Here is a 144,179-nt window from a genome sequence, read left to right as displayed (position 1 = left end):
GAAGAGGGCCAACGCTGCTTATTTGCACTGAAGGACTTAAGTCAGTTTACCTCAGTTAACATCAGCTTTCTGTTATAACTTCTCAGGATTAGAAACCAATGCAATCCCTTCTTGTCAACAACTGCCTGAATTAGCAACTCCATATGTATAAAACATTCAAAAAAACAAACTAAATCCAATGCCCTCCAGCCTATTCATAACCTAATGGTTTGATACAACATGGCTCCTCCCGATGCGTCGGGTTAGAGGCTGCTCTTGCCAGCCAACGAAGGTCTGACATATCATTACTGCATGGGCTGTTGTACAAAACATGGCACAGTTTAATAATCTCCTGACTTTGTTGACATGGAGCCAGACGACCCACTTCATACCCACCTGCTGAAGTGCCTGCCCATTCCTGCTATCATGCAGAGTGAGGTTGTGATGGTGTTGTTCCAACAAAATCTTTTAACGATTCAGATATTTCTGTAAACGCTTCTCTGATTTCCCTGAGCTCAATTTCACGTTTCGTTGTGTCTGCCGTTCCATATCTCATATATTGCACATATACACATACAGCTGGACGCACCGGCTCTTAATGTCTAATTGACCCGTTTAATTAGCCAACCTGTCTTCCTGCGTTCAGAAGATCGCTCTAATATGATACTCACACTTAAACAACATGCAGAAAAATGTGTGTTTCTATCCTAACTTTAAACACTTCAGCCTTCTTTTACCATCGTCATTGTTCCATTTCTTCTTGGGTTTGCTCCCTTACTTGTATCTGAATTGAGTGCCGACACAGGTGTACCCGACACTGAATGTTAAAGTGGAGCTGCTACTTCAGGGTCCTCTTCATTTGTGTGCTGCTTATTCAAGATAGTGGTTAGCCAGTGGTTCTCAGGTTCAGTCCTGCTGTGAACGGACTTTTGTGTATCATTCTTGCACATTTTACCAAATGCAAAATAACAGACAAAAAGCCCAGCTAGATCAATTCCAACTAAGGCTGATCCACTGATTTGTGAGACTGGAATGAAAACCTACAGCCACAGTGGTACCCTGGCGCTAAACACATTCTCAAGGTTTTTGGAAAGATGTGTTCGTTTTTTGTATTTTAACATGTTTTGCTAGTGTATAGGAAACAAAATATTAAAATGTTCATCCAGCTATCTTAAAGCCAATAGACCAGCCTTTTTATGCTTTTTTTGAAAACGACATTAGGATGCCAAGGGTTGTTTTACAGAATATTAAAGCAGAAATATGACCTCAAAGCAGTTCTATACATTTACATGTCTTAAAGCAAAATGTATACTGTAGAGTCACCTTAAATGTGCAAGTGGAGAAACACGTCAAAGAGCAGAGCAGCGAGTCAGAGGCCTCTTTGGACAAATGCAGTGGTGTCCACAGGATAAGGCTCCTGTCTTCAAGAACACTGTTTTTTTTGCTTTTGATGAAGAATATTCACTTGTAACAGAAAAAAAAACTATTTTTACACAGAACATTAAAGAAGGTCAAAGACACAACATTTGGCTGTGTAGCCATTAAGAGGCATCATAAGGCAATACCACCAAAACGCTGTGTCTTTTATCTTCTTTACTTTTAGGGTGAAACAAACTCTACATTTTCCTTTTGCCTTTGCAGATGCACGATACACAGGCTAACACTAACACCATGCTCATTTGCATTTCAATATTATCAAAAGTTTATGACAAAAACAATCTGGCTAATTACTCTAAGCTAGCTGTAGGAGTAACAGGATAAAGCAAAAAGTCCAGACCTTTGCTGGTCCACAGCTGATCAGCCTCATCCAGTCCAAAACTGCTGGACGTATATTTGGATGTATAATTGAATTCTTTTTCTCTCTAGTTCACACATTTCCTTGAGATTTCATATCCATGCCTCCAGTGAAAGCATATTTAAGTAAATTATCATTCCTTACCACAAGACAGCCGTTACCCTTTGAAAATGTCACCTTTTACAGAATCACTGAAAAGTGAGAATGAAAAGCTAGTGACAAAAATACAAAAAAGATGCAATGGTTTTAGGCTGATATCTACACTGACATGTAGAAAAATGGTGAACCATTTCTTCAGTAATGTTGTTTAATGATACTCTCTGCCTTAAATGTATATGCAGATACTGAACACAAAATATATAAACCTTGTTCCCATTTATCTGTATTTCTTTAGTTTCCATTAAAAAAAAATTGTGGTGAGAAGAACATAGTTGACTCTGACGTTTGCTATGATGCTCACGTATTTATTTGTATACTGTATATCGGATTCAGAAAATATTTCATCCCCTTCACTTTCTGCACACTTTGTGTTGTGGATTTAGTTTTAAACTGATATATTTGCCATGTTTGCCCATCATTCTACACTCAATAACCCATTAATGTGAAAACATATTTTTAGAAATGTCTGCAAATTCAATTTAAAAAATAAAAAATTGAAATGATCATCATAAGATTAGTGTTATTTAGTAAAGATTGATGGGTAAAGCTAGCAAATGTATCCATCTAAAATTAAACCTACAACACAATAAAATGTGCAGAAAGTGAAGAGGTTGGAATACACTCTGAATCCACTGTTGAATACAGCTTGTGTAGTCCAAGGACCGCTGACTTGTATTACTTACCACACTGTCATATCCATTTGTAGAATATACCAGTTCAGTTTCTACCAGTAACTCACTTTACAAATAATAGTTTTCATTTTTCAAGCAGTGAATACCACACATCAGGTAGCTTCTGATGAAAAAGCAGACCAGCTAATGTTAGCCAAGTTAGTTCCCTCTTCAATTTCTGGAAGTGTAAAGTCTTCAAAAACTTTTGTTAAGCTGTCATTCTGTGTAATTATTCCCAATCTTTCAGAATGCATCTGTTTTTTCACTGGCGTGAAGCTTAAAAGACTAAATTCTGGCAAATCTTTCTCCGAGTGTTCATATCCAGAGTTGGTTCTCACACTGTTTCCAAGAGATGCAAGTCCGAGGCTTGTATATCCCAAACTGTTACTGCTAGGTGATTTAAACAAACTGCTGTCAAGTAAGCTGTCTTCAGATTCTGGAGGAGTCGTGGTACTCTTCAATGAATTAATGAGCACACTGCCATTTAACCACTCAGATTCTCGACAAGGAGTTGATGTGACTACACCATTTAACCTGTTTTTGGTAGGGGTTTTGAAAGGAGAAAGGTTCAATGCTTCTTCACTTGTCTTTAGGGCCAGTGTCTGCTCTTTAACAAACTGTTGCTCAGATTCATTAGATATAAAAATGTCTTCATGTAAATGATATTCTGGTTCTTTAAGTGTCTGGTGTTTCTCTTTGCGTTTCTTACGTGGTACATCACCAGAATCTTTTTTCCATCGCTTGGTGATAATACTTTCTGGACCTGACTGGACTCTTTCTGTAGGTTTATTTTTATGACATTCAACAGAAGAATCAGCCATAGGAACATTAAGTGGAATTGCTGGCTAGAGAGAGAGAGAGAAATAAAACATATTCAAAACAAAGAGTATGAACGTGTGTTTAAAAAAAAAAAAAAAAACACACACACACACACACACACACGAGAAAACTAATTTCTTCAATAAAGAATTTTTCACAAATCTCATAGTCAAACACGAATCTAGTCACACCTCTGTCAAAATATTAAAAGGTAATAAAATACTTAAGAATAAAGCAATTAACATATTCAGTCCAGAATTATTGCAATAAAAAATTCTGAAGGACTGTTCCTAATAAGATGGTTGCATAAAAGCTATACAATGTCAAAATCCTGCAGACTTGAGTGAAAAATGGACAAAAAAATGTGTGTTAAAGCTAATTATTCACCTGATGAAAACTATACAGCAAAAATGGTGTCTCTCGTACTTTTCTTTTCACTGTGAAATAACTTTTTCCTCCTTTACAGATGCATGCTGGCAATGCCCTTCAATGATTCCGTCCACTTTAATAAAACGACAAGTGTCTGTGTGTGTGTAAAATAGACAAAGGATGTAGAAAGATCAATAAAATCAAAAATTATAATAAAAATACCAAATAAGGGAAAATTAATCTTATTGGCCGATTGTGTCATTTGACATTATATACTAGAAACAGCAGCTTGGTAGCGACCTTCTTGCACCTGCTTGGGCCACATGAGTGATGTTTATGTGCGTAGCTGTAATGCTGCTGACTGATTAACTTTGCTTGGTGGGGAATTAAAGAGTAGAAATAACCAAAAACTGACACACACATTGGGAAACCGAAGCCCCAACACAACAAGGCTAGAGTTGATAAACCAGGCCAATGCGGTAGTGGCCACCTCCGTGTTTTCTCAGCAAAATACTTCAACTATAAGTGTGGTCAGTTTGAAAGTGGCACTAAGAGGAAGAGGTGAAAACAGGCAGCTCTCTCTGAAGAGGAAAAGGCTGCCACAAGGTTAAGAGATAAGGTATGTATTATTATACCAGACCAAATGGACAACCCGTGCAGCAAATCAAAAACAGGAGGTCTGGATTGAGTACTTAAATTTCAACTGTCTTAGATGGATAACACAGCTAGCATTATATACATACATACCCATACTATCGGTCAAAACTTTTAAAACACCTCAGTTTTTCTTCACATTTTATCAACTAAAATGCAATGAATGACCTAAACTGGTGAAAAGGTAATCAGTAAACTGCCAGGGTTTCAATTTTAATCTTATTAGCAAAAATTAGAAAAAAAAAAAAAGAAATATCAGAAGACAGGAAGGATGGCCATCTTTGACAATCAGAATAGGAAAAAAAGAAGACTCGTTTTACAAGATTTATTACACCATTTGTTCTATTTCAACTTATCACAAAGTACCTCAAAATATTTTCATTTTCCTGCATTTCTGTTACAGTGTGTATGTGTATATACAGTTAGGTCCATGAATATTTGGACAGAGACAACTTTTTTCTAATTTTGGTTCTGTACATTACCACAATGAATTTTAAATGAAACAACTCAGATGCAGTTGAAGTGCAGACTTTCAGCTTTGATTCAGTGGGTTGAACAAAAAGATTGCAAAAAATGTGAGGCAACTAAAGTATTTTTTTAACACAATCCCTTTATTTCAGGGGCTCAAAAGTAATTGGACAAATTAAATAACTGGAAATAAAATGTCCATTTCTAATACTTGGTTGGAAACCCTTTGCTGGCAATGACAGCCTGAAGTCTTGAACTCATGGACATCATCAGATGCTGGATGTCCTCCTTTTTAATGCTCTGCCAGGGCTTTACTGCAGCGGCTTTCAGTTGCTGTTTGTTTGTGGGCCTTTCTGTCCGAAGTTTAGTCTTCAATAAGTGAAATGCATGCTCAATTGGGTTAAGATCAGGTGACTGACTTGGCCATTCAAGAATTTTCCACTTCTTTGCTTTAGTAAACTCCTGGGTTGCTTTGGCTGTATGTTTTGGGTCATTGTCCATCTGTATCATGAAACGCCGCCCAATCAATTTGACTGCATATAGCTGGATTTGAGCAGACAGTATGTCTCTGAACACCTAAGAATTCATTTGGCTGCTAAGCTCCTTTTTTATTTCAAAACTTTCCAATATACATCAATAAATAATTTTTTAAGCAATTAGATTCAACAATAACCTCATTTATTTGGAACTCAAAACATCCACGTATCAAAAGAGCGACCCTACAAAGACAAAAGGCAGAAGGTGGCATGGCTCTACCTAACTTCCAGTTTTATTACTGGACAGCAAACATACAAGCTATAAAAACCAGGACACAAATAGATGAACATACACAGGCCTGGTCCGCAACAGAACTAAAATCCTGCATTACTTCTTTATATTCCCTGCTCTGTGCCCCAATAAATGCAAGTTATCAGCAATATACTAATAACCCAATTGTGCTTCACTCACTCAGAATATGGAACCAAAGTAGAAAGCATTTTAAGATGGAGAAGCTTCTATCTGTGGCACCTCTGCAAGAGAACCACTTCTTTCAACCCTCGCGAACATATGCAGTTTTTAATATCTGGAAAAAATTTGGGATTAACTTGCTTAGAGATCTTTATATAGACAACGTCTTTGCATCCTATGAACAATTACATTCAAAATTTAACTTCCAGCTACACATTTCTTTTACTATCTTCAAATTAGAAACTTTGTTAAACAGAACCTGCCCGATTTTCCTCATCTTTCACCGTCATCCATGCTGGAAAAAATATTGCTCAATCTCAAGGACTCAGACACCATCTCTGCAATATATAAAATTATTTTACAGTCCCTCCCTTTCAAAGATCCAAGAGGACACTGGGAAAAAGATCTCTCAATTAATATATCAGAAAAGGAGTGGAAAATAGCAATGTAGAGAATTCACTCGAGCTCCATATGCGCAAAGCACACAATTATACAACTCAAAATTATATATCGAGCACATCTGTCTCGCCTGAAACTCTCCAAAATGTTTCCAGGGCAAGATCCAACCTGCGAACTCTGCAATCAAGTTCCAGCCTCACTGGGTCACATGTTTTGGTCCTGCAGCAAATTAACATCATTCTGGACCAAAATTTTTAATTACCTTTCAGACAGCCTTGGTGTCACAATCCCTCCTAACCCATTAAAAGCTGTGTTTGAGGTTCCTCCAGATGGGTTTAAAGTGGAGAAGGACAAACAAACTGTGATTGCATTCACTACACTTTTGGCACACAGACTTATTTTGCTAAACTGGAAGAATCCTAACTCTCCTCTTTTAAGTCAGTGGGAAACCGATGTTTTATTCTATTTGAAATTGGAAAAAATCAAATACTCAGAGGATCTCTTAAAGCACAGAGGAAGCAATTATTTCTGTATTTCTTTTTCTTCTCCATTCATCTCTATTGGCTTATCAAACTCATCAATTTACTGTATGTTTACAAGCCGTTGGCCATTTACTCCGTTGGCCTTGTTCTCTCTCTCAGGGGTGGGAGTCGACTTGTTCTCAATCATACTTTTTGTCAAAACTGATTGATCTGTATGGAATGATTGCAATAAAATTAATAAATTAAAAAAAAAAGAATTCATTCGGCTGCTTCTGTCCTGTGTCACATCATCAGTAGTGTCCCAGTGCCACTAGCAGCCATGCATGCCCAAGCCATCACATTGCCTGACTCCACCGTGTTTTACAGATGATGTGGTATGCTTTGGATAATGAGCTGTTCCACGCCTTCTCCATACTTTTTTCTTGCCATCATTCTGGTAGAGGTTGATCTTGGTTTCATTTGTCCAAAGAATGTTTTTACAGAACTGTGCTGGCTTTTTTAGATGTTCTTTAGCAAAGTCCAAGTCTTGAAGCTTATGAATGGCTTGCACCTTGCAGTGCACACTCTGTATTTACGTTCATGCAGTCTTCTCTTTATGGTAGACTTGGATATCGATACGCCTACCCCCTGGAGAGTGTTGTTCACTTGGTTGGCTGTTGTGAAGGGGTTTCTCTTCACCATGGAAATAATTCTGCGATCATCCACCACTGTTGTCTTCCGTGGACGTCCTGGTCTTTTTGTGTTGCTGAGTTCACCAGTGCTTGCTTTCTTTCTCAGGATGTACCAAACTGTACATTTTGCCACTCGTAATATTGTAGCAATTTCTCATATGGGTTTTTTCTGTTTTCGCAGCTTAAGGATGGCTTCTTTCACCTGCATAGAGAGCTCTTTTGACCGCACGTTGTCTGCTCACAGCAAAATCTTCCACATGCAAGCACCACACCTCAAATCAACTCCAGGCCTTTTATCTGCTTAATTGATAAGGACATAACAACGGACTTGCCCACACCTGCCCATTAAATAGCCTTTGAGTCAATTGTCCAATTACTTTTGAGCCCCTGAAATAAAGGGATTGTGTTAAAAAAATGCTTTAGTTGCCTCACATTTTTATGCAATCTTTTGTTCAACCCACTGAATTAAAGCTGAAAGTCTGCACTTCAACTGCATCTGAGTTGTTTCATTTAAAATTCATTGTGGTAATGTACAGAACCAAAACGAGAAAAAAGTTGTCTCTGTCCAAATATTTATGGACCTAACTGCATGGCTGCTGCCAAATCTACAAAAAAAAAATCAAAACAAAGCAACATTTAGTGAAACAAGCAAGTTAATTAATAAAACAAGGGCTCTATGAAGCGTTGGTAAAAACAGGGTAAGTTGGACAGTATAACAGTTTAGTAATTATGTAAAGACATACGCTAATAAAATGCTGAAGTGGCCTGTTGCTCACAAAAAAGGTACACTGTAGACTTAAATCCATAAACGTCAGTTGTGTAGATACAAAGATGAAAGATACATGTATTTATGCATTTTTCTAAGCTTTGTAAGCTGATTATGTGTGCTGCTACAAGTGGACAGAATGGCCTCTGCATAGGAATAAACACTGAGGTGTATTCTACACTATGCAGTCCAGACTTTTCATAAAGACAGCTAAAAGAATAAATGAAACAAATCAGTATTACTGATGTTGAAGGAATATCATTTTGTTACTACCTGATAACTAGTGAAAGCAGAAAATACAAGGTATTATTTTGTCTCCTGTTTAATTGTTTGATATACTTTACTAATTCGTTTTATAAAACATTTGCACCTTTTTTTAATGATAACTAAGAATATTTTAAAAGTATCACAAAGTCATTTCTGACATTCATAGAGGTTGCAAGGTACAAGGTAGATGCCAAGAGGGAACTGCACCCGTTACTTGATAAGGATGCAACCAAATCAACTGATTCAGAACTGCTGAATAATCTAACAGCATATGGTAAGTCTCCACAGAAAGCGACATGATCATAGGGAAACATAAAATGTTTACACTTCAAGTCAAAAGAGCCAGAAGCAGACCTGAATACAAACACTAAGTATTGCATATCCTTGTGCTACTGTTTCAAGCAAACACTATTTTAATAGTAAATTATAAGATTACAGGATATATCAGAACTACACACTAGCTTCACTCTCAGCTCCAAGTATTACTCAAAATGTAAAATAACTTATGTTCACAATACTACTTTAACTTTACCTTAGGAGCAATGTTTCTTTTAACTTTGCTTGAATGATCACTCTGTGAAGTAGTAAATGACAAAGATGGTGTACAGATAGCTGAAGGATTTACAAACACAGGAACAGGGATCAGGCATGGAGCAATTCCACGAGGAAGCAAGGGCTGCACTTTCTTTAAACCACCCACTAATAGATAGAAAAAAATCATAAAAGGGCAAATATTTAAGTAGATTTAAAACAAGCTAAAATAAATGTAAAGACAAATATTTGTAAATATAGCATTAACTGTTAAATATAAACATTCCTTTTTTAAGATACAGCGCAAATAAAATGGGTACAGCAACAATGCTGTATCAATGCATGCTCCCACCCTCCCTGTCTCTGCAAATAAAAGGTATTCTCATGTCCTTTTGAAGTTTTCACATTTTATGATCATACAACATTGAATCACAGTGGAATGAATTTGACTTTTTGACATTTACCTGCAGAAAAAGCAGTGTGAAAGTGAAAACAGATCTCTGCAAAGCACTCCTAATTAATTACAAATCTAAAACACATAATTAACAGGATATGTAGTCACCCCTTTCAAGTCCGTATTTAATAGTTGCAACTTTGACAGCCACGACATCCTCGAGTGTGTGTGCACAGTGCTGTCTCTATCAGCTTGGCAAATCTGGGCACAGCATTTTCCCCCATTTGCTCTGTAAGGTTGTATGGGTATCATAAGTGAACAGCTTTTGTCAAGTCCAGCCACAAGGTCTCAATTAGAATGAAATCTGGCTCTGGACTGGCTATTCCACCACATTAACATTGTTGTTTTTTAGCCATTCCTGAGTAGCTTTGACTTTATGCTTGGGGTTGTTGTTTTGCTAGTAAACAAATCTTCTCTCAGGGTTTAAGTTGCTTGCAGACTGCATCAGGTTTTCCTCTAGAACTTCCCTGTATTTTGCTGCATCCATTTTATCTTCTACCTTCACACCCCTTTCAGGGCCTGCGCTGCTGCAGAGAAACATCTTCACTGCATGATGGTGCCACCACCAGGCTTCATTGTGGGAATGGTGTATTTTTTATAATGTGCAGTGTTTAAACATGGCTTCTTCCAGCTGTCTCCCATGTGCCTTCTGGCAAACTCTAGCCAAGATGTCATGTGCCTTTTTCCTTTGTGCCACTCTCCTATAAAACTGCTGCGCAAGGAGTAGCCCCTGTGCAACAGTTATTTTCTGCACAGTTTCCCCAATTTCACCCACTGTAGCATATGACTCATTCAGACACCTAACAGGCCTCTTGGTGGCTTCCCTCAGTAGTTGTCCTCTTCTTGCACAATCACTCAGTTTTTGTGGATGACCTGCTCCAGGCAGATTTACAGCTGTGCCATATGCTTTCCATCGCTTTGTAACCATTTTACTGGACTCAGAGATATTCAATGATTTAGGTATTTTCTTGTGTCTATCCTCTGACTGGCGTGACACAGTGGTAGTGCTGCTGCCCCGCATTAAGGAGACCCAAGTTTGTATCCTGGGTCCTACCTGCATGGAGTTTGCATGTTCTCCTCATGTCTATGTGGGTTTCTTCTGGGTGCTCCAGTTTCCTCCCACAGTCCTAAAACAAGTGGATTAAGTGAATTGGCAATACTAAACTGGCCCTAGTGTGTGGTTGGGGTGTGTATGTACTGGCACCCCCTTCAGGGTTTGTTCATTGCTTTGTGCCCTATGCTAGGTGGGATAGGCTCCAGCACCCCCTGCGACCCTGTTCAGGATTTAGTGGGTTTGAAAATGATTGAACGACATTCCCTGACTTGTATTTTCAATAAAATTTTCATGGAGTTGCATAAAGTGCTCTTTTGTCTTCACCACAAGTTGGTCCTCCCAGTTTAAGGTGCATTTATACTCCACTTAATTGAAACCCCAGGCAGGTGATCTCAGCTTAACTAATTATGTGATTTCTAAGACCAATTGACTACAACAGTGATGCATCATATTAAAGGGAGTTAATACTTATGTAATTATTTGCCGTTTTATATTTGTATTTAACTTAGATCACTTTGCAGAGATCTGTTTTCACTTTGGCAGTGAATTGTCTTTTTAGGTTGATCAGGGTCATAAAACAAAATTACATCCACTGTGTTTCCACATAACAATAAAATGAGAAAACTTCCAAAGGCTGAATAATTTTTTATAGGTATTGCAAATACCATTCACTGATACCCATTTTTAATGTGCCAAACTGCTTTTATAATTTACTAAAATCTGCACTGTTCAAAATAAATGTTACCTATAAAGTCCTCATTAATTTATTTGCATTTAAGTGTCCTAAATTTTTACTTTGTATTTTTAAATAAAAATATTTCAAAACCAGTGTTTAAACAGACCCCCATAGGCCTTTTTCTTGTGAGATTCAAAGTAACCATATCTTCATTGTCTGTTCTCATTTATAGTTACAGGAGAAAATGCATACCAGCATACTTGCTTCTTCATGAGGAAGCTAGCAGTAGTTTGCTACACAGAAAACACTTCTACGATAGCGGCAGTATGCATTGATATTATTACTTTATACAATTCAAAACGTAAGCAGAAAATTACATTTTGAAATACTGAAATAATCTGAGAAAAGCACTGCACCGAGGTTACTACAGCCATGGAAAGGAGTGGGGTTTAATTATAAATCACAGGTATTGCCTGGGTGCACTTACAAATTTAGTAAGTTTGTTCTCCTTGCAAAAATACGGAAATTTAAATGATGTAGCACTTTCAAAATAGAATATTTTTATTTACCAAATTAGACCACAAAACTCTCTCATACAGTTGCATTTTCTGTGTAACGCTATTATTAACAAATTTTAACTTGTTTTAAGCACCTGTCATCTTCTTCAGAATGTCACAGTTGCACAGAATACAAAAAAAAAATCAAAATCATACAGTATATGGCATTCAATCAACTTGTCTTTCTGGTCACTTTGGTATAATTTTTAAACACTTTTACTCTAACAAGAATAATTTAAATTCACTGTAAACTGCATACCACATTTATCTTTATGACAATACCTTTATTCTGAGCAGGAGCAGAAGATCCCCCAGCATTCTTTTATTATTGAAGGTCAGATTGATGGATGGTGGGGTAGAAAGAGAGAGAGAATATTGATGTGAAAAAACACTGTTTAAAGATGGTAATAATTTTGTTTGAATATAATTTCAATATTACAAATAAACAGATTAATTTAATTTCTCATCTTACCATATTTATCATCACCGGCAGTGCAGACACATAGCCAATCTGACCACTGGCTGCTTCATTTAAATGCTTTATAGTTGTACATATATAAAAAAAAAAAAAAAAAATAAGTTAGAACATATACATATATATATATACATATATATATATATATATATATATATATATATATATATATATATATATATATATATATATATATATATATATATATATATATATATATATAGATAGAGAGAGAGAGAGAGAGAGAGATACTGTAGATAGAAGTCTCTGTGTGTGTTAATACATTCCACATATACAAGGACAAGCTAACAAAGCCACAAACTTTTTACATATTTTAAAAAAATGCAAGGGAGAAGAGGGTTGGGGACCCAGTTAACTGGCAAGTCTATGTGCTTTAAATTACTTTTGCTTGTGACTCTAAAGTCTGCTCTTTGTATGTAGTAAATGAAACTGACGCACAGCTCTGTTCTTATAAAGAAATTACTGTAAACTTGGTACTTCCCAGTCAAGACGATGATGAATGGTTAATATTCATTACCTCTCTTTACATTAGTTTTGCAATGAGAACTGGTTTGCTGTACATTTTGCATTTAACCAGCAGTTTGTAGAATTTGTTTAACTGTTACTTGACTACATGCCTAAGTAGTGTTTTATTATTTTCTTCAACCCCAACCTAAACAAAATTAATCGAATTTGGGATCATGCAGGGCTGCCATATGCCATGGCAGCCATGGTCTTTTGCATCATATTCAATCTTATATTATAAATACTTTGCTGCATTTTAATAAGCAAAAGCTTTGCATATCTTCCTTTTTCAGCCTACTGCAATAATCAAGCTTGGTGCATTTTAATTTTAGTGGTTTGGAACAGCATTCATATGCTCATAAAGGTTTTACTTGTTATTAATCTACACAATCTGATGAGTTTAAATTGTTAAACAATTTAAATTTTAGGATGATCTGTAGAAACAGGATTCTGTTACTGTAGAGTGTTAAAAGTTAGTATATTACTTTGCTAAACGTAATAAATACACCTTGAAAAAACAGCTTCCACACAAACAGTAATTTAATTTAATGTTGTATCCATAGTGCTCCTAAACTTACATCTTTCTCTTGAAAACAGGAGCGCTTATCCTCAGAGGTGGATTTAATGGTCCAATATGCATTTCTTCTACTGCCCTCAATATGCCGTACAAAGATATCTTGGACAGACAAACTATGCCTGATAGAATTCTGTGAAACACAATCAGATTGTTTTGAAAGTTTTCAACAAAGATGTATTTTGTGCATCATAAGAAGCTTTGAAAACAATATTTTTCTTGAAATAAACCACCTTACAGTTGTTGAAGCATAAAAGAAACCATTTGTGGGACCTGTTTTATGTTCTTAAAATTCTTAAATGCAAAGTGGTAAAAGCACAAAAAAAATACATTCCATTCTGTACAAACCTAAATTATTTACTTGCCAAGTACGGTCAATTTAAAATGTAATTGTTTACCAAAATCATTAGTCATTTTCATTAGATGCATTTCAAAGCATTCTACTGCAAATAATGTATGCATATATTTACCTTCCATCCTGGATTAGCATAATATTTGTAATATGGGAAATGCTCTTCTACCCAAGAATATATTTGTTGAAGTGGAAGGCATTTCTCTGGGCTGCTGCTGATAGCCAATTTTATCAGGTCAGAATAGGAATATGGAGGACGTTTTACTGATGGGGATCTCGGTGGCTTTACAGTCTGAAAATTGACAAAAATAAATGTGAAATATTTGATCAAACTAAATATATTAAGTAATTTAACAAGTCATTTTTACATAATACACTTTATTGCTTAACAAAATAAATAAAATCATGTCAACAAATCTGCCTTTAAAATATAATATACTTTCTTATGGCTAAGAATATTTCACTTTTGGCTCTAAATATGTTTATAGAGAGGCATCGCTCATTTTATAATGTGTATCCAATCAATTCATTTATAACAGTACTTAACCTGGGGCTGTATGACTACTGCCAACGCTGGCACCAACTCAGATCATCTGTATGATTTCACACTTAACATTATAAAAGTGAATATTGCATGGCATGAACACAATATTCATTCTTCCGCTAACTTTCAACCAAAACAGGCATCACTTTCATTTCTGTCCAGTAAATCTGCCTCATTTTTTACCCCTAACTAAAAGACTTCAATATCATCTTAGGCTGCATTGCTTTGGATATGCTGATCATTCTCAAAACATTTTAAATTCACCTTTGTGAGTTCCTCTCAGTTTATATTTTGAACAACACATAAGCTACAGCAAAACAGTAATGGGTGTATTTTCTGTTATTGTTATACTCTAACAATGTAAGACATGAATACATTAACTAGACCACTGCTAATAAAAAGTCAGACTATGTTGTCACTTTACTACACAAGCTGACAGTCTTCAAGTCAACTCATGCCTTATGAAGTGCTGCTTCCAGTAGTGTCAGGAATAACGGTGAAGCCAGCATATAAATCAGTTGCTTACTTTATTTTTTGATGTTGTAGCAGTTTTCCGTTTGGAAGTAATTCCGCATGAGGAGAAGCGGCCCAGCCAGTTAATGTTAGTCAGGCTGTCATCCAACTCCACACCATCTGCAACATCTAAAGGTTAACAAATATCAGCAATGTAACCAACAGAAACAGGTGGCTATGAAAATTAGTCTAACTGATGGCAGCTAAAAAGTTGAAACATACTGTTTTCTGGCTGATTTTCTTTATTTTCCATTATATTAGAAGAGCTTTTTTCACATTTTAAAGTACAAAAACAAATTTATGCAGACCAACTAGTGCATAGCTTTCTTTGGTAAAATCTTGACGTCCAAGAACCTGATGGGGAGAAAAGAACATTTTTATTAAAAAAGGTCATCTACTAAACATTTCATAATTCATCACATCTGCACCTGTGACTCACATGAAGACTAAATGCTTAACTTTACAAAGAAAAAATCAGCTAATAAAAACTCAAAATGTCTGTCCATAAACATACACCCAGTGTTATCCAGTCATAGAGCAGCAGGAGCCTTTATTGGAACCACTGGCATAATGCAGCAAACAACCACAAATGGAATTATCAGTCCAGGATAGTGCAATACCTACACATGTACACATTACTGCACTAATTCTAATTTTATTAATTAAAAATACTACTCTTTTGGAGATGTAGAAAGAAAATCAGCACACTAAGAGAAAAATCCACTTGGTCATGGCAAGAAAGGGCACATGTGGAGTAACTAGGCCAGTAGTCTCCTGAAGCTGTGAGGGTGCAGCACTAAGTCCTACACTATCATGTTGCCAATCCAAAATTATTTTAAACCTATTGCAATATAAATCACTAGACAGTTTGAAAATGAGTTTTTATCTTAATATAATCAACAAATAAATTGGACCATTTATTCTCCCCCAAATAGCACAATTGTGCAGTGGTTAATGCTCCCTTAGACCTCCAGTCTTCAGCGCCATTCCCAGTCTGCTTACTGTCAGTAGAGAGCTTAGACCTTCTCCCCATGTTATTTTTCCCACACCTGCGAGGCAGACTGTCAAGTGTAAACTGCTCCACTATAAGGTACTGTGGGCTTGTGCTTGAGTGTGCCCTGGCACACCAAATGCTGCCAGGGTAGTCACCAGCTGCCCAGGACCCAGTGACAGAGTAAACTACCACAAAATGGATGAATATTCTCTTGTTCTTTACATTCGCTAAACTTTTCTATAATAAGGCATGTAATAACAGAAATATCTAAAAAGAATGCATATTATCCACGAATACTCCCCACTTTGCTCAGAGTTCCTGGGTGAACACACAGCTGCAGGTGGCAGCTCTGCAACACAAGGAATAGTAAGTGTTAGTGAAAGATGTCTGCAGTCACAAATCTTTACTGAACTTTTCCTCATTTAACATTTTGCAGAATACATGAGTTACAACAAAACACAACTGCATCCATTTCTTGTTATTATCACACTCTACAAAAATTTAAGACATGAACAAATAAATAAATTAGAACACTGTTTATAAAGAGCCAGGCCATACTGTCATGTTTTTAGACTCTAATACCATACAGAAACAAACACAAATAAACAGTTATAAAGAAACACTTAAACTAAAATTAAATTTGCCCACAAAGAAAACAACAAGCATGAGGGAGGAAAAGTGTATGAAGAACAATATTGTCCATGGCAACTGAAAAATGGCTAAGGGAGCCAAATAATGTCAAAATGAAAATGTGATAAAATTAAATATATTAATACTGCACATTTTACACTGAGATGTTCACTTGAATATTTCTAATTTTAGTTAAGTAAGTGAACTTTATTGTCATTCATACCATCCAACTGTACAACAATGGATGCATAGCTGAACAAAAGTGAAGTTCTCCAGACTCAATGTGCAGACATAAAAAAGCCAGTCAGTGGGTAAAATATAATAAGAAAATATTGCACATCATTTCACAGTGATCGTGTTATTGCACTATATGCATACAATATTTATACATAATATATACAATGTAATATTGTACAATATTACAATACAGTAGAATGTAAACTTAAGACCTATTCGTGGTAATGAAGTGCACAGTAAGGAAGACAGCAAAAGGTCAAAGGTTATTTGACAGAGTTTAGTATTCTGATGGCCTGGGGGAAGAAGCTCCTGTTAAATTTGGTCGTTCTGCAGTGCATACTGTGGTAATGTTTTCCAGAGAGCAGAAGTTCAAACAGCCCGTGTGCCGGGTGTGTGGGATCTTTTATGATCTTAATGGATCTGCTCTGGCAATGTGAGTAGTATGATTCTTGAACAGATGGGAGTGAAGACCCAATGATTTTCTCCGCTGTCCTCACTACTCTTCAAAGTATCTTCTGTTCAGCGCCAGTGCAGCTTCCACACCAAACTGAGATGCTGCTGGTCATTATACTTTCTATAGTGCCTCTGCAGAAAGTTGTGAGGACAAGAGCGGGGAGGTTTACTCTTTTCAGCCTTTGGAGAAAATGATCTCCTAACATGGTCTTTCTGACTTCTGGGATTTATCAGCAGTAAGCTTCTCAAAAAGGTAGGAATTCGGCTTACAGAAAGATTTTTCCGTGGCAATTAAAGTATCTTGAATGTGTGTGTGGGCACGTATGGGCCCTGTGATGGCCTGGTGCCCTCTCCTGCTTTAGGCCCAGTATTGTTGGGGCAGACTCCAGCACCTCCCACCCTATGACCCTCATCTAGATTAAATTTAAGAATATCATGTTGGAAATGGATGGATGGATGGATGTTTATCTTTTAGGCAACAAAATGAAAGGAGATAAAAAAGAAAAATGAGCAGCTACTCTTTAAAAATGAAAAATTCAGTGTACATGCATGACATTAAGTTATTTTTATGTTGATGTGAATTTATATGAACACAACAAACATAAGAAATGTTATGACATTTGCCCCAAGTACAAGCAATTTAATTTACATTTTTGGCAGGTCAACTATCTGACAATTTAATAATTACAAAAAAATGAATGTAGAACATTTCTTAAGTTTTATTTATCTTGCCTATTATGACAACTTTACTGTGTCTATTTGCACTAACAGACGTTTTTATGCTTTTTTTCTTTTCTGCCAATAATGAAAGCAATTAAAATAGTTGTTGTAGCCTAGTGGTTTAGTTGCTGTTAAACACTGTCACACTTGGTCCAGTGCTCCCACAAGCTTTTATACGGCTTTACCAAAAAATGTCCTTGGCTTAATACCAAGCTACATATCGTCAAACACTTCTCGTTTTAACAGACACAAGGTGAAGGTGCACAGTCACTAACAGGCTTTCTGTCTTTAGAATGGAGGAGGGCATCCTGCAAGAAGCCCAACCTGAAGCCTGGATCCTGCCAGTCAGCCACAATAACACAAACTCCATCACCAGAATTTGGAGAGCAGCAGTTCACAAAGAGCAGGACATTCAAACTTGAGCATTACCACTTGACGTCAGTGCAACTGCTCACTCACACCTACCCCCACCCTCCCCATTTTGCGGCTATTTGTGTTTAACTTTCACAGTATGTACAACTTCATTTTATGGTTTCTGGCAAACTAAAGGCCTCTCACATCATCTTGAAAAGGCTCATATAAATGAAAACTTTACGACAATTATTCCTGGGCTTTGCAATGAATGTGCTAACATGTTAAAACATAACTGCTAGAGTGCTTCAAAACCAAAGGACAGTAAGATACACTGACATGTAATAACAGCAAATATAATCACTTAAATGCTTCAATTATTATACCACTTTAATGATAACAACCAAGGATCAGGCCCTGTAAAAGGCAGAAAACGTAATAGAGCGACACTACTCCTTTCTCTAGTGCAAGAGGCAGGTTAAGCAGCCATGATAGCCAAATATGTTACTACAATATAGCGAAGGAGTTCTCAGACTTGGTCCTGGGGACCCACTCTGGCCGCAGGTATTTTTTCTTTTTCTTTGGACTCCTCGGCTAATTAAGTGAAGTTGTTTCCCAGATTCTGTGTTTTGGGAACAATAAAGAAATTATTAAAATGTACTAAGTAGTTGTATTGGAATAATGCATTTTTTTCTTTAAAAAATATTTTCATCTTGATTTTCATTCTACTTTTCCAGGTGTTCTGATTGTTTAATTAATCCAATGTTTACTAATTAATGGGTCTGATGCTAAAGTAGTTGCAGCCTTTCATGATTCAGTGAGGTTTTCTCTGCTCATTTTTGTCATTATTAAGATACAATGAAGGGTGCAAACTGCACAGAGAAAGGGCAAAATATAATAAATCAACAAAGGAGAGTTAGGCATTTAAACCTATAGAAAAAATAAAAATATTACTAAATACCTTATAAATATCATGCTGGTGTGCCTTTTCTGAATGTACAATAAGAGAAAAATACCGCTTAATTAAACAAGGTCAATGTTAAATAATAATAATTATACATTTTATTTATGTGTAAGCGCCTTTCTAAACACAATAGACAAAACACAGATTATAAATAAAAGTAAAATAAAAATTTTTAAATCAGGCATAGCAATTGTAATCAAAGAGAAAATGCAGTCTTAAACAAATTAGTTTTAAGTTTAGATTTGAAAATGATTCAATATTTCTAAGCTCAGATGGTAGTGAGTTTCAAAGCTGGGGAGCAGAGCAACTGAATGCTCTGCTCCCCATAGTGGTAAAATGGACGAAGGGGACAGTCAAGTGGATGGATGAAGAGGATCTGAGGGTGCGGGAGGGAATGGCAACATGGAGGATGTCAGACAGATACGGAGGGGCAAGGTTGTGGATTGCCTTAAAAGTTAAAAGGAGAATTTTGAATTGAATGCAGAACTTAACTGGAAGCCAATGAAGCTGCTGCAAGACAGGAGTGATATAGAGGGGGTTCTAGTAATGATGCGGGCAGCTGAATTCTGGACCAGCTGAAGCTTATAAAGAGATTTGGAGAAAGACCAAAGACCAATAATCCAAACAAGAGGTGACAAAGCTATGAACAAGAACAGCAGTGGTGTGGGGAGTGAGGGGGTGCGAATACAATTAATGTTACACAGGTAGAAATATGCAGACCGGGAGATGTTACTGATGTGGGACTGAAAGGATAAAGTACTGTCAAGGATGACACCCAGACCCTTAACCTGTGGGGAAGGGGAGACAGAGGAATTATCAATAACAAATGAAAAATGATCAGTTTTGGATAATGTTGATTTTGTACCAATGAGGAGAACCTCAGTTTTGTCACTAAGAAAATTTGAAGAAAACCCGGATTTGATTTCTGTTATGCAATCAGTAAGTGAAGAGGGTTGTTGTCACAGATTATGAATTTGGTTGAAACAAAAACCTGAAGCTGCAGTGGGCCACCAGGACCGAGTTTAAGAACCCCTAATATAGGTGGCTGTAAGTGAATTTAGCAGTTAGATTACATTGTTATTGTCACCTATACTGCGAGAGCATATTTGCCACAGTTACAGAGGGAAGGAGGGTGTGGTGGCAGGAAAGCATATTCAGTCAGTCATTATCCAACCCGGTATATCCTAACTACAGGGTCACGGGGGACTGATGGAGCCAATCCCAGCCAACACAGGGCGCAAGGCAGGAAACAAACCCCGGGCTGGGCACCAGCCCACCGCAGGGCGCGCGCACACACACACACTTGGGACAATTTAGAATGACCAATGCACCTAACCTGCATGTCTTTGGACTATGGGAGGAAGCCCACGACAACACGGGGAGAACATGCAAACTCCACGCAGGGAGGTCCCGGGTCTCGTAACTGCGACGCAGCGGCGCTGCCCACTGCTCAGGCAACAAGATAAGGTGATGCATTAGTAAAACTTCAAAACTATCGATTACAAGTCCACAAGAAATACAAGGATAAGAAGTGAAAATCAGGGCTTAAAATAATTGTTCCAAATCAATGGACGGCGTATCTTCCTTAAAGCGGAAGCTAGTCAGACTGAATTTGTTGCTGCTTTTATGGCCACAAAAAAATCAAAGTTCTTCACTTCTTTACGTTTTAAAATATTTAACGAAAATGGGGGGATAGGGTTATATTAATTTTCTTATTCTGCCAGTGCGTTAGAAAAACAGCATTGTTGCAACTGTTTAAAAGGTTTACCAAGTGATCGATTTTGGATTTTAAAATGTAGAAATCCTGCTCCTGAGGTATGGCTCGAGTGTCGATCACCTGTCCCACGTTCTCTTTTTTTCAAACCAAAACATGGCCAGCTTGTTTTACTACAGTAATAATACCAATAGCATGTTTAAAGTCCTGGGAATTATTGCATATGCTCTCTCGAAGAAAAATAACGCTCTGTGTAGGATGCAATTGTCCGAACTCCGTGCCAAGACGTAGCTGTGAAATAAGCCGTTGCGGAGTAGCAATGATAAAATGCTCCAGAATTATACATTTCAACATACTTTTAACACTGACGCGAATTAGTCACACGAGCACACAACATCACTTCTGACTCGTTTTTTAATTTTATAAAGTCGAGCGCCGCCTAGTTTAAACTAAAGGCCCACAAAAACCACACTCGTTTTTTTTATTTTATCACTACAGCGTAAAAATAGGATTGTTCTTTTCGCGCAAGCCTAATTTAACATATGATTAACGCAATACTTTGAATGAAAATATTAATTTACAAAGAACATTTGTTTCTTTCTACTGTGCTTTTTAGGATACTAAAACTGCAGTCGATGACGGAAACACAGCTGCCATATCCGGACTCTATTGTCAACACGTTTTAAGTAACCACATTATATAAAATGTGTACGCTGTCTATATACCGTCTATCGGTATCACTTGAAAGATAAAAAATTTAAACTGGACAATCTAATCCAAAATATCACGTTTCAAACTCACCCTAACTCTTCTACGGTTTGCAGCCTAACCACAACAACTCGAATTTCAAACGAAGGCTTTAATTTTTTTCGTCCAATCATTCAACAGAATCAGCTCTCGCGTTGTTTTAGTCGTCGCGCCGTTGGTTTCTCCTTTACGCACGCGCAATTCGAAAGTTTTTCCTTTTCCGTTGGAAAAGATGGTTGTAGAACGTGGCTGAACTTGTCCCTTAACAAGAGTCCAATTACAGGTTGCCAACGAATCGATAAACTCCGTTGTTAAATAGAGATAGAATGGAAGAAAAAAAGCAGTAGTGTTGAATCATCCACTTATTTTTTAAACGGGCAATATGGTGTGGTGTACAGGCCCTGAATGCTGCTGTTGCTTCGATTTTTTAATTCCGACTCGTGCAGCTCTGGGCAAATTACTTAACCTGCCTCAGTTGTATTGTCTTCTTATCTTATCCGCGTCTTGGATTAGAGTGTAAACCAAATATAGTATTGTAGCGCCATGTCACTGCGGTGCTCTCTAGCGCTGACTACTGGAATGTACTCTTGCTCTGTAACATGGCTGTTTTATGTCGTTCACTATATGAGCAAGTTCGGTATTTTTCCAGTCGAAGTTATTCCTTCACAAGCATGGTGTATATGTATGCATTTGCCATGAAGGCGTGTTCTAATGAAGCGTTTTCAATATTATTTTAGTACTAGCGTGTTGTACCGTGTTAGCCATTATAAATGTAGAGAAATTACATCTTTTATTGGCTAACTAAAAAGATTACAGTATTCAAGCTTTCGAGGCAACTCAGGCCAGTTCATTTTCTACATTTAAGATTTCTCACTTAAAGATTTACCAATGTTGTTTCTTGTCCTAGAGTGTATATAAACACAGGGAACTCCATTCTGTATTACATCTTGCCTGATGAAGGGGACTGAGTTGCCTCGGAAGCTTGCATACTGTAATCTTTTTAGTTAGCCAATAAAAGGTGTCATTTTGCTTGACTTTTCTCTATAATATTTTAAAAATACATACCGTAGTCCTTATGTTTTCTAATGGAGCCTTGTGTGGCACGAAATGCTTGGAAAACAAAAGCCAATAAACTTACTAAATATGTCCACTTTAAAATGACAAAAATTTCAATATAATAAATTGCGCCTAATTATTTTATTGCATATTCCTAGCACTGTTTCTCTTGAGGTAAGGGTATGATCACATGGTTTATATGGAAGTAAATCAACAGGATGTCAAGCACGTGGCACGATCAGTTTACTGTGATTTTAATTTCCGAGTGGAAGCAACTCCCTATGGGAGTGAATGGGTGTTGTGGAAGAAGACAAGCACTGAGCTAACACACACAGTTGGGTTCTGTTCCAGAAAGAGAGATTAGAAAATCCCGGATCTTAGAATGAATTCTGGTTTAATATAGTGTATGATTTCGTACTAGCTGGTTCCTGAACACCAGATATCAGTCGGCTCATGCAGTCTCAGATGGGTTGATCCAGAAAAACGTGCGTTCACAGCAAAATTTACAAGTCTTCAATGAGTTGTGCCTTGAACAAAAAATAAAACCATAGACTACAAATCTGAGAAACTGGGCTGCAACGTTCACGCCAGCAGAGCAAGAGGTGCTGGTTGTAGTGCATGAAGATTGTCTGCATATCTTCCAAACAAGGACCAAAACAGCAGCAGCTACCAGTGTCTTAGCTGTCTTCCTTCATGAACTGATGCTGCTGTTGGCGTTCCAGGTCCTGGATCTCAGCTTTGTAACATCTCTACCATCTGCCTCATTCTTTCCTTACAGTCTTGTTGCTGTCTTGTTGTCTAGACTCTCCTGCAGCTGGCTCTGAAGCTGTTAATTGGCATGATGGAATGCCAGCTTGGTGACTCAACCCCAGGAAAATGCAATCTGTCGGCACCATTAAGTAATAATGATTAGAAACAGAAATAGAATGGGAGAACTAGCTACAGCTTGTGTACTTTCACAAAGACCTGTTCATTTGTTGTGGCTCTCTAATCCGCCGTCTAGCTTGTGCAGTAAGGAACAGCAACATGCCAATCACACAAAGGCTAGTTAGCTACACCTTTACCCAACAGGGGCCAGGTAGAACAATGTCAGATCAAGTCTCCTTTAATTCAAAGCTGAGGTCACAGCTAGACAAAGACCATATTTTAGTCGGTGTTCTGCACATTGTATAATATCCTGAATGCAGGACTGGCCCATTCATACAGATAAATTAGGCAACAGCGTGGCCAGATGTACAGTACCTCTTTAAAGTGTAATGCAACCTGTTAGGAGCTTGATGGCAGAGCATGAGTTCCTGCCAAGCTCTTTGTAATCATGTCTAATGTTGGAGGAATGCATCAGTCCCAGCTTTGACTACCAAGCCTTGACTTTATGGCTCGTGGCCAATTGTAACTGGTCGAGTGACAGTTAGCCAAGCATGCAAGTTAAGATGTCCAAAACTAGCTAGGAATAGAAATACAGGAGTTAGTATATAAAGTGCATAACACAAAAACACAAAGGCTTGTTGTTTCAGACTTGGTTAGCAAGGATCATCAGGTCACTGATCCCTCTAGAAACTCTGCTTTGCTGTAAACAACAGTAGAATAAAACATAGAATAAAAGTAAGGTCTGATGGCCAGGGGAGGACAGAAAAAACAAAAAAAAAAACTCCAGATGGCTGGAGAAAAAAAAAATCTGCAGGGGTTCTGAGGCCACGAGACCACCCAGTCCCCTCTAGGCATTCTACCTAACATACATGACCTCAGTCAGTCCTCATGGTATTCAGGGTTCACATGGAAGAACTTGATGATGAGGGTCATGTGGACCTCTGGCCTTCAATCCATCAATGAAGGGACAGCACGGTTCTTTGATCACCACCACAGAAAACTGTAAGAAGAACAGCAGAGAAAGTAGGGGTTAGTATGGATTTCGGAATCACCATGTATGATAATAATAATTAAATGCATATACAGAATATCAGAGTTACACTAAAATGAAGCTATGAGAAAGCCATGTTAAAATAAGGAGTTTTTTAGCAGTTTTTTAAATGCGCCACCATATTAGCCTGGTGAATTTCTATTGGCAAGCTATTCCAGATTTTAGGTGGATAACAGCAGAAGGCTCCTTCACCAGTTCTTTTAAGGTTAGCTGTTGGAGTTATAAGCAGACACTCATTTGAAGATCTAAGGTTACGGTTTGGAGTGTAAGGTGAGAGGCATTCTGAAATATAGGATGGAGCGAGATTAATTAAGGCTTTGTAAACCGTAAGCAGTATTGTAAAGTCAATTTTAAACGGCACTGGTAACCAATGATGTCATTGACTCCTACTCCCTGTGCATAATAAGAGAGTTACCAAGGCAACAGGTGACACAAGGCACTCAAGATGATGGCGCCTATTACCTAAACAAAATGGCATTGAAAATGCATGAGGAAAAACTTCCCAATAAATATGTGTAGTGGTAGGTTGTTGTACCATGTTAGCCTTTATGGATGCAATGAGAAGTCAAGCAAAATGACACCTTTTATTAGCTAACCGAACAGATTACAATATGCAAATGTTTGGCTCAGGCCTCTTCCTAATTTTGCTTGACTTTCCAAGAAATGTGCGAAAATTAACCTTACCAAGTTTGCAACTGTGTCCCTGTATTCTTGTTGAACTCATTTTAAAGTCAAAGTCTCAATCCACTGTACTAATTCAATTCATAATTTGAAACACTTCAGTTATTTCACCTCTTAATCTTCTTTTGCTTAAACTATAAAGGCCCAGCTCTTTTAATCTTTCCTCATAATTCAACCCCTGTAGCCCTGGAATCAGCCTAGTCGCTCTTCTCTGGACCTTTTCTAGCGCTGCTATGTCCTTTTTGTAGCCTGGAGACCAAAACTGCACACAGTACTCAAGATGAAGCCTCACCAGTGCATTATAAAGGTTGAGCAGTACCTCCTTGGACTTGTACTCCACACATCAAGGCGCTATATAACCTCACATTCTGTTCGCCTTCTTAATGGCTTCTGAACACTGTCTGGAAGTCGATAGCTTAGAGTCCACTACGACTCCTAAATCCTTCTCATAAGGTGTACTTTCGATTTTCCGACCACCCATTGTGTATTCAAACCTAACATTTTTACTTCCTATGTGTAATACTTTAAATTTCATCTGCCACAAATCTGCCCAAGCATGTATGTTAACCAAGTCCTTCTGTAATTATACTGTATAACGGATTCCAAATTATCTCCTAATCCACCTGTCTTGATATCATCTGCAAACTTAAACACGTTTGTTACTTATATTTCCATCCAAATCATTTATATATATTAAAAATAGCGGCCCCAGCACTGACCCCTGTGGATCACCACTCTTAACATTGGCCAATTCTGCACCCATCTATAAACATCACCCTCAATTCCCACTTCTTTTAGCTTGATGCCCAACCTCTTATGTGGGACCTTATCAAATGCATTCTGAAAGTCAAAATAAATAAAAACCATATGCACTTCTCTGCTCGTATCCTTTTGTTGTTTCTTCATAGACTTCCAGCATGTTAGTAAAACATGACCTCCTTCTTCTGAACCCATGCTGATTGTTCCTAATAACTCCTGTCCTTGCCAGGTGTTGCTCAATCTTATCCTTAATAATTCCTTCCATTAATTTTCCTGTGATGCATGTTAAGCTAACTGGCTTATAGTTTATTGGATCTGCCCTGTCACCCTTTTTATGTAAAGGGATGATATTTGCCATTTTCCAGTCCATCAGAATCTCCCTAGTGCTCAGTGACTTCCTAAACTTATGTGTCAAGGGTTTATGTATATACAATTACAATACAATGCAGTTTATTTTTGTATAGCCCAAGATCACACAAGAAGTGCCACAATGGGCTTCAATAGGCCCTGCCTCTTGACAGCCCCCCAGTCTTGACTCTCTAAGAAGATATGGAAAAACTCCCAAAAAAAACCCTTTTAGGGAAAAAATGGAAGAAACCTTGGGAAAGACAGTTCAAAGAGAGACCCCAATATCGAGCACATCTGTCTTGCCTAAAACTCTCCAAAATGTTTCCAGGGCAGGATCCAACCTGAGAACGCTGCAATCAAGTCCCAGCCTCACTGGGTCACATGTTTTGGGCCTGCACCAAATTAAAATCATTCTGGACGAAAATTTTTAATTACCTTTCAGACAGCCTTGGTCGCACAATCCCTCCTAACCCATTAATAGCTGTGTTTGGGGTTCTTCCAGATGGGTTTAAAGTGGAGAAGGACAAACAAACTGTGATTGCATTCACTACACTTTTGGCACGCAGAAGAACCCAAACTCTGCTCTTTTAAGTCAGTGGGAAAACGATGTGTTATACTATTTGAAATTGGAAAAAATCAAATACTCAGTTAGAGGATCCGTACAGAATTTTTTCAAAACCTGGCAGGATCTCCATCCATCCATTATCCAACCCACTGAATCTGAACACAGGGGTCTGCTGGAGCCAATCCCAGCCAACACAGGGCACAAACTAATCCTGGGCAGGGTGCCAACCCACCGCAGGACACACACAAACACACCCGGGCCAATTTAGAGTCGCCAATCCACCTAACCTGCATGTCTTTGGACTGTGGGAGGAAACCGGAGTACCCGGTGGAAACCCATGCAGACACGGGGAGAACATGCAAACTCCACGCAGGGAGGACCCGGGAAGCGAACCTGGGTCTCCTAACTGCAAGGCAGCAGCGCTACCACTGTGCCACCGTGCAGGATCTAATCAGTAATATTTTAGAATAAGCTCTTAATGCACCGACCGAGGAAGCAATTATCTCCACATCTCTTTTTCTTCTCCATTCATCTCTATTGGTCTGTTAAACTCATCAGTTCAGGTATGTTTACAGGCCTTAAGTTTTACTCCATTGGCCTTGCTCTCTCTCTCAGGGGTGGGAAGCAACTTGTTTTCAATCCTATTCTTTGTAAAAATAATGTATCTATTTGCATGGAATGTTTACAAAAAAAATTATAACGTTTATTAAAAAAAAAAAAGTTATGCAAATAATTTACCTGTACTTTAAGTATGAGACTTTGTGTGAATATTGGATATTAAAGCTAAGTTTTAAACACGCTGGAACTGCCTCCAAAAAGGTACACATTTTCTTCACACTGTACCTTTGGAACTAGAAAGCAGAGGTACATTTGTGCTTGTTTCTAATCAGTTAATCACATAATCCTGTCATTTATGTAGTGTCTTTGTACATTCCGAGGAGGTTTACATGCTCATTGTAGCACCAGTATTGAACTTTTTCCCTTGCCTGTTTCAAAAAGATTAGGTACATGTTGTGTGATTTGGTCAGGATGACACAATGAGTCACAGTTTGAAATTGACAACTTTGTGGTTTAAACAACAGCCACATTGCTGCTGCATAGCATACACTGCAAATAGGTATACAGATATGATAAATATACTTAACTGCTTTCATTAGAAATCTATAAAGAACAATTTGTTATTAAAGTGTTTTATTCTAAGTTGCCCAAATGCTGTATTTGTAGCCTTTTCTGGATGCTTTCAGATTCATGGGTTTGGGCTTTTATAAAATTTAGCTTTCTTAGTAAAGTTTATTTTTATCATAAATTATTCATAGCTTGGTAGTGAGTATTGTATTTTTTAAAAACACCTCATGTTGATCTTTACACACAAATTAGAAAATACAGATAAATGCATTTTTCTGTATTTTGAAAGTACATAAATACAAATAAAATGCCAGACTGCTATTCCAATGCTCCTTTCTTCCAGAGGGTATAACAGAAAGGCATGATAGTATAAAGAACTCTGAGCTGAAGGATAACAGTATCAACTGACAGAAGCATTGTGGTGTGAGATTTTCATTCTTTCATTTTTTTTCAAATAGGTAAAAATAAGGTGAAACCTTATAAAAAAAAATGTGCTTCGGAGGGTGTGTGTATTTTTAAAGCACTTTAAACTTTATCCCTCACCTAGGACCAGTTTGCCTTGGGTGGCCCTACCAGGGGCATAAAGCCCCGGACAACATAGCTCCTAGGATCATTGGGACACGCAAACCCCTCCACCACGATAAGGTGACGGTTCAAGGAGGAGTCCCAATGATCCTAGGAGCTATGTTGTCCGGGGCTTTATGCCCCTGGTAGGGCCACCCAAGGCAAACTGGTCCTAGGTGAGGGATGAGACAAAGAGCGGTTCAACAAACCTCCAATGATGAATCAAAACTTTGGACGACGTTTTCCCTTGCCCGGACGCGGGTCACCGGGGCCCCCCTCTGGAGCCAGGCCTGGAGGTGGGGCTCGATGGCGGCGCCTGGTGGCGGGCCTGCACCCATGGGGCTCGGCGGGCACAGCCGAAGAGGTAACGTGGGTCCTCCTCCCCATGGGCTCACCACCTATGGGAGGGGCCAAGGAGGTTGGGTGCAGTGTGAGTTGGGTGGTGGCGAGGCGGGACCTTGGCGGTCTGATCCTCGGCTACAGAAACTGGCTCTTGGGGCGTGGAATGTCACCTCTCTGAAGGGAAGGAGCCTGAGCTAGTGCTTGCGAGGTCGAGAGGTTCGGCTAGATATAGTCGGACTCACCTCGACGCACAGCTTGGACTCTGGAACCAATCTCCTTGAGAGGGGCTGGACTCTCTACCACTCTGGAGTTGCCCCCGGTGAGAGGCGCCGAGCAGGTGTGGGCATACTTATTGCCCCCCGACTTGGAGCCTGTGCATTGGGGTTTACCCGGTGGGCGAGAGGGTGGCCTCCCTCCGCCGGGTGGGGAAGGGTCCTGACTGTTGTTTGTGCGTATGCCAACAGCAGTTTGGAGTATCCACCCTTTTTGGAGTCTCTGGAGGGGTTGCTAGAGGGCATACCTTCTGGGGATTCCCTCGTTTTGCTGGGAGACTTCAATGCTCACGTGGGCAATGACAGTGAGACCTGGAAGGGCGTGATTGGGAGGAATGGCCCCGATCTGAACCCGGCGGTGTTTTGTTATTGGACTTCTGTGCTCGTCATGGATTGTCCATAACGAACACCATGTTCAAGCATAAGGGTGTTCATATGTGCACTTGGCACCAGGACACCCTAGGCCTCAGGTCGATGATCGACTTTGTGGTCGTGTCGCCGGACTTGCGCCATATGTCTTGGACACTCGGGTGAAGAGAGGGGGAGCTGTCAACTGATCACCACCTGGTGGTGAGTTGGCTTCGATGGTGGGGAAGATGCGGTCAGACCTGGTAGGCCCAAGCGTGTTGTGAGGGTCTGCTGGGAACGGCTGGCAGAGTCCCCTGTCAGAAGTAGCTTCAACTCCCACCTCCGGCAGAACTTCAACCACGTCCCGAGGGAGGTGGGGACATTGAGTCGAATGGGCCATGTTCCGTGCCTCTATTGTTGAGGCGGCTGACGGAGCTGTGGCCGCAAGGTGGTCGGTGCCAATCCCCAACCCGTTGGTGGACACCGCGGTGAGGATGCCGTCAAGCTGAAGAAGGAGTCCTATAGGACTTTTTGTCCTGTGGGTCTCTGGAGGCAGCTGATAGGTACCGGCAGGCCAAGCGAACGCTGCTTCGTTGTTGCTGAGGCAAAACTTCGGGCATGGGAGGAGTTTGGAGAGGCCATGGAGAGCGACTTTGGACGGCTTCGAGGAGATTCTGGTCCACCGTCCGGCGTCTCAGGAGGGAAGCAGTGCAGTGTCAACACCGTATATGGTGGGGATGGTGCGCTGCTGACCTCACTTCGGGGCGTTAGGGTCGGTGGGAGGAGTACTTCAAGACCTCCTCAATCCCACTAACATGCCTTCCAATGAGGAAGCAGAGCCTGGGGACTCTGAGGTGGGCTCTCCCATCTCTGGGACTGAAGTCACCGAGGTGGTCAAAAAACTCCTTGGTGGCAGGGCCCCGGGTGGATGAGATACGCCGGAGTTCCTTAAGGCTCTGGATGTTGTAGGACTGTCTTGGTTGACACGCCTCTGCAACATCGCATGGACATCGGGACAGTGCCTCTGGATTGGCAGACCGGGGTGGTGGTCCCCTCTTTAAAAGGGGACGGAGGGTGTGTTCCAACTATAGAGGGATCACACTCCTCAGCCTCCCTGGAAAAGTCTATTCGGGGTTCTGGAGAGGAGGGTCCGTCGGATAGTGAACCTCGGATTCAGGAGGAACAGTGTGGTTTTAGTCCTGGTCGCGGAACAGTGGACCAGCTTTTCACCCTTAGCAGAGTCCTGGAGGGTGCATGGGAGTTTGCCCGACCGGTCTACATGTGTTTTGTGGACTTGGAAAAGGCATTCGACCGTGTCCCTCGGGAATCCTGTGGGGGTGCTCGGGAGTATGGGGTACGGACCCCTGATAAGAGCTGTTCGGTCTCTGTACAACCGTGTCAGAGCTTGGTCCGCATTGCCGCAGTAAGTCGAGCCCGTTTCCAGTGAGAGTTGGACTCCGCCAGGGCTGCCCTTTGTCACCGATTCTGTTCATAACTTTTATGGACAGAATTTCTAGGCGCAGCCAGGGTGTTGAAGGGGTCGGTTTGGTGGACTCAGGATTGGGTCACTGCTTTTGCAGATGATGTTGTCCTGTTTGCTTCATCAGGCCGTGATCTTCAGCTCTCTCTGGATCGGTTCGCAGCTGAGTGTGAAGCGCTGGGATGAGAATCAGCACCTCCAAATCCGAGCATGGTCCTCAGCCGAAAAGGGTGGAGTGCCCTCTCAGGGTTGGAGGAGAGATCCTGCCCCAAGTGGAGGAGTTCAAGTATCTCGGGGTCTTGTTCACGAGTGAGGGAAGAATGGAGCGTGAGATCGACAGGCGGATCGGTGTGGCATCCGCAGTGATGCGGGCTCTGCATCGGTCTGTCGTGGTGAAAAAGGAGCTGAGCCGTAAGGCAAAGCTCTCAATTTACCAGTCGATCTACGCTCCTACCCTCACCTAGGGTCATGAGCTATGGGTAGTGACTGAAAGAACGAGATCGCGAATACAAGCGGCTGAAATGAGTTTCCTCCGCAGGGTGTCTGGGCTTTCCTTTAAAGATAGGGTGAGAAGCTCAGTCATCCGGGAGGGGCTCAGAGTAGAGCCGCTGCTCCTCCGCATCGAGAGGAGTCAGATGAGGTGGCTCGGGCATCTGATCTTCCTGGACGCCTCCCTGGTGAGGTGTTCCGGGCACGTCCAACCGGGAGGAGGCTCCGGGGAAGACCCAGGACACGCTGGAGGGACTATGTCTCCCGGCTGGCCTGGGAACGCCCTTTGGGATTCTCCTTGAAGAGCTGGAAGAAGTGGCCGGGGAGAGGGAAGTCTGGGCCTCTCTGCTTAAGCTGCTACCCCCGCGACCCGACCTCGGATAAGCGGAAGAGGATGGATGGATGGATGGACTTTAAACTTTAGCAGATTATTTAATATCCAGATAAAACAGAACATTTGAAAATGTATTTGTTTAATAGGATATGTTTTCATGCAGTATTACTAAAATATAGTTTATCTATGCAATGTTTAAAGCTCTTTATATTTGCATACTTGATTTCAATTTTTGTAAATTTCTACTGTTACTAAATTGTTGTACAGAGCTGAATATTTTGACTTTTAAATAGCCAATTAATTAATAAACTAGTTTAATTTGCTAAAAAAAATAGACAGAGACCCTTTTCCAGGTATGTTGGGCCTGCAGTGGGTGTCAAACAGAAGGGGGTCAATACAATACAATACACAGAACAGAACACAAGTATACCTCAATACAATATAATAGTAAAATAAAAATATTACAAGTATGGAGCAGAATTTAACAGTAGATGATATCACATAATATGATTTGGATTTGTTTAGAGTCCTGGAGACCTCAGCTATCAAGCTGCCTCCTCCTATTGGCTATTCCACAGCTGAAACAGTGCTGGGCCAGCCAATCTGACGAAAGGACCCCTCTACCTGACGATTCCTGCAATCCTCCATCAGAGATGACTTTACTTCAGGCAGGCAAAACAACTTGAGAGATAGTAACAGATTATAACTATCATGTTACTTATGTTTTAGTGTCAACAACAGAGATGCAGTCTGTACAGTTAATCAGCAGCTCTAGTCACAGGATATGCTAAACTGAAGTAGTGAGTCTTCAGACAGGATTATATGTACTCACTAACCTACTTAAGAACTCAAGGGTAAATATTATCTGGTCCTGGTGATTTGTTTGACTTTAGCCCATTTAATCTAAGCAGTTAGTGCACACATTTCTGCAGGGGGGGGGTACCTCAGGTCTGACCCCTTGGCTTGATGGTCCCCGGAGAAGTAGTGTGTTAAAGAAGTTATGAAAAAGAAAAGGAAACATTTTAAAAATAACATAACATGATTGTCAATGTAATTGTTTTGTCATTGATATGAATGTTGCTGTCATATATATATATACACACACACATACACACACACACACACATAAACATATCTACATATACACATATCTACACATACACATATCTATATATATATATACATATACACATCTACATATATATACATACTGTATATATACACATATCAACATATATACTGTATATACACATACATATACATACATACACACAAATATATTTATATATTTTTATATATATATATACACATACATACATACATATATATCTACATATATATATATACTGTATATAGCAAAATCCCCGCGCTTCGCAGCGATGAAGAACTGGTTTTAAATTTTTATTAAGAAGAAAAGAAAACCTTTTTAAACTGAGGGAAAATATACCAATAACTATCTGTTAAGGATCTCTTTGTATACCATGTTGTCAGTTCAGCAGTCCGGTTGTAATATGACCAAGCTGTGCACTGAGATTACTTTTGAGAATGCAACGTATAGTTTTGTCCAGACTTATTAATTGTCATCGCGAAGCAGAGCCTTACTGGAAATTTGAGGCATTTCAATTGAAATGGGAGATCAGAGGGTATAACGGTGATGTGAGGAATACATTCAGAGTGTGGCGCTCTGCTGTTTTGTTTGTGTAGCTGCCTTCACACAGCTTCTCCACTGCTTTATAAACGAATGCCATATTGTATAAGGCCATCGTTTCTCCTTGCTTCGCGGTTCTGTACTGTTTTATTGTTCTTATAGTTATTGTGTAGCTATTCGAGACTTACTTTACTGTTCAAGTACCCGTTTCCTTTATTTAATTCACGGCTTGTATTATATTTTTTGCTCGTTTATTACGGTTATAGATATTTATTGATTCCCTTCTTTAGCTGACTGACTGGTCATATAAGACGCTCCGCTGTTTTTTTGTGAAACAGCCTTTACACAGATTCTCCGCTGTTTTATAAACGAACGACATATAAAGCCATTACCTTGTCAATTGTGTAATGCATTTTTTGAACAGGTTTGATGCATGGAAGTGATCACTCGTACTGCTTCAGTCAGTTCACGTGACCTGCTCTCTTGTGTGATGTTGCGATGTCCACGGCTTTATTTAATGTTAGCTAAGACCAGGCACTTAAAAGTTTCTCGCTACAGCAATTTTAACTCTGTTACAAAGTGATCCAAAGTCTCGTTTATACCTCGTGTGTTCTCATTAAACTTGTATCTCGCGAATAAAGTATTCAGCGTTTTTCTTCAGCGCTCTTTGGGAGCTCTTCCTTCTTTTCCACGTACTGCGGTCACAGTCAGTTCACATGATTACATGGGAGGCGTGATGATGTCACATGCAGCTCTGCCCTCCACCGCCGTCGAGCTAACGTCCATTACAGTATATGGAGAAAAATAGGTTCCAGTTATGACCATTACGCGTAGAATTTCGAAATGAAACCTGCCCAACTTTTGTAAGTAAGATGTAAGGAATGAGCCTGCCAAATTTCAGCCTTCTACCTACACGGGAAGTTGGAGAATTAGTGATGAGTCAGTGAGTGAGTGAGTGAGTGAGTGAGTGAGGGCTTTGCCTTTTATTAGTATAGATAGATAGATAGATAAGGCACTATATGATAGATAGATAGATAGATAGATAAGGCACTATATGATAGATAGATAGATAGATAGATAGATAGATAGATAGATAGATAGATAGATAAGGCACTATATGATAGATAGATAGATAGATACTTTATTAATCCCAAGGGGAAATTCATATACTTCAGCTGCAGCATACTAATAAAAAACGTTACCCGTGTTGCTAGATGAATTGTTTTAATTTCTTTTTCCTTCAATGCTTTTTAAACATTGTGTTTGGCCCGTTGCGTGATCATCAGTGAAATGACCAAGATGATGCTGATGCTGCTGTTGTTATAAACGAGACGTCCAAAGAGCTTTAACAAAACATCCCTGGAAATGCAGCATTTTGTCTGCCAGAGTATCGTCTGCATTACACTGCATGCACACACACAATTTTTTTTCCATGGCTGGGTGGGTTGTGAAAAGAACCCGTCCGTCATGTGCTGTCACTCTGCAGCTATTCATGCCGTGTTTCCTCGGTGACAATGGCAGAGCCGCTCCACTTTGGGTGCCATTTAGCAGCATGACCAGGTTTTGACCTGATTATTTCGGTGCGGAGTTCATAATGAGCTGAAGCTTTACATCCACTGGGCTTCAGAGGCAGGCTGTGCTCACAAGATCTACACGTGGCACATTGGCAGAGTCGGAGCCAGGGGTCCCGTGTGTGAAGCGTCACATGTGTTAGTGGGCATGTTGAACAGATGTGCTGACTCGATTAATGTCATCAAAAGCAACATGGGTGAAAACAGACTAAGAAGAAAACAGCAAGCGGCACCTTTAATACACGAGGGAGTGTTTTAGCGCTTAGTCAAAGCCCACAATGAAATAAATGTGATAGCATGCCTCCGAAACCCACCCATGGCACACAGGGTCAGCATGCAGTGAAGGTCTCCTGCAGAATCATTCAGATTGGGGTTACAGTCATGGGGCTGGGCTTTGTAAAATATCATTCGCATTTCTATGTATGCTTACACAAACTCGGAAACAGTAATGTCAGTGAAAGTGTAAGGAGTTATACGTGGTATTTTAAAAATATTCTGTCTAAACTGGTCCAGTAAAGCTCACCATCAATACAATCACATTAACAGACAAAAAGAAAACGTTTGATGAGAACAGCCAAGAGCAGTGCATTATTTATATTATTTCTTATTTATATTTTTTCTTATTGTTCCTTGGCCTTATTTATGTATAGTTCCTGGTGTTTGGAAGGTTAAGGAATCTATTGGTCATGTTTATTTTTTGTGTGTTTTCACCAATGTTATATATGATTGATGTTCTCCCTTGATGACTTTTTGCCTTTTTTATGGGCGCCGCCATTCTGGGGTAGTTCTTTTAAAGGTTGCTTTTTCCGTAGCTAGGTCTGATGATCGAGAGTGTGCAATGTGTGATGGTATTACTGTTAAAAAAAATAAAAGGTTGTCACCTTACACTTCCTCGTCATCCAGGACTGGATTCTCAAATGAGTTATCTTCAGTGTCTTTCATATTATTAGTTTCTGGGCTACTGGGTAAGACATTTTATTCTGCCTTGTCAAATTACATTTTGTGTTTTTTTACTTTTTCTCTTTGTTCTCTGAACACAATTCTGATCTTTGTGTATTTCAATTTAGTTTTCAGGGGCCTCATGTATAACGGCGTGTGTAGAACTCGCACTATAACATGGCATAAGCACAAAAGTCGAAATGTGCTTATGCACAGAAAAATCCAGATGCAGGAATCTGTGCGTACTCCAACTTCCACGTTCTTCCGCTACATAAATCCCGATCAGCGTGAAAAGTAATGCCCCAAATCCTCCCAGAATTACGCCTCTTTGAATATGCAAATGAATATAAATCGCCCTTAAGCTCAGCCTTCGGTGAAAAGACAATGGGAAAAGCACAGGGGAAAATATAAAGAATTTCAGCGAATACCAAGTGGAGGCAAAGGAAAAACATACTATTTGTTCAAGTAAACTGTGGTATAGTCAACAAAAAGAAGTTGATCGAGTGACATAGCGTGTTGGAGAAACTTGAAAGCTCACGTTCACAAAATCGCACAGTGCCGGAAATAAAAAAGAAGTTGTCAGATATCAAAGTCTCTGTGAAAAGGCGAGTTGTAGCCCACCGTCTGAGTGTCATATGAAAGCTTATTAGGGTTGTCACAAGAACGAGACATGGACAGATAAAGGTTTGGGGCAGCCACCTGTGTAATGTGGTATCCTTGCTGCAAAAGTCGTTTCAGCAAAATAATCAGCACTGAAGTGCATACAACTGAGTCCACAACAAGACTGAGGAAAAAGGGGAAAGGGGCAGGTTTTAAAGGAGAAGACAGGAAGTGAGGTCATATGGATCAAGCACGTGGTCTTACACCATTGGATCATAGCCGGACGTGACATCAGAGGGACTGGAGCTGGTGTGGTCGACTTCCATTGGCTCGGCCCCGGAAGTGATGTCAGGAGAGCCAGGTGGAATCCCCCGGGAATGGTCAACAGGCAAGGGAGAAAAAGAGTCAGTGCATTCTGCCACACCCCTGCATGCCTCCGAACTGCCTTCACTCAAGCCCTTTAGCTGCCTCCCATGCGCACGTGTGTGATAGGGTACAGAGAAAAAAAAAGGCACACAGTGGGGAAAAAGCACCAAATGTCAACTTCAATCTCGACATTTCCACTTTAATCACGTAGTTTATTTTGTCATTAAAGTAGAATATCATAAACTTCATCTTAAAAACGTTTAACCAGTTTTTCAAATCACATCTCAATTAAAGTAGCACGTTAAATGCTTTGTTTTGTATTTGATCTTCTATGTGCTCTATGTGTGTGAATCACTACTTGCTTCTTAAACCGGCTCTCTTCCTCCGACAGGACACAGAATCCATTACATTCGTGATATTACAGCTCTCTGAATAACTAAAATACTGAGATGTATAGTGATGTCATTTTTATGATGATAGGAGTTAAAGCATGTTATTAAACATGGCTTTCACGGTGCAGTGATTGTGTGCGACCTTCGATCAAATAATTTATTGCAGCAGTACTCGGGGGCGGCTCTAGGCTTGTGGTGGCACTGGGCAGAGGAAGAATCGGTGGCTCCTTCGCCCGCCAATGTCAGTAAGGTAGCTTATGCACGGTGGATGGCCACGTCCGTTGCAGACACTGCATAGCCGCCTCGTGCTCATGACACAAGCCGAAATTTTGCCGAAATTTGTCGCTGCGTTTTTAGCTGTGTTGTTTTTTTCTCTTTCTGTTTTATATTCAATATATATTGGCGTAGCCACTGCAGTCCTTGCTTTTCTTTCCCCAAATACCCAATCAGAATTGGGGAGCGCCGATTCTTCAAAACGTTTAAGGAACATTGAACTATCTTCGTAGTACACGTTTAATTATTCTATCCTTCACGCCAATGCCAGAGAAGAATATAGATTATTTAAATGAAGTTAAAGTTTTATCTGTATAATATAATAAACATATTTTGCTGCATTTCATCTTAAAAATGATATCGTCATCATATGTAAATACGCACTTTATAAAGTGGCGCAGGTTGTGTAATATTATAACTGTAGTGCAAGTTTACAGTGAGGTAGTTCTACTTATAAGTACAAACAGTTCTACAAGGAGCAATTGATTGAGTGCATTTAAAGTTCTTGGGATGAAACTGTTTCTGAACCGCGAGGTCCGTACGGGAAAGGCTTTGAAACGTTTTGCAGTGGCTGAGACAGCGTGTCCTTGATACTATATACCGATAATTCTCTTTCTGATCAGCTGCTGCTGTGATTCACACTCAGATACAGTGATATAAATACTCCGAGTCGTGCAGTGAGAGTAATATGGAAAAAGATGATCCGCTGTGGCAACTCCTAACGGGAGGAGCTGAAAGAAGAAGAAGAAGAAGAAGAAGGTGCAGTGAGAGTAACAACGCTAAAGCAGTTATGGTATTTGGAATACTGTACTGTGGCTGTTCCCTGGACCATTATATTGTTACGAGTTAATTACAATCAGATGCATTACACTAATAAACAATATGCGGTTAGTTTCAGTCTATTTATAAAGCCGCGTCAGGAAAATAAGGTGTAACCACACAGGAACATTAGCACTGCTTTGAGGCTGGGTGCCGCCAGTCTGCAAAACCGAGCGGAGATCTTGCATACGACAAGGTATGAGGTACCGTGGAAATGTGCGTGGCTTTACGCCAAGTGTAGGTTTTACACATCGCGATTTGAACGTGGAAAAGTTCTTGCGTAACATTTCTGTGCGTACGCACCGTTTATACATGAGGCCGCGGGAGAGGAGACGTAAACCAGTGACACGCTTAGTTCTCCTTCCCACAAGTCAAGGGGCCAAACAACAAGAAGCTCGACTCCAAACTTTCCTTTGTGCTGCTTTGTCTTTCTTGTAGAATGGAGACCCAAATTGATGCACTTTGCCAAATATGTTTCAAGACTAACAAATATCCTGATGTTCTTTTTTATTTATAAATGAATTACATCTCTGGCATTCTGGCCCTGGAGTGGATGAGCCTTTCACTGGATGCTGCCAAGGCGCCCTCCATCACCCTGAAGTGGGTTAAGCAGTTTCCAGGATGTCATGTTATCTTGTGTCACTTCCTTCCTAAATAATTATTTCTATCAAGATGGAGCGGCACGGTGGTGCAGTGGGTAGCGCTGCTACCTCGCAGTTAGAAGACCCGGGTTCACTTCCCGGGCCCTCCCTGCGTGGAGTTTGCAGGTTAGGTGCACTGGCGATCCTAAATTTTCCTGTGTGTGTGTGTGCCCTAGCACCCTGCCCGAGATTTGTTCCTGCCTTGCGCCCTATGCTGGATGGGATTGGCTCCCACAGACCCCTGTGACTTTGTGTTAGGATAAAACAGGTTGGATAATGGATGGATGGATTCAAGACGTCTGGCCCTTGATTCCCCTTAAACACTTCTCTTTCTACTTTTTATGCTTCTTTCTTTCCTTTTCCTTTACTCGTTCCTGTCCCAGATGCTCACCCTGCCTTTGTTTTATTGTTCAAACACCTCAGGCTCCTCATTTCCTTTTTAATTTCTTCCTATTTTTTTTTTTTGCCTTATTGATCGTTTACCTTCAACTTGTTTCTCTGCCCCACTACAGCCATTCATTACTTTGTTTCTCCGGGTCTTTCTAACTTCACCTTTTATATTTTTCTGCTCTGTCTTCTCCCACTTCTCTCTTTAACACTCCACCCTTCTTCTTCTTCTTGGTCTTTCTCCTCTCTTGTATTACTGCTATACACGTCTGTCTCTTTCCAGCTGACCTTTCCCTCCTTGGCACTGATTTACATCACAATGCAGGCGCTCTCTTAGTCCATGAACTTGGTCCTGACATAAATTACATAAACTTCCTCTTCAGTCTCTTTAGTAATGGTCGTCTCTTTGATTATCAGGCCCAAGCCTATTTCACATTTTGAGGCCAGGTGGCTCCCTTGCCTACAAGATGCCTACCTTGATGTAGTTTTCTATTTGAGGTGTGATCTGCTCTTGTTCTTCTTGTCTGATTAGCCTGCAAGACAAAGTCAAATCTGAACAACTAAATGACAGAAGATGAAGAAGATCTGAAACAATTCCATTTCAGTTGTGCTACTCTACAAATCTCTGAAACATCTCCACACACCTCTTTCGATGTTGTAGGCCACAACATTTTCTTTCTTCGTTTTGCAAAAAAATGCAGCAGCTGTCTTGGTCTCAGTACAGACATTTTCTGGATCTTCTGGTGCTTAAGGTCATTTTGGTGTATTGTATCTTATTTTCCTCAGCTTTGCTTCTCTATTGTTCTTTAGTTTTAATTGTTTTGTCACACACACTCGCTTGGGGGCCTGGTAAACATTTATTATTTATTTGCTTAGCCTCTTACAAAAGAAGTCAACATAATCAAGTAAGCATCAGCCTGGGGGACTGTCCTACGTAAGAGGATAATGGTACAAAATTGATCATCGCAGGTGACGAGCACAGAACAAAATACAAGTGAGTTACAAAGAAATTCACCGAATATGAGAGTCTTCAGTCACTTCTTGAACACATCGAGGGAGTCACACATTCAAATGGAAGTGGGCAGCTCATTCTACCAGCTAGGAGCTGCAGTCTGGACTGAGATTTGATGGTGGCATCACCAGACACTGTTCATTGGCAGACCTGAGCTGTCGAGAAGGAGCATAGGACCTCACAAGAATTTGCATATATAAAGATGCTGACCCATTTTGTAGGCAAACATCAAGGATTTGAATTTAAAATGTGCCACTTGAAGGAGTCACTGTAGTGATCTGAAGAGAGCAGTGGCACATGCCACCCTCAGCTGGTTAAACACCAGAAGCACTGCTGAATTTTGAAGTGACACATGCTGTTACTCTGCATCTGCAGTTCTGAGGCTCACTGCCTGGATGACTGGTGACCAAGATTCTGCTTCCGCCATGAAGCCCTGCCCTTTCTGGGTTGGCATTATAAAATATCCTGAAGCATTGGGTGAGCATTGAGGACCGCTGCTTAAAAAGGATGGACCATTCCCTCAGTAACTTGACTTTCTGTACTTGTCTTATATGCCTGTTGTTGCACCCTCTTGTGTTGTTTTATTTGCCCGGTGCCAATCATCTTCGGGGTTGCTGGCTGGCACTCCATCTCTTCATTCTGTGTAACGTTACCATCCTGCATGTTCCAACTTATTTTTCTAGTTCTTTGCAATATTTTATGACATCATTCACTTTCAATTTTATTTTTGCTCAGCCACAATCCTTGGCTGTCGTTACTCATGCATCAATTTGTGCCATCATCAGCACCTGATCTGACTTTAATGAGATGAATGCTTATCTCAATAAACAACCAATGGTTCAATAATTTAATTTCAGGTCTCTACAAATTTATGAAATTCGGATCCTTTGACCTCTTCCTGTTTAATGTTTCCAATTCCTGGGGTTATGATAAATAAGCATCTGCTACTCAATTACCTAACCAGAAATTCCAAAGTGCTCCGAGGGAAGATGTGTTCACCAATCACAATTTCCTTACTGACACAGGATCGTCCGGTTCCTTCTTCAAAATCTGAGTTCTGTTGATTTGGAAGCCTCCTCATTTTTGATCATGCTTTTCCTTTCTTCTGACATTCACATATTGCTGAACAGTGGCAGTCGTTCTTGATTATCTTTTTGTTCTTCTTCCATGACTGCTTTCTCTTCACGTACTGATCCAGATTCTCTGTCCATTGCCAAGCTGAGGCTGGGTCCATCCGTGTGGCTGCCATCTTACTGCAACTCTTCGTCTGTAGACTATGTTTTCTCATCAAAGAATGGAGCTGTGAGCCAACCGATTTCTATATCGCTGAGTTGGCTTTCCTTTGAAAGCGTGGAGTGACAAATGTGTGCAGCCACAAATGCACACAGCTACCGGGTAACTCTTACCATGGGGAATGGAGAAAAGTGCAGAAATTAAATTTTTTGGATGATTCACAAAAATGTATTCCTGCAGGTTTTAATGTTATCAGCATGCGCCTGAATAAATGACATGTGGATTACTTAAGATGACAAACGTGAATTGCTTTTTTCTTTCTCCACAGACAATTTTTCACATTGTTTGTTGTTGTACAGCACAGGTCACAAGTGGCGTCCACTACATCATAAACATTCCTCTCTTCATTCTGCATGAAATCATGACATTAACATTTTTTCCACAAACTACACAAGGTACATAATATATACACAAAATATTTTTGGCGGGAGTATTCCTTTAATAATTTTGTGCAGTCTATAGCTAATTAAACATTTGTTTTAGCAATTTATTCTTTTAGCTGGTTAGGAAACATAATAGTCACATTATTAAAATCAAAAAGAAAATAGACTGCAACAGGGAAATGTGAATTTATTTACTACTATTTACAACATTTCAATGCATGTAGACAAATATTAAGCCAGCAACTTGGGTTGACAGAAAAAGGAAAAAATATTTCAAGAAATCTGCATCAGTAGAACTAATAAAGAGAGCCATGAGTAAAGTTTTGCTCTGCCTCACTGACCTAAGATCCCTTTCATTACTGATAAATCTTTTTTAAAACCAAGTTACAGATCTGGGCTCCACAATCTCTGCAAAACAAATCACATTAACAAAATTAAACCAACAGACGTGCACAAGATTAAAACCTTGTGAAGACAAACAGAAAACAGGACGACATGTTATGGGAGCGAATCATTCTCTTTATTTAAAGGCAAGGGATGATTACAGGAATACTCCATCCAAAATTGATATTTTTTATATGTCAATCTCATGATTTCATACAGAATGGAGAAGAAAAAGATGATGAATAGAAGGTAAAAGTGACCAGTGGTGTACGATGGCAAACAATGCGAAAAAGTCCAAATCTCCCTTTACTCGCATTGCATCGTCCACATGTCAGTCCTGTCTTCAATTCAAAATGTCTTTCCCATGATGCTTTAGCTTGCTGTTTATAATTTGCACTGTTTATTCACAAAGTATTTATTTAACATTATATCAAAAAATGCATGTGTTTTGAGTATACAACTGGATAATTAACGTGTGGATTATGCAACATGGGTAACATTTTCTTCATTTTTTCCAGTTATTTGCTGTTGTACAGCACTGGTCACTGTTGACTTCTATTACATTATAAGCTTTTTTCTGTCCATTCTGCTTGAAAACATCCATCCATTTTCCAACCTGCTGAATCCGAACACAGGGTCACAGGGGTCTGCTGGAGCCAATCCCAGCCAACACAGGGCACAAGGCAGGAACCAATCCCGGGCAGGGTGCCAACCCACCACAGGACACACACAAACACACACTAGGGCCAATTTAGAATCGCCAATCCACCTAACCTGCATGTCATTGGACTGTGGGAGGAAACCCATGCAGACACGGGGAGAACATGCAGACTCCACGGGAAACGAACCCGGGTCTCCTAACTGCGAGGCAGCAGCGGTACCCACTGTGCCACCCTGCTTGAAAACATGAGATTACAAATTTTTCTCAGCCACCATTATAAACTACATGCAGTAAGCAACATTAAAAGAAAACACACATTTTTGGTTGGAGTATTTCTCTAAAGTTGTTGCAGTAACTGTTGTTGTATATTTATTTTCAGAAGCACTGTACATACATAATGTTACAAAGATCAGTCACCTAAAATACCTGATTATGTGTTATTAACTGCTGTTGAACATCTGTTCTGCTGGAGCTGATGTGGGAATTTCAGAGCAAAAATGTTACACAATTAAAAATAGAGTAAAGTTCATGTTTGTCCAGAAGTAATTTCTAAAAGAAATGTCAAAGTTAATTACAGAGTTAATAAGTCTTTTATACATAATGTACATAATTAAATATGAGACAAAATATTAAAGCCTTACACACACTTAGCAGCAGGTAAAATGTTTCCAACTAATGAACCATCTGCTGGGTCTGAAGGACAGCACTTGAATAAAAACCTTCCACATCCTGGGTTGACGTTCTTCTGGAGTAGGACTTTAATACACTTACTGTATGCTGTTTCATGCTTGAGTTTTACTAGAAGTTGTCACAAAAGCACTGTACTGCAATGATGAAGGTATTGTAGCACCATTTTAAGCCTACATACAACTGGAATGATGAAGAAAAGGCTGTCACGTGTCACAACAGCACCATACTGATACATGACAATTAAAGGAGAATGTGGCACAATGGTTAGCACTGCTGCCTCCCACCTTTCTGGACCAGCCTAGTCTGTGTGGTGCTGCTGGTTTTCTATAGTTGACTCACTGGAATTTCTTATATCGTCCATGTTTGAGCAGGTGTGGAGGTAAACGTGGTGGGTAAACTACACCAGACTGGCATCCAAGCCATTGTTTGTTACTGCCTACACCTGATATCGCAGAGACAGCCTTCACTTCTCTAAGCCATTGCTTCAAAATATGCAGGTTTCTTAAATTGATAAATTCAAGGAATATTATAGAGGGACACAAAGACTTCTGAATTTTAATACACTGCAAATCAGTAATTAAAACATAATATTTTAAGGAGAAAATGTCTATTTTTGGTATACAAATAAAATTATATTCCTGTATTAGTTATTTCAAAAAGTCCAAATGACAAATGCGTTTGCCTTTTATAAAAAAGCAGTAAAATGGAGGCCTAGCCCTTAATATACTAGGGACGCATGAGCTGGGTGCTTGGTGATGACTTTAGCATTTTTTCCATTTTGACTCACTTCACAGATGCCCTGTGCTCAATATATAAACAGGTCAATTTTGCAAGGTTTTCATTCTAACTTTTTAAGGTACCTTCACAGGAACTAGATAACCAATACTTCAAATAAACCCAACAGTTAACCAATTTACCTAAATTCCAAAAAGACACATTATTTGTAAAAAAGAACCGTAAGACTTTCATTTCAACTTGCTGCCATTAACTGAGATGATATGAGCAGCACTCTGCTTTCATACAAGATGTGCCAAAAAGAACAGCGTAGCTTGTTGTTTAATAAGAGCCATGTCATATTTAAACTTTACAATCCCAAGGTCTTTAGTTTTTTAAATTTAATTTAAAAACCCCATTATGGGGCATTCAGTCTCTCTTGGCCTTGTTTTCAGCCTTCTTCCAGAACACAGCTGTTGGCAGAGACCCGATAAACCAACTGTACAGTTTTACAGTGTGAACGATTGACTGAAGTCCACGGACACTCGTGTGCTCACAGTGGCAGATCTCTCTAGTAACACGAAAGTTAGACAGAGAGGTTGGGAGGGATCAATAAATGATAAGATTTACACTTATGGTGTAAAAAGAGAAACAAGAGCACTGTACAGATGTGTATCAAGTGCAATCGAGTCATCATCTGAATAAAAGTCAACTGACAGCAGGGGTGTCATACTAAATATTTCCTTGTATTTAGTTTAGTTTAGTTAGTGACAACCAAATGTAAAGCGGCAGTGTAACAAATGGTTATTGTATGAAATAATGTTTCAATATCATGCAATTTTAAAAACCGTGCATTACTCCACACCTATAAATCTCCTTTGGAACTTCTGAACAAGCATTCTCATGTGCTATCACCTGGTCTCGGTCGTTTGTTGTGCAGGTACTCCGCATTATATTGGAATACCTAGAAAATGTAATTTAGAGGTGTATTAATTAGCCTTTCATATACTGTCATAATGCACTGCAACATCAACGTAAGATAACTCCATGAAGATTTAAATACATCCAAATGTACTTTTCAAAGTCTTCTTTAAAAGAAAGCAGTTCATGAAAGAGTACACCATCAAATGGTCTTCACGATCGCCACATCAGCAGAGTCTTGTTCATTCCCAACTGACTTCAAATAGCAGACTTTCACTAGATTTTGCCCAAATTTCCTGAGTTGGCAACACTGGAAGCAAATACTATTAAAAGCTCGTCTTCTGTGGGAATTCACCAAATAAGTACCCAATTTGTCCTGGAAGTACGTTTTTAGTAGCTACTTATAAGGCCTAAGGAACCTTGAGACTTTAGATCGAAGGAAACGAATAAATGATCTTGGAAACATTTCCCTTGACTCTTGTGCAGTATATTTAAAGTAATTCTGTGGATGTGCAAGGACATCAAACAACGCCTTGATTAACTTCTTGTCCTAGAAATAAAAAAATAAAAAAAACCAATATGTAAGGATTTCTGCCTCTATGAAGAAAATCAGCAACCATTACATGCTACACAGCATTTAACCTGGAAACATTTTTTTAGTAATATAATAAAAACAAAGTAAAATTTAAAGTACTCCTTTATCTTTAAAAATATACTTACATTCTAAGAACTTAATAAATCATTTCATTATTTAAAAACAACTTTCATAACGTAGTACGTCTATGAACAGCGTAAGAGTAACGTTAGATTAACATTAAGGAGTCAAACTCAGCTGACAACAGCTTTGTCAAATGTTTCTTGAAGACAACGATATCATTAAAGTAACACACCCCAGTCTACGTTAGTAATAATTTGAACAAAGCACTGAATAAAATGATGAGTTTGCAGTAAAGATATAGGTGTCAGTATGATGGCAATATATTGGCAGCACTTTATATTTTTGAGGGCTTTTCTATTTTTCACACTGTGACTGTTTATTAGTCACTGTCAATGGTTTCTAACAGCTAACAGCTTCTGCATGAAGGTTTTTACATTGAAAACAAACATTACATATTAATGGTACAATGTGTTATTCCATTTTAGAGAGTATTATGTCTAATTTTTCTTATTTTCTTTGCTAAATTTACCTTTAGTATTTCCTGATGATTTTCTGAGGCATAGAGTCTCCCATCCCGAACAATGTCTTCAATTAGCTCCTGGTAATCCTCTGTAGGGATTAATCAAGCAGATTTATCAGAAATGAAACAGATGAAATGTGTAAAGAAGGTGACTATCCAATCAGTGTGCTGCAGAACAAAAACACACAAACACTCATGCCAGTCCAATGGAGACATGCTAAATATCAGTCTCTTTCATATGAAGGAAGAAGATGATTCAGACAAACCTAGGAAACTATGCCAGCTCCACAGACACAGAGCCCAGCCTGGGCTTCACACTCAGTACTTTGAATCTATGAACCTGCAACACTAACAATTGTTTCATCATGAATAATAAGTAAAAATAAAATTTCCAAGAACTCTTTCTTCAAGGTAAGGCATAGTACTTATCTACTACGGGGCTACTTGTGCATATCCCTACTTTCTCCCAGCGGACCAATTCATGTCAGCTTGCCTAACTTGCATGTCTTTAAGATTTGGTGGAAATCAGAGTAATGTGGAGAATGTGCAAACTCCACACAAAGAGTGACTAGAATAAGAATCACACTCGGATGCCTTGAAATCAGAGGAAGCAGACTTAATCAGAAAAAAAAACTTATGCTGTACAGAAAAAGATCAAAGTCTTTGTTATCGTAACAAAAATCACAGAAAAAATAACAAAGAGCATAAAATCAACAAGGGCATTTTGTTAATTTATGTAAAGCAAATATTGATTTGTACAAAAAAGAAGAAATAAATGCCAAGGAGAGAGATTTCCCTGAAATACTAATAAGATATGGAATGAAATCAAAAAACAAAAACTGTATTCAAAGTTTGTTTACATATTTCTTTTAGGTAACTCATCTTGTGTGATCAGTCTATTTCTTTCATACATTTTCACCTGCCTTATATCAGATTAATTGTCTCCAAAGACACTGTGTGCCAGAACCTTATCTACAGCATCATTCTACATTTCATTCTGTATTCCTTGTTGAGGCCAACATTACGATCTGTTTTTCACATCCCTCATCATGACTGCATTACATCAAAGCATACTATATATATAAGAAAAAAGGTTAAGGTAAACGACAACTTTTCAGCTGTATAGCCTTCATCAGCTGTGCATCTTTGCAGACATACAGTGACTTAGCCTTACACTAGCCCTATATTTTTATATTAGACTTTCAGCTTTAATTTAAGGGGTTTACCAAAAATATTGTATGAGCCTTTTAGGAATGACTGCCATTGTTATACATGGTGCCCTATTTTTAGAGGCTCAAAAATATTTGGACAAACTAACATAATCATGAATATAATGATTATTTTCAGAATATGTTTGAAAGTCCTTTACAGTCAACGACTGCCTGAAGTCTAGATAGACAGATAAATAGATACTTTATTAATCCCAAGGGGAAATACACATACTGTAGCAGCAGCATACTGATAAAGAACAATATTAATTAAAGAGCAATGAAAGTGCATATATAAAATAAAGGTCTAGAACTCCTTGCCATCTCCAAGTGCTGGGATTCCACCCTACTGATGCTTTGCCAGGCTTTCACTGCAGCTGTCTTCAGGACCTGCTTGTTTGCTGGACTTTGCCTTCAGTTTTGCCTTCAGCAAGTGAAATGCATGTCCAGTTCAATCAATCAATCAACATTTATTTATATAGCACATATTCATACAAAAAAATGTAGCTCAAAGTGCTTTACAAAATGAATAGAGAAATAGAAGACACAATAAAAGATAAACATGTATTGTGAAACGTGAAGTGTTGTCTGAATCTCAGCTGATAGTATAGCTCTGTACACTTCAGAACTCATCCTGCCACTTTTGCTGACAGTCATATCATCAATAAACACAAGTGACTGATTTCAATTTGCAGCCATGCATGATCATGCCATAAAACTGTCTCCATCATGTTTAACAGATGATGTAGTATTCATTAGATCATGAGCCATTTCTTATCTTCTCCATACTTTCCAGCATTCTGGTATATATTGATCTTAGTTTCCTATGTCCAAAGAAAATTGTTCCAGAACTGGACAGGATGTTAAAAAAACATTTTCTGGCAAAGTGTAATCTGTCCTTCCTATGCTTGAGGTTTACCAATGGTTTGCACCTTGTGGTAAACTCTGTCTTTACTTTAATGAAGTTTTCTCTTGATAGTAGACTTTGGCAATGATAGGCCTACCTTCTGGAGAGGGCTCTTGGTTTGGCTAAATGTTATGAAGGGCTTCTTCTTTACCAAGAACACAATTCTGCAATCATCCAATGTGTTTGTTCTTTTTAAGAATGTACCAAATGGTTCATTTGGCCACTCCTGGTGTTTCTGTTATCACTCTAATGGTTTTTTTAGTCTTCTGAGCCTAATAATCAATTGCTTTTACTTGCATGTACAGCTCTTTGAACCTCATATTGACAGTCCACAGTGACAGCTTCCAAATGTAAACGCCACACTTCAAACCACTTTCAGACCTTTTCCCTGCTTAATAGTTAATAAAACAATGAGGGAACTGGTCCCATAAGGCTATTGAACAGCTTGTCAGTCAAATGTCCAAATACTTTTGAACCCCAGAAAATAGGGGGACTGTGTATCAAAATGTGATTCCTAAAAGACTCATATGATATTTTTGGTAAATCCCTTAAATTAAAGCTGAATGTCTACACTTCATTCACATGTTGATTGTTTTATTTCAAATCCACTGTGGTGGGGTACAGAGCCAAAATTATGAAAATTTCTTTCACTGTTCAAATACTCATGAACCTAACTGTGTATATGTAAGTGTATATATATATATATATATATATATATATATATATATATATATATATATATATATATATATATCCACACATATTGTGGTGGATGGCCGGCGTCCATACCCGGCCGGGAAGCCCCTTCGTTATATGTTCGGGGGAGCAGCCCTGGACAGTGCAATACCTCCCCCTGGACGCTAGATGGCCACCCCCCTGGGCTGGAGCGGTGCCTTGGTTTCCTGCAGGGCTCCATGGGAATTGGAGTTGGGTGCAGCCCTGTTTGGTCCCGTAGGCGCAGCCAGGAGTTGCTGCAGCTGTGACTCCTGAGCCCGTATGGGTAGCATTTTCGCCACACCCGGTAATGCAGCCGGAACTCAGCAATCAACCACCTGGAGCACTTCTTGGTGGACTATAAAAGGGCCCAGCAACCACCACTCAATGGCCAGAGTCGGGAGGAGGAGGACGAAGCTTGACGGAGGAGTGGTGGTGCAAAGGAGGACTGTGTGTTGGTGTTTTGTTTGTGGCACTTGGGACTGTGTTGTGCCTGTGGGGGGTCACAGGGAAGACATACCCCACAAGTGAAGAAAAATAAAAAGTTTATTTTACGTGTGCCTCACGGTGTCAGTCTGTGTCGGGTCAGCGCCCATATACCACCTTTTACTATATATATACCTATATATATATATACAGTATATATATATATATTGTGACAGGCGCCTGGCGTCCATGCCCAGTCGGGACGACCCCGCACACTGTATTCAGGGGGAGCAGCCCTGGACAGTGCAATACCTCCCCCTGGATGCTAGATGGCCGCCCCCCTGGCCTGGTGAAGTGCCTCAGTTTCCCACAGGGCTCCCTGGGAATTGGAGTTAGGGACAGCCCTGTTGGGTCCCGCACGTACCGCCACGGGGTGCTGTGTTTGGGACTCCTGAGCCCGTAATGGCAGCAGCTTCATCACACCTGGAAGTGCCGCCAGATCTTGGTGATCAAACACCTGGAGCACTTCCAGGTGACCTATAAAAGGAGCCAGTGACCACCACTCATCGGCCAGAGTCGGGTGGAGGAAGACAAGGTTGTGAGGGAGGAGTGGTAGTGCCAAGGAGGAGTGTTTGTGATTGTGCTGCACTGGTGGTTACTGGTGCTTGGGACTGTGTTGTGGCTGGGGGATTACGGGGAAGACGTGCCCTCCAGCTGAAGAAGAATAAAAAAGCATTTTATTTTACACGTGCCTCCAGTGTCCAATCTGTGTCGGGTCAGGTGCTATATAGTGCCGTTTACTATATATATATATACACATATATACATACACACACACACTATATATATATATGCATACACTCTAAATAACTATTTAACTATATAGACAAAAGAACCTGGGGGTACCCATTAAGACTCAGAGAATGTACAAATTCCACACAGACAGTAACACCAACCCCTCTATAATACACACATAAATTACAAGAAAGAATAAAAAAATGAAAGATGTCAGATGTCTTATTAAATCTTTAAAAATACAGGGAAAGATAAAAGACTCCTTACCATCATATGTAACATATGGAACTTGAAATCCCTTTGCACTGTTGCCCTCATTTGATTTAAACTGAATCCATAACTTTTTGGATCTTGAAGTAAATGCTATTGGACGTTCATAGGTCTGACAAGTTTCATATGTAGTAACTGAGTTGGATGAAGCTACAAAAGGAAATATTCTATTTTAAAGTTAAAATCAACTACTAGACAAAGCAAAAATATGTAATTTAAATAAAAAATGTAAAAGTATTTCACAGAACACATCATAAGCTAAATCAAACAGAATATGAAGACAGCAAATCAACACAGCATTGCATTAGTGTTACTGGATATAGAGTAACTCATTGTGTTCTCCACATGTGACAGTAAGCTCACTGTAGTGAATGAGAATGAAAGTAGTCGCTGAAGCAGATGTTTCATTGCAGAAATACTTTACTTTTAATTCATCCATTTATTGAATAGTAGTAGGAAAGGTACATGGCAGAAATCATACCTGGACAGACCATGTTAGATTTACCAAACAATATTACTGCATGTGTTTGGAATGTGTGAGGAAGCCAGTGAAGCTCAAACAAACACATACAGAACATGAAACTCAACAGAGAAGACAGCTTCCATCCCCTTTGGAAATGAACCTGCGAGGGAACATTACCATCTGCTACACCACTCTCCCTTCCACCCTATATTTAAAAAAAAAACACTTTGTACTAAGCATTTTTTTCCTTTAATTTATTACTCTTTTGATGCCGCAAGGGATTAAGGTGAAGACAGGTGGGACAAAAACTAACACAAGGCAAAAAGGCACCTTGAATGCAACTTCAAAACATTAAAAAGCAAAGTAATTAATGTATACTATAATATAAACATGACAGCAAGTTCTTTGCTAAAGAAAGTGGAGACCCTGTGATAAGCAAAAAACAAAAAGAACACGCATTCAATAAGGCTGTTTGTACCACAGTGAACAAAACAATCTTTCATGTTTTTACATTTTACGGAGACTTATTTTACCTGCCATTGACAAAACACAAAAATAATGCAAACATTGTTTAACAGAAAAATTGGATTTGTTATTTGGATTATAAAGTATTATCATGAAAATAAAACTATTGTTTCAGTTTGACAATGAATTGGGTCCAGAAGCGCATGATAATAGTATACTTTAAGTTGCTCCATATTGAAGAACTCTACAGCACATACATTTGTGTAAAAAAGTTCTATACCATAAAAAACTGTAATGTAAAAAGAGAAAATCAAATTAAGGCTTATTTTTACTTATTTAAAGCAGGTAGCAGAAAAACATCCAATATACCTCAAAGCATTTTAAGCAATCTCTTTCGTGATAAAACTAACAGAAATCTTTGTGGCAAAAATGAAGAAAGAAAACAGTTCAACTGCTTTTCAAAAAATCCATTAAAATTACTCACAGCTTTTCCTCATGACTAAATAGTCTCCACATTCATCTTCAATAGGCAGGTATATCTCTGGGACCACTATGAGAATGCGTCGTTTAGATGGGGGGTTTATGTTCCAAGTGCATTCAATATTTGCTGGATAATCCCCAGGATAATTTGGAGATTCAATAAATCCAGTGAAATCTCCAAGTTCTCCTCCACAATGTCTGTCTGTCAAAAAGACAGACACAATTTCTTAATAGTTTGTTTAAAATGAAACCAGCAACTTTAAAAATAATTTGGATCAAAAGTTTTCAGACTTTTCATACATTGTAAATACGACCATATCATTCAATCTTGGCCATCATGAAACGGTTCATTTACTGTAATGTTTACTGTCAACCACTGGAGGGGGTACAACAGCAATGAAAAAAGAGCTAAGGAGGCTTGCTGATGTTACTGAGAGGGCTGTTACTGAACCCACTCTTAAAAGAAATATGATTTAAAAACTGAATGCAATATCTACAAAGCCAAAGAAAAAAAGAATAAAATTGTATTTAAGTAATAACACTAGATTTTTTTAAACTTGACAAAAGAAACCCAATTTGTCTAAGCAAATTATAAGAGATAAACTAACTAATAAGGGCAGTATGCATTTAAATGTAAAATATTAGTGCTTACTTTTACATTGAGTTACATTTGTTGAGCCATCAAAGTCGGTTGTGGTGTTTCCAGGGCATGCAATGCAGTAATGCTGCCCAAACTCAGGTTGATATGTCCCCAGTAGGCAGCGAATACATCGGTGAGTTGTTGTGTCATAAAAATGTCCCGGTGAACACTGAACTGTAAGAAAAGTATACATGAATAGCTTAAAATAAATATTGTAGCACAGTAATATGTTAATGCCTAAAGGGAGACACTGCATAATTTTCTCATCATTTTCACTTCTTTCCTACTAGACTGCAAAATCTAAATTATACTCTTTTTAAGTTTAATTTGATAGCTGCCTTAAGTATTGCAGGTTCAATGATTGGTAAGGACAGGGTAAAGTCAAACCCTGCCACATATAACATTCTAGAGATACTTTGTCAGCAATGAGCATCTGGTGTCCTGTATCATGATAGCAGGAGAAGTCAAAATGTATTCGTGTTGGACTGAGAATTCCTTTAAAGCATTGATACAGATCTCTACAAAACTCTAAAAATATGTTGATACAAGAAAGCATCTACAAAGCTTTTAACACTCCTACTGTATTTAGCTGTGCATTTGGGAAATCATATGTTTGCGTCATATACACAGTGCTTTAAGCTTTCAGTCCTTTATAATACTAACTTTCTGTGCTCTAGGTTAGAATAAACAAAGTAATGTCAACATTTATCAATCACTAAGTATGTGTAACAAAAAGCAAACCTTTTGTTTCACAGTCCTGGAAAGATACTGCTGCGACATACTTTGTTGTGAGGCTTCCCCCACAGGGAAAACAAGATGTTCGGCCTGCTTCAGGCTGATATGTTCCAAGTGGACAGGACTGGCAAGGTTTAAATCCGTCTAAAGAGAATTCACCTGGGAAACACTGACCTAAGAGAAAAAATAAGTTGTTAGAGACAATCAGAAGAAAGAAGATGGCAAAACATACTCCGCAAAGAATAGCTTGACCCCAGGAATGGATTTAAATCCATCTTGAGTAAAATGTAAAGTTGAGTCAAGTGGTAAGAGGAGAAACAAGTACAAGACTCAATGAGAAGAGGAAAAAAATACAGTCCTGAGACGGAGTGAGGGATTGACGTTAAGAAAAGGAAAGGATAACCGAGTGCTTGGTGTTACTGACAGAGAAGGGTTTAAGACCTGCACAGACAGTCCCAAATACTCAGCAAGAGAGAGAGAGTATGAAAAATAGACTAGCATATATAGTAAGACAGTACATTTAGATAGATAGATAGATAGATAGATAGATAGATAGATAGATAGATAGATAGATAGATAGATAGATACTTTATTAATCCCAAGGGGAAATTCATGTGAGAACTGTTTTATCATTTTACCAGTAAATTTCATAAAGTTGCAGACTTTAGGAAAGGATTTTGTTTCTAATTAATATCGAAGGAGAAATAAAAATGTTTTTGTTGGGGAAGCTTTGTGGGGCATTACAATCAAAGTAAACATTTTGTAAAAAAGCAACCGAGGGAGTTCACAACACCAGTATAATCAAGAGCTTGACATCAGTCAGGTTAACTAGAAGGACATATTTTTATATAATAAAGCAAGTGGGATTAAAAAGCTGAAAAATAAAGTATTATGAAATTTAAGGGTTTTTTCTTTTCTTTTTTTCTGTTGATCAGATCTGTGATCAGATCTTTCAGTCAAAACCTACAATGGCCAACATTTTGTTGACATTAGAAGTAAAAAAAAAAAAATACAACTTTGACAGTAAGCAATCTAAAACAATGGTATTTTAATGAAAATGTTATGGCACAATTACGATTTATTGGAAGAACTAAAATAAAACATGACTGAATGTGGAATTTGCAAAAATGTTAGTACCCTTTCAGTTGTGAGGACCCAGGGTATCCAAATGTTTGCATGGAACTGTTTCAGATAAAAATTTTAAAAGAGTGAGAAAGAAAAACAAAACATTATTTCTTAAATATTTTTTAAAGAATAACACAATCCAAAAAAGTATGGTTGTGGAAAAGAAATTGCTTCCTTTGAACATTACTATATTACTGTGAAAGATATCTTTGTTCACTATCTGATTTAAAGCATTACTGCATATTTTTCTGGTGGATCACACAACTCTGGTACCACTCTGCCTCTCTGGATCTCCTACAACCTACAAGAAGATCAAACCAAATTTCCAGTGAAACAATAATAACAGAGAAAATCAAATGAAGGCAGATACTTCTTCACATTATTGCCTGTATTTAAGTTATTTTAATATATTTCTGAATTTTATATGCTGTACACATTTAAATATTCAAAATTCAAATTCCTATAGATCACAAATTTAGGAATTCAGGAGACATTTATCTAACAAACATATACAGTGATGAAAGCACAATAGACCACATATAGTTAGATTCCCACAAGGAATCTATGTTTACCATAACCCTTCAGCCCAGCCAGCTATTTAGATATCCAGAGTCTAAAAATCAAAACATAACTTTCTCAAACCTGTTCAATCTAATTCAGAGTTGTAGATGAAGGACTAGGATACAGACTAATCTAAATATCTTTCAAACAGTAGCACCTTTTATAAAGCAAACCATTACAAGGTACCTTACAAATCATAAAATTATACATTTCAAGTCAACAAGACACCGTAAACAGTGTGGTGGTTTTAAGAATAAATGTCTTCATGTGTTTACAGAATATATCACACTGAAAGACAAAAATCAGTCATATGCTAATAAAAAGAACAGGGATAAATGTCCACTTGAAAAATCTTCTTGTTAGCAAATACTACTACTTATATAAAAGATGAAAGTCAAATGAGACTCATTGCATTTTGCTGTCCTTAACCACAGTCCATCATTTTCTGACCTAGCTTTTTCAATAACAAGTTAATGGGGAGCCAAAGCATATTTTGGCACCATCATAGCTTGACAGCAAATGACATTTGATAATGAAGTGTAGGACTTAAAGGCTAGAGCATTTGCCAGTTAAGAAATAATAATAATAATTAAATAAAAAATACTGGGCTTTGCTACCAAGGAGTAAAATATTTATAGGCAGTATAAAGCATTATGAAGGAGGCTGAGTGCACAGCTAATATAAAAACAAACGTGAACCGTGACATCACAAAACAAATCTAAATTTAAGATTAAGTTATTGAAATAAAATATGCTAAATAAAATACACTAATAATGTTCAAGGCATCTAGTAAGGCTTTCAGTTAGTCACTGAGTAGGATAAATATTGTCTTTAATGTCCACTCACTTCTAGGCAAACTAAACAAATTATACTTGCCTTGCTAATGCTTATAATAAAACTGGACTTCCACATGCTTTGTTATAAACTGAAGTCTCTACACCTCATCCAGCTTGAAAGTCATAAAGTAAACAGCTGATTATGGACATCCAGAGAATGAGATGTTTCTGTTTCCTACCACTGATGGAAATGTCTGTCTATATCAGATAAGACTTTAACCAGTTTCAAAGATGTTGCTGCATGTTTTCACAGATGGAGCTGGGATGATTTAACATACTGCAGTGGCTGGTCTTACAATGAATCACCCAACAGCAGTGCATGTCTGGCTCTGCCAGTAAATGTTGCCCTGCAAGTCATACTGATTTGAAAAAATGGTGTGTAATTTTTTCCAGACACTTCCGAATGATAATATTTGCCTGGATGTTTTTGAACTCCCTGGTTGAATAAACTTTGTGAACAGAGTGGTCACATGTTTAGCGATGTTACTGTATGTTTCTCCTCTTGGATCTTGCCTGCCTGACAGTAACATTAATGTCAGTACTGAAGGACTGTGAAAATATTATGGGTGTCCTATCTTTACCTGGGACAACTGTGAGTAATAATTCATTTATTCTTTGTAAAAATATTGCAATAAACTAATTATTGACTAGTGCAGCGACAACTTTGTATTTGATTTGTGCTTGGACCTGATCCAGTTTGACTACAGAAAATGTATAAGGATATAGGATTCAAAGGGACTCTTAATATTCCTCAACGTATAGAATCACCTAGCACATATGTCCATATCCTCTTTACTGGCAATGCTTCTGCTTTTAACAAAGCAATTTTTAAGTCACTTTGATAAATTGATTATCTATCAATCCTTGTGGTTTTTGGCTATTGGATTTACTTTCTGCAAGAAAGCAGATGGCAGTCCTGAAAGACCTTCACCTGTACTGTTAACTACTGTATTTCACATGTGGATTCTGTGAGGAAGGTAAAGTTTGCTGACGATACTATAATTTTAAAGTTCATCTAAAGTTATGATTTGTTTATGTATATGAATTAGTTAAACTAGTCAAATGGTATGGGTGGAGCACCTATAAAATATTAATATACCTGGCAATCAAAAAGATTTTCTTAAATAGATCTATATATTTCTTACATTGCCGTTTCAGCAAGGCAAACTTCACACATTATATTATCCATAGCTCACATGCATTTTTCTCTTTGACTTGTCAGCATAGCCTCCATTTTTCTCATAATTTGAAAAGAAATAAACATATTGTGTGGTGTTCTCTTCTTGTTAATATTAGAATAATTATTTGAAGAGAATCAGTCAATTTCTATCCGCAAACAGTATACCTACAAACTGTCTATAGCGAAATTATATGTGACTATCAACAACACTGTAAAATAATGTAAAGCAAAAGTGTAAACACAATAGAAGGACTAACATGGGTTTTGATTTTCTGTTAAATTTCAGATAAATGCTTTTATGTTTTGACAGAATTAAGGTTTAAAGCAAGTCAGAAATACACACGAGAACTCCCTGCTAGCCCTATATTATGAGGTAGTAGGAATTTGAGTGTGGCTTCAGGTCAGCTTTAGAAGGTAGGGACAATTGCTTCCATGCTTAGCTTCTCCATATTTAGAGGTGAGTGTAGCCTGTGCCCCTTACAAGGATGCACATCACTCAAACAGTGCTTGCAAAGGTCCTTGTCAAAGTACTAGAGTTCCTGGGGGACAAGTGCAGGTTTTGCCATAGTTACCTTGTGTTTGTTTCCCTACAAGCCCAAGCATGTGATCGGGGTCTCATACACACAGGTCATGGACCTCTGTCATACTGTCATTACTCAAAGTCCTAGGACACTGGGGTGTACCTTGTGACAATAAAAATGGGTATTATGTGCTTAAAAAAATAATCAGCTTGAAATAGACACTCCAGCTTGCTTCATGTACAGTATGTGTAATAAGTACAACACTAAGGTTAATAAATATCAGAGAATTACCTTATCATAGAGAAGACACATTAAATGATCACAAGGGCCATTATCAGCTACTGTATGTTTGAGTGGAGCAAATTCCCAACTTTAGGGGACAGAAAAGCAAAAAAAGACCACACTAGCACAATGCCATATTTAGTAAGGTTTGCACAGTGGAGTCCATACTTCCTGGCTGCATAATATCCTAAAATGAAACTTACTCACTTCAGGACCTCATACTAATATAGATGATTGTGGAGGTGGCACAGAATATTAATAACACAAAATTCCTTTTGTCCAAGACATTAATAACACAATGAAACTCACAGACTTCTTTCATCCAGAAAAGACACATTTCTCTTCCTCCTATTTTGATAATTCAGGGACACATTTTAGCCATAGATCATAAAGTTACCGAAAACCTGCTCATACCTTTCATTTTTTTTTTTGTATGTTTGCATTAAACAAAAAAGTACCCATTATCATGCCTGTCAGTCCATGTGAAACAATTCATCCATCAGTGGACTGATTTCACTGAAATTTCGTACACTTACTCTTCCAGGAAATTTGTTGTTGTCAATTTTCATCAAGATACCTCATATAAAGTTTATTGTACAAATTTATGAAATTTCTAAAACTTCCATTTAGAAAGCACTGTTGAATGTTCTAAATCAAGTATAAAAAAAATGAAATAAATTAACATTGTGCGAGATCTCAACAAGTGACTAATACACTCATTCACATGTACCTAAATCATCATACATGATTATCATAAAACATATACTTAATGATAGTGTAACATTGTTCATAATGGCCATCAGTTTTGTCTTCATTCTCTTGTTTGCTACTACCACCAGCAAGTCAAGAGTGTGTTTCATAATTAGCTTGTTGATTTAGTGGTCCTCTCTTGAAGTAATGTTACTAGCCGTGCATACCACATCATAGAAAATCACATTGGCTATCACAAACTTATGGAATATTTTTCTCTCTCTATGTTATATAGCTCCTTTGTGTTATTAAACTAGTAGAGCCCTTGAACCCTCAAAGTACTTGTAAGTAGTGTACCACCTCCACATCCACACTATGAACAGTGACTGCATGTAGAAGCTCTTTAGTGCAATGAAAGTCAACAACCAGTTTCTTGGTTTTGCTGATGTTAAGTTGCAGACCAGGTTTTCTCAACCAAGAAACAACATTCTCCACCTGATCCCTATACTCTGTCTCATTCCCCTCATTATTACACCCCATTAGTGCAGAATGTATTATTTAACAATATTTTAGAAAAACCACATGAGTTTCAGATATTAAGCATATGACTGGATATATGACTTTTGGTTTTTGTGATACAATTAATTTGAGATTTGATTCATGAAAGTTTTGACATCGTTTGCTGTTAAATCTGGTTTTCTATTAAAGCCTGTTATACTTGAAATTTTGTTAGCTCTGTTCTCCATGAAACATGAAATACTATAACAGTGTGGGAAAACTGTCATTTTTTTGCAGACAATTCCTTAAACTTAACGATTCCTATGTAAAAGCTAATGTATGTCAAATACAAAGTAAGTCTAGTTGTGAAGATTTTGAAAATAATATAATACATTTAATGGAAGGTATTTTACCTCTCTACCAGCCACAGGGGATGCACAAACCAGTGTGTTTCTTCATGCCAGTCCCAAGCCCGGATTAATGGGGAGGGTTACGTCAGAAAGCGCATCCAGTATAAAAATTTGCCAAATCAATATGCGGACAACAATACAAATTTCCATACCGGATCGGTCAAGTACCGGTTTAACAACGATTGCCACCAGTACTGTTAGCCACCTGGATGGAAATTGGGCTACTGTTGGCCGAAGAAGAAGGAGAAGAGGAGGGGGGAGACGTGTCCGAAGGCAGGAGGAGAGTATAAAGGTAAAGAGAGTGGACCTGAGGGTAGGAACTTTGAATGTTGGCAGTATGATTGGTAAGGGTGGAGAGTTAGCAGATGATGGAGAGAAGGAATGTTGATGTGTTGTGTGTGCAAGAGACTAAATAGAAGGGGAGAAAGACCAGGTGGATTCAAATTTTTCTATGATGGTGTGGATGGGAGGAGAAATGGAATAGGGGTTATTCTGAAAGAACAGTATGTCAAGAGTGTTTTGCAGGTAAAAAGAGTGTCAGACAGAGTAATGATTATGAAGCTGGAAATTGGAGGTGCGATGATGAATGTTGTTAGTGCATATGCACCGCAAGTTGGGTGTGCAATGGAGGAGAAAGAAGAATTTTGGATCGAGTTGGATGAAGTGATGAACAGTGTACACAAGGGACAAAAAGTGGTGATTGGAGCGGATTTCAATGGACATGTTAGTGAAGGGAACAGAGGAGACGAGGAGGTGATGGGTAGGTATGGTGTCAAGGAGAGAAATGAAGAAGGTCAAATGATAGTGGACTTTGCCAAAAGGATGGACATAGCTGTGGTGAATACATGTTTTAAGAAGAGGGAGGAACATAGAGTGATGTACAAGAGTGGAGGAAGATGCACACAGGTAGATTACATCCTATGCAGAAGAGTCAATCTGAAGGAGATTGAAGACTGGAAAGTGTAGCTAAGCAGCATAGGATGTTGGTCTGTAGGATGACGGATATTAAGAAGAGGAAGAGAGTGAGGGCAGAGCCAAGGATCAAATGATGGAGGTTGAAAAAGGAAGACTGCAAGGTTGAGTTTAAGGAGGAGGTGAGACAGGCACTGGGTGGCAGTGAAGAGTTACCAGACAGCTGGGAAACTGCAGCAGATGTAGTAAGGGTCCAGAAGGTCTAGCATAGCACCAGTCCAATTTTCTGTATTTATATGCTTCTCCTTGGCCATATTATTCATAGCTATGGACTGGGTTATCATTTTTATGCAGACGATACTCAACTCTATTTCAATGTTAAAAGTGGAACTTCATCAGAGCTTTCTCAGCTCACAACTTACCTCAGTGAAATTAAAACCTGGATGGAGCAGAACTCTTTAAAATTAAATTGCAACAAAACTGAACTCCTGCAAATTGGGACTAAAGTGCAACTTAATAAAATGAGCTCCTTCCCAGTCAATCTTGGTGGTGATTTATCATACCTGCCTCTACTGCAAAGAATCTTGGTCTCATTTTTGATTCATTCCTTTCTTATTGCGCCCAAATAAATCACATTAAGAAACTTTCTTACTTTCACCTCCGTAACATATCCCGTGTTAGCTCCTTCCTCTCCTTTTTTAATGCTGAGAAACTTGTCCATGCTTTTATCACATCCCACATCGATTATTGTAATTCCCTACTGGCAGATGCCTCTTCTAATCTTATATCACAGCTCCAGCCTATTCAAAACTCAGCTGCACGAGTCCTTACACAGACCAGCAGCAGCGAGCACATCACACCCATCCTGCTTCGTCTTCACTGGCTCCATGTGTCTTACAGAATTGAATCTAAAATTCTACTAATAACCTACAAAGCCTTAAATAACCTTATGCCAAACTACATCACTGACCATCTCCATCACTATGTCTATGCCTGCCCACTAATCTACACTCCATGGGTGACAGGGCCTTCAGCTGTATAGCGCCCAGACTGAAATGACCTACCGAAATTATTTAGATCAGCTGACTCCATGAATTCTTTTAAAAAACAACTCAAAACTCATCTGCTTAGGAAGGCTTTTAGCTCTACTTGACTTCATTACCCTCTTTCAGTTTACCTCTCTATCAAGATGCTCATGTAACCTGTGTGTGTGTGTGCTAGACCATGAATTATGTTATCTGTTAAGCTTTTTCTCTGAATTTACTATCTTACTCTTCTTTATTCATCTGGTTTAGTATAATGCTATATACTGTATACCCTGCTGTTCTTTCTTAAACTCTGTAAAGTGCCTTGAGCATGGGAAAGGTGCTATATAAATAAAATGTATTATTATTATTATTATTATTATTATTAAGAGTGACAGCAAGAAGGGTGCTTGGCGTGACATCTGGACAGAGGAAGGAGGAAAAGGAAACCTGGTGGTGAAATGGGGAAGTAAAGGAAAGTATACAGAGGAAGAGGATGGCAAAGAAGAAATGGGATAGTCAGAGAGATGCAGAAAGAAGACAGGAGTACAAGGAGATAGAATGTAAGGTGAAGAGAGAGGTGACGAAAGCTAAAGAAAAGACATATGATGAGTTGTATGACAGGTTGGACACTATGAAGGGAGAAGATGACCTGTACTGATTGGCTAGATGGAGGGACCGAACTGGGAAAGATGCGCAGCAGGTTAGGGTGATAAAGGATAAAGATGGAAATGAACTCACAAGTGAGAAGAGTGTGTTGAGCAGATGGAAAGAGTACTTTGAGAGGCTTATGAATGAAGAGAACGAGAGACAGAAAAGGTTGGATGATGTGGGGATAGTGAATCAGGAAGTGCAACGGATTAGCAAGGATGAAGTAAGGACAGCTATGAAGACGATGAAAAATGGAAAGGCCATTGGTCCAGATGACATACTTGTGGAAGCATGGAGGTGTTTAGGAGAGATGGCAGTGGAGTTTTTAGCCAGATTATTTAATGGAATCTTGGAAAGTGAGAGGATCAGTTTGGACATGTGCAGAAGAGAGATGCTAAGTATATTGGGAGAAGGATGCTAAGGATAGAGCTGCCAGGGAAAAGGAAAAGAGGAAGGCCAAAGAGAAGGTTTATGGATATGGTGAGAGGGGACATGCAGGTTGTTGGGTGTAACAGAACAAGATACAGAGGACAGCAAGATATGGAAGAAGATGATCTGCTGTGGCGATCCCTAACGGGAGCAGCTGAAAGAAGAAGAAGATCCTGTAGTTAGGATATAGCAGGTTAGATAATGGATGGATGGATGGTTAGATATATATATACACACATATACATTTACATACAGTATATATTATATACTGTATAATGCTAAGGACTATCTGTCTGTCACCCGATTTACTTGTAATCTACTGGGGCTAGAATCTTGATCTTGGTCATGACCGAAAGCTTATAACCTGATACATTCTGTACTTCCCAAAAATTGGAGGTGGCAACATCATCAGAAACTAACCTGAGCTTTAGGATATTGTGAACTAAGAGTCCCAAGCGCTAAACAGTTCCAAAGCACATAGTCCTAAACACAAATAACATTTACACAATTCATATGCTGTTTTTTAAAAGAATTTGAATGGAACCAGAAATCTTAGAAGTCTCCAACAGCTCATTCATCAAACACTATTGTGAATCACAATGAGTAAAAGAATGTGGATCTCACATTGTGTTCTGATAATGTATCTGGAATTGTTTAAGAGAATAACTCATCCAAAAGTATTAGAGAGAGAAACTTGCATGAAATTTGTCAATGCTGTCAAACCGTCATCTACTACTATTACCTAATCAAAACTTGATTAATTCAACTATCTAGCTAGGAAATTTCACATTAATTTTCAACAAGTGACTTACGATCGAACTAGTTTTGATATAGATGTGTACATATTTGTCATCATTAATGCTAAGGCATATTACAGTACAGTGTATTACCATTTGCAATCATATTGTGTTTTTGAGTGCACATGTCACTAAGTGTAACCAGCGACATGCACATCTGCACAATAAGCTTCATCAAATAAGCAGCCGGCCACTAAGTGGAGCAGCAGAACCCACTGCTTGTAATTCCTAACATTTTAAGTACATCTCAGGGTATAGAGCTGCTGGCAGGTGGAGGTAACACAATGAGTGATCCCTCAGCAAAGACAGCACATCTCTTCTGAGGGACAGTCATTTAGTGGTGGGTTTTTGTGCCATCATTATGCATTTTCCAATTCCATTAGGTACTGTGTCATTATCAAAAACTGTAGGATGCTTAAGCAAAAGATAGGCATACTGTACGTATATCTGTGGCTCAGTTTAGTTTAAATTACTTTACATTATTTGTGTTTTGTGATTTAAAGCAGAAACACTGGTTCAAAGTAGAGTAATAAAGTTTCAGTTGTTAAAAGGTTTAAGACAGTTTTCTGTAAAATAAGTAAAAAAGCTTTATGTAGTTTTGACGATTTTTGTAATAAAGGAATATTCCACCCAAAAATGATTTTATTATATGTTACCCTGTCATGTAGTTTTGTAGTGATGGCTGAGAAACAAAAAATAATCTTGTGGTTTAATGCAGAATAGAGATAACAACATTTCTGATATAATAGGGGTCTATGGTGACCTGCAAACTGCATATCAAAAATGTTGATGAAAAAAAATTTCACGTTACTCATGTTGCATAATCCATGAGTCAAGTTTGTCCAGTCATATGCTCACAATTTTCCGACACATGTATTTTTACTAAATGCTGATAAATGAACCACATCCAAAACGTCTCTGTCATTTACTATATATTTTGAAACTGTTATCTCTGAGATTCATTTTTTTCTTAGTCATCACTACAAACTGCATGAGTTAAGTTACATAAAAAAAATCTTTTTTTGGATGGTGTATTCCTTTCACTGCCTTTTTCAGTGCAAGAATCGACTTACATGCAAAACTGAATTACGAACATGTTCAGGAACAGAACTTGAGGCTCGTCAGTACATTATTATTATTACTTATATGGCAGACACCTTTACTTGGGGCATTTTACAAAATCTGAATGTACTAAAAATTCTTGTAAATTTTTTTAAATTTGTAATAGAGGTAGGTTAGGTGACACAGAGTTTTAACTGGCAACTTGGTGATTTAAGGTTCAACATTCTAAGAAGTAGGCCACATTGCATTGTGCAAAGGTCTTTGTAATTCCAGCTACAAAGTAAAAAAAAACATTAAGTAACAAAAGTATGATTTCTTAAACTTATACAGTTGTAAACATTGTACAGTAATTTTATTAAACTTAATTGTTCTATAGAAAACAACACAGTAAATATTTACCTCCACATTCAGAAATGTTTCTTGCTCCAATGATTTTGGGACCTCCTGCATCACCAGCAATAGGACACGACTGACAAGAAAGCTGACCTTCTTCATCTTGATAAGTGCCACCAGGACATAAAATGCACTTTCCTTGCTCCCCATCATAGTATGTTCCTGCAGTGCAGCTAACTGAAAATAGATAACACAGTACTCCATGTACAAAATCCCAAATGACAATCCATTAGCAGGTTACTGTTCTCTTAAATCAATTACAGTATATTACTCAGAATATGCATTTTCAAATTTAAATTAAAATCTGGCACATAGTATGCAGAAGGAAATACATTTTGTTGTGCATTGTTTGTATACATATAAGCATCTTACAGTAAACACAATAATAATTAAAGCAAATGTCAAAGCAAAAGTGTGCATTTTAGGATGAAATAACTGCACCATGAATATATTTTGAATGTGGAGCACAGTATAGATACACCATTATACAGTTTTTTTTTTATTAATTTTATTGGAATCCATACATAGCAATCAAGTTTTTACAAAAAGAAAAATTAAGTTAAGAACAGATCGATCCCCACCCCTGAGAGAGAGAGCAAGCTAAACGGCGTAAAATTTAAGGCTTGTAAACATACCTAAATTAATAAATTATCTGTGCTTCATGAACTTATTTATACAGTTTTAACCCTGGAATTCCACAATTCTTTACCACATAAGGCTAGAAAAGTTTTCTAATTAACGTAGGAGCTGTTTTACAATTAGAATTTATAACATTCAGGAAAGAGTACATTCTAATAAGTTATTATTTTGTATTTATACTGGTACTGCAGGAATCTTTCCATTATGTAATTTTCCCCTTCAAAAACCTGCTGATACTTTCAACAAGAATATATTATAAATGGTCATCTAATTTTGCACCCAAATCAAACTAACCCTGCTATTTTGTTTTTTTGATAAGCCATCAAGTTTATTGACGATAGTTACTTCTCTTTTGAATTTAATTTCATGCCTTTTTGTTTAAATGACATAATCAGATTTCTAAACTTTTAACTTGACAATTGTGGAATATAATTGGGATCTAAGTCTAGAGTATAATTTAGCCAAAAATACAAATAATTCATCCAGTGATGTGCTCCGATGAGCTTTATCAGACATTGAGTTACACACTCATGGCCACAAGCTTTGTTACATATAGTATCTCTTTAGCGGAGATGCAGCAGGTATGCTAGTTTAGTTTGAAGGTACTTTATGAGTCACTGAGTATTAATATCTAAAGACACAAAAGTGAACACAATTTCTACAAAAGTTTGATGAAAAGCAACTTGAGTAGGTTTAGGGACAATATGCATAATAAACATCCACAGTTTACCTTCCACATAAAGAAGTAAAGTTGCTGACAGTGATGGCTTTTCCACTAACTTTGAAGTTTTTGTCATAGTCTTTACTATCACAGTTATATTACATTTGTAAAAGTATGTTTAATTGTATAGTAGTAACAAGCAATAACAACAGTTCTATCTGCAGAATTAATTTAATAGTTTTTGATAAGAAGCCAATTACATTATTTATTATAATTATGAAATCAAAATACAACCTATAACATAAGGTAGCACTAAATATAATATTATCACTTCCCCAAACCTTTAATTGCTTCTTATGTAAAAGGTATGAATATTACAAGTATATTTAAATTTAAAAATCAGGAAATAGTTAAGTGCACGCTCAATATGAAATATATATGTCAGCATTCATTTTGATCTCTGAGAACAGTTAAAAGGTTTAGGAATTCATGACTTACAAATGATAAAATTGACCTCTTTAATAAATTCAGAGCAATAAAACATGTAGACATGGGTTTATATGCTACTTCTTACCATTCATTTTCACTATATTTTTATTTTATATTTCTTTTATGTGATAAAATTGTGCACTTTAGCTATTCACCCCATTCTAATGATTATAAAAACAAATGTAATCCTATAATTGGGCAAACAAAACCAAATTTTCAAAGGGATTGAGGATATTGTTTTGGTCAGAGTGTTTTTCAAACTGAGAAGTTTCTCATTATTAGATGTAACTTTAGGTAGGTCACCATCAAAAATACAGCTAATTTAAACAGACCCTTTTAAAGTTAAATTCATTGTGCCTAGTCATCAAATTTGTTTTGTGAAAACAGACCAGATTCTGCTGAGTCAGACAAAGGGTTAACTGCAAGGCAACTATTTGGGCTTCAGCAATTTGCTTGATTTACCTCAGATGAAAGAAATAGTAATTCTCTCAAGAGGAGTTCATTTTTTAGCTTTTGTTTATCCTCAATGACCACTAACAGCTACCATCGTATTGTCTCCTACAGCTTTTATTTGACAAAAAACTTCAAGCTTTTCTAATGCAAAAATGAGAACCTATAGAGTTCTCCAATTGATAGCCACAAAGAGATTTAAAGGACCTTTCACCTCTTTTCATCACTTCAGCTGCTGCCTATTTGACGACATGGACAAACACTTTGGTATCACAGCGGTGAGGAATTGAACCTAATAAAAAGGGTCAGGTTTTTGCATCTCCTCATTTTCCTAATCAGAATTTCTCCTAGACTTCTCAAGGAAACTCTTTAACAGCTGATGCAAATTGATTCCCATGGTGACATTGCAGTCACTTTAGAACAGTTCACAGGCTAGGGTCATGCTGTGTAGCCATGTGTATAACGGATTTGCTGTTTAAATGGCATGATTGTATAAACAGCAGTTAAAATGTCCTCAGCACAAAAATACACAAATATTTTCAATGTGGCTCGGTTAATTTAAAGATCAGACATCAGGCATTAAAACAAGAGGCTATATATGCAATGAACATGTATACAATGTACTGTTTGTTTGCTCAGACACAGAAGAAAATGCTATATTTAAGAAGTTTACATACAGATTTCAAACTTTAAATTGTGAAACTTAGGATTATCTTTTCGTGATGAATATTTAGAGTATACCAAAAATCTGTGTAAAGGGAATCGGTGGAAACAAAAGAAACTTCTTGAACAACTGTGTTTTTCTTGAGAAAAATGAATTAATTACATTTAATTATGTATACTAACTGCTAATAAGCGTTGAACTATGTTTTTTGCAAATTATCTAATTTACCATATGGTACTGTATTCTTACCGCCAATGCATGAAATACAATTAATTAAAAACAACTAAACAGGTAAATGTAAATACTTAACACTACAATTAATTTAAAGACAACATATCTAAATACAAAAACAAACTAGTTACTTACTATATCAATAGTAAAACCACATTCCGTATTTTCTTGTTTAACCAAGCATATTAAGACTAACCTTTTTGTCCAGTGTAGTCTATCATTTAAAAATTCAAATTTAGGCAAAAAAGAAAACTACATTTCAAAAGAAACATTTTTTTCCGTAATGACATTAAAAAAATTATAGTCTGCAAACAGCTATGGCATGATATTTGAAGAAGGACAACATACAGTATAGACAGCATTTTAAATATACTTTTAAACTCTATATATTTATTAATATACATATGCAAAATATGCTGCCTGCAAAACATTTTACTATATTGTTACTTTAGAAATGTTAAAGTGAAACTCATACGCCTGTTTTTCTGATTATTTTTTTCCCTCAAAAGATAAAGAAATAAACACACAAAAGTAAAATTTTACATGTGATTATTAAAAAAAAACAGTTTTACATTATACTTATATTTCAAGATACTTGATAAATATCTCTGTTAGCAGGACTTTCTAATTATATACATGTTTTCTTCCAAACACAGTACAGTAAAATTTCAATTAATAAGAGTGGTGACTTTTAAATTATATCTAACATGTACAATTTTCAAACCAATGCATGCATAGATCATCCTTATAGCAAAATATACTTTCACTCAGGAAAAACAAAACAAGTTGCAATTAATTATCCTACAACACAGAAAGCAGATCATCCTTCCCCTCCCATTCATCACATCAAAGGCAATACTAAAAGAAAAGGATGACCAAGAAAATCGAAAGCCAAACACATCTCAAATAAATCACCATTCGTTGACACTTCAGTAAACACTGGACTGAAATCAAAAATGCTGAAAGATAAATACTGTCTGAACAAACTGTCAGTTAAAAAGCACAGTACTAAAATTCCTCACACATTTCAGACACAAATAAACTAGTTTACCTAGTGTTTAGAATTCTCCTTTTCCTTTTATGAAAAGTGGTATTTGGAAACTTGCTTAGAACAGATTATATAATAAAGTTGTTTTTCACTGATGTGTTTTTTAAATAGAACAGCTGACAGAAAATTATTCAGTAATTTAGTTTGTTTAAAAAGCCTGATATTTGATCTTTCTACAGGCTAAATATGTGTAAAATCAACTTACTTTTTACACAGAAAAGTCTTCATTGAATGTTCTTAACAGCTCATAAATCAAAATGTCAAAAAAGCTATGTGTGTGTGTGTAGACTTAGTAGCCAAAGTTATTCATACTATAATGCTATGAGTGCCATCCAATCTTCCATATATTTAGTGAACCAGCTTAATCCAATTTTAGAGACCAAAGCCAGGACTAATTTCAAAAGTAATCGGCTCATTACTGTGCACACTTAAGCGCATACTGTACCTACACTTACTCATACCAGGCCAATTATAGTTTGTTAGATAACCAGACAACATGAAATTAAATTAAGTTAAATTTGCTGTTTTAAATGTTAACATTAACTTATCTTTTTAATAATCTGTTTGTACAAAATTGCTTAAAAGTTTAATATAGAGCTCAACATTTTCAAGATGGAAACTAATATAAATACATTATCTGCCATTTCAAAATATAAAAAAATGATAAACATCTAATTTTAACACTCAGTATTAAACAATTATCTAACACACTGGACAAGAAAATATAAGAGAAATGTAGAATGTGCATTCCTTTGCTGGAAAAAAATGTATGTATTTATTTTAGCTGCTACATTTTGTAAATATATATGTTATTTACCACTGTAAGAGCCACAGTTTAATTCTGTATGGCTCACATCAGGCACTGACATCTATGAGAATTAAGTCCTCTGTCCTTGCAGGCTAAAGTGCCTCTTAAGCCCTAAATAAAGAAATTGTCTTTAAGGGTAATTCAGCCCACATGCACTCTCTCGGTCCAGAGCTTCCTTTCTCTCTAAAAACACACCATTGTGCCCTGCTGAAGGGAACAGCTTTGTGGGGAGGACAATAGTCCACTACAGGCCTGATCTGCAGATCTCTATACATTCTGGCCAAAGTCAGGTTCACACATTGGGCTTTGGGGTTAAAGACAGTTCTTAGCAGAAGCTGGAAAGCAAGTCTCCTGCTGTTCTATTTTGCTCCATTTTAATTTCTTCCCTTTCATTTCATACAAAAAGCAATGACATTGCCCAAAATAAATGGATGCATGGTAGCTGAAAGATTCAAATTATTTTTACAAGATCTCTGAAATGTTAAGCCACAACTTGCATATGGTGTGGTAATGTCCTCAGTTTTGTGAATTGATTACATGTTTTGGATAATACGGGTTCAGAGATACATATTATTGTCAAGTAAATAGGATGGCAAAATTTGCAAAGAATATTTAAACAAGATCTCCACAAATTTCTACTTTAGGAGACTAAAGCAAGACAGTTAAAATGTGCTATTAGTACTCTTGCTCCATCAAACATTTTTGCAATTTGTATAGTAACACAAAATAATTTATATTATTTGTAAGATTTTAAGGTGTAATAACTAAAATTTTAAATCACTTATACTTCTATAAAAAAAAACTTAAAATTGAGTTACTGAGGAATAAATTAAGGTAAAAATACTAAAATTGTACAACGGTGTTCGTTGATTAAAATAATAATACAATATTTTAAATTGACAATAATTAAATAAAGTCAAATGACCACAGTTTTTGTATATAACTTTTAAATATGTTGCTGTGCAGTGCAAAGACAGGTTTACAGGATATTTGTGTACTAATTTATAAAAACATATTTTTGTGACTGTACAATTTTCATTGTAGCTGTACAATGCAATTTATTGAAAAAATATTAAATAATATAAAATAAAATAATTATAGCATCAATAGCTAAAAAACACAAATGAGTGTTTTATGCTAATAATTGGGTTATCACCAGAGCATACATCTTCTTTAAGCTTTCATCAAATTTTGTAATTGTATTTAATTATACTGTGTCAAGTCTTCCTTTAAAAATCACCCTCTCATATATATGGCAAACAAACAGCTTTAAAGGATTTCTTTTTCTGTGTAAATAAATGGCTACAAGCTACACATGCCAACAGGCCCCCAGGGCAGCTTGAATTACCTGACTGACACGGTTGTTTGCATGAATTTAGATAACATCTGAACCATAGCTTTGAACCTTTGGCTCCTGAGAGTGTTAATCACTAGCACTGTACATGTTCAAAGCCAGCAGGGAAACAGGGAACAGAGAGCTCTTTTAGGAAGGGATTAAAAGAAAACAAACACAAATTAAAAAGAACAAATATTTGTAAGACTAAAGAGCATGTTACATGCTGCATCTTAAAAAGATCAAATAACTTCTATGAAATGTATGTCCCTTTAATGTACTCATTATTAACTAAACTTTATTCTATATAATTCTGATATATGCAAATATTGAAGGTAAACTTAAAAGTTAGATGTGCAAATCTTTCAGAAATGTTGCTTAAATTAGTATGACTATCATTAACTAATATATTTTTATATCAGATTTTCAGCAAAAACATTTGTATATATGCAAATATTATTAACTTTGCAATATTAATTTTTCCATTGAGCCAACTATTTTCTATCGCTTATCTGAGGGCAGCGGTCAAAGCAAAGATACCCGGATATCCTCTTTCCCTACCACCTCCTACAACTCCTCCATGGGGATACTCTGGCATTCCCAGGCCAGCCAAGAGATATAATCTCTCCAGTGTAGTCTTGGTCTGCCCCGAGGTCTCCTCTTGGTTGAACATGCCCAAAACATCTCCCCTGGGAGGAGTCCAATACGTATCCTAATCAGATGGCCAAACCATCTTAATTGGCTCCTTTCGATACATAGGAGCAGTGGCTCCACTTTAAGTTCCTACTGAATGTCTAAGCACCTCACCCTATCTCTAAGGCTGAGCCCAGACACCATGCGAAGAAAATGCATTTCATGACCAATGTGTCACCACAGGTAAATGCAGAAGGGTAGATCAACCAATAAATTGAGAGCTTCGCCTTTCAGCTCAGCTCCTTCTTCACCACGACTGACTGGTACAATGTCTGTATGAATGTGGATGCTGCTCTGATCCACCAATTCATTTTTCTAGTGCTCTATAAATGGTACATAAAAGGCTATAAAAAAAAAAGAAGCGCTATAAGATATGGAAGATTTTAGGTTTAGTTGCTCCACTATATAGGTATTCCACGAAAAGCTTTGTAGTGATTTTTGTTTCAATTCAAAATGAATATTAAACATTTATTAAAGATAGAATAATTTTGTAAAGACTGGCCACAAGACTCTCACATACCACATGTGTTGTCCAGTAGGACTTGCCCAGTACCACACTGGTCGTTTGCATCACGGGATTTTGAACCTTTTTTTGACAGTTCATACTCATTTCCACCAATATTTATATGAAACTGTTCCCTATTGATTGATTTTCTTAGAGTACGGATAGTTTTCCGTAGTCTCTTCTCCGTCCGCTTCCGCACACAGCCCAAGTCACAAGATTCTGTAAAGAAACACAAACAGACTTTGGTAGAGTGATTTTTAACATTGCATTCCACCTGTTGTGCCGGCAAACATCAAAGATGGCCATAGTCAGTCCAGCACAAATATCATACATTAGTATAAACAACTGCACTTAAGATAAATAGATATATCCCCAAACTGCTACCTAACTACTATACTTAAGTGTTATTATTTTAAAACAGGAGATACTTTTTCACACTCAGAAAGAAAAGTAAAAGGTGAGTGGGAGAAATGTTTTAACATACAGCAAGAGTAGGAAAGCAAACTGCACCTCTGCACAGACATGCTAAACCAACCTGTTACCTCTCCCTGGCTCAGTTCCATCTCAAATTCAGCCACAATAATAGAACCTTCTTCTTCTACAGCCTTCCGTCCTGGCTGACTGCGTCCTTTCTTTGAAGTATAACATTGTAGACGCACAAAACTGAACTGCAAGTTTTCAGCATGTGGGCCCCTTTTCTCTATCAAAGGCACAGAATTAATAGTAAATTAAGTAAAAAGTGTAATGGTGGACACTTGTAAATTAATAATATGAAAAGTATTATATAGCTTAAAAAAATCTACTTGTACTTCTGGAATTACAAATATATTTCTAAATAATGCAACCAATCAGAATTAAAGTTAATTTTTATGTATGTCTTAAAAACAGACATTAATTTAACCATTATAAAAATTATGTATTATTTAACCTAACTTAAATTCAGTTTTTCAACTATTAAATTATTAATATACTTTAATAAAACTATTAAATTATGATAATATTATAATACAGGGGTGGGCAAAAGTAGGTTTACAGTTTCTCATATGGAAAAAGGCCTGCAGGTTATGATTAATACAACAGCTTTATTAACTCAATAGCTTTATTAACTTTATTAACTCAAAAGAATGTCACAATGGCACAGTACAATCTCTTAAGTGCTCAAATTGCCAGCCTTCATTATTTACACATTCTTGTAGTCTACTTGCTACACTCAAGCACACTCTAATAATGAGAATAATACAAATAAGAAGACAAATAATAAAAATAAATAATACAATAATTAATAAATAAAAATAAATTTTGTTTCACATACACTGTAAACCTACATTCCTACAGTATAGTTCACATTTTTACAGATCTAATTATCTAAAACAGACCCTGATTTCAATAGCAAATAGAACTAATTAAGTTTATATGTCATTTTATGTTTGCTTAAAATTGTACAGAGTTGTATATGTTATAAAATAGAATATATTTTGATGTTTCTGTTACTGCCTCATGGATCCAGTGCCCTGGGTTCAACTCTCCCACCCAGTTTGTTATCCATGTACAGTTTGCATGCTCTCCATCTGGTTTACTTTGGTTTTCTGATGACTCTAAAGTGACCAATGTGTGTGTACAAATGTAAACATGTGAGTGATGAGACCTATGATCAACTAGAGTCCATTTGAGGGTTGTTGTCCTGTGACACAAAACTGGATTATGTAAATTAAGGGTATGTAATGATTATGTTATGGTCTTTTAACACAATATTATATATTTACTTTCATTTGTATAGAGTGTAAAATTCACATAAGACAATTTTCATGTATGACTAACAAATCTGTTACAAAAATATTTATTTTCAACTCTCTTTGTAGCACCAAGTATATTCATTGACTTTGTAGTTTAATGTATTTGAGCAATTCTCTACAATAAAAACAAACTGAATGATATTTAAAAAAATAGTCAAACCAGTGCAGTTAAAAAAATAACTTGGTGTTCTCAGTTTGTAATTTGTGGCAATAATGAAAAACAAAGGAACCAAGCTTTTTCTTTTGGCAAAACTAACAGTAGTACATTGCAAGATCTGTTTTTGGTCTTTAGACATTACAATCCACCAATTGGAAAATTATTTGATTAATGGCAGGGTCAGGCCCTGGTGAAAGACACACCATGGCTAATTTAATTTGGAGGTGTGACAGCTGCACAAGTGCCATGTATAGACACTAATAAAGCATTTGTGGTAAAATATGGTTAATTTAAAAAAAATCATTCTATTCTATTCTGTTCAAACATAACTGTTTTGTTAAAAGATCAATTAATTGTTAACTCAATACAGAAATCCTCTACTTTGTATGTACCTTTAAGTGCTAATTTTAAAGTTTCTTTCAGCATCTCTTGACTTCTTCTTAAATTACATTTTGCTGAGTTAACCTTAAAAGTTGCTGTTGTCTTGATCCGTGGAAAGTTTAAGGATTCCAATCCTAAAAAGACAATAACAACAAAATCTACTATTAAATTACTAAACTAGTGACTCAAATTATTTTTGATTAAGGGAGATGTGACTAAAAATTGGGTTTACAGAGCAATCAATGGTTATAACTCCTGCAGATTAAAAATAATAAAATCTAGCATTATTCAATTTAAATGTAAAAAAATGAAAGGCTTAATTCATTTTGTAAATGTACAGACAATATAATGCATTGTATATATACATATAAATATATACATGCATACAATATATCATATAAATTACATATATATACACACACATACACACTTTGTGTATTTATATATATATAATATACAGTATGTATATTTTATAGCACACATACGTAAAAAAAACAAAACTATCTGAAAACCTAAGAAATACTGTAAAATGTTTAAGTGCTAAAAATTACATTAACATAATTTAGAAAGCACTGCTGCAATTATATATGCTAATATTTACTACCTTTGTGAACCAAATTAGAACTAAAAACATACAAAAGAAAATGACATTTGCAATAGGAGGTCTGACCAACAGGTTATTTACAAAGCTGGCAAAACAAAGTACCTAGAAATGGTCCTTTCTTAAGAATCCACTGATCAGGATCAAGACAGGTGAATATGTGCCTAATAGGGCAAATAGAATAGGAGCCACTATGAACAACCTAGGTTTTATAATATTAAGTGTTTTTTTAACAATTTGAGAAATAAGCCTTTGTATTTTTGTAGTATACTGTGTCTGTTTTTGTATTTTTCTTCATTTTCCTTTATTGCCAACTGGCGTTATATTAGTTTATTCTACTTTATCATTGTCAATCTAAAAACACAAGGACTGTAGAACTTTAGATTTACAATTCAATACTTAAAAAAGGTTCACTTATACAGTATATGGGTGTATATATGTACAGTATATGTAAATGCTATGTCGTGTGTGTTGCTTTTTACTGTTAGTTTCTTATTAATAAACCTTTACACACAACAATGAGTAATACATATGAATATACTCTACTAAATTTAATTAGTTTATAATAAAGCAAAAATATGTTTGCATACAAAAGCAAATTCATACTGATATACTGTAACAAAACGTTTAATAATCTTAAAGTGAATGTAAATCACATATTCTTAAGCAATAACCATTCACTATTACTCATGCCACAAAACAAAACATCTTTTGAATATACAGAAATAAAAATAAACTTGATTATAAACATGTTTTACACCTTAGAATAAATAACGCAAAGCACAATGGCTAAAACTGCAACACTAAAGAATGTATGTAGTCTAGAACCTCAATGTTTATATAATTCATCTTCCAATAATTTGGAAATGTATGGTACTCACTATTGCAAGCTGACACATTTTCATTTTTTTGTCCATTAACACATGGGGAGGGCAAACCACATGTGACTGTATATGAATCTTCCAACCCTAAAGAAATCAGACAATAGTGTGCTAAACTAAATATACAAGAACAGTGTAATGCAAAATACATGTAACATTTCAAAAACATGATTAATTAGATTCCTAACATTTTCAGGTATACCAGAGCAGCTATCAGAAACATTTTATAAAATAATGGGTATACCTAACATTAAAATATATAATACATTCCTTTCAAAATTGATAAAACCAAGAACATGAAATATTAGTCAAGCCAGTAACTAATTTAGTTAACGTGAAAAAATAACATTAGATAAAACAAACTGCACAATATACTGTATATAAGCAGTACAATTGTGCTCTTCCTGTCATAAACAGAAAAAACAGCATTTGAAACCATACAAGTTACTACATTCATTAGTTTTGTTAATTAGGCATGTTAAAGACACATAAAACTGTTTGCATTCAATTATTGTCCCAAAATGACATCTGACCTCTTTGCAATATTTCTTACCTGCCTGGATGTGCACATGTGACTGGCATGTCAGAAAACAGCAATCAATGCCTTCCACTTTACTGCAGTTTAAAATAGCTTTAGAATGCAGTTTATCACCTGGCACACCATCTGATTCTAGACAGGGCAAAAACAGAATAATGCATGGGAAAACATTTTTGGCAATATTTGCTTCACCCTGAGAAAGCCATCCCAGAGAGTAGATGATTTTTGAGGATCACCCCTTTTAGTATTAAACATCTACATGAAATAGTCCAGTATTAAATTTCTCAGCACGGTATTCAAGAAGTTAGATGCATGCATAGAAAGCAACCATAGCAAGCCTGTGGGTTTTCAGTGAAAGAATAGAAAAAAGAAAAGTAAAGAACCCAAAGTATCTCCTGTTTTCAGAAATGCAATCCAAAATTGAAGGTGCATCAGATGATTCTTGCAGTTCACAGTATTTTCATCTCTGAAACACGAAGAACTGATAAACTTAAAAAAAAGAGTTGAGATTGAAAAGTATCTAGACACCAGTCTACTTTGTTCTCCCTTACCAATACAATCTTTCTTGTTCCAATGAAGCTTGTAGCCCATAGGACAGTGACATTCAAAGCTTCCAGGCACATTCTCACAACCATATTCACAACCTCCATTGTTGACACTGCATTCATCAATATCTGTAAAAAATAATTAAAGTCTGTAGTGCAAACTGTAATGCATATACATAGTCACAGAGAATTGAACAGAATTATTATACATATGATTGAGTCCTCTGATAACTTTAAATGACCTGACCAAATACAGTACAATGATTTTTTTTTTAATTTAATATCCCATAATAAACAGAAACTTCTTTGTGAGGGTTGTTTTACCAAAAGATAAACTCATGGTTATTTGGTCTTTGAGTTGCAGAAGCTCATATTTACACAGATTAATGAGCAGTTGTCTTCCAATTGGCCTCCATCAGTGAATCGTTAAAATAACACTTTGAAGGAGCTACAGAGCTCAGAACGTAAGACTGATTTAAATGTGCACGAGTCAACCATATCAAGAGCTCTGTATACACAGGCCAATATGAGAGAGTGGAATAAAAGAAGTAATAACTCATAAAGAACCATGTCAAAGTACATCTGGTGTTTACCAAGAAGCAAACTCCAGATGTGACCGACCTGCAAGAGAGACAGGGTTTTGTGGTCATATGAGATAAAACTAGAAGTTTTTGGCAGAGGTTCAAAGAGAAATGTGTGAAGCAAAAATAACACTGCCCACACCTCACAAAACATCATACCTACAGTGAAGTATGGTGATAGTGGAATAATGCTTTTCGTGTGCAACAACTAGGCATTTACAGCAAGTCTCTAAAAACTGAACCATAGGCGATTAATATTTCAGTAATATAATGATCCCAAACACAAGGAAAAAGTAACCTTGGTGTGGCTTAAAGACAAAAAAGCCAAGTGTCATACAATGGCTCAGTCAAAACCTTCAACTCAATCCAACTGAAAATATATAATTGCATATAGTACACACCAAACACTAAAACAACAAAAAAGATGGAGTGACTAACATTGATTATCTCATTACAGCTGCACCTGTCAAGGGGTGGGATATATTAGGCAGCAAGTGAACAGTCTGTTCTTGAAGGTCATGTGTTGGAAACTGGAAAATGGGCAAGTATAAGGATCTGAGCCACTTTGACAAGGGCCAAATTGTGATGGCTAGACAACTGGGACACAGCATCTCCAAAACAACAGGTCTTATGGGGTGTTCCCTGTATGCAGTGGTAAGCACATATTAACAGTGGTCCAAGGAGGGACAACAAGAAACAGGGTCATGGGCACCAAAAGTCTCATAGGTGCAAATGAGGAGCAAAAGGTAGCCTGTCTGGTCCAATCCAACAGCAACTGTAGAACAAACTTCTGAAAAGCTAAATGATGGCCATGACCGAAAAGTTTCAGAACATACAGCACTACTCAGCTTACTGTGTATGGGACTGCAGAGTCAGATTGCCCATGTTGAACCCTGTCCACTGCCAAAGGTACCCACAACTAGCACATGAGTGTCTGAACTGGATCCTGAAGCAGTGGAAGAAATTGACCTGGTCTGGTAACTCACATTTTCATTTAGATCATATAGATGGCCAGGTGCATGTGTATTGTTTACCTGGGAAAGGGGTGGCAGTAGGATTCACTATTGGAAGAAGGCATTGCTGGCATAGGCAGTGTGATGCTATGGGCAATCTTCTGCTGGGAAACCTTGGGTCCTGGCATTCATGTGCATTTTACTTTGGCATATACCACCTACCTAAAGACTGCTGGAGAGCATGTATTTTCTTTCAGCAGGATAATGTGATCTGCCACACTGCAACAATTGTTCAGAAATGTTTAGAAGAACCTGACAAAAAGTTCAAGGTGTTGACTTGGCCTCCAAATTTCCCAGATCTTAATCCAATTGTGCATCTGTGGAATGTGCTGGAAAAACAAGTCTGATCCATGGAGGCCCCACCTTGCAATTTATAGGACTTAAAGGATCTCCTGCTAACGTCTTGGTGACAAATGCCATGGGACATCTTCAGAGGTTTTGGGGAACTGCACAGTATTTGGCAGGTAGTTTTAATAGTGTGGCTGATCGCTGTATCCTTCTTAATGAAAGCATAAGTCTGTGTGTTTGTCCAATTGTTGTGTCTCTGTTGCTCCAACACATGGCACATCACAAATATTAACACTGCTTTTCAAGTTCTAAAACAAATGGCATATAACTGAGACACATGCATTGCATGGTGCACTACAAACATTAATGCTGAGGTCTATATTGATTACTTAGATTTCCATCCATCTTAGACAGGTAACACAGCTAATATGCTTTATATAATTGAGTGTGTGTGTGACAGCATAAGTCTTGGTTGGTATTGTGCTATTATCAGTTTTCAGAACACATGCTAGTAAGAATTTCATGGAACTATGTACACTATATACTATTTACACATGACAATAAACAACTTGGCCTTGCAGTGCACCAGTGTCGTTTGACTAACCTAAATAACTTGGAGCAAATCTGGCTGGAAGAATGAGGTGAAATCACTCCTATAATATGGTGGTTTTGTAATAGCCAAAGATTGCTTTATGTGTAATAAAATATGTAAATTATACCTTTCTTTCTATGGTATCTTGTTTTAAACCAGTTCAACGTGAAAAATCTAGCACTGTTCTATCATTGAATTTCTAATGATAGAGAACAATAATATGCTTCTGATATTCATTATGTCCTAGTCAACATTTACCGGGTCCAGTTCCTTTCATAAGCCACCATCAGGAGTTGGGCTATAAAATTCTGTTATTGCAGGACATCTTTTGAAATCGACACATAATAACCCAGAGACTAGGCAACAATGGAAAAGACTAACGTATTCAATATGGGCAATATCAAGCTGATTTGCTCTGATGTCTGAGACAGTAAACCAGGGAACAGTGGCAAGGAAAAAGGGATATGAAAGCTGCCCACCTTCTACCTTACAACAATGCCCCCACACACATTACATGGGTTATAAACATTTCTGTATGAAAGCTTGCATTCAGACGCCTCATCTACCTTACTCTCCAGATTTGTATCAATTTGACTTACCACCTTTTCCAAAATCTGAAGGGCTACTTCCAAGGGATTCACTATGCCAATAATGAAGATGTTAAGTGAGCTACAGAAGAGTGGTTGCACAAAAAGACAAAACATTTTACCTTAGTGGCATATAACAGCTTTGTAACAAGCAAATCAGTGTTCAAAGGGGTTATGTTAAAACCTTTGATCACCACTTGTATAACTGTGATTATATATTTCACACCCTTGGTGTATATAGCTATCTCTATAAAACAAAATCTACCAGAGTTATTCTGCTCAAAATCAAAACGTTCATAGCATTTTACAATGCTATACCCGTGCCAAGATATGTTCAGACTGAATTATTCCTGCCACACTGTTGACTTGTGTTTAGGATATACATAACACAGCTTGACTTGGAAATACACATTGTATATTAAATATCTGAGCCATCCTGCACATTCACTTTTCTCTCCCTTTTATTCCACAAAATGGTACAGGACCATTAGCATGTGTACCAGCAGATTCACAGGGAGTTTTCATCCACAGGTCACAAAGTTACTCAAAAGCCACTCATATTGACAAATACATGTTCTTGTGTATATATAATTCACATATTGTACACATAGGATGCATTCAATATATGATGCTGTATTTACTGTCTTACTGTCTCTTGTTGATATTGTATGACTGTCACTATTCTTTTACCAAAAAACTTTTTACATTTTTTATTACTGAAATAAACATGCCATAAAATTTATATCTTTGTTGACATTACCTCCACAATGTGCTAGACCGTAGAGAGTGTACCCCTTATTACAAACACATTCAAAGGATCCAGGGTAATTGACACATGTGTGATCACAAGTCCTTTCAAAAAAGCATTCATCAATATCTACAACAAATGCAGAGAGGTTGAATCAAAACAAAATTACCAAGAGCGATTGCCAATAGTGTTTTATAGTTTAGCAAAATTCAATAATACATAATGACAAAGTCAAACATGTTTTCAGAAAGATTTGCAAATTTATTATAAATGAAAAATGAAAATCTCCTTTTGCTGTGGCACTCAAAATTGTGGCCCTAAACACATTCTCTTAAAAATATTTTTTCCCTTTAAGCAAAGAATTTAAAGGCAGAGGTTGTGTATCTTAGTATGTGACTATTGATAATACCATGATACCATGATAATAATTTAGATGTGACAGACAGAAGGTTTATCTGTACAATTTACTTTAGCAGACAGGACTTCACAGGCACCAGTCCTGCTTTTTTTCAAAAGGAACAATGATTAATTCTTCCTTCTACCCTTTTCTCTTTTGTAAATTTAGTGGTGACTGTTATAAAGATAAATATTGATTGTGACAAACTCACCACTGACAGACATTTTCAAATGTATTTTTCCAATAATCCAATATGAATGCTGCTCTTGTAACACACTCTACGTGAAGGGATATCCCTACAATTAATAACTAAAGACCAGAAGTCTTTGCTGAGCAATTGACTGTGTCATTCTAATTAATTGCGTCACGTCACCACCCCATCAAAAAATTTCCAATGTTTGTACGATATAATCTTTGACGTTTTTATTCCTCAAAGTCTCAACTTCTACTTACCTTGACAAGATCTCTCATCAGTTAATAATTTGTATCCTTTTTTGCAACTGCATTCAAAACTCCCAATTGTATTTTTACAGAACTGATCACATCCTCCATTGCTGAACTGACATTCATCAATGTCTGCAAAATAAGTAATGGTCAACAGAAATTTCCTACAATACATAAACACTACTCATACAATGCATTGTATGATAAATTTAGGTTATGTAAAAAATCATCTTAACTAGAGCCTTTTCTTTAAACCTCAACAGCAGAAATTTACTTAGATTTAGACTTTGATAAGTACAGCCCACAAATATTACTGACATTTCCTTTTTTGATCCAAAAAGCACCAAACACAGACATTTTTTAACAGTACTTTGAGTACATAATTTAAGACATATATTGCTAAGGTAGGCTTGCTGAACAGTTAGAAGTTAAAATATAATATGTTCTAAATAAAGATATGTTCAATGCCATGTATTTATCATTGTAAAAAATATACTATGGAAATGGAATGGTTCTAGTGCTGCCACACTATCAGAAAAGTGCTACATAAAATAAATACTGCTTGACTTCTGGTCAAGAGAGGATCAAAATGGTAAATTGTTTTGTTTCTTCAAGTGAGGCAGAGATTACTTTTGAAAGGGCAAAGCGAATAATTTGGACAAGCAGGGTTTGTGTATTAGTGGATGAGATAGCTAGTGAAACACAAAGTGCCAAATGGGCTCACAGTCAATATCCAGAGCACACAGGTTTCTCTTTTAAACATTGGTAGCACCACATAGGCCCCGTCTGTAATACTTTGTTTTAATTTTAAAACATTTGCATTTGTCTACATTTTTGGCTTTCGTCCATGCTACCCAATTGTTTTTTAACACCTAAAAATGATGACTTTTAACAAAGCTCTCCAGAACCTGATACTTTGTATCAGCATTGTGGTGAGGACAAGTGAGAAATTCAGTTTTGAACTGTGTTTATTTCATGGCCCTTTCCTGATTGGTTTCTTCTCATTACGCCGTCTCATTCACGAACTGCTCACCCTTCAGAGAAGAAAAACATGTTCCAACATAGTGGGCTTTGAACATTTGCTTCCTATGGCGCTTGTTGTACTGTTTAACTGTATGCATCTAAATTGCATTTTGTAAAGTTTGAATGCTACATACATGTACATGTGTAAAATGCAAATTATTTACTGGTCTCTATAGTTTTGCGATAAATCCTTTGGCATTACTGCTGTAAAGAAAAATTCAGAGCCCGGTGAAAATCAGGCTGTAAATCCCTTATTAATATTTATTCCTTATACTTAATCTGTTCAGTAAGGAGGAACACATTCTGCTGAAAAGTTTATAACAATGCATTAACAAAGTGGATGGGTGTAGAATGCAGCCAAGCTCACAATATTGCAGGACAGACAGAGAGAAAGAGACAAAAGCACAATGCAGTAAAGTGAAGATATAGACGCACACACACACATATATTTATTTTCTCTATTGAGTTAGTCTTACAAATGTTATTCAGTACAAGGTGTGCTCCAAATGCTGCGGACTGCTTAATATCAATCCTCATCTGTCGGTAGTTCAAAAGGCTGTTACTTTCAACTGTAATTAGCACAAGAAAGTTACACATAAGCGATTTGCAGCAGCTCCTCAAATAAATGATTTCTTTCTCTATGCTGTGAAAGCACTATCAGAGTCTTGCACGTAATGAGCTTTGAAAGCATATAAAGCACAAGGGAATCTGATTTTTACAGGTCTCTGAATTTTTCACTACACACTCCCTTCACGCCGCCAATGTGTATATGCCTAGTGTAGACGAAGGTCACTGCTATACGCATTTTCAAGCATTTCAGTATGGACAGGGATCCTTTCATAAACAATGCAAAAACTCCAGTGTGGATGAAGATCCTATTCTTTAAAAACACCATTTTTAGATGAAAACATGAAGTAACCATGTTCCACTGATGTCAAACACACGTGTGTAGGGAACATGTGGTAACATTACAAATAATTTAAATAAGGAAGATGTCCACATTATAACACCATTACAACTTTTTCTAAATCAATGCAACTATGTTTCACATCAGGTTCAGTTAAATCCTCCTTGTAGGAAAGCATTGATTTTACGTCTGACTGAATTGTTGATCCAGTTAGCACTGACCTGAGAAAGGTATTCTAGGTACTTAGTGTTACTGCCTCACCTCAGTACTTTTTTTAGCAAATTCTAATGTATTTGATCTATTTGGGTGACGATGAGAAGTGTGCATCGTGTAGTGTCTGCTTTATAATTTTTCCGCCAGTCTTCTGTGAGTAAAACTTTGTAGTCCTCCAGTCCTGCACACTGTGAATTGTGGCTGGTAATTTTAGTTACAAATTATTAATATTTTCTTATACAGCTTTGATCATTTTCAACTGCAGATGGTTTCCTGGGCCAACCTGGTGAACTTTAAATAAAAATAATTCCAAATCCTGCACTTTCTGAGTGAAAACACTTAAGTGTTGTGATCAACCTGAACATACCTGTCAAAAAAATTTGAACATTTATTCTGTCCGTAAAGATTACTTCAACATTCTGGAGTCAAATCCATTGTTAACATAGATCTAAGTTACACATATCCATTCATAGACAATATACTGAGTAACTGTCAACATTAGAAAATATCGCTGCTCTTGTGAGTAGAATGGAAATAAATGTCATCAACTAAGAGAGGGAGAGGCAAGTTCATTGTACCTTGTGAACATCACTGACAGAATAAAACTGAATAATAAACAAGCACTAACTTTTACAAGTAGACAAAATTTACACCGAGTGTTACAGACTCAAATCAATTTTTTTTTATTTTATTATAGTAACTAGCAAAATACCCGCGCTTCGCAGCGGAGAAGTAGTGTGTTAAAGAAGCAATGAAAAAGAAAAGGAAACATGTTGAAAATAACGTAACATGATTGTTAATGTAATTGTTTTGTCACTGTTGTGAGTGATGAGTGTTGTTGTCATATATATATATTTACACACACACACATAAACATATATATATACATATCTATACATATACACATATATACATACATATATATCTACATATATACACATACATATACATACACACATACATACATACACACACATATATACACACAAATACATATATATATATACATACACACACACATATATAAACATATATATACATATACATACATATCTACATATATACACACACAGCTATTTTGTATCAGTGCAATACGCTGCTTGTTAAAATGGATAACTCCCGCTCTTACGTGCAAGTCTGCGTGGATATTATGAACTATCGTATTTGTTCAAGTTCTATTTAAATTTTAAATAGAAGGAACTTTTATTTAGTCGACAGAAATATCTTTGGTAGGAATGGTAAAAACAGACAGGAATATTATTCCTGAATAAATCAACTCAAACCTTAAACAACTTATAATATTTTGCTCTCCATAAAAATATATCCTGTCTAAATTATACAAGTTAGAAATAAAGTAAACATTAAAAGAACAAACATTCAAATTTCTTTACTCTTATGTAATTTTATATAAAAAATAAACTTAGATTTTAAATATCCCAAAAGATTTTGCTCTCCATAAAAATATATCCTGTCAAAATTATACAAATTCAAATATGAACATGCTGCATAACAAAACCTGGAAATATAAATAAAATGTGTTCCTTTCAGCAATAACAAATCAAATCATTCAGTTGTCTTTGCTCATATGTCATTTTAGAGCTGGACGCCTGGCATCTTTTTTTGGCAACAAGTTCGTTTATGTTTGGTGTGAGGTTCTGTGTTGTGGAGATTCTCAGGATGGATTGCAGGTGCTCATCAGTGAGGTGAGTCCTGTGTGCTGTTTTGTTAGTCTTTATCACTGAGAAGAGCTTCTCACACAGATATGTGCTACCAAACATGCACAAGGTTCGAGCCGCATGTAGACGGACTTTTTTTGTTCTTCAAAGTCACCAAAGCGCCGTACAAACTCAGTGCGCTCAGTTTATCAGCAAAGTGCGATTTGGGAACACCATAGTGACGACTTGGTTTAACATTACTTGGCAACAGGGAAAGAGGGAAAGTTGCACTGGTGCATTTGTGTCTCTCATAAAAGCAGCTTCACTTGAAATCACTTTGTGATTGTGCACGGTAAAACGTCCGCTGAAGTGTCAGATTTTTATTTAATTCTTCTGCTTTCTGTATCTTCTGCATTGCATTCAGGTTACCCTGATGTTTTGTCTCATAGTGCCGTCTTAGATTAAATTCTGTAATTACAGCCACATTAGCTCCACAAATGAGACACACGGGTTCAGTAAACATATACTCAGCCTCCCATCGCTTTTAAAGGCTCTATTTTCAGAATGAACTTTTCTCTCAGCATCGCGTGAGCTAGCTTCGCAATAAGTGTTCGGCAAGGCAGCTGAAGCGCTGCATTATGGGATCTGTAGTTTATTGTGTTACCAGCGCTTCATATACCTGGGCCATTAATAACAATAATACAGTATATAAAATGATCTCGCGGGCGGATATAATTACACGCCGTGCGGATGAGTTGACCCTTGAGTTTGACAAATATGGACTAAATAGAACTTGAAAAGATATATTTTTGAAATGTGATCGCGCAATTCAGATAGAGTTGACGCGCACTACAGCCTGCATCCTCCCCTCGCTCTTACTTTTTTACCGTTCATCTAATGAATACACTGAGTATGGCTTTACCAAAACAATCATTGATGGCGAATAAAGTATCCATTATTCGAGTATGTAGATCGGAATATATATATACATATATATATACCCGCGTATCGCAGCGAGAAGTAGTGTGTTAAAAAGCTAGAAAAGAAAAGGGAACATTTTAAAAATAACGTAACATGACTGTCAATATACAGTATTTGTTTTGTGAGTGTTACTGAGTGTTGCTGTCATCAAGGATTTGATTATCATTATTTCTTTCAATCAGGCTCGTATTTGTAGGATGTGTTGTGTTCAAGTTACATTCCGTGTTTGTCAATCGTTGTAAAGATGACAGGTTTCTTTCATCGATTCGTTTCTTACTGCATCAATAAACAGCTCGTCTTCTTCTTTATCTGAGACCTGACACACTGCATGCACAGTTTTTTTTACACTGTCTTCCTTTAGCGGGACATTGACTTTTTCCACCGTGTGCTTTGTTTCCGCAGTAGCTGGATTTATGAATATGCTTATCAGGCGCTTCATATTTTTGCTGCCTTTTCAATTGTGTAATTCGGTTTTGTTCAGCTCTTTGGAACTGTTGCCTTTTATCTCTGCACTCGTCAGTTCACGTGAGCCGCTCGGTGTACATGCATCGAAGGTTCCCAGCTGTGCTGGTGCCATCTCGTGCTATGTCCGTGGCTGTATTTAATGTTACCTTAGTCCTGGCACTTAAAACTTTCTCTCGCAGTTTCGCTGAGTTTGTGTCAAACACCACGCTGACCATCTCATCTTCCTCTGCATAAGCACAGTCCTTAACCCGTGAATATTTAGTGGGAGTTTGCTATTGGATTGCCGCTGACGGACGGCCTTATATGGGCAGGCACTAAATTACAAACGCCAGCGGCAGCCTGTCTATGAACTTAATTTAAAGTGTAGGTTTACATCGTGCTTTGTTTCGAGTAGCAGAACTCATGAATATGGTTGTATATGTCACTCGCTCGCTTCTTATTGTTTCGCTGCCTTCTCAATTATATAATGCATGTTTTCTTCAGCGCTTTTTGAGGTCTTCCTGGTTTTCTATGTACTGCGTGATTACGTGGGAGGCGTGATGATGTCACACGAAACTCCGCCCCCACGGCGTTCAAGCTCATCTCCATTACAGTAAATGGAGAAAAACAGCTTCCAGTTATGACCATTACGCGTAGAATTTCGATATAAAACCTGCCCAACTTTTGTAAGGAAGCTGTAAGGAATGAACCTGCCAAATTTCAGCCTTCCACCCACACGGGAAGTTGGAGAATTAGTGATGAGTCAGTGAGTGAGTGAGTGAGTGAGTGAGTGAGTGAGTGAGTGAGTGAGTGAGTGAGGGCTTTGCCTTTTATTAGTATAGATAATAATAGCAGCTCACTAATCAAAACATGTAGCACCCGGTACCCTTGGGTTATAAGGCAGCAGTTCTTACCTCTGTACCATTCAAGAATACATAATAACTGTCGATTGACATTTGAGCTTGGGTTTTTAACTCATTCACAGCCACATGTAAATTTAATATTTTTTTCTTTGGTTATATTCTTGAATGAAAGAGCATGTGTTTATTTGATATTTGGAGTAAAGTCTTCACACATTATACACTTCACATTATTATTAGTATAACATGGAAAACGTTTCTGTTTTAGCTATGTGTTCATCAGTTCCTGTCATCCTACACTTACACAGATCTTTGTAGATGCAGAACACACATGAAATGTATGTATTCCAAATAACAATATATTATTTACCCTATACAACTCCAGGCACCTCACACCACAAAAAACACATCTAAGGCTCTGAGAATTTTGTGACGGACTCAGCACCGTCGGTTGGGGGGATGGGATAGCAAGCTGCTTGCTTCTTGTGCTGATCGACACGTTTGCAAAACAAAAAATGCTGATGAAGAGGTGTGAAGGAATTTAAATTGGCCCAGGATTACGAGTTTTTTTTGTAGGTTTCAGGGATTCTAGTGTTAATAGAGAAAAACACACAAACTTACACACAAAAACATTATTCCATTGTATACAGGGTGATGGGGTCGATTCAAATTACTATATACCAGTATGGTTAACGTGCATCACAGGTAAATGAATTTAAGCAATTCCTAAGGAAGAGATTAAGCAGCATATGTCTAAACCATGCCTTTTTGTAAATAGTTAGAAATAGTTAGAGCTGAATGGCCTGTGCTCATCACAATTGTCAAGCGCGGGTATTTTGCTAGTATACATATGTTCAACAGAGGTGTTCTTGGGAGACTTTTTAGTCACAGATGGTTTATGTATTGTGACCACAGGCTTGCTGTCAGTAGGACAATGTTGGCCCGAGTACTCTTTGCAGTTTAATGCCTTAGCCACTACACCACAAGACACCACTCTTACCCTTATGTACACTTACATAATAAGAATATCCTTTTAAGCATCTTTAACCAACAGAAATATTACACATTATTCTAACACACCTATTTTCTGAAAAATACATCTTTCATTACATGGAACTAGGGAAAAATCTGCCTTGGATGAGTAAAAGGTTGATCACAGCACAGTTATGCACAAATCCAAATGTACTCTTACTTTCTTACTTTAAATACTGTATGTTAATTAGCCAAACATGCAGGAAAACCAATACAGATATTATGAAAACAGGTAAGCTCCTGTAGTAATGCACTGCTGAGATAGCTGAGGACTGATTTAGATCATTTATTTAGGTAAAATGCCTAGAGTGGGCTGGGTGGTCTCATGGCCTGGAACCCCTGCAGATTTGATTTATTTTCTCCAGCCGTCTTGAGTTTTTTTTTTGTTTTTTCTGTCCTCCCTGGCCATCAGACCTTACTTTTATTCTATGTTAATTGGTGTTCCCTAATTTTAATTCTTATTTATTTTGTCTTTTTTCTCTTTCTTCATCATGTAAAGCACTTTATTTCTAAGAAAATTTGCTATATAAATAAATGTTATTATTGTTGTTCATCTTATGAATTATATTCAAGTGGGAAATTCACTGTACTCTGTACATGTGACAAATTCTACAACTATTTAATGCATAAGAGGACAAACTCATTTGCAAGACCGGATATCACAGGAATATAATTGCTGCAACTAAATTGTGCTGTACAATTAAATAATGACCCACCTTTACAAGTTTTTCCATCAGACTGCAGAGTAAATCCAACTGGACAACTACACCGGACACCTGTTGAAGTGTCTTTACATGTCTGATCACAGCCCCCATTATTGACAGCACAAGTTTCTGAAAGTAGACACAAAACAAAATATTAGTCTTTCTACAATATATAAAGTACAGAACAAAATCACTAATGAGAAGCTACCAACACGACTGAAAATGATAAAGATGGCAAAAGAAGTGCAGATTTGGAAGAATAATGAGAAAAATCAGTAAAGCTTACACATATAGTATATAACAACTTTGATATTATTTAAAAGATTATATATAGAATAAGAACATATAGCAGATGTAATGGAATGTAAAAGTGCCAGACCAGTTATCCATATAATGTTAGAAGCAAGAGGCAGAACTCCAGTTGATAACTAAGTTATTAAATGCTAAATAATATGACATACAATTTCTATTGCACACCAAGGCAGAATCATTATGATCAGCATTTCTTCAAATAACTGGAATATAGAATAATTTGATAAAAAATAAATTTATTTTATCATTTATTAATATCAAAAAGAACCATACACTTTCAATGTTTTTACTCTTTGAACTTAGCCTACGGATATCTAGTGTTTCCTCAGAATTAAATAACTCAAAAAAAAACTCAAAACTAGTCTCTAATTTTCTTCTCATTTTAGCATATATAAAAAAAATCACTTTGACTTTCTCTTGCCTTCAGGTGATATTGTGAGTGAGACGACAAAGAAGAAAAGGAAGAAGACATCACAACATCTTAGCAGATATGAAATTAGAAAGCTGGGCTTGTAACGTCTTATTAATTATCTAGTCTCAGTGCCAAAAGAATCTATTAAAAATAACTGCTATTTCAAAGTAATAACTTCCTTTTAGCTTTACTCCAATAAGATATAAATTTAAGCTAAAAACATACAGATGATGATGTCATTTAGCTGTCTAATTTCTGTATCTTCAAAAATGCTATTTACGTTAATCACAGAGAAGCTTTAAACAATTTTTCTTATTTAAAATGTGAACAATTCTAGAAGAAAGTTACTTCTAAAAATTGCACTTATTCTCTTGCTGCTATACAGATATTTTGCAAATAAATGCATTTTTCTAATGACACTCTTCTTTTCTTGCAACCCCAGTTTAGTTTTACTTTCCACTACAATCATTTTTTAAAAGAAACAAATTAAGAAAAGATGTCTTTCATTTTAAAAATATCTCAGGAACGCTTCTCTCACTCATTGGCTAAGTAAATAGACAAAATTCACCACACCAGACAAACATCAAGATTTTAAAAGTCTAGTAAAAAAAAATCTCTTAATAAATATAAGGCACCTTGCCATTTCACAGTTGGTTCAAAAATCAATGGAATGTAGGGTATCAAGTAATATTTACAGTATATATGCTTAGAAACAGAAAAAAAACAGTGCTGAAGGAAGCAGTCACATTACCTCTTTTTATAGGGACTTAGCTCTAACAAGACCATAAGGAATATATTACACTAATAATGAATTTATTGTCATTAATACAAAAAGAAAAAAAAGAAAATGTTTTGAGGCACAACACTATCATGCAGTTGTAAATATTGTTCCCTCACAGCTTCAAAGATGTGTTTTTGATTCCTGGCCAAATCACTATCTGTGCAGAGTTTGGATATTTTCCCCATGTTCACATGGGTTTTCTCTCTAAGCTCACAGGTTCCCTTCCACATAACCACAGATATGTATGATAGGTTAATCTGCAACACTTATTTAGTTAGGTAAGAATGAGTGTAACTGTTGTGCTTCAGTTTGTCCTTTAACAAACTGGTGTCTTATTCAGTGCTGGTGTCTACCTTAAATTGGATATTGAGACCAAAAATCCACAGACCTATTTTAAAAGAATATAGTGAAAATGATAAGCATACAGAAATATTTCTCTTCTTTATTCATTCTCAGTTTTCCACAACTAACCTGTGGGTTGTACTCCAAAGTCAGACTACACTTTTAAACTTGATAAGAATAAATGAATGTATGGATTAAATACTGTGGTGGGCTGGCGCCCTGCCCAGGGTTTGTTTCCTGCCTTGCGCCCTGTGTTGGCTGGGATTGGCTCCAGCAGACCCCCGTGACCCTGTAGTTAGGATATAGCGGGTTGGATAACGGATAGATGGATGGATGAATTAAATAAATAAGCAAGCTTTATATGTAAAAATAAGATAAAACCAACATCAAGTGGTTTTGAAAGATATAAAGCTAAGTTTTGCTCTCATTTTAAAAATAATTTTGATGTCTGACAATAAAGTCATACAATTGAAACAAAATCGTAACAATTATGTTCTAAAGATGCTTTCAATGTATGTCCCTGGAATTTCATATATATGTAAAAAACATCACTTCCAAGTTTCAAAGTTCACTTGGAAGATGTTCTCCCATACTAGTTAGTTTTCACATTTCCCCCTGTATACAGTATCTGCTATTGTCAGAAAATGAAGTCCTTTTACTTGGATTCTCACTCCTGAAGGCAAAAAGCTGCAAGGAGTCAAGTCTTGAGAGCAGAGAGGATGATACAGGGCAGCAATTTATTTTTCAGAATCCAGAATCCATTTTTTCATTATGATGTGTAAACATTTTTTCTCAAATATTGCAAAAACAATATACAGTATATATAATGACTTTCTGTTTCATAGATTTGTTGATCATCTTCAGAACAAACTTTAATCCCATTTGCCAGCACTACAATTGCTACAAAGTTTAAGTGATTAATGTGACTCACTGACGAAAATATTACAGAGAACTTCCAATTGTTAAAATCACTGGCTTGGCAAAACAATGATTGCAGAACACTATTCTCAGACCTCTATCCATTCTCATTAGAACACTAGTGAAGGTCACAATCTATTCTGAGTTTTAATTTTTAGCATTCATTTAACATTATAGACACATTTCAAATTACTGCCTCAAAAAAACTTTAAACGAAAAGCCTAATCCCTGAAGAAACATGTTTTATTCTGTATTAGTGTCAAAATCCTTTTATGTAGATAAAAACTGAATCTATAATTTTCAAATAAACATTTGTTGAAACTATTTTCTCACAAAATCACAACTTCTTTGTTGACATATATCCCTCAGCCAAACCTCTCTTTTCCTTTTGCATTGATATTTATTGAAACCAAAACATCACACATAAAATTACAGTATTTTATATTCAACAAAATAAGATATACCTATATATTTAAAAGTCAAAAAGCATAAAGACAAAAGAAAAGTTTGCAATACTTAATTTAAGGTTAATATTGGCATTAGACGAAGGACAGAGCTATAACAGACAGGCAGTATTAATTCATGCACTAGCCATCATTTTGCATTGGAAAGGAGCAATAGTGCTTAGATCAAGTAAAAAAAAAAAAAAACAAAGAAGGAAAAAAAAAGCAAGGAGAGAGTGTCAGACAATTAGAAAGAGAGTTACCCATGAGCAGTCGGCGTTTCACTCGCTTGTCCACATCAGCTAATGACGTGGTATTGTAAACAGCATTCTCGGCTGAAGCCTCCTTCTCTACAACATAAGTGAGCAAAAAATAGAATGCAGTTGGTGAAACTAGTTCACATGCCTTCACTTCTTTTTTGAATGTTATGCTATTAATTTAGAAGTCCTAGTTCCAGCTAAACTTCATTGTTAGAATAAAGTATGACCCTTTCAAAAACTGTGAACATAATGCAGTTTAAACTGATATACACATTTATAAAAAAATCAATATTCAAAAACAGATATATGCACTGTATGTATTTAGTTTTAAATACTTTATGCAGGAACAATTCAAAGCTTGCAGTCATGCACAATGAAAGACCAAAACAGACAAGCCAAATAACTGAATGGAGTTCAAGTATAAAAACGCAACAATAAATAGAAATAGAATGCAGAAAGACTATAGTTGCCTGAAGTGAAGAGTCTGTGGTGCATAATTAATAATGAAATTAATGAAGACCTATCAGTACAGAACATGAAGGTTAGGTGTACTGGCTAAAATTGCAACTCTCTACAAAATACAAAATTCAATCTTGCATCACCTATAATGTGAAGCTATTAAATCTATTAGTAGGGTAAATAATACGATATTACTACATTATAAATAAGTGTGATACTAATGTTCTGGGTGTGAAGCAGTCTATTGAATGCCCTGATCAGAAAAGGCAGTTAAACAAAACCCTGTTTTGTTACATTAAGGTCATAAGGTCAAAACTATCCAAATTCCAAAGTCATCAAGGAGCCAGTTGATTTTGATTGTGAATTATTGAAATTAGTAGAATGTTTTGGCTAAATCTCTCTGATTTTATCACTGTTTAACTTTTAGCTTTTCTAATATAAAACTTTGTGTAGACATTTTGTCTATGTCATGTTGTGAGGAAAAGCAGGCTGTGACTGGCATCCCGGTCAGGACACGAGTATCATAGAAAAACAGGAGAAGGCAATGTATTCGGGTCAACATCTTCCTCCACACACTAGGTGGCAGCATCCCTGGGCTACGGTACCCCTGTGGTCAGCACTGTTGGATTCCTTGAGTGCTGCCAGAGAGTATTGAAGGGACTGGAGAGCCCTACTTTGTGGGGCTTCAAATGTACCCAGAAGTACACCCGAGCAACAGTTTCAGGACACCTGAAGTACTTTAGGTTTTTGTATAAAAGGAGCAGCCTGCTGCCATACAGGGAGCCAGAGTCAGGAGGAGGAAGGCAAAGCTTACCTGGAGGAGTGGAGGAGAGACAGAAGGACTGCAGCAAGTTTGATTTAAATTTTGTGAGTCGTGTGAACATGTGTGTGTAAGAGATTTACACGGTCCTCACTAGAACTTGTGTCTGAGCCATTGTGTTTGTTGTTTGGAGTGCTCCCCCTGGTGGTGACATTATTAATAAACTAATAAAATAATTTCTAGACTTTTGTTGGGTAATTACTGCAATACCATACTTTGTTCATTCAGGTTTAGTCCAACAATTTGGTCAATGTTTTAATAAATTAAACTCCTTTGTACATTTGTAAAGAGGCAGGAAACACTGAAATTCTTAACCTAACTGCAGCAAAACCATGTGGCTTGTGAATGGTTTGCATAAAGACAAACTAAATATTTGGCTAACATTTTAATAAATGATTCAGAAAATAAAAGAAAGAAAGGATGAAGCATAATACTATGCAGTATTGTAAAACACTGCTTTCATTTACAAAATACTCATATACAAAACATTTTGTGGTTTTGCAGCATTAATTGTACAAACATTTAAAAGAAGAAAGTCTGTTACAAATCTACAATTTTGTGTTAAATGTTTAGCTACATATAATGCAGTTAATTTTTGCTAGTGTAACTACAGGCAAGCAATAAAGAGTGCTTTAGAATTGAAGAAGCAAAAGAAAGAATACTGCAGATCTTAGTACTCATTCATCCATCTATCCACTCATCCATTTTCTGTTGCCTATTTAAACAGGTCAGATTCACTGTAAGTTTTTTGTACCGTGAACATAAAATATACATCTGAACACAAATTAAACAAAGTATTTACCAATATACATCAATCATGTAAATAGAAAATGTTCATAAATGTTTTATTTTGTTGTTCTGAGTTGTTCAAAAAAAATTAAAAATAAAACAGCTATCAGTACCACTTCAGCTATGCAAAGCAACAGATAAAACTGGAGTTAGTGAAATTTTTTTTCTTTAACTGTGTCCTAAATGTTTGTAGGTTGCAATCAACTACAAAACTGCAGGACTGAACAAAAGGAAATATTTTAGTAACAGAATAGTACGACAGGTTATTTCTAAGGAAAAATAACCCAACCTGTCAGTTGTCTAACATCCACTTTACATTTGAAGCTATGCAAGTTCTGTCATGGCATTTCTAAGCAGTTCTTTAGTTAATTAATCTCACATTACTGCCTATGGTCTGATCACCCTGGTAAAATGTGGTCTCCACTACATTAGCTTCATCCATTTTACAAAACAGGACTTGAACTAATAATTTTTACTTAATAATATCAAATAGATGCCTTGAGTTTACCATTACGGAAACATGCAATAAATTTTAAAAATGTTAGTTTTCCTTATTTGTTGAATAACTAAATTATGTTATTACATATAACATTACAGCACTTTCTTATAATTGTATATACTTAATGTACTTTCATTTTAAACTAATACTTCACCATGAAATATACATTGTGTATGTATTACTTGACTTGTGTTGTGCATAGTGGTGGCTAAGAAAAATTTTTAATGTCATATTTTCATCACGTCCGGAGATAACTTTCAAATTCACTTGCTTACGCTTTACTTTAGTACACCATTCTCATTTTCCTCAAATATTTTACAATACTGTAGCAATTGTTTCTGTTCTCTTATTGCCATTTAATTCTGAAAAAGAAGTTTGCTGAAAACTACGGTTAAACACTATTATTGATAATTTGATTTAAATTACAAATAAGCATTGCTGTATTCCAGACTAAATAAAAAATACAAGGAAAATTAGTGGCTGTATGACAATATTAATACTACTACAACTACAAAAAACAACTAACAACCTTGTAAAAACTATATCTGTAGAATCATATTCAGCACCAATCAATAATTCATAAATATCAGTAAAGTGTTCACAATCTGTTGTCACCAAATATGTTGTATGGCAGTGGCATTTGTGTTAGTGGTGCCAATGTGGACCCATGCTGGCTAAAAAACTGGTTTGACCTACTCAGAAAGTAAACAAATACTATGTTAATATAATCTGACCCATGTTAACAACTAATCCTCCAGTTTAATTCCAATCTTAACTGATGCCAAGGATCATCTGATCTACAAGAATTGTAAATAAGACTACAGGTTTACAGGGTTATTATTACCATGTTCACAGAGTACAGTGAAATTCTTCCCTGCATATGCTAATTGCTAATTGAACCATTGAATAGCAGCGGGAGTTAATCTTGCTGCATCTAGCAATACTTCACAATGGTGAGGCATTACAACATTTTTGGATATTAGCTAGCAGACTAAATAATAGTTGATAAAGCAATTACTTGTCATGTGTAACTTCACTTGTGCAGGACAAATAACAAAGGAGAAGATAATTATGGTATTTCACAACCAGTGAGCAACAGCAGTTTATGAAGTATTAACAAAATTAACAAAGACTTTTTTTAGATAAAGAAAACAGAAGTTTCAGGGTAGTGTAGTTATTTAGGATAAGGCCAACAAAAGCTTTGTGGCAAGATAGTTATATTCATTAATCATGGCCATGGAGAGTGGCACTATCTCATTATGTTGTAGTAGTAGCAGCAGCACAAGTAACAGTATTGTCACATGTACAGGGTACAAGAGAGACTTACACCAACCAAAATAAAAGTTCTAAAGAAATAAAAAACTCTTCATATGCCTTGGTATATAAACATGCACAGTACTCCTAAAATACAGACATCTGTCAGTTTTATTCAGTTATATGCGAGAGGTGCTATCACACCACAATTTCATAGTCTATACAACGCAGAACATACTATATACTGTACACGTAAACGTCTAAACTATATAGGCAGAAATGATAAGCATGTTATGGTGGGCAGTTTGAACTACAACCTTTGGAATTTATTTGTTTTTGCTCTTTGTTTTTTATTTCCCTTTATCTCGGGTATGAAGGCAACATGGTTGTTCTACAAAATGAAATTTTGGCTCTTGTAAGCAGCTAAGCCTTGCACTGATTCATTCAAGTATATCAGGGCAAAATAAACATTTCCTAAGGAGTTAATATGTGCTTGTACCATTTAAAGAAATGACATGGAATCTGGCTATAGAATAAACCCATGCTCATATTGATGAATGCCTTAATGTTCTTTAAAATGAATATGTATTTGCACTATAAATGAGAGTACTGGTGTTTGGTATTGAGCAATCTACTATACAACTGTACCTGCTAATATTACATATTACAAGACCATTTTACAAAATATGTAAAGACAACTTAACCAGTCAACCTAATAAGTATTATTTCTCCCCACAAAAAAATTATCAATGTAAGAAAATGTTTGTGAAATAATTAAATGAAGTATAATCTGTTTCTTTGGTGATTATAAAACTTCAAGATGAGATAATCAGTAAACCTCTACTACACCTATTATTAGTGATGATTGGCTTGATTTAGTTACTTAGTTTAATGGTGATTCAAATCTGAAACCAGTCTATAATTCTGCAGTAAAGTACATCATTTCTTACCTACACATGTCCTCCCATCAGAATGCAAGGCATACTTTTGATGACATCCACATATTGGCCCAAATTCAGTATCATCACAGGTGTGCTGGCAACCACCATTTCCATGATTGCATGTCACTGAAAATAAAATGGAATTCGTACTAATTTGTTATCATATATAAATCTATACTGAGCTACTATAATAGCATTATAAAAATAATTTCTGATTAACTGCATATCATTAGAAAGCACTATAAACACTAAATAAGTAAAGATTTTGACATTGCATTTTAGAACAGTCAACATAATTTCAAATGGCTATTGAAATCACTTTTAGATCTGTCACCATTCGTTTTAATTCCTCAAATCCATTTTGAGGTCCTATTTTAGAACAGAATATATTGAATTACAGCTGACCATGTATATCTAGGTCATCTTTATGAAATAAATAATATACAGGTATATGTGTCCTTATATTATTTCTATTATGCAGTTTAAAATTTGAAACGTATTGCCCACTATTAATAAATTTTAAATATATGTTATTTTGGCTGAAATTACAGGTGACAATGGTAAGTAAGCAGCAAAAGCAATAATGAAAAATAATTAATTAGCAATTGTTAAAACAAATTATCAAAGCAAACAAAGAAATGTATTTTACTTACGAATACACCCCCTTTGATTTTTGGCCAGCTCAAATCCAGGTCTGCATTCACAAGAGGCTCCTCCCTTTGGGGTCTCTCTGCATATGTGGGCACAGCCGTGATCTTTGTTCATACAGCTCATTCCTTCTACAAATGAAAATATATTTTGAAGAGGATGATTTATGATAATAAACAAGTGTTATATGAGATGAGCTATGAGAGACTGGCTTTTGGACAATATTTTAAATATAGCTCTTGCATCTGTGTTGATATTTCTTTTTACTTAAATTTCACCGTCTTACACGCAAGGATCATCTGATGACGACAATTCTGATTGACTTTTAATACACCTTAATAAAGGACAAATGTCTCTGTGTGTGTTTGTGTATCCGTCCTGTTGCTAAGGTGAGGAAGAAAAATCTAAAAGTTCACAAAAACTGTAGAAGATGGGTCAGAAAATTAAAAAATTATAATAAAAATATCAAATAACAGTCTAAAAATAAGAACATTAGTCTTATTGGCCTATTCAGTTGTCCAATGTTTTACAACAGCATGGTAGTGACTTTCTTCACGTGGTGGGCAATGGATGATTGAAAATAATGATAAATTGATGCACACATCGGGGAACTAAAACTCTGACAAGACGAGGCTTGAGTCTCTAAACCAGGTCAATGCAGTAATAAACCACCATCACATTTTCCAAGAAAAACACTTCAACTATTAAGTGTGGTCACTTCTACAAGTAATGCAAAGAGGAAGCAGTGAGACTAGGTCACTCTATCCAAAGAGAAATAGGCCTCTGTAAGATAAAAGCATTGGGTGCTAATTATTATGCCATACAAAATGTACAACCCATGTATCAAATAAAATACAACCCATGTATCAAATAAAAAACATTATGTCTACATTGATCACTTATATTTCAAGCTATCTTAGATGGGTAGCAAAACAAGAATAGTATATTAGATCAATTCTGATGAGAACAGGTTTTTGTCAACAAGTTCACTAATCCTATTCTCCAAAATAACACTGGAACAAGATTACAAGATTCTTAAATACTACTCTCTACCACACTACTTGGTCATTTTTTTCCATACATCCATGGTTCTGTGTGTATAAAGAAAGACTTTCTAACACTTGTGTAAAATTTGCCATTAACTTATAGGCATAACATAATATACAGTGGTGTGAAAAACTATTTGCCCCCTTCCTGATTTCTTATTTTTTTGCATGTTTGTCACACAAAATGTTTCTGATCATCAAACACATTGAACCATTAGTCAAATATAACACAAGTAAACACAAAATGCAGTTTTTAAATGATGGTTTTTATTATTTAGGGAGAAAAAAATCCAAACCTACATGGCCCTGTGTGAAAAGTAATTGCCCCTTGTTAAAAATAACCTAACTGTGGTGTATCACACCTGAGTTCAATTTCCGTAGCCACCCCCAGGCCTGATTACTGCCACACCTGTTTCAATCAAGAAATCACTTAAATAGGAGCTGCCTGACACAGAGAAGTAGACCAAAAGCACCTCAAAAGCTAGACATCATGCCAAGATCCAAAGAAATTCAGGAACAAATGAGAACAGAAGTAATTGAGATCTATCAGTCTGGTAAAGGTTATAAAGCCATTTCTAAAGCTTTGGGACTCCAGCGAACCACAGTGAGAGCCATTATCCACAAATGGCAAAAACATGGAACAGTGGTGAACCTTCCCAGGAGTGGCCGGCCGACCAAAATTACCCCAAGAGCACAAAAGACCCCAGGACAATGTCTAAAGAACTGCAGGCCTCACTCGCCTCAATTAAGGTCAGTGTTCACGACTCCACCATAAGAAAGAGACTGGGCAAAAACGGCCTGAATGGCAGATTTCCAAGACACAAACCACTGTTAAGCAAAAAGAACATTAGGGCTCGTCTCAATTTTGCTAAGAAACATCTCAATGATTGCCAAGACTTTTGGGAAAAACCTTGTGGACTGATGAGACAAAAGTTGAACTTTTGGATGGCAAATGTCCGTTACATCTGGCGTAAAAGGAACACAGCATTTCAGAAAAGAACATCATACCAACAGTAAAATATGGTGGTGGTAGTGTGATGGTCTGGGGTTGTTTTGCTGCTTCAGGACCTGGAAGGCTTGCTGTGATAGATGGAACCATGAATTCTACTGTCTACCAAAAAATCCTGAAGGATAATGTCCGGCCATCTGTTCGTCAACTCAAGCTGAAGCGATCTTGGGTGCTGCAACAGGACAATGACCCAAAACACACCAGCAAATCCACCTCTGAATGGCTGAAGAAAAACAAAATGAAGACTTTGGAGTGGCCTAGTCAAAGTCCTGACCTGAATCCAATTGAGATGCTATGGCATGACCTTAAAAAGGCGGTTCATGCTAGAAAACCCTCAAATAAAGCTGAATTACAACAATTCTGCAAAGATGAGTGGGCCAAAATTCCTCCAGAGCGCTGTAAAAGACTCATTGCAAGTTATCGCAAACGCTTGATTGCAGTTATTGCTGCTAAGGGTGGCCCAACCAGTTATTAGGTTCAAGGGGCAATTACTTTTTCACACAGGGCCATGTAGGTTTGGATTTTTTCTCCCTAAATAATAAAACAATCATTTAAAACTGCATTTTGTGTTTACTTGTGTTATATTTGACTAATGGTTAAATGTGTTTGATGATCAGAAACATTTTGTGTGACAAACATGCAAAAGAATAACAAATCAGGAAGGGGGCAAATAGTTTTTCACACCACTGTAGTACACTGCCTTGCCTATCTTTGTTTCAACAGCAGTTATTGTGGCAAATGTGAACATGACAAAGTCAAGTTAAAATGTTGTTGCGGTTTTACCTTGGTAATTTTAGTAAAGATTTAGTAATACAACTAACAATGTTTATGATGATGATGTTAATTAAAGTATATGAAAAATAATTTTGTAGTAGGAAAACAGTAATATGGTAATTGCAAAATAGCCTACAAATACTTTATTCAGAATTTTTTCTTTAAGAAACACACTTCAACCTACTTGTTTATGACAAACAGGTTTTCCATCTGGTTTCTGTCTTTATTTTTGCTTTATCTTTCTTACCATTATAAGATGCAACTTGAATTCTAAAAATCCTGTTAGTAACTATAACTCAATAAATTCAAGATGAAAGTGATCTTTCTAGTTTATGTGTGTTTTGACTACATCTAAAGGGGAAGAGGGGAAGGTCACCTTGCAGTAAAAGCTCCAACCAGTTTTGTTTGTTGCTTGTACAAAATATATGTTTTAATATTACCTTACTCAAACCTGAAACCAACTTTAATCAGAATTTATCTTGTATGTTCTATAACTACACTACACTCCTCCCTATGATCCTAATAAACTGTTTTTTCTTAGTAAGTTGATTTAAATATTGAGGTTTTTAATATTTTAAACTATAGGAAAAACAAAAGCACAGTTCTGACTACTAATATCAACATATAATGTAAACAGCAGCAGCAGGTCTCACTCAATCAATCTATTACTTTTTATTTCCTAATTTGAAAATTAATAATAAAAGAAACAGATTTGTCTTTGTACTCCTAGAAAACCAACATGAACAAAATGAGAATGTAGGAACTCCAGACAGGCAATACCCTGAGGCAAGTGAACAATCTGAATTAATTAAGAATACGATGGAATGAGACACTCTTTTATAGGAATGCCTTAGAAAAGTGATTCTCAAATTCAGTCCCTAGGTACCACTATTCTTGCAGGTTTTTATTACAACTCAGTTTCACAAACCAACGAGTCACTCCTAATATCTAACTGATCGTACTTTTGAATTAGCGGACCTTTTGTCTTCTCTTGTTTTGCATTCAGAAAATGTATAATAATATGATATTTACATTCAGAGGAAATTCAGAAACATACACTTTCTGTATAGCTTAAAGACTTCATTTTTACCACTTTCCTAATTAACTTTTTCCTGTGGAGATTGCTCCCTTAATTGTATCCAGATGCAAACAACTACTGTAGTGACAAGCTATGAATTCACAGGTATAGATGGCACTGAATATAAGGGCAGCAGCTACTTTAGTGTCCTGTAATAATATGAAACCAAAGTCTCATATGCACCATCTCCATTTTTAATCAAAACATCTACACAATTTTGTGGATCTATGCTTAATGTTTGTTTTGTTGAAGTATGCAGAAGTGATGTTTATTTTACTAATCAAGGGAATCAGAGACTATTAAACAGCATGTAATATTATGAAACGTTAGATTAAGTTATACTGTATAATGGTTATAAAAAGCATAACATATAGAAAAGATGATAAACCAATCTAATGGAAGCATCCCTTGTAAATTAATTGCACAAAAAGAAAGTGACATGTGTTTATACATACAATAAGCACAGAAGACATTTGTATACAGTTGTTAAGGATTTGTAATTCTTGAAGCACTGTTCAATACTTAGCACAGTATTCTTTCTTATGATGTTAGAGTTTAAAACTGGCACAGGAAACACTATAAAAATTGTAAGGACTTGGTGTATGATTCCTAATAGCGAAGTACATGTTATAATGTGACATGTATTGTTATTACTATGTTTTATTACTTAAATATAGTGGACAGGATCACATTCATAAAAAATATTTAGTAAAAGTTACCATTGTAAATGTACATTGATACAGTTCCTACAGTTACCTAAAGTAACCAGTTTTATAGTTTTGGCATTTTTTGTCCAACACTCTATGGTATTCTATAGTACTTTCATCCTATAGTACCTTTATCTGTTACAAAACTATGTGGTATATATAAATTCATGTATAATATAGAATATATTTTTTTGGCAAAAATAATTATTAGTTTGATTAAATACCAAACATGCAAGAGGTGCTTTTCAGAGAATAAATAAAAAAACTTTCACATCGCTACATGATCAACCTTCACTGCCTTTTGTGTCCACGTAACAAACTCTCAGCTGACTGAGGAGCCTTCATGAACACAAGGTAACCAGCTGAACTCATAAATAGACTAAAGAAGCAAGATTTATATTAGTAGTAAGACATCACGAGAAAATACATGAGGCATGGTGAGAACAGGAAATGTCAGCAAGCTCATCAATAAAAATAAGTAGAAAGTGGCAAGCAAGGGATTGGTCAACAATAAAGACAAAATAAAAAATACAGACTGCTAACAACAAGTGCTAGATTAAAGATAATAAAAAAACATTAGGATTCTAAAACAGAAAAGAGGAAGAGGGCAAGGAAATACAAGAATTAAACTGTTTAAAAATACGGGTAATTGAGACCAACTGAAACCAGTAAGTTTTCTGTAATTGCAATATAGGATCAAACTACAAGTGGTAGTTGTGGCCAAATGCATGAAAAAAACACAAAACATTATTTTTAAAAAAGCTCATTCATAATGAGAACCACCTTAAGGACTTCATACAACAATTAAAGGCACAGTGCACTTTAGCAAAAGGTATTTGCACCCTACCTTATTTCCATTATTTTTGCTTATTCATAATACTTCATTGTCACTGAACTCTAAACAAATTTTGTATGATACAAAAGACAACCTGAGTAAACACAATATACAGTTTTTAAATGATCATCTGATTTGTTGAAGGAAATCACCCATGTGACAAAGTAATTTCCCCACTAAACTTACTTCGTTGTGCCATCTTTAGCATCAACAACTGCAATCAAACACTTCCAGTAACAGAAGATCAGTTTTTGGGATTACTGTTGAGAAATGTTGGTCCACTCTTTTCTATAGAATTGTTTTAATTCAGCCACTTTGCAGGGTTTTTGACTATGAATTGCCCATTTATGGCTGTGCCACAACATCTAAACGGGGTTCAAGTCAGGACTTTTACTACACCACTCCAAAATTTTACTTTTGTTTTTCTTTTTTCAGTCATTCAGAGGTGGACTGACTCTTGTGCTTCAGATTGTTGTCCTTTTGTATAACCCAATTGTGCTTGAGTTCACAAACTGATATTTTTTGATAGAGTGCTTGATTCACGCTTCATTCAATTATGGTACGCTGCCCAGGCCACGAAGCAGCTCCACACCATGACACTACCACCAGTATGTTTGAAAGTGGGCATGATGTTATTATTGTGGAAAGCTGTGTTAGCTTTATGGCAGAATTAAAGGGACCCATGTCTTTTTAGGGGTAATCAAGGTGTTTTTTGGCAAATGTTATTCTGCTTTAGCAGTTGTTTTCACCTTGTAACTTTCCCATCGATAATTTTTTGCTCAATGTCTTTCAAATGATGAAATCATCATTACTTAGCCAAGAGAAGTCTGCAGTTCCTTAGATGTTTGTTGGGGTTCTGCAACTTCCCAGATGAGTCTACTATGTGCTCTTGGAGAATTTTGTTAGGATAGCCATTCCTAGGCATATTTCAAATGGGTGACATAGGTATTGGGGAACTTTTTTCCTTCTATAAAAAATTATTATTTAAAATTGTACATTGTGTTTACTCAGGTTTTTTTTTTTTATATTATATTAAATTTCTTTGGAGATCAGAAACAAATAAGTGTTATGATTAAGCAAAAATAGAGGAAATCAGGAAGGAGGTAAACAATTTTTGCAACGCTGTATTTGCACATTTCACCAACTGACGCTCAAATCCACTAAAAGAGAAACCTGACAAGGATCATTAAGTGAATCAGTGGTGGGGACTGAATATTTGCTCTTAAAAACTAGCACCTTTGCCATACTACAGTTTACAAATGCATTATCTCTTCTTCCCACACTACACTTTTTGTGCAGAAAAATAAATATTCATTATAAGGTAAATTGTATTTTAAAAGGGTCCAAAATGAAATAATAATAAAGGAACATTTTACTATGAGCACATTTTAATAGATGGCACATCACAAACATTAACGCTGCTTTTATGAATTCCATAGCAAATGGCTTATAAGTGTCTGTGTGTCTGTCTGTGTGCTTGTCCAGTTTCTAAGTCTCTCTCATTCTTGTAGATGGAACAGCACAAATATTTTTAGCAATAAAATGTATTGCATTTGCCATTCCAATAGATGGCACATCACAAACAATAACACTACTTTTACAAATCCCATACCAAGTGACATATAACAGAGACTTATTCATTGTAAGGTGCACTGCAAATGTTAACGCTGAGAAATATATTGATTATGTAAATTTAAACCTGTCTTAGATGGGTAGCACAGCTAACACAGTGTTAAAACATAGTGGACAAATCAACCTAGTTCTAGACAAAGAGTAGATATAGTATACAGAAATATCACTGTCTATATACTTGCCATTTTGTTTAACAAATGCTCATGACCTTTGATTTAATAGTTAGGTCAGGCATTTGAACAAAAGGTTCCTCTTAATTCACTCAACAGCTAAAAATAATGTTGCCTACAGAATTTTGATGCATTTGCTATTAAGGGTTGGAGATAATGCACATCTGCGTTCCTCAACTTCTAAGACAAATTTAAGTACATAAATACACTGTAGAAAAATGGCTTCAACACAAAAGAAATCATTATTTACAGGCCTATTGAACAAAAAATGAAATTTGATTTATTCTGACATGTTACAAATTTGTTCACTGACCTAAGCATAACTCCCTCTTATTAAATATACCAGTATTTCTCCACTTGTTCCTAAAATAGTATTAACAATTACATCTAGTTTATTTGACAGTAAAATCCAACAGAATGCTGTACAGGGCTCTGTGCTTGTTTGGACTTAACATTTCTCAGCAACACTATAAAATACACAACGGTAATAACAGTTTAATATACAGTGAGTATTGTTAAAAAATGTACAGGATGACCTAAAGTAAAAGCTGTGTACTAATACCACCAAACTGAAAAAAACAAATTAATTTGACAAATTGAAGTTTCTTTTGTGTATCTTCATCTTTAACATTCATTTAAAAGACAAACTGACCAATAAGGACTAATTTCCATACATGTGTGTTAATTGCAAAGATTTTCAATTTAGTACAATATGTAGTACTATATAAAATATTGACTCTGGCAAAAACTATATATACACAGAAAGCAGAGTTCTATTTTCAAGTAAACTACATTTTGCCTGAAGAAGGGGCCTGAGTTACCTCAAAGCTTGCATATTGTAATCCTTTTAGTTAGCCAATAAAAGGTGTCATTTTGCTTTGTTTTTTCTACAAGCAAACTACAATAAACAAAAGATTAATCAATTATTAACTTATTCTTGAGTAGTAAACCCTTTGTTCCTTTTCTACAGTAAACAATCCACTATATAATAAAAAAACAACTTAAAAGCATTCAACCCTATTATGCTGTCACTCACAGGCTTACGCCATACATAAACTAACAAAATTAGCTTAATAACTCTCTTGTCACTTTGAATCAGTCAAACCAAAAACCTATTCTGGACAAACCATTTAAATCTGTTTGGAAATGAAATCAAAATACAACTCATCAACATTAACTTGATAAAGCACTATGAACACAGGCATTTTCAAACATGTCATGCATTAGTAAACAATAACAATCATAAAAAGAATAAATATTCCTTGCATAAAAATTGTGTAAATTTCTGTGTAGTCTGCATGTTGTCCATGTTGGTTTTCTTAAGTTATTATGATTTTCTTCCACATTTCCAAAATGTATGTTACCTTAGCCAATAATTCTGAATGGAATGGTAACTAAAAACATGTGTACATGTGGCTTGTTGGGTCCAGCATTGATGAGATTGATGTATCTGATACCATACTTCTTTTTGCCACAGTAATGCATACATGTAAAGTGTATGTATTTGACAAGTAAACTGCAGGATCTAACCTGAAAGTTACAGTATACTGTACATTGGTATTCTGGAATTCCCAGATTTTAAGTCACGTCCCCAAAACATGATTTAAACATGAAATGTGCTGAGCACTGGATGGTTATTTAGGCCTGACCTAGGGGCCTTTGGGAGTAAGAAGCTGTTGTATACAAAATTCACTGTGTACCATGACTTGGATCACATAAACCATCATAGATTTTAAAACTCTTCCTGACACTTAGTATCAAAACAACACCTTCATATAATGAATTAATTGATTAGATTTTATGAAACAGAAAAAAAGAAAATATTTTGGAGGAAAGAGAAAAATTCCTCTATGGCTATGTCACCTACTTGCAGTGTGGATGATGATGAGGAAATTTTAAGATAAGGCTTTTCAAAATGATCTACAATATGCTATTTTATTGGAATTCTTACAAAAACTACAATCAAAACACTACATACTCAAATTATGATCACCAAACTAAAGCCAACAAGAAATATATAAAATAAAAAGAAAGAACATAAATCTCAAAGAAAAACAAAGAACAAGAGAAAACAAGCGAGTAATAAATTGTAGGAAAAAAAAAAACAAATGAATTGAGTAAATCAAAATTAAACTACCAGGCCACAAACTCCAAGATGCCTAATATGAAATCTTTTAACAGAGCAAAAGTCAGATACCTGAAAATACATAAACGCAGTGGTGGGCCATCAGGGCCTGCAAGGCCTTCTCTGCTGGCCTAAAAAAATATCTGAATTACAAATTGATGTTAATTATATTTTGTCCATGAATACTTATTAAACAATTCCAAATAGTCTGTCCGCTTCCTTTTATAGCTTTTCCGATGGTTGTGCTGTCTCCAGACATGTATTTTCTTATTAAAGCATTTAACCAATCTAATTTCAGCCATCATTTGTTGCCAGGCAGAGTCAAAGTCAAAGAAGTCTGCCCGGAGGCCTTCACAATCCATTCTGCAGGCCCTCTAACACAAAATAAATGTCGATTAAACTGTTGCTTCAACCAAACAGATTTTGAGTTGGTGTCAGTAGGGCCCTCTAGCAGGCGTACAGCAAAGTCACCGTATTCAGACCCATTGATTGGATAAGATGGTGTAATAGCTATTTTGTCACCCCACAATGGCTGAAGGAGGAGAAGAAATAGATTTGATGGCAGATTTACTTTCAAGGCCATTTTCAAGACGGACTTTTCAAGAAAAGCTGGACATTGTTAAGAAAGGTCGGACAACTCCGAAGCTAGCTAGCCTGTCACAACCAGGAAGAGGATTTGTCCACCACTTTCAAGTTACATATGGTGCTTTTCCACTGCATAGTACGGCACGACACGGTTCAGTTCAGCTCACTTTTGGGGGGTTTTCCACTGGGAACAGTACCTGGTCCTTTTTGTAGTACCACCTCAGCCGAGGTTCCAAGCGCCAAACCGTTACCAAAACGTGACGTGTAAACTCTGCTGGTCACTGATTGGCCGGAGAAAATCGTCATTACTGCGTCACTGAACTTGCGACACGAGACACAACAGACCCGCTAGATTTTTAGCACAGCCAGCGAAGGTTCAGACGCACCATTTTGTTTTAACCAAAAATGGCTGTTTCATGGTCTATTGAGGAAGTACAGACGTTCCTCTTGTTGGTAGCCGAGGAGCGGATCCAGCGAGAGCTGGATGGGGCGACGCGGAATGAAAAAGTTTTTCAGGAGGTCGGTGCAACAATAACAACACGTGAATAATCCCGCACACTCTAAAGCGGTACTAAACTGCAGTCGAAACGCAAACCGAGCCGAACCAAGGTGAGCTGTACTGAACCGTGCTGTGCCGTACTATGCAGTGGAAAAGCGCCACAACTACGAGCGGTACCCCTGGCTCACAGGGTCCGAAGAACACTGCAAATTGCATTGCTGGGTGTGCTTGTTATTTGCCACTGATTGACACGTGTGTTTGGAGCCACACTGGGTTTGTAAATTTGACTTGCCTAACCAAGACAGCAACGAGACATCAAAGCACTGCTGGACACTTACAAGCAACGGTGCTTTCCAAAACTTTTGGGGAAACCAGAGTGGATCTACAGCTGAACGAGCAAGTGCGCAGGGAAACAGAGCTCCACAATGAAAAGGTGAAGAAAAACAGAGAAATCTTAAAAAGACTAATAGAAAATAGAAAATAATAGAAAAAATGTCATTTTTTTGGGCAAACAGGAACTTTCATTTCGGGGACACGATGAAAGCATGGGATCCAATAACAGAGACTATGTAGAGCTTCTTTCTCTCATTGCTGAGTGCAACACGGATTTACATTACCACCTGTCCACCAATAAAGTGTTTAGTGGGGTAAAATACAAAACGACCTGATCACTGCTATTGCTGAAGTGATGGGCGAAGAGATAAGAAGTGACATTAAAAAAGCACTGTTTGTCTCTATTATGGTGGATGAGACGACAGACGCGAGTAACACAGCGCAGCTAGCACTGGTCCTGCGTTACGTAACGGCACAGGTGTCAAGGAGCGATTTGTCAGATTTGAAGATGTTACTAGTGGGAAGCGAGCTGGTGACATTGCAGGTCTTATCATCAGATTTTTGTTGGAAAATGAATGTCTGGGTAAAGTTGTGGCACAGTGTTTTGATGGCGCAGCGTTCATGTCTTTTGGATTAAATGGGGTCCAGGCTAAAGTTAAAGAGAGAGCACCTTTGGCTTTATTCATACACTGCTATGCACATCGGCTCAATTTAGTACTGACTCAAGTGGCCTCAAAGCTTAAAGAATGCAAGATCTTTTTCGGCCACCTCATTGGCCTTGCTGCATTTTATTCTAGATCGGCTTGGCGCACGCAACTACTGGACAAAATCTGCCAGCGGCGTCTCCCCCGTGTGGCACCAACACGGTGGCAGTACACATCCAGAGTGGTCAATACGGTCTTTGAGAAGAGAGATGCTCTAAAGGAACTGTTTCATCACATTCTGGAGCATCATGACGAGTATGATGAGGACACAGTGCGCTGTGCTGATGGATTTAAAGCAAGTCTGGATGATTTTCAGTTTTGTTTTTTGCTTCACACATTCAATGGCATTTTTGAGTATTCAGACGTGCTCTTTTCAATACTACAGGACAAAAAATTGGATGTGCAGTTTTGTCTGGCTAGGGTAAAGGAGTTCTGTGACAACCGATGAGCGAGATAAAAGCCGATATGAGGAACTCTACGACGCCACTGAACGCACCGCAGGCGCAACTCCATGGCAGGATTCTGGACAATATTATTTGCCAGACACATACCAGATTTCAAGACCACGAAAAATTGATGTTTGTCACGCTCCTCGACCCCCAGAAGTTTCGGGAATACAAGAAAAATTTCCCGCATGCAGCCTTCTCCAGTTTAACACAGAGCCACGGAGCGCTTTTTGATCTGTCTCGGCTAAAAACAGAACTGACTGTAATGTATGTAATGATTTTGCAGGAAAATCTCCCACTGATCTCCTTAACTTCCTTCATCAGAAAAATCTGAATGAGAGCATGGGGCAGCTGTACACATTGGTATGTTTGGCGGTGACCATTCCTGTGTCCACTGCTTCTGTCGAGCAGACATTTTCAGCCCTAAAGTGAATTAAAACTTATGCCAGAAATACGACAGGACAGGTTCAACTTTCAGTATTGGCTTCGATAGCGATAGAAAGGGACTTTGTGATGGAACTGAAGCGCACGGATAATCTGTACGACAGAGTAATTGAACTGTTTTTGAGGAAAGAGAGGAGGATGGATTTTGTTTACAAATAATCCGAACTAGCCAACCTGCGGCGTACCATACGCCGCATAATCAGGCCGGTTTTTTAATGATTTTTAAGCACAGGGAGAAAATTAACATTTGAAAAATCGGTAATGTAATAAATCAGCAAGAAAAGCAACATTGTAAGTAACATTGTAATGCATGTAACAAACCAACACACAATCGTCCGTGACTGAAAACTGGCGGACCGCCCTCGTGCCTTCTCCTGCCAGACAGAGGGATGGGGGTGCACGGCACGGAGTGTTGAACGGGAGGAGAGGAGAAGGACGTCCATTCAGCTCTGTCCGTCATGCTAGTCTGCTGATTTCTTGTTCAGTATGCACTGCCCGCTCATGTGCCCACCTCCAACTCGTCACTTGAGTCGTCGTCTTTACACAGTCCAGATGCACCTGTGACTGATGTAGACATTTCATTGCTCTGTGTGGTTTTGGCTGCTTTTCTATATATAATCTACCAAGACACCCACCCACGGTAGTAGTGAGGTGGGAGGGGGGTGTGTACAAAGGGTAGGAATGCAACCAGTGGGAGAGTATGAGTCGCACTTAGCGGGAATTTGACGGTTTGCAGCCCGAATGCCACGCCTCTCTGCACCGGGTAGACACATGCTCAATGTCATGCATAATTATTTATTGAATGCCAAACACTTCTGGAAAGACACGGTTGTCTAAAACGGGTTGGCGTGAGAATACAACAGTAAGTGAATGAAAAGATGGAACTCTGGAGAGAGCAAAATACAACACAATAGTGAACCCGCGTCATAACAAACGCCGCATAATTATTTATTGATGGTTGAACACTTCTGGAAAGACACAGTTGTCTAAAAAGGGAGGGTTTGAGGATACAACAGAAAGTGAATGAAAAGATGGAACTCTAGAGTTTTCATTGCTCTGTGCGGTTTTGGCTGCCTTTCTATATATAATCCACCAAGACACCCGACCACGGTAGTCGCGAGGTGGGAGGGGGGTGTGAACAAAGTGAAGGAGCATCTAAGAAGACGCATGCAAATTGCTGTATGTAGCGTGTAAAACAGTTTGCTATGGTGCACGCGGTCGTGCGTCGTAACCGAAAACTCGGTTCTTAAAGACTGCTTACTTCATTGTGTTTTAACCTCAGTTGTAAAGGATTGTTTTAAGGATCCCATGGGATACCCCTCGCAAATCGTTTCACACGCTGCATATGGCGATTCACCTCCGCGAGAAACATGCCTCTATGAACAGTCAACGTAGCTCGGAGGTGCATGACATTAACCTGACCTGCACTGCATGTGGCCTCTACGACAGACAAATATAAATGACGCCATTTTTTCTGTGTCGTCGCGTCCGAGTTGGTGGGCGTGGCCCTGCGAGTTGTCGTCATATCCAATGGTCTTGGAGTTGGTGGGCGTGGCTCCTTCCTGCGTGCGCCATAGGTGTCTCACTTGTCGGCGGCTTAGTGAATCCATGCCCCTTCCGCCGTGCTTTCCATGGTAGTCTTGCCTTAGTGAATTATATACTGTATATAGATTTTTGGTGAGTAAAATGTTGCGATTTTCCTAAATAATATTGCAAGTTTATGAGTCATTATTGATGTTTTTTATGTGTGTCACGGCTGCAGCTGCAGTAGAAAGGAACTTGTTCACCCCTGGTTTGTCTTTTCAATAAAGGCATTTATCGTGGCTACAGGAGTTATCTATCTGTGATGCAGCGGCTCTTTATACTGTATTTCTGCATATTAAGATGGTTTTTATAACCATAAATTAGTTTTTGAGGGGCGGGTTGATTCAGACGGAGCACTACTGAAGGCCTAGGTGAGAAATGCACGGTCCGCTACTGCATAAACGTAATGATCAATATGCACAAAACTAATCCAAAAAGAGAAGTATAAAAATAGGCACATGGTAACAAAATATTAATGCCAGAGTGCTGAGGAAGCAGTTATCTTATAAAGTTCTCTAAAGTACATGCTGTAATTAGCTTGCAACCTAGCGAAAAAGGCTAATAATTGCGAAATGGAACTTAAAAATGTAACTGAATACAAAGAAGAATAATTTGGCATTCAATCAAAACACCAAGAGTCAAAATCTTAGTTAAAAAATAAAGCAATAAAGTCCTGGTTAAATTTGAAACTTGTTCCAATAAAAATGCTAATGGTATATAATCAGAAATATCCACAAAGTTGGACATCACGAATATCAATATGAAATCTTATACAAAGAGTGTGTGATTACATCACACCACACATAATGGCATTGGTCAACACATGGTAGTAATTGATGTAGCTGCCATAAACAAAATGGCCACGTTGAAGAAAACTTTTGCAAACTGGCCATTCTTATACTCGGACAAAATTACTAACAAAAGTAAACACAGTAACAGAACAGAAACAAGGGAGGGATGAGGGGTAACACATTTTAAATCCGTCCTTCCATTATCCAACCCGCTACAGTATATCCTAACTACAGGGTCACAAGGGTCTGCTGGAGCCAATCCCAGCTAACACAGGGCACAAGGCAGGAAACAAACCCCGGGCAGGGTGCCATCCCACCGCAGGGCACACACACACACACACACCAAGTACACACCAGGGACAATTTAGAATCGCCAATGCACCTAACATGCATGTTTTTGAACTGTGGGAGGAAGCCCACGCAGACACGGGGAGAACATGCAAACTCCACGCAGGGAGGACCCGGGAAGCGAGCCTCGGTCTCTGAACTGTGAGGCAGCAGACAAAAGAAATTAACTATTTAGTCTCACCAATAGCAAAAAGAATAGAAGTAGCAGTGTATACTTTCACATTTTTTTTTCTTTTTATTAAGATTTTTTTCAAAACATAAGCATTAAGCGATCAAATGAAAAAATGAAAAGAAGACATGTTTCATATCAGTAGGTGGTATTTAGACTGCTTCCAACTGACAACGAATTTGCTGAAATCAAAGACTCACTGGACAACCTTTGGCCAAAAGTCATTTGTTAGCATAATTCTGCAACAAAATTTCCACATTTACTGAAGATATTTAGTTAAAACACCAAAAGCAAACTTTTTTTTACTAGATTTGAATTTTAAAGCCTTCTAGTGATCCATAATAACTACTTGGTCATGAGGACAGCATAACATCAGGCAGCCCAGTACTTACAACTCCTTCACTTTTTATCTACCATTTCTTTCACTGCTTCCATGATGAGCACACACATTCGTAAATAAAACTAAGTTATCATAGTTCAGCTTTTCTTCAATCCTGAGGGTTCACTTCGGCATTTAAGTTTGTGTTAAAACTATTTTCAGAGGATCAGTACTGGTATATTTATTTTTATAGAAGAGTTAGAAATATTAAATCATTTTGCCATAGGTTTAAATGCTTAACCCGTTTAAATCATTTTTCTATTAACTCACCTTTTTCCTGATTGCTGATTTAATATTAACCTAAAAATAACAGAAACAACAAGCAGAGGAGAAACGCACATGTCATTAAAACACTCTAACCTCTTATAGCTAGCACGATCGTTAATAAATAATGAACTAAAACAAGAAAAACAGGGAAAGTGGAATGAAAATTGTGATAATGATGATGAAAATCTTAAAACCATATGGAAAATTCTAAATTAAATAGATAGATAGATAGATAGATAGATAGATAGATAGATAGATAGATAGATAGATACTTTATTAATCCCAAGGGGAAATTCACATAATCCAGCAGCAGTATACTGATACAAAAAACAATATTAATTAAATAGTAATAAAAATCAAAAAGAATAAAAATAAAAAAGCAGACAATAACTTTGAGTAATGTTAGCATTTACTCCCCCGGATGGAATTGAAGAGTCGCATAGTGTGGGGGAGGAACGATCTCCTCAGTTATCCCAAAGTAACCTCCTGCACATAAATGCTTGCTACATTCCAATAAAAATTAGCAAACATGGTTCTGTCGTAGAATGGTGATGTACCATGTTAGCAGTTATGGATGCAATGAGAGTGAAGTGAAGCAAAATTAGAACATTAGAACACTCTAGACGAGAACAGGCCATTCAGCCCAACAAAGCTCGCCAGTCCTATCCACTTATTTCTTCCAAAAAAACATCAAGTCGAGTTTTGAAAGTCCCTAACGTCTTACTGTCTACCACGCTACTTGGTAGCTTATTCCAAGTGTCTATCGTTCTTTGTGTACATTACTTTTTGCTTTACTTCTCATTACAATCATGGTTCTGCAATTTATTAATTTATGCTAAAACACAGAAACTGAGATATAACAGTTTACTTAATTAAAGTAGGAGTCCAATTAAAAAAGAATCTGGTTGAGTTGAAAAGCTTCAGCTACAGTGGGCTCCCTTAGACTGAACTTGAAAGCCTCTGAAGTAGACAGTTAACTGCTGGTTCCTTTGTTAACTGTTAATTGACATTGGAATAGAAAAACAAGACAAGAAACAGAGACCAAATGCAGTTATTGTATGCAAGACTAAAATAAGTAATTAGGGTTTTGGAAGCTAAATAAGCAAAATTAAATAAAAGAAGAAAAATGTTGCCTGACTAATTGTTGCCTCAGAAGTAATAACTGGCTTTGAATTAATAAATTACACTGGAACATAAACCTGCAGCTACTGCATACCAGTAGGCCTGGGCTTAAGGACCTCTACTGTGGTGTATGGCATGACTTACTTGTTCTGTACGAGTCATTGTCATAATTTTGGAAGTGTTACTATTGTGATTTTGCATTGTTATTGTCAGGATCTCATTATAGAATATTTAATTTTTTTTCATATCAGGAATTGTTAGTTGGTATTTTTTTTAATTGTTATTGTCATTAGTGATTTGGGGGATGTTTTGATTCATTTTATTAAATTCTTGGTATTATCCTGTTATTTTTGCTTTTCTACATGGACACTGCCATGTTGTTGAAGGCAACCAGCATACGGTGTATCACCCAGTAACATAGTAATGTACTGCTAACTAGAAAAATAATGGAAATATAGAATGTTGTCAGAAAACAGCAATGATGCTTGTGTGTATAAAAAAGCAGAGGCATGGATGCTGGTTTCATTTTGTTAATTAATAAAACATTCTAATATGTTACTGTTCATTAATTCTATTAGCTCACTGTTATAATTGTTTATTCATGGTTTTTGGCGAGCAAAGTGAGCAGGGCGTGCAGCCCCCTAGTCTGAGAAATTTAAAAGTTACTTTGCTCTGATAGGATGACTGTCTCCTTGCGGACTCCCAGACTCATGCTTGCAGGCCATGTGGACTACACTTTGAGAACCAGTACATTTTCAACCTGGATTGCTACAGTCAAAATTTAGCTGATATTAGCCAGCCTATATTAACTGCATAAATTAATGCATTCATAAATCATTATCAGAGACATTAACTATAGCTCACTGTATGCAGACATCTCACTTGTCTGTTGGTGCCCAGTTATTGTTTTTGCTGCCCTTCATGAAATCAGCAGCACCAACACCACTTTGAGATAAACTCTGCACAATTTAAAGTACATCTGTGGTATTTTTGTGACCATGCATTTTTATTTCAAGCAATTGTAACAAGACTTGGTAGAGTGGCTTTTACCCTTAACCATTTCTGATGTTGTACAAAACAGTGTTTAAATGTTTATTAAATTTCTTTGTGATGTGGTTTAGTTAATGTAAATTGTGTCAGCATTTATTTGGTTACTTTTTTGTTTGTCAGTCAGTCATTGTCCAACCCACTATATCCTAACACAAGGTCACAGGAGCCACTCCCAGCCAACACAGGGCAGGAACAAATCCCAGGCATGGTGCCAGCCCACCACAGGGCACACACACACACCAAGGGAGGAAACTGGAGCACCCAGAGGAAACCCACACGGACACAGGGAGAACATGCAAACTCCACGCAGGAAGCGAACCCAGGTCTCCTTACTGCAAGGCAGCAGCACTACCACTGTGCCACCCACTTACTTGTTTGGGCAACATTATATTCTTCAGCCTCACCTTTCTGATTTGTCAGCAGGTCAGATAGGTGTTTTGTATACTGCAGCAGCAGTTCAAACAAATAGCTTCGGTAAAGGCAGAGGGAGATATTGGTTGTACCACAACCAACCAGCTTGAAAAGAATACATTGCTGACTTGAAAACAGATCATTGTTGCAAATCATGGACTGTATTTTTTTTTTCAATTGAAATCAATCTACTTCTTTTCCCCTTATACTTTTTCAACTTTATTTATACTGTATACTTTGTGTAATTTTTAAAATTTTGTGTTATGTTTCAACCATCACATTTGCATGTATTTTTTGTAAGCGGATGGTTTAATTCCTCCTGAGACTGACTGAAGCAAAGGAGTAGAAAATTAACATGGCAAAAGGGAGAAGAATGAGGATAATCAGTAAACAGGTAAATGTCCGATCCAGTAACTCAAAAGAACTGATCTCCAAGTATTAAATGCAAAGGTAAAAATCAGAAGTCGTGAAATCCTTTCCCTAAATAGCTTTTCTGTACAAAGCTTTTTTTTGTAACTATCCAAAAATTTGCCATCTTAAAAAGTGTTAACAATTGTGACAACATGAATAGTGCCACACTGACTGGCAACAAAATTCACTGTCAACAACAAAATAACAACAGCAATGTTGTCACGAAGAAAATAATAAAAATAGTGGCAATGGGAGTTATTTCATTAAAATGAAAAAAGTCTACCAAAAACCATTCCTAAGGGCAAAAAACCCAGGTTCATTACAATATTTTGAATTGCTAAAGGTCAGTCAACAGTCATTTTCTAATCCATTTTGTCCTGAACAGGGTTGTGGGTGGTGCTGGAGCCTATCCCAGTTAGCACAGGGCAAAAGTCAGGAACAAACACCAGACATAGTGCCAGTCCACTGTAGGATGAACACACACATACTCTCACATCAAACACACACTAAGATCAGTTTAATCTCGCCAATCCACCTAACCTGCATGTCTTAGTACCTTGGGAGGAAACTAGAGCATCCTGAGGAAACCCACGCACACACAGTGAGAACATGAAAACTCCACAGGGAAGAGCAGGGATGTGAATCCTGCAAGGCAGAGCTCTACCACTGCACCACCGTTCTGCCCATTGCTACAGGTCATCCAAATATTAGAAGAGCATAGCTGCCCAATACCTTTAGGAAATGCTGCCATTCATAGGTTGTACAGCAGTACCATAAAATTATTTACCACACAGTATATTATTCACTATCATAAAATTAATCATCAGACAATATTTTGTGTATAACATATTTTTTTAACTCCTAAAAGAAAAGGGCCATAATGGTATAGTTTATGCAGCTAACATAACAGAGCATCTCTCAAAGCCATTTCTGGATCTCACAAACAAATGAGCTCAAGCAACCATTTCACCATTGCAGTCTACGCTGCTGCTTGCTGCTGCTGTGTGGTGGTGGAAAAAACATGTGGCAGCATTTGCAGTACTTCTCCCAGAAAAACCTGGGACCATTCATCCATCCTAACTTGCTTGTCAAGGCCCGGGTCACAGAGAAGCTGGAACGTATCCCACCAATCACAGGGTGCAAGACCGGAAAATTAATTTCAACCTCCTTACTGTGAGGCAGCAGCACTACCAATGTACCACCATGCCACCCTGAATATGGGTGTGTCAGGACTGAGTTTCAAATCCTGATAACAAGATTGTGAGGCTTTGCAATAGAACCAATCACCAATCTGGGATCATGAGCTTAAAATACTGTATCTTGGTTATTTTTTATCTGTTATTTACAAAATAAATACATTTTATTATTGTTTATTCTTGAACATAACAGCTGGGGTAGGAAGAGTATTATTTTTATTGGTCACTGATTTTTTTTTTTGCAAGCATAGTTTTCTAGGCCTGTTTTCAATCCCTCATACCATGGAAAAAAAAATTTGCTAATACCTAGAAAAACTCATGATAATGAAGGGCACCTTGAACTTAATGTCTTGCTATAGACAATCTTTATTTAACAAGTCTGGAATGGAGCCATCTTGAGGAATCAGCTATAAAAAGAACCCATGCACAGTGTGGTATGTTAGTAAAGTCTTTACACTTGTGGACTATGGCCGGCAGCTTATCCTGGCCAATACCCCCAAGCCGCCAGGTGGTGTCCTCCCTGTAACGTGGAGATGCCCCGGCTTCCAGCAGAGCATTATGAACCTTGGAGTTTCCCTTCACAGCCCTGCTCGATACCATGGGGACCGCCAGGGGACGCTGCAGGGAGGCAAAGTGACTTCTATTTGCCTTATAACCTGGAAGTACTTCCCAGTCGAGGGGACAGAAGCAATGTTGTACTTCCAGGTTAAAGAAAAGGAGTTTTCACCTAACCCGGAAGTGTTAAGAGTCACATGGACTGAGGGACAGAAACACTTCCGGGTCGAGAAGTATAAAAGGACTATGGGTAACCCCAACAGGACGAGCTGGAGTTAGGAGGAAGTGTGACAGAGCTGCTGGGAGGAGTGGAGGATTAATTGTTTACTGTATTGTTTATTGGAGTAGTGTGGAATAGTGGTGCTTGGGCACAGTATTATAATAAAAGATAAAAATATTGGACTTATATCAGGTGTCTGACGTGTCATCGGAGGGTTCAAGAGGCGCTTATATAGCGCCTTTATTACACACTCTTCAGAAGCACTTAGGAGACTCTCGTCCACTAAAATCCATCAGCCTTGGCATGTGATTCTTGGGGAGTCTCAGAAAGGGATGGGTTTACCAAGTTGGGAAGCAAAAGACCCTAAATCTGCAAAAGGAGACACTTAATCAGAATAGGTTTAGGAAGAGGTGGAAGAGAGGATTGAGGCCGGGCTGGAGTAAAAGAGGGAAGAAGAAGCATGAGAAGAAGCAAAGAAAATCTATATAAAATAACTTCATATTTTATGACTTAAAATGTAGTAATATTGTTAGTAAGTTTTAATATTTTTATAAAAAGTAAGTAATAAAGTATTATGTATTTTTCTCTATGGATCCATTCCTTACTTGCGTACTAAATTGAGTTACGCATGTCGGTAGTAATAGATCTCTTTCAGAAACTGAAGTTCACCTGTACACTCTGTAGCCTCTGACTTACGCTGAGGAAGTGTGGTCTGATCAGCTGCTGTCTTTCTGCTGCTGCTGCTGCTGCCAAGCTGTGTGTTCTGCTTATCGCACTTTGCATCGATCATTTAAAAGCCTGTACATCAGCTGTCCCTTTTATCTCACTGCCTTGTCTCGCGTGACATTAAAGTGTCTCTCGTGGGATGTCAAATTAGCTTCTGAGAAGATCACGTATTGTCTCCTTCCAAGATCTTTTTTAAATTAATATATATATATATATATATATATATACAGTGGTGTGAAAAACTATTTGCCCCCTTCCTGTTTTCTTATTCTTTTGCATGTTTGTCCCACAAAATGTTTCTGATCATCAAACACATTTAACCATTAGTCAAATATAACACAAGTAAACACAAAATGCAGTTTTTAAATGATGGTTTTTTTATTTAGGAGAAAAAATCCAAACCTACATGGCCCTGTGTGAAAAAGTAATTGCCCCTTGTTAAAAATAACCTAACTGTGGTGTATCACACCTGAGTTCAATTTCCGTAGCCACCCCAGGCCTGATTACTGCCACATCTGTTTCAATCAAGAAATCACTTAAATAGGAGCTGCCTGACACAGAGAAGTAGACCAAAAGCACCTCAAAAGCTAGACATCATAACTAGATCCAAAGAAATTCAGGAACAAATGAGAACAGAAGTAATTGAGATCTATCAGTCTGCTAAAGGTTATAAAGCCATTTCTAAAGCTTTGGGACTCCAGCGAACCACAGTGAGAGCCATTATCCACAAATGGCAAAAACATGGAACAGTGGTGAACCTTCCCAGGAGTGGCCGCCGACCAAAATTACCTCAAGAGCGCAGAGACGACTCATCCGAGAGGTCACAAAGACCCCAGGACAATGTCTAAAGAACTGCAGGCCTCACTTGCCTCAATTAAGGTCAGTGTTCACGACTCCACCATAAGAAAGAGACTGGGCAAAAACGGCCTACATGGCAGATTTCCAAGACGCAAACCACTGTTAAGCAAAAAGAACATTAGGGCTCGTCTCAATTTTGCTAAGAAACATCTCAATGATTGCCAAGACTTTTGGGAAAATACCTTGTGGACTGATGAGACAAAAGTTGAAGTTTTTGGAAGGCAAATGTCCTGTTACATCTGGCGTAAAAGGAACACAGCATTTCAGAAAAGAACATCATACCAACAGTAAAATATGGTGGTGGTAGTGTGATGGTCTGGGGTTGTTTTGCTGCTTCAGGACCTGGAAGGCTTGCTGTGATAGATGGAACCATGAATTCTACTGTCTACCAAAAAATCCTGAAGGAGAATGTCCAGCCATCTGTTCGTCAACTCAAGCTGAAGCGATCTTGGGTGCTGCAACAGGACAATGACCCAAAACACACCAGCAAATCCACCTCTGAATGGCTGAAGAAAAACAAAATGAAGACTTTGGAGTGGCCTAGTCAAAGTCCTGACCTGAATCCAATTGAGATGCTATGGCATGACCTTAAAAGGCAGTTCATGCTAGAAAACCCTCAAATAAAGCTGAATTACAACAATTCTGCAAAGATGAGTGGGCCAAAATTCCTCCAGAGCGCTGTAAAAGACTCATTGCAAGTTATCGCAAACGCTTGATTGCAGTTATTGCTGCTAAGGGTGGCCCAACCAGTTATTAGGTTCAGGGGCAATTACTTTTTCACACAGGGCCATATAGGTTTGGATTTTTTTTCTCCCTAAATAATAAAAACCATCATTTATAAACTGCATTTTGTGTTTACTTGTGTTATATTTGACTAATGGTTAAATGTGTTTGATGATCAGAAACATTTTGTGTGACAAACATGCAAAAGAATAAGAAATCAGGAAGGGGGCAAATAGTTTTTCACACCACTGTATATATATATATATATATATATATATGCACACAAAGCCATTTAAAGCACTAATTACAGTGTATTCTGTATAGAACACTTTTTCCATATTACAGGTTTTTTCATAAAAAAAACAAACTTCCTGGACAAAAAGCAGAGATTCAGTCAGCATTTCACTAAACTGAATGCCCTGAAAGCCTTGGTTACACTTTGATAGTCTCTGCCCATTAAACTCATTAGCAGGAGAGGACAAGCTGCAGCCAAAGCATACTCCCACACTCAACTTAAATGGGTTCAGCTTTAAGTAACAATGTTTGACAACATAATCCTCACTTCACAAATAATAGGGAATGCCTCTCACTAGCTCTACTGGGGTATGTGATCAAAAGCTTACTCCAGGTCCACAAAAAGAGCAGACAGAAATGGAAGACTTACATAAGTAATAAGATATGTCTCAGTGCTTCAAGGCCAGGAGAAAGAGACACAGTGCTCATCCCAAATTTAAGGATTAGCTACTGTATCTGTTGAAGTATTATTTCTATCAATTTGGCATTGGCTTTCTGTGGGAAGCTAAGGAGTGTGATTTCCTCAATAATGCAAACTCAACATTTGGTAATTTTTTTTGAAAATAGGCAATAAACCTATCAGTCAATCCAAATGTCATTACTTTCTACCTAACATTAAAAAGGTGTAGTTAGAACACAAGAAATGTGACAAAGGAGTCAAGACTGATCTGTCCATCAAGATAAGCTGTCCCACTATTTCATTAAGATACTTTTTTATAGGTTGTCAAGGTTACTGCTTCAACTAGATGCCTCAATAGTTTATTCTAGATTCCCACAACATTTTGCATGGAAGAAGTGTTTCCTGGCTTTAGTTTTAAATAGAGTTGCTCCTAATCTGAACCCATGTCCCAGAGTATAAAATTCCCTGTTTAAATGAAGGAATTCTGCTGGATATACCATATTAATGCCTTTGAGAGTTCTGAAGACCTGAACTAGGTCCCTATGTAGCCTCCTCTACTCACAATTAAAGAGATTTGAGCCTGTCAGAGAAGGATATACCATTTAATTCTGGAATGCACTTGATTGCTCTCCTCTGTAACCAAAGTATGCAAATATATCTAGTGCCATCTACAGTTCTGATTTAATCTTATCATCCATCCTAAAAGCTTTGCCACAGTAGTGTTTCTCAACCACCATATTCATCTCAGTCACAGAGATGGAACTAAAATCACTCCTCTGAGAAAGGCATATACATAAAGTTAACAGTTTCTGACCCTAATCGTTCAAAGTTTGTAAGACATCTTTAGTCAAAGTCAAATCTATCCCACGCTTCCTGTCAAGAGCTTGAGCTACATGCACTTTTACTTTCTTAATTCCCATTTCATTGGCCTACATCCCTTCATTTTGTCTACAACATCAGATATTTTGTGTTCCACCTGCCATTACCATTCAGTCTAGAATCTCTCTTGTTACTGTACAGAAGGCCACCTTCCTTATCTTGGAAGCTTTCCTCAGCTTTAGTGTTTTCTAACAGGTCCTGAGGTTGCTGCCAAAAGTGATATGGGTATAGCTCCTTCATACAGTATGCTTTCTCTAATGACCTCTTGAACTTAGTTTGTTAAAAAATAATATACATTATTTAATGTATGTACTGTACAGTATATCAGAGACTGTCTTACTGAGGAAGCCTTATGATCTACAGCACATCATCTTATACATTGGGTTAAACTGTACATCAAATGCCAGACTTGTTAATCAAAAATATATACAGCAGGTACCATCTAAAATATTACTTTACTAAATTGCTAATGCTGCTTTACTAATATTGCTTTACTAAATTGAAAAAATGTTATGTATTTACTTCACCGATACTACTAAACATAAATAATCAACGTCTATTATAGCATGCACGCTACAGTATATTTAAGAAATTATATCAGGAAATCCTGGCTGTTAGTATCATATGTAAATATTGAAATCAGTGCAGAGGACATCATCATTTATCATAGATAATTCAGATTTTGCTTTTAAGGAATTGTGGGTTATAACCCTCGGCTGGCCACAGCTAGAGTTGGGTGTTTTTTTCTGATTAAAGAGTTTAATTCAAATTAATATTTTAAAACAATGGTTTTTTTAATCAAATGGTACAATTAAAATATTAATGTGAACAACATGTAGGGTGGTGCTTTTACTAGGAATGAGCTAATTTCAAACTCAACTTTTCGCAATTGGATTTGATATGAAAGATTAGATGTCAAACAAACAATTGTAAAATCAAACGCTTGCAAAAAGGCAATGGCAGTTAAATGCAGCAGCACACCCAATTTATTTCAGCACTTAAAACTGAAACAAAAGAATGGAACCAGTGCAGGAAACCATGAAACAAAGATAAAGCCTGTCCTCAAATGACAACTTCAGTGTATTTTTTACCCTGTTTTGGCATGAACAAGGTACACTCCTGGTTATATAATCCATTAGTCAGCGTGATTAAGTTTGGGGCAGAGAATACCTTGTCTAGTTCCTGGGAAGAAAACACCTGAGCTGTACATCATGCTTTCTTATTCTGCAATTGCGGAAAGGGTAAGGTGGCGGAGAAGAACAAGTCGGCTTTCTGAAAAATGTATATCAGAGCACACTTGGAGAAAAGTGACTCCTCTATAGACAGGTCACTCTGGGGTCCTCAAAGTTTTTTTTTTTCTTTTTCACATGCCACTTGCTTGCTTTTTAGCACTAAGTTGCCATAGTTGGACAAAATGATAAAAGTGGTTTTATTTAGAGGGGGTTGGATTGGTTTCTTTGAAGGAGACATTTTGTAGGTAGTTTATCTGCTCATTATGGGTCAACAGGTAGGCGGCAACCTTCAACTGTGGTACATGATTGAAAGCTAGCAGCACTGCTTACCTACTGTATATCAAAGAAGATGCTGCAATAAAATATAAAGCACATACAACTCAGGATGGCAGGGCATAATTAAAATGATCTATCTACAGTTGCTTAAAATTAATTTTGTTAATTATTCCTGACAATGAATTTCTCTACTCTACAAAAAAAGGCAGTATCTCCCTTTGCACAAAAAACTGTATATTACTTAACTAAAAAAATCTCCACGAGGGATGACCTGCCTTGTGTGAGGAACAAAACAGGGCTAGGATAGGCTTGATCAAATAAAAATTCCTTCTGATGATTTCAGAGGGCAAACATATGACACTGGTGCCAGCATGAAGGGGAAGGACAAAGGTATACAAGCCAGACGGTTGCAAAAATATCCCAGAGCTTTCTTTGTCGCATGTGTTGCCCACACCCTAAATTTAGTGGTAGTAAGGGCAGCCAAAAGCTCAAGAGATGCCTTTGCCTTCTTTGGACAAGCTTTATAGCTTCTTTTCAGCTGCACCTCAAAAGTGAACTATCTTCATGAAATGTAAATATTGCAATATGTGCTTCCATTGTGCTAGCTGGGGCACCACAAAATTTTGTATGTCCCCAAAATAATTAGGACCAGCCCTGCCTGTAAGTTATAATACAGGAGAAAAACTGGCCTGGGTGCTTTGCAATCTAAACAGTTTTTCTGAAGAAAAAAAAAAAGAAAAAGAAAAGTAATGTACAAAGGATACAAAAGGTTGTTGTACCGTGTTAGCCATTATGAATGTAGAGAAAAGCCAAGCAAAATGACACCTTTTATTGGCTAACTAGATAAATAAAAGGTGTCATTTTGCTTGGCTTTTCTCTACAAAGGATACAAAAGAAAGAGATGTGAGGGATGCAAAGAAAGGAAAAGTTGTAAAGGAAACTGCAAAGTTTAAGTCAAGGTCCCTGTACGTTGTATGAAATGCCCTGTGGGGGCAACAGGGAAGAAGAAGGAGGGCTACATGTAAAAGCATATTACAAAAAAAGTTCAGAAAAGTCTGCACAGAAAGAAGTTTTCATATTTTGCACCTTTCCTCATTAACAATAAAAACCTATAGGTCTTTATATTTCTAGGAAGAATACAGTAATCCCTCCTCGATCGCGGGGGTTGCATTCCAGACCCCCCCCGCGATAGGTGAAAATCCGCGAAGTAGAAACCATATGTTTCTATGGTTATTTTTATATATTTTAAGCCCTTATCAACTCTCCCACACTGTTTATAAATATTTCCCGCAGAGTTATACAGCATAATCCCTTTGTATTCTCTTAGATATTAGGTAAGATTCATTGAAATTATGTATATAAACACACTGTTTATATACAGTAAAACCTAAATATTATTTTAAAGATATTGAGTGTCTCCGATATCACATGTTACAGCCATTACGATAGACATGCCACCAGCAATAAATACGTACAATGCAACAAAAATAGTATACAGTAAATGTGTGTGTACAGTGACACTAAACGTACGTACATGTACTAAGTACTGTAAGTAGAAAATTAATTATGGTTACTCACCAACAATGACACGATGACTTGTCCAATAACAATGAGTTTTATTTTACTGCACAACAAAGGAGAGCGTTCCAGCCCTTAAAGGAGCCACTTCAGGCGATTGTGTAGCACTGCCGTTGTTCTTCTTCTGGCAGTCTTCAATCCAAATCCCTAAAGCAGATTCCATCCAGACTACTGCCTTATTACATCCACTTACAACTTGTTTTGCACCCTGGTTAAAAGGACACTGCGGCCGTAGATCTTATATTCCTTTCCTACTTTTTAAATAAAAAGAATCGTAGCCTTCAACAAATCCAAAACGTTTACCTTTTCGGCAATCGTTAACATCTTCCGTTTGCGCTTGTGCACGGCCCCTGAAGCAGTAGCAGATCGTTTTGGAGCCATAATGAAGGGCTTGACTATGCACAAAGATAAACACAAAAAAGCACAACTCTTTACACAGCGAAACACGTTGATGCTGAATGAGTGAGACAAGACTTCCTGGTTAACACTGCATTCAGCAAGCAGGAACTTAACTGCGTGCTCTGATTGGTTAGCTTCTCAGTTAGGAGAACTTAACTGCGTGCTCTGATTGGTTAGCTTCTCAGTCATCCGCCAATAGCGTCCCTTGTATGAAATCAACTGGGCAAACCAACTGAGGAAGCATGTACAGGAAGTAAAAAGACACATTGTCCACAGAACCCGCGAAGCAGCGAAAAATCCGCGTTATATATTTAGTTATGCTTTCATATAAAATCCGTGATAGAGCGAAACCGCGAAAGTCAAAGCGCGATATAGCGAGGGATTACTGTACAGTTTTGTATTTTCAGTTTGAAATATGTTAACAACCTTCTCATTTTCTGTATTTTATTAAGAATAATTGAAAGTGATTTCTATTATGAAATATTTAAATAAATCATGAATCATCAATAAGTTAAAAAAAAAGTTGTTTTTTTTTTTGCCATACCACCAAGGCTGCAGCTCTGCTCAGAGCAGACACATTTGTGCATTGAATTAGCGGCTTCAAGGTCATTCCTACACATTTTTGCATTGCACCTTCCCCCACTATAACCTAACCATCTATGGAGGAGGAGCGAAAGCTTTAGATTAGTCAAAAATTTCAATCTTCAGTTTTTAATGGGGCTTGACATTTTAGGGTCCCCCATTAATATCTTGATGATGAGTGTGTGTTGTGTGTCACAGTATCTTGAGGATAGAGTTAATACGGTTGCACAGAAAAATACCAAACTTGAAACTTATGAGATGACAATGTGGCGATTAATTTTTGAGACAAATTATGCAAGAGAAAGAGGCACTCTAGAGGAACCCTCAAATACCATAATTCTGTAATTATGAACTCTTCTTGTCAGTTGCTATCGTAATGACCTCTTTTATGGTCAGTAAGAACAGTATCAGAGCGGTAAATAATTACTAAAATGTTGCAGTAGTTAGGAGTAACTTGGCTCCTAGGGGGGCAAAGCCATGTGATGCTCACGTCCACATTTTTAAATGCTATTTTGTAATATAAAAATCTTTATACCTGCGTACCTATTTGAAATGATTCTCAGGTATTTTAAATCAAATCATGGCATTTACAAATAGCAATAGTAACGCAGCAAATTCGGGACATTCATATTTCATGCTATTCATCAAATTGCAGTGAAAGTGTAAACAGAGATGACATAAAACCTCTCCAAAACATTAATGTTCAGTACTTGTGGGCTAGAAACACTAAATACATGATAGGAAACAGTCCTTGATATGGACACAAATCAAAAAAATGGACCCCACATACTCATGATATTTAAAAATCCCTGTAAGTCTCCCCCTTTCAAATAAACAATGAATAAAAATCTTTCCTGTATTGCACAAATGCTCATTTATCTTTCCATGTAACTAACTGGTCTAGGCTCTTATTTCCATAACATGCTAACTAAACAAAATGAGCACATTTTGCAAACAGAACTGTATCTATCCTAATTAATTTGCAGAAAAAAAATCTTATATTAAAGAAGGCTTGAAGGTCTATGCCAATACACAAAAGCCTCATTCATTTTCTTAAAGATCTGTTAACTCAAAATTAAGGTTTTTGAGGCTGATTCTGGGTATTTAACCAATGTCTTGGACAATTACACACTGTTTTCCTACAGTGATATTTTAATAGAAAGGTTCAACAGCAGTTTACTTCTACACAGTTTTAAGTACTTTTGCTACACCTCTTCTTAACCTTGATAAATCTGTCTGCTCATCCACACTCTGCAAATTCCAAAAATTTGTTTCAAGTTTATGTGAATTAAAAAGAGCTGCAACCCAAAATAGTTAGCTGTACATTCCTCCTTATGACACTCAAATTCACAAAGACCTCATAGGTCATGCTGAAGGGTGTTTGGGTATACTAAGCATTGAGGCCATTGAAGAATGAAGCCAGATTTAAAGTTTAAAGTCATAATTAAAAAAGTAGCCTGACCTTCCAATTGCATATAATGTATCTGCTGCACTGCTGTGGGCTGGCTCCCTGCCCGGGGTTTTTTCCTGCCTTGTGCCCTGTGTTGGCTGGGATTGGCTCCAGCAGACCCCCATGACCCTGTAGTTAGGATATAGCGGGTTGGATAATGGGTGGTATCTGCTGCAGCCATTTTTTTTTATTACCCACGAAATATCATCAGAATCTGATACTACTGCTTAAAAGTATCAATTGTTTACAACTAGTTTTAGAGTGTTGTTGTCAAGGTCTAGACTCAAACAAAACAGTAGTCACTAAATTACTTTCAAACTCTTTTACTACCTTATAACACTATTTTTCTAACACTCCTGAATCCCTGTTTACCACTATATTCCTTTTGCTAATAGACCTGTTAGTCGATTTAGCTTGTATTACAGTGACATTCTTAATGGTCTAAAACCCAGAAATTAAACTTCCTTCTGGAAATCTTCACACATGGATTTCTACCTTGACATTCAAATCCTGACTTAGGGCCTGGCTGCTATGTCTTCATTTCATTATCACCTATCTCCACTATCCACTGTGACAGAAATACCACCACGGTATATACTATTCTTATCCGCTAGCTTTAAAACTTTTACTAAAAAAAATAATGTTATCTTGTACTATTATTCTGTCTGACATCTTTGCCATATATAAAGCACTGTAATTTCATATTGTAACACTGATTTTTAAAGCTCCTTTTGATGCTTTCTGTCACATATATAACCAGGGCTCCTTCTGCTATCTTTCAATGATGCATTTTATATTGTCTGTGTTGGTTACATTTGCACTGCACAGTGGTTAGTGCTGCTTCCTTATAACAATCCTATGTTCACATCCCTGCCCAGGCACTTTTTTTCTTGATATAGTATACCTGTGTAATCTCCAGACAACCCCCAAATCTGAAAAACATGCAGTTTAGGTTAACTGTCAAATCTAAATTAGCTCTATATGATTAAGTGAACGTCTGTAATTAAGTGTGCCCTGCAATAAACTGGTATCCCACCCAGTATTAGTTCTGGTCTTGTACCAGACAATCATGGGATACAGAATGACTCTTTGTGAATGTACTGTACATTAGACTAAACAAGTTCAGAAATAAATTAATGATTTCATTGTATTGGCTGACTGACTGACTGAACAGCATTATACAGTAGTCTTGTTAGCTCTATAACAGGGGTACTCAATTATGGTCTTAGAGGATTGCAGTGGCTACAGGCTTTCATTCTAACCAGTTTTATAATTGGAAACAAGGCCTAACACATTATGAAACTTGGTATTTAATAATATGGCTTGTTAATGCTTTTATTCTTCCACAACAAAAATTATATTTTTTGTTTCTGGAGAACTTTATTCATATATTTTGTGGTCCTCTCCTTCTCTTTCATATACAGTAATCCCTCGCTATATCGCACTTCGACTTTCGCGGCTTCACTCTATCGCGGATTTTAAATGTAAGCACATCTAAATATATATCACGGATTTTTCGCTGGTTCGCGGATTTCTGCGGACAATGGGTCTTTTAATTTATGCTACACGCTTCCTCAGTTTGTTTGCCCTGTTAATTTCATACAAGGGACGCTATTGGCAGATGGCTTAGAAGCTACCCAATCAGAGCATGTATTACATATTAAATAAAACTCCTCAATGCTATAAGATATGCGTCCCGCGCGGAGCTTGATTGTTTGCTTGTCTCTCTCTGCCTCTATCTCACCCTCTCTGACATTCTCTACGCCTGACGGAGGGGCTGTGAGCAGAGGTGCTGTTTGCACAGAAGCTGTTTACCTAGTGGATACGGACACACCTCTAAGAAATGCCGCTTCCAAAAGCACACTTATTGATTTTTTGATGGTTTGCTTTAATCTCGCTCTCTCTCTTGGACGTTCTCTGCGCCTGACGGAGGAGATGTGAGCAGAGGGGCTGTTTGCTTAGAAGATACTGACGCTCCTCTAAAAAATGCCACGGCAAACTTAAAAGCACACGTTTTGATTTTTTGATTGTTTGCTTTTCTTTGCGAGCGCTCTCTCTCTTTCTCTCTCTCTCTCTCACTCTCTCTGAAATTCTCTGCTCCTGAAGAGAAGATCTATTTGCATTCTTTTAATTGTGAGAAAGAACTGTCATCTCTGTCTTGTCATGGAGCACAGTTTAAACTTTTGACTAAAGGGTGTTATTTCATGTCTAGAGGGCTCTAATAATGTTAACAGTGTGGGAGAGTTTATAAGGGCTTAAAATATATAAAAATAACTACACAAACATATGGTTTCTACTTCGCGGATTTTCATCTATCGCGGGGGGTTCTGGAACGCAACCCCCGCGATCGAGGAGGGATTACTGTATATCACGGATTTTTCCTGTAAAAAAATCCTTACATTGTAAGCATATCTAAATATACAGTAATCCCTCGCTATATCGCGCTTCGACTTTCGCGGCTTCACTCTATCGCGGATTTTAAATGAAAGCACATCTAAATATATATCACAGATTTTTCACTGGTTCGCGGATTTCTGCGGACAATGGGTCTTTTAATTTAGGTTACATGCTTCCTCAGTTTCTTTGCCCAGTTGATTTCATACAAAGGACGCTATTGGCGGATGGCTTAGAAGCTACCCAATCAGAGCATGTATTACATATTAACTAAAACTCCTCAATGATATGATATGCTTCCCGCATGGTGCTTGATTGTTTGCTTTTCTCTCTCTCTCACTCTCTCTGCCTGACGGAGGGGGTGTGAGCAGAGGGGCTGTTTGCCTAGCGGATACGGACGCACCTCTACAAAATGCCGCTTGTGCTTCGGCATACTTAAAAGCCCAAAAGCACGTATTGATTTTTTGATTGTTTGCTTTTATCTCGCTCTCTCTGACATTCTCTGCTCCTGACACGCATTCTTTGAAGAGGAAGATATGTTTGCATTCTTTTAATTGTGAGAAAGAACTGTCATCTCTGTCTTGTCAAGGAGCACAGTTTAAACTTTTGACTGAAGGGTGTTATTTCATGTCTAGAGGGCTCTAATAATGTTAACAGTGTAGGAGAGTTGATAAGGGCTTAAAATATATAAAAATAACCATACAAACATATGGTTTCTACTTCGCGGATTTTCATCTATCGCGGGGGGTTCTGGAAGCATAACCCAGCGATCGAGGAGGGATTACTGTATTTAAAAACATCCATCCATCCATCCATTATCCAACCCGCTATATCGTAACTACAGGGTCACGGGGGTCTGCTCGAGCCAATCCCAGCCAACACAGGGCACAAGGCAGGAAACAAACCCTGGGCAGGGAGCCAGCCCACTACAGGGCACACACACACACACACACTAGGGACAATTTAGGATCGCCAATCCACCTAACCTGCATGTCTTTGGGAGGAAACCAGAGCACCCGGAGGAAACCCACGCAGACACGGGAAGCAAACCTGGGTCACCTAACTGTGAGGCAGCAGCGCTACCACTGCGCCACCGTGCCGCCCCTATTTAAAAACATTTTTAACATAAATACTTTGTGGTACATTTTCAGTACTGAGGTTTAAATTGAAGCATGTTATGTGGAGAGCTGGTGGTTCCTTTATCATTTGTAATTTATTATTAATTAAGTGCTGTTTGAGAAAATAGGCAAGAGTTAAAACCTAAATGTAGCAGTTTACTATAAGACTAAAGTAGGCAATTAAGGGTTCTGAATTGTAACAAGCAAGTTAACTAAAACTAAGCCCCCCAGAAATATTGCTTTTTTACTAAATAAACATATTCTAATTAAGAAACTCGTTAAAGCAAAAACCTGCAGTCACAGCGGACCCCCAGAACTGTAATTGAGTACCAGTGCTTAGGGCCTAATACACAGACTAACTGATTGATTGACTGACTGGTGCAACATAAATGCTGACTGAATGTTATTATCAGTGCACCAAATGTAAACTTGGAACCAACAATTATAAAATCAATCCATTATGAGATCAAAATGTTAAAAGGACTGATGCCTCACACAGAATGCATAGGAAGCAAAAACATATTATAGTACTATCTAAAATGCTGGATCTAGGAAAAGCCAGTTAAGAGCTATTCTTCAACTTAAATAATTAATACTAGGAACATACAATTTCTACAATAAGCAAATGTACTATAACATACACAAAATATGGCTATGTCTGTCTTCACAATTAATTTGTTAACTTTCAATATACTGCTTTCTAGTTACCATAATTTAATATATTTACTGGTACTTCATTTTCTTGTTTTACTATGGCACATTGTGCATTGTTTTAGACTAACCCATGATATTCAATAAGTGCTGATTATTTCCCTTTTAACATTTTTCACTAAAATCCAACACAGTTATAGGAACATTGAACTGGATTTTTCAAAAATACCATTAAAATTCCAGAATAGTGAAGTACATGAAGAGCAAATCCCAGAGTAGTGAAGTAGATGAAAGGCCTTGATTCTATTAAAAAAATACTCTTGGTCTGCAAAAATGGTCCCAACTGAAGGCTTTAAAGTGTAATGTGGTAACAAAATCCACATTACTCTGTAAGACCATACAAGGTGTTATGAAAACTGCACAAAAATAACTTTCTTATTAGCTAAAGTAAAAATCTATGCAAACATTACCAAAACACTACCTAACTTACAACAAAGGACTGTAGTTATTCAAGGCAAAATTTTCTCACTGCTGTGTTAGGCAGAAATTTCAACAGGATCAAAGCCCAGACTGACAAGTTTACAAATAGCATTTTTTATGATAAAGTACATGTTATGACTAACTGGAGCACCTTGATTGTGATATCTTTCTGCACTACCTATACTGTACTGCTTGTAAATTCCTGTATTTAATTTCCTTTCTATTTTTCTGTTACTGAGAGAAAAAGAATGAATACAAATTCAAATGAGCAAGTTACATGTTGAAAATTAAACCAAATGTATGCATATTTTATCTCCTGCTCCAAGTTATAAAGGTAACACCTGGCAGCAGACACTGCTACCAAACAGTTAAAACAGTAGCTGTCAAATCAATTTTTCATCTTTGTAGTTTGTTCAGTTTTTCATATGTTGTACTTGTATATTCAGGAACACTTTCTGCCGAGTAGTTACGTGCATGAGCATAAAAAGTTATTTATATACATTCATTTTACTGTTGATATTATGAACTATTTGTTTTGACATAGTGCTAACAACACTATATATTATCAGTTACCATGCCGAACAAAAATGATAAAACAATGCACCACTGCTTATAAGACCAAAGGAATGGTTACTCTGATAACCTCCACAGGATTTTTCCCCCTTTAAGCTGTTTTCCTTTGTCCTTTGCAACACATGAGAAGAGAAATTAATTATACATTCATCCATTTTCTAACCAGTTGATCATTTTCAGGTTCATGCAGAAGTGGTACCTATCCCAGCAGCACTGAGCAAAATACAGAAAATAACGCTAAATGAGAAGCCAATTACAGGGCACATTCACACACATACACACCCACACTGATTTAAAGTGTTGATATAGAGTCACCAGACAACCCAAACTGCATATCTTTGGGATATGGGAGAAAAGTGGGGTCTGAAGAGAATAAACTACACTTGCACTTCAAGAGAATGTCTGTGTGGAGATTGCAACGCATCCTGGTTAGAATTTGAAGCCAGGACGCTGAAGCTATCCTAATCTCTAAATAAATCAGAAATTTGGTAATGCACACTTAAAACTCTCACAAAATACATTCAACAGAAACATGCAGTTAACTTACCCACTGAACGATGAATACAGGTGTGCTGGTTGTCACTAAGGAAAAATCCAGGGTTACATTGGCACTCGTAGCTTCCCATTGTGTTAACACAAATATGCTGACAGCCACCATTATTAAAAGTACATTCATCCACATCTGAAAAGAAAACAAACCATAGACATTTTGGTTAACTCATTTCTTACATGACATGTTAAATCAGACACTCATTCTCTTAGAATGTAGTTATAAGAACATGCCACATATTTACTGAATAACAGACAGAAATCACTAATGACCAAAACTTCTTTAGATTGAATTATTTAAGTCAAAACAAATCATACAAAGAAAGATGAGGAATGTCTAAACAATCCCAAAAGTTAAAGAAACGCTTTTAATATTCACACCTGAAGTAAGATGTTTTCTGTAAGAACACAAGGTCATTAAAATGCTAACAAAATAGATGAGTCCAAGACCTCAAATCTAAATAAACACAGTTATGCAAAAAATATTTTTAACCGAAATAAGTGAAAGACAGAAACCCTAGGCAAAACTACATTTAAAAAAATGGATTCAAAAACATGAGTGTGTTTTAAGCTATACAGTCCATAAAAACGTAATTCAGTAGTAAATGGATACATTGAAATTCAGTAAACTATAATCTAACTGTTCACTTTAACTACCAGCATCATATTTTGATAAACAAAGGTTAAGGGAGATACATGAAAGATCTTGACAAGAGACATCTACAGCCAATGTTAAGAAACTTAAACCTACCAATTTAGTTACCACCAAGAAATCTAATGAAAAGACTGTTTCATTTAATGGTTTCATCATAGCTTAACATACAGTTGTAATTATATGAAAGTTAGCGGAACTGAATAAAACTCCTTAAGCATGACTTGATGCTAAAATTACTGGTGAACTGGAAATTATATTACTTTAACACACTCCTAAAACTTGAATTAGCCCACATATTTTTTCTTAGGAAAGCTGCATACCTATCCAGAGCTACAGGTTATTTAATGACCTCTTACGTATCATGATATGCAGTATATCTAAATCATTAAGTAAATATATATACACATATATATATATACACAGATTTATGTATTTATTTAACCATCCATATTCAGTATCCAAGCTGCAAAGACAAAAAGGTTAGTGTAAATAAGCCACAAAAGAAAAACATTGACGTAAATGCTCAATTTAATATTTAATTTCTAGACTTGTGAACAATTCTTTCAAATTATTTTTGCTTCTGGTAATCAACAAAGCTCAGCTGTTGGTACTACTGTTAAGGACTAAATTCCTGCTAAATATTTTGTTTTCGTCTGATTATCTCTTTACTTTTCAATTAGCACCCTTTTCATTGTTTTAGCACTTTGCTACTTCACCCCTGGAAGTGAAAAGATTACTTTGCAAGTGACAAATAATGAAACTGCTTTACTGCTGAGAGGGAAACAAAAGCAGAATACTGCCATAGTATTCAGACTTGCTTGGATGCCAAATTTAATTTCACTTGTTCTTATAATAAACATAACCATGACCAAATGAAGGTCATGTAAGAAAAGGACAAAAGTAGACTTTTATTTCTACTTTTCAAGGTGATGTCTGTGATGTAAATCACACTTAGTCGCATTCTAATAATGCAGACATTACCTAAAGTGAAATATCTGCAACATGTTCAACTGCTTATTTAATCGTTTCATAACTATATGCCTCACTTTTTCTGAATGAAGCTAACATCAAAAACTACGTTCCATTATAACCCTTCAAATAAATTATTTCAAAAAAGGCCAAAAAGTCTGCAAAACCTTTTCAATTTTACCTTTCTATATGTTTATAAAAACATGAGCCTACATGATTTATATGAAATGTACCATTATGAAATAAGTCCTGTAGTGTTCATAATAATTACCAGAGTAAATATTCACTAATAACATTGATTAAATAAAATTCTAAACTGGTTATTTTTAATGCAGAAATTACAATAAATCAAGAAACTCAGAAGGACTTGGCAAGTGAAATAACTAAGAAATGCAACACATTTTTAAAACTGTTCAATAAAGCCAACAATATTAAAAAAAAACAGCACTGCCTAATCTAAGTGATCATAAAGAATGAAAAAAACACTTCTTACCTAGGCAGTTGTGTCCATCATGTGCTAGCATGAACCCATCATAGCAAGTGCAGCGATAATTGCCAGGAATGTTGTTACATTCATGTACACAGCCACCATTGTGCTCATATTCACATTCATCAATGTCTGAGAAATAGGACAGTTTGATAAATGTTAGCTATATGGACACATGAGCATAACGAGAGACACCACAGCAAGACAAAACATTCAACAATATACAATCTGAGAACCAAGTAGAATATTTAGCAAGTAAATCCCACATAAAAGTAGCAGAGCCCTTAATCTATTGTCTTGCATAGTTTTTATGGACTATGACCAGGAAAAAACACAAAATACACTGAATCACACTGTAAAATAAAAAAATTAGATTTGAAGCATAAACATGTTTTCCTTATTGTAATACAGAGAAAATAGCAGCTTTTACACAAGTCATTTACATTTCATTTGCTAAATTGTGACACAGGCTTTAATAACTTTAATTAGTTTTTAAATTTGACTGTTATTTACCTTCACATTGCCTTCCATCCCCCTTGTAACCTGTTTTACAAGTGCACTTATAGGATTTGAGGGAGCTCTGACAAATAGCATCCATGTGACAGGCATCTGTTCCTTCTGCACAGGGATCTGTATCTAAAGAAAAATATTAATTATTTTTATCGGTAAGTAATGGATTTTGTTTTCAGTCGTTTTACCATATGTTTTAACGTTAATCATAATCCGGGGTACAAGCACGAATGCCTGCAAGGCGCCACCTTTGGTGTCCTGACGTTGTTTCTAAAGGTTGTGCTAACTCATTTAGAAAAACAGACAAACATACTATTTTACCTTCAAATTATACAGGAATTTGTTATAATCATATGGTTTAAAATTCCTGAAAAATCCACCACCTGCGAACTGAAACATAAATACCCGTTTCATGTGGCAATTAATAGTCAAAAACGGTTCATGTTTATAACAAATTCACCGTTCAACTCGATTCACTTCGTTTATCACTTCCACTCCAAATTAAGGTTAAACTCGATTCACTTAACTTATGACTGTCATTCTGTAATTTAAAAATGCTGAAAAAGATATTAGAAACTGCGCCACTCCATGAGATCAACTTATAGCTCAAGCTCTTAAAAGTTCAGCACAAGGAATACCAAACGCCCTATAAAAAAAAAACTTAAAAGAGCTCTCAGCTTCATACGCCTTTCTTTAACTGAGACAAAGAAAAGAATAAAGACCATTACTGAAGAGTTCTAATCGCCAGCGTTAAGAGATCATTTGGGACTTGTAAAAGTAATCGGCTTCAACAATCCTCTTTAAATTAACATATCAGATAAGGAGAAAGTGAAGCGTGTACCACTTTGACCACAGGTTGAACGCTGCAGTTATAATAAAAATAACTTTACAGCAATGCATTTTATCCTATCAATAAAACAGTGTTCTAGTAAGGAAAAAATTACCACATGCATCAAAATGTTAAGCCCAATAAACACAAGCACTTGTAGGCAGCATGCATGTTAAAATACAAAATAGCATGTACCTTATTCGGCTGTAAATGCTTGTATGTTATGCAATACCCACAACTGCAAAGTACTTTAAAATAAAGCAAAAATGGCAAATCGATCTTAAAGCGCGACTAAAAAACTGAAGGAACGTCTGCAAAAATACTGAATAGTTCTGATGCATGTCCCTCATCATTGAGCCGCGATGACATGAGCGATGTGACCAACGCAAAGAGATGATACGGCTTATCAAACTTTGCACGACCATTGTTTTTACTTTCAGGATATTACATGTAATTTGCGGGCACGCTGATAATTTTGTTATTCTATGATAAATAATTTATAAGCAGTCTTATATACATCCAGTAAAACAAATCGGGTTATTTCAATTAAACGAAATAGTGTTGTATCGCGTTAGTAACTCCTATATTTGCAACGAAAACTGATCACTTTCATAAAGCGAACAATTTTTGGTTGTAGGACTGGCATTTTAGCAGCAGGAATTGGACTGGGTTGGTTGCTACCTGGCGTCTGACATACAATTCCCCTAAAGTTAGCCGGATCAATAAAATGAGAGGGGGAGGGGGTATTTGCGGTGAGATGAGAGCAAGTATTGCGCAATACTTTAATATCGGACTACAAACGTTTGCATTTCTACGGTAAAACCAATATGAAATTTTCAGCAAACTCCATTAACGGCGGAACTTAAATACATACAATTATACCTTCAGTTATCATCAGTGTATCCGTTTGTTCTGCCTTGTGGATTTGAGAATGCTAACAACTACCAATTCTAGTCAGTTTCCGTAAAATGAGGTGACACTAAAGCTTTCTAGCAAACGAATCCATCATATGCATCATCTGTTCCTTAGTCCGATATACGTCCATAAGAAGTCGAGTCTACCTTCTACAGAGGCACTGTGAGACAGGCAGAAAACGAGCACCCGACCGGAGGACATTTCATCGTTACATATAAAATGTTCTATTCCTCAAATATCCAGCACTCAATTGTAACTTCGAAAAATAAACGGCCATCTCAAAAAAAGAAGAGCTAAGTACGTCATTCATTCTTTGATACCACTAATCGATATCTGCTATCAATTGTAAATGAAGGATGTGAAACAGAATCACTCTTCGTGCTCCTTTTTCGCTTCAGAAAACGGGTACGTGGATAGCTGGAACGATGAAAGAACGAGCCTTTAAAAAGTTTTATAAGACGGCTATCATACGTTTGTTAAATTGTTTGATTAACTTTTTACTATTTGACATACATGTTCAAAATACTGCAACGAAACGCTAGGAAAAAATTTATATTATATGCTATAACAATAAATATGTCGACCTCTATACCTTTGCGTAATATACCACAATCATTTTAGAAACTACACAAAAATTAATTGCAGAGTAAACAAAGCATGTAAATAAATTGACTGTAAGGGAATGCAGTCTTTAAAAATAGTTGTCACTGAAAATGTAGATATGTTGTTACCGTTAAATCATTGTCCATACATTAAAACATCAGTTAGATAAATGCATAATTAATATAAACGTTCTTTTTTAGAATATATTTAATGTAAACGATGCCGCTAAACTTAAATGCAGCTGCAGAAAACTATTTTCTCATGAAAGTGTTTCAAAACTAAAAAAAAAAAGTTTGTGTAAGTTTGTGTGAAAACGCACATTTCTTCTCTATCAAATAGAGTGGCTATGAGTCACTGTAACTATCATAAACGTCTTCTAGTAAGAAATACCGTTTAAAAATGTCAGCGCGTGAGAAGTGGAGAAGGAAAAAAAAAACTGCAGAAAACTTACCTTGATTTCCGGCACTCCCGGAGCTCTGACGACTGTTTAAGAGGAGCAAAAACAAACAAATGTGCCTGGTAAAACAAACAGCTCCCATAATGTTAGCATCCGAGGCTTAGGTGTCTCTTTGAGGGAACGCGTTCGCACTGAGCACATATCCAAGTGTCAGCCTCATTTTCATGCTGTCTTGTCAGTCGATTACAAGTGGGCTTTTTTTCTTGTTCTTAAAGTGAGAGAGCGAGGGAGAGAGAGGGAGAGAAGGAGGGAGGGCGAGGGGCCAATAATATACGGCGACTTCCTCTCTCGTCTCACTCGCCCCCTCCCCCGCCCCCGGCACCTTGAAAGCACGAAGGTTCTTCATGGACCACTTGACATGAAATAGGCGCGGATGAGCGGCAGTGGCGGCTGCTGCTGCATCTCTGTAGGCTCCCGGCAGCACGCCAGCTTACTAGCCACGACCCCGGTGCGGCCAAGAGTTGCTCGTGCGCGAAGCTGCCTTTTTCTTTCTTTCTGGAAACCGACAACCTCGCATTGTCTTCTATAACACCTGTATGTATTTTGTCTAGCTCGAGAGAGGTATTATCGCGGCGTTTATAATTCAAGTGTGCACACCTCTTTATACTTGTGCGACAATACTTTTCATGCTCTTTATGCAGAGACAACGATAAAGTGCGGCGGCCGCTGTTTTTCTTTCTTTCTTTCCGAGTGTTGACTTGCCCTGACTTTGCTTGTCGCCATAAATTAAGCGCCCTCTTGGCGTTTGTCACTTGAGTGGTTTGTAAAACGATCAAAGTTTCTTTCTGAGCTGTTCCCAGTGGTTAATGTCATTTCGCGCCCCCATCCCTCCATAAAACGAGTCTTTTAAGGCTGTCCCCGCAGTTATCATCGTATCTGAGAATGTATCAAATTTACAGAAGGACAAAGTGCATTTGGGAGGATTTCAGAGGACCTTATTTCCATGTCAGACTTAAGTGTGGCTAATTATAAATATAAAATAAAATGGATCTGCGCCTGCTAGAGTTAATCATTTACGTATGTAAAACTAATGCCGACGAAAGAGAGCTCTCTGTAGTTTACATCGTGGCTTTATTATTTCTATTTTATTGGATTCCAAGGGAAAACGTAGTGTATTGTAGAATAGTCCCATTTTATATATAATTGCTTTATATTGGGTTAGTGTTTTGAGTGTTTAAAAAAAAAAAACAGAATTTGATTTCCAAATTTACATCATTGGCAGCAGGTTTCCGTTCTCGTAATAAGGACCTATTGGTCCAATGTATAAATGGAAGAAAAAACTTAATTTTGTGACTGTAAAACAGCGAGACATGTAAGTTGTAGGGGCTTTGTGCAACTGGCCTGATGTTAGGGAGTGTGTGAGAGTGTGGCCTTTGCTAAACTAGCATTCCTCTTGATGCCAATAGTTGGAAAATAAATGAGGATGTTTTCAAGAAGTTACCATTGTGTCTGGATTTAGAAGCTTCTGTTTCCATTTCAGGGTTGTTGAATGACTGCATACTGCACCAACCATCTGACACATGGCAGGAACCAGTCCATCGCAAAAACTGCTGTCCCTCATACCTGGCCAATTGAGTGTTGCCAGTCAAAGTAATGTTTATGCCTTTGCCATTGTAAAGACATTGTTATAGTATTAAAAACATGTGGCACATTATTAATCATGTTGATTTTTATAAATTAACGTTCCCCCGTGCTTGGTCATCAGCCCCAATCCAAGATTAACTCAAGTTGCGAGGAAATGTCTTGGTGTCAGGTCATATTATAATACATTGAGCTGGATGTACCTAGGAGTTATTGACAGTAAGAGTCAACATCATTATGATAATTACTAAAGAGTTGTTTAAAATAATTCAATACATAAAAGTCAGATTTAAAATCATTAGAGAGAAGTTGGATTAAGCTAGTTCCATAAATTATTTCCAGGATATGTGTGTGATAGTTTCTGGCCATAAATTATACTGCTTAAGTTATCTTAGTCTGTCATTATTTATTTACACATAGACCAGGTTCAAGTATATCATTCAGTGTTTATATAGTGCCTGTGCATTTTCCACTAAGAAGCAAACTCTCTGTTCAGTATGGGTGAATGTGGGTACTGCACCTAAAGAATGAAAGCTTTGGTACTTTGTGCACATTTGCTTTGAGTTCACAAAATAAACAGTGACCTCAAATACATCTAGTCATTACATTGACATTTTGTTGTAATCAGCAGTACATTTAAAAGTAGTTATTTTGAATTATGTGACCTTGTTTAAATTGCTGACAAGGAATTATTTAATTAATTGAATGAAAAATAATTGAATTAGTGGGATTTAATAAATGTTATGTTATATATACAATAGCATTGTGAAAGAACATTGGGCCTATACTGATAGTAACTGGCTGTGGATTGGTTGTTTTACTGTGGCAAATGAAGTTACACTTTGCAACATTCAGTTTATCCTGTAACTAAATAAATTTCAACAAAATTAGTTCTGTCACACACGAATAAGTTATCTGAAGAGGTAAAACTTTCCCTGTGTGATTGTCTATTGAATTTAAAGGAAACTAAGTCTGAGGAAAAATGTAACTGCACTGAAATAAAAGAAAACTATACAGAATACATGAAATGATCATCTTACTGCAAAAATAGAAGGGTTTTAAAATAATTAAGGTGAAGATGGAGGAAAGTAGTTGCTGATTCAGTCAGATAAATGAGGTTCATAAACAAGAATGTTGTAAACAGCAGATGGTGAAGGAAGGGTGTTTAGGATGCACTCTGACAACCTGTTGTTGTCATATAGTGAAACCATCACTTCATATTCCGAATTCTCCTTATCCAGTATATGATTGTGCAGAATCAAGGCCTAACTCAGCAACGCTGAAGGACTTTTTAAAATTCTTGGACAGGGCACCAGTCCATTTTGCAGAATGCACTTACTCATACTTTCACACCTATTTAACGGAACTCTTGCTGGAACTGGAGTTTATAGAGAAAACAACCACATAAGGAAAATGCACACTCCATGCATGTAACTTCATAAATATAATTAAGAATAGTAATAAAGAAGAACAAAAATAAAATAAGTAAATATTTTGATATATAATTTAAGACAGGGCTGGCATTAGTACCTTGGTGCTAGAGTGCTCCAGTTTCAAAAGCACATACATTTCCATCAGTTTTACAAGCCTCTGCATCTACTTGCAAGACTTTCATTGACTGTTAGTAACAGCTCATTAAAATCTCTTAACACCCATATCCACTCCCTTCCTGGTGCAAGATATTCATAACATAACCTGAATAGATCTTCATGTAGTGCAACACATTTACTAATCATTAAAAATGGAAGATAATTTAAGCATATGTGTGTCATAAGTGATCAAATGTAGAGAGCAAAATACTTTCAAAATACTTACTATAACTTAGAGAAAAGCCAAGCAAAATGACACCTTTTATTGGCTAACTAAAAAGATTACAATATGCAAGCTTTCGAGGCAACTCAGGCCCCTTCTTCAGGCAAAAAGGGGCCTGAGTTGCCTCAACTTGCATGTTGTAATCTTTTTAGTTAGCCAATAAAAGGTGTCATTTTGCTTGACTTTTCTCTACATTCATAATGGCTAACACGGTACAACACCCTAGTACTACTATAACTTAGAAATGTGTTTTTAATATAAATTATTATATGCTTTCCAGGTCTAGGATCGGAAACACCAGATACAAGCTACATTTTTATTTATTTTGGGTTTCTGCAACAAAATACATTTTGTCTGGTCATATAGTGTATAATATTTGTAAAGTCAAGTATTTGCTGAGACATA

General features: G+C 37.0%; 2 protein-coding genes across 4 annotated transcripts; both read right to left on the bottom strand.

Moving 5' to 3' along the window:
• Nucleotides 1-1,112: 1,112 nt before the first annotated feature.
• LOC120525740 (forkhead box protein M1-like) lies at nucleotides 1,113-21,733 on the bottom strand. Its single transcript, XM_039748303.1, has 9 exons — nucleotides 21,567-21,733; nucleotides 14,925-15,056; nucleotides 14,716-14,831; nucleotides 13,764-13,937; nucleotides 13,298-13,426; nucleotides 12,192-12,257; nucleotides 12,002-12,038; nucleotides 8,980-9,146; nucleotides 1,113-3,449 (listed from the first exon to the last, which is right to left on the bottom strand). Exons 2-9 carry the CDS (start codon nucleotides 14,953-14,955, stop codon nucleotides 2,718-2,720), a joined length of 1,452 nt encoding a protein of 483 aa, XP_039604237.1. The 5' UTR covers nucleotides 14,956-15,056; nucleotides 21,567-21,733; the 3' UTR covers nucleotides 1,113-2,717.
• A 23,050-nt stretch (nucleotides 21,734-44,783) lies between these two features.
• Nucleotides 44,784-140,576, bottom strand: scube2 (signal peptide, CUB domain, EGF-like 2). Of its 3 annotated transcripts, XM_039748259.1 has the most exons (23): nucleotides 140,376-140,576; nucleotides 137,581-137,703; nucleotides 137,074-137,199; nucleotides 134,955-135,089; nucleotides 98,910-99,035; nucleotides 98,266-98,382; nucleotides 93,498-93,584; nucleotides 90,039-90,155; nucleotides 82,217-82,339; nucleotides 81,379-81,495; nucleotides 77,564-77,686; nucleotides 77,028-77,144; nucleotides 76,475-76,561; nucleotides 75,004-75,126; nucleotides 73,197-73,361; nucleotides 72,677-72,880; nucleotides 65,147-65,317; nucleotides 53,775-53,942; nucleotides 53,046-53,207; nucleotides 52,398-52,595; nucleotides 50,983-51,135; nucleotides 46,675-46,754; nucleotides 44,784-46,037 (listed from the first exon to the last, which is right to left on the bottom strand). In XM_039748259.1, exons 1-23 carry the CDS (start codon nucleotides 140,461-140,463, stop codon nucleotides 45,885-45,887), a joined length of 3,063 nt encoding a protein of 1,020 aa, XP_039604193.1. In that variant the 5' UTR covers nucleotides 140,464-140,576; the 3' UTR covers nucleotides 44,784-45,884. The 3 variants fall into 3 exon arrangements, with proteins under 3 accessions (XP_039604193.1, XP_039604203.1, XP_039604211.1); XM_039748269.1 differs by lacking the exon at nucleotides 93,498-93,584; XM_039748277.1 differs by lacking the exons at nucleotides 73,197-73,361; nucleotides 75,004-75,126; nucleotides 76,475-76,561; nucleotides 77,028-77,144.
• Nucleotides 140,577-144,179: the final 3,603 nt, after the last annotated feature.

This window comes from Polypterus senegalus, chromosome 1 (assembly GCF_016835505.1).
Source record: "Polypterus senegalus isolate Bchr_013 chromosome 1, ASM1683550v1, whole genome shotgun sequence".
Lineage (NCBI taxonomy): Eukaryota > Metazoa > Chordata > Cladistia > Polypteriformes > Polypteridae > Polypterus > Polypterus senegalus.
The sequence above is the reverse complement of the archived record's forward strand: the minus strand, read 5'-3'. Positions and strand labels throughout refer to the sequence as shown.

What these genes read in the sequence shown, in the direction of transcription:
- scube2 (XM_039748259.1), bottom strand. Translation starts at nt 140,463, where the DNA reads ATGGGAGCTGTTTGTTTTACCAGGCACATTTGTTTGTTTTTGCTCCTC. An exon ending in GGATGGAAGGCAATGTGAAG is followed by an intron (nt 137,200 to 137,580) that starts GTAAATAACAGT and finishes CCTATTTCTCAG; the next exon opens with ACATTGATGAATGTGAATAT. An exon ending in ATCATCAGGAAATACTAAAG is followed by an intron (nt 46,038 to 46,674) that starts GTAAATTTAGCA and finishes TTTTATTTCTAG; the next exon opens with GACAAGAAGTTAATCAAGGC.
- LOC120525740 (XM_039748303.1), bottom strand. Translation starts at nt 14,955, where the DNA reads ATGGAAAATAAAGAAAATCAGCCAGAAAACA. An exon ending in AGAAAATCAGCCAGAAAACA is followed by an intron (nt 14,832 to 14,924) that starts GTATGTTTCAAC and finishes GTTAACCTTTAG; the next exon opens with ATGTTGCAGATGGTGTGGAG. An exon ending in CCTGTTTTCAAGAGAAAGAT is followed by an intron (nt 12,258 to 13,297) that starts GTAAGTTTAGGA and finishes ACAACTATAAAG; the next exon opens with CATTTAAATGAAGCAGCCAG.